Here is a 141,225-nt window from a genome sequence, read left to right on the forward strand (position 1 = left end):
GAAGGGGAGGGCCGGCATTACTGGAGGAGAGAAGGGAGGGGGACAGTGCTGAGGGAAGGGGAGGGCCAGCATTACTGGAGGAGAGAAGGGAGGGGGCAGTGCTGAGGGAAGGGGAGGCCCGGCATTACTGGAGGAGAGAAGGGAGGGGGGCAGTGCTGAGGGAAGGGGAGGGCCGGCATTACTGGAGGAGAGAAGGGGAGGGCCGGCATTACTGGAGGAGAGAAGGGAGGGGGGCAGTGCTGAGGGAAGGGGAGGGCCGGCATTACTGGAGGAGAGAAGGGAGGGGGGCAGTGCTGAGGGAAGGGGAGGGCCGGCATTACTGGAGGAGAGAAGGGAGGGGGGCAGTGCTGAGGGAAGGGGAGGGCCGGCATTACTGGAGGAGAGAAGGGAGGGGGGCAGTGCTGAGGGAAGGGGAGGGCCGGCATTACTGGAGGAGAGAAGGGAGGGGGGCAGTGCTGAGGGAAGGGGAGGGCCGGCATTACTGGAGGAGAGAAGGGAGGGGGGCAGTGCTGAGGGAAGGGGAGGGCCGGCATTACTGGAGGAGAGAAGGGAGGGGGGCAGTGCTGAGGGAAGGGGAGGGCCGGCATTACTGGAGGAGAGAAGGGAGGGGGGCAGTGCTGAGGGAAGGGGAGGGCCGGCATTACTGGAGGAGAGAAGGGAGGGGGGCAGTGCTGAGGGAAGGGGAGGGCCGGCATTACTGGAGGAGAGAAGGGAGGGGGGCAGTGCTGAGGGAAGGGGAGGCCCGGCATTACTGGAGGAGAGAAGGGAGGGGGGCAGTGCTGAGAGAAGGGGAGGCCCGGCATTACTGGAGGAGAGAAGGGAGGGGGGCAGTGCTGAGGGAAGGGGAGGCCCGGCATTACTGGAGGAGAGAAGGGAGGGGGGCAGTGCTGAGGGAAGGGGAGGGCCGGCATTACTGGAGGAGAGAAGGGAGGGGGGCAGTGCTGAGGGAAGGGGAGGCCCGGCATTACTGGAGGAGAGAAGGGACCTTCAGCGCCTCCACCTGCGACGGCTCCCACCCGAGGGGGAGTGATCCTCGCAGGACAATATATATATATATATATATATATATATATATATATATATATATATATATATATATCACACAACAGCATATATATTACAACCAATAACTTTACTTGTGAGCATAGAACGAACTTGCATATAATAACAGGTGTCCCTCTCTAGAGGCGACACTACTACGGCGTCTCGCAGGAGGCAACCTCCTCCCACCGGGTGATCCCACCCCGTGATATCCAGTGACCATATCCTGCAGTTGACCATCCAGGCCCTCCAAGAAGATCTTCGAACTCAGAGGGACCTTAACCACCTTCTACATCAACGTGTCGTCCAAAGCCATCAATTCCAGATTGTCCACTTGTAGTGTATAATGGCATTGTCTAAAGAGCTCTGCATGATTTTTTTATTGGATAATGTGTATCTCAGAAGTTAACTTTTGGGTGGCAGGACAACAAATGTCCATGATATAAATGTCCAGCGTGAGACACTTGGAGAATTTGCAACCTTATATCCCATGCTTCGCTTGCATGCACGTAAATTCTTTGAATACAGTATATGTGAATGTCTATAACAACATTTGATTATATTGTTAAAAAAATAGAGGGAAAAATTACTCCTGTTCAGACTAATTTATCGATGGCAAGCATATTCGAATAAAACTCCCAGCAAAGTCAGGATCAATGTTCTACAATTACTGTACAAACATTTTCATTCGATAGTTTTGCAAGCTGTTGCTGATGCCAAATGTCGTTTTATTGCGATTGACGTCGGAGTATATGGGAAGCAAAGCGATGGTGGTGTGTTCAGAGCATCCTCACTGTTCAAGTTAATCGAACAAAAAAAACTTGTGTTTCCAGCTGACAAAACATTGCCATCAAGTAACCGGGACAAGATGCCTCATGTACTCGTAGCAGATGAGGCCTACCCGTTGCTGAAGTACCTCATGAAGCCGTATCCTAGAAAATCGTTATCAAAAGAGGCCGAAATTTACAACTACAGACTATCTAGGGCTCAACGTTGTGTTGAATGTGCATTCGGTATCATGTCAGGAAAATGGAGAATACTCTTAAAATCTATAGAAACATCTGTGCCAAATGCCAAACATATTGGGAAATGTGTCACTGTACTTCACAATGTGGTCATAGATTTAGAAGTGTCTGTTGATTCTTCTGTTATCGATTCTGAAGATGTAATTACTTTTTCCATTTTTTTTTCTACTGAGTGCGAATAGCTGTGCGAAACACCTACTGACATTACAGTGTTCATAGCCGCACGGCTATTCGCACTCAGTAGAAAATAAAATGGAAAAAATAAACATCCCTGCCAGGAATCAAACCCTGGTCCACTATGCTAACGGCCTGCAGCATAACCACTGAGCTATAAGACTTTCTGATTGTTTTCTAGTGAATAAAGGCATAGAAACCTACTGACATTACAGTGTTCATAGCCGCACGGCTATTCGCACTCAGTAGAAAGAAAAATGGAAAAAAATAAACATCCCTGCCAGGAATCGAACCCTGGTCCACTACGCTAATGGCCTGCAGCATAACCACTGAGCTATAAGACTTTCTGATTGTTTTCTAGTGAATAAAGGCATAGAAACCTGTTCATAAAAGCTCGGCTATTCGCACTCAGTTAAGTTCTACTGAGTGCGAATAGCCGTGTGGCTATTTGCACTCAACTGTGAATAGCCGTGCGGCTATTTGCACTCAACTCTGAATATCCACTGACCATTCTCATTCCACCCTTCCCCGTCTCTCTCCCCCCCCCCCTGTACCTGTGTGTGTGTCTCTCTCTGTCTCTCCCCATACTGTGCCTGTGTGTGTGTGTGTCTCTCTCCCCCCCTCCCCCCTGTACCTGTGTGTGTGTCTCTCTCTGTGTCTCTCCCCATGCTGTGCCTGTGTGTGTCTCTCTCTCTGCCTCTCCTCATGCTGTGCCTGTGTGTGTCTCTCTCTGTGTCTCTCCCCATACTGTGCCTGTGTTTGTCTCTCTCTGTGTCTCTCCCCATGCTGTGCCTGTGTGTGTCTCTCTCTGTGTATCTCCCCATGCTGTGCCTGTGTGTGTCTCTCTCTGTGTCTCTCCCCATGCTGTGCCTGTGTGTGTCTCTCTCTGTGTCTCTCCCCATGCTGTGCCTGTGTGTGTGTCTCTCCCCATGCTGTACCTGTGTGTGTGTGTCTCTCTCTGCCTTTCCTCATACTGTGCCTGTGTGTGTGTGTCTCTCTCTCTCTGTGTCTCTCCCCATGCTGTGCCTGTGTGTGTGTGTCTCTCCCCATGCTGTGCCTGTGTGTGTGTCTCTCTCTGTGTCTCTCCCCATGCTGTACCTGTGTGTGTGTCTCTCTCTGCCTTTCCTCATACTGTGCCTGTGTGTGTCTCTCTCTGTCTCTCCCCATGCTGTGCCTGTGTGTGTCTCTCTCTGTGTCTCTCCCCATGCTGTGCCTGTGTGTGTGTCTCTCTCTGTGTCTCTCCCCATGCTGTGCCTGTGTGTGTGTCTCTCCCCATGCTGTGCCTGTGTGTGTGTGTCTCTCCCCATGCTGTACCTGTGTGTGTGTCTCTCCCCATGCTGTACCTGTGTGTGTGTGTCTCTCTCTGTGTCTCTCCCCATGCTGTACCTGTGTGTGTGTGTGTGTGTGTGTCTCTCTCTGCCTTTCCTCATACTGTGCCTGTGTGTGTGTGTGTCTCTCTCTCTCTCTGCCTTTCCTCATACTGTGCCTGTGCCTCTCTCCCCCCCCCCCCCCATTGTGTGAGTGTGTTTGTGTCCCCCATTCTGGACCATACCTGCATGGGTGGGGGAAGCCATATTGAGCCCTGGCAGCAGACACCCCGGAAGTTCTCACTGACACTTCCGGGTCTCACTGCTAGGCTCCGCAGTTTAGTCCCGGCCCCTGCTCTCCTCCATGCATTGTCTGCTCTCTGCTGCCCCCCTGATCTGATGGTCAAAAGCGGAACAACCACAAAAACGGAACATTTTACAGCATGCAGGGCAGCCGGGCAGAGACTAAAACACCGGGACAGAGGTTAAAAAAACGGGACAGAGGTTAAAAAACGGGACAGAGGTTAAAAAAACGGGACTGTCCCGGCTAAACCGGGACACCATGTCACCCTAACTATGGGCGTCCCTGCAGCACAGCAACCTACTGTGACTCAGGGGTTTCTCCTAAGGGCCTGCGGGGTAAAGCTAGCCTATGCAGGCGGGTCACAGACCCCTGCACGCATACACCCTCCTCCTTTACCTTCCAGAACCCCTCTCTAGCGTGACCTCTCCCCCACGCTTCCCTTTCCTGTCCCTGTCATCCTAGCCTTCTGATTGGTTCTTCACATCAGGTGACTGCCCAGGATCTCATGGGAATTGTAGTTTCTCCACGGAGCCTCTCTGCCTAATCTGCACAGACACACAGCTCAGCTATTGCATCACACTGCCTGTCTCACTCTGCTAGGGCACACTGCAACACTGTTGCAAACACTCCACAAGCTTCTCACTGAACAGAGGCAGCACAACAGGACACACACTGAACACACATATGAGGTTCCTACCACATCCTTACATTTTATATATCTTTAGATATATACTAGCTGATATACCCAGCGTTGCCCAGGATTGCAGGGGCGGGGGGCGTGAAAGGCAGGGAGGGGGGGGGGGACGGGGGCGTGAAAGGCAGGGAGGGGGGGGGGACGGGGGCGTGAAAGGCAGGGAGGGGGGGGGGACGGGGGCGTGAAAGGCAGGGAGGGGGGGGGGGACGGGGGGCGTGAAAGGCAGGGAGGGGACGGGGGCGTGAAAGGCAGAGAGGGGACAGGGGCGTGAAAGGCAGGGAGGGGGGTAGGGGCATGAAAGGCAGGGAGGGGGGTAGGGGCATGAAAGGCAGGGAGGGGGGTGGGGGCGTGAAAGGCAGGGAGGGGGGTGGGGGGCGTGAAAGGCAGGGAGGGGGGTGGGGGCGTGAAAGGCAGGGTGGGGGCGTGAAAGGCAGGGAGGGGGGTGGAAAGGCAGGGAGTGGGCTTGAAAGGCAGGGAGGGGGTGGGGGCGTGAAAGGCAGGGAGGGGGGCGTGAAAGGCAGGGAGGGGGGCGTGAAAGGCAGGGAGGGGGGCGAGAAAGGCAGGGTGGTGGCGTGAAAGGCAGGGAGGGGACGTGAAAGGCAGGGAGGGGACGGGGGGCGTGAAAGGCAGGGAGGGGGCGTGAAAGGCAGGGAGGGGGCGTGAAAGGCAGGGAGGGGATGGGGGGCGTGAAGGCAGGGAGGGGGGTGGGGGCGTGAAAGGCAGGGAGGGGGGTGGAAAGGCAGGGGAGGGGGCGTGAAAGGCAGGGAGGGGGTGGGGGCGTGAAAGGCAGGGAGGGGGGCGTGAAAGGCAGGGAGGGGGGCGTGAAAGGCAGGGAGGGGGGCGTGAAAGGCAGGGAGGGGGGCGAGAAAGGCAGGGTGGTGGCGTGAAAGGCAGGGTGGTGGCGTGAAAGGCAGGGAGGGGACGTGAAAGGCAGGGAGGGGACGGGGGCGTGAAAGGCAGGGAGGGGGCGTGAAAGGCAGGGAGGGGCGTGAAAAGCAGGGGGGGCGTAAAAGGCAAGAAGGGGCTGTGAAAGGCAGGGGGGCGTGAAAGGCAGGTGCGGCGTGAAAGGCAGAGGGGGCATGAAAGGCCGGGGAGGTGTGAAAGGCAGGGGGGTGAAAGGCAGGGAGGGGGGTGGGGGCGTGAAAGGCAGGGAGGGGGGTGTGAAAGGCAGGGAGGGGGGCCGTGAAAGGCAGGGAGGGGGCATGAAAGGCAGGGAGGGGGGGGCGTGAAAGGCAGGGAGGGGGGGCGTGAAAGGCAGGGAGGGGGGGGCGTGAAAGGCATGGAGGGGGGGGCGTTAAAGGCAGGGAGGGGGGGGCGTGAAAGGCAGGGAGGGGGTTGGGGGCGTGAAAGGCAGGGGGGGGGTGAAAGGCAGGAAAGGGGGTGGGGGCGTGGAAGGCAGGGAGGGGGTTGGGGGCGTGAAAGGCAGGGAGGGGGCGTGAAATGCAGGGATTGGGGGCGTGAAAGGCAGGGAGGGGGGTGAAAGGCAGGGAGCGGGTGGGGGGCGTGGAAGGCAGGGAGGGGAGTGGGGGCGTGAAAGGCAGGGAGGGGACGGGGGCGTGAAAGGCAGGGAGGGGACGGGGGCGTGAAAGGCAGGGAGGGACGGGGGCGTGAAAGTCAGGGAGGGGACGGGGGCGTGAACAGCAGGGAGGGGACGGGGGCGTGAAAGTCAGGGAGGGACGGGGGCATGAACGGCAGGGAGGGGACGGGGGCGTGAAAGGCAGGGAGGGGACGGGGGGCGTGAAAGGCAGGGAGGGGGGTGGGAAGGCAGGGAGGGGGCGTGAAAGGTAGGGAGGGGGTGGGGGCGTGAAAGGCAGGGAGGGGGGGCGTGAAAGGCAGGGAGGGGGGCGAGAAAGGCAGGGGTGGTGGCGTGAAAGGCAGGGGTGGTGGCGTGAAAGGCAGGGTGGGTGGCGTGAAAGGCAGGGAGGGGACGTGAAAGGCAGGGAGGGGACGGGGGGCGTGAAAGGCAGGGAGGGGGCGTGAAGGCAGGGAGGGGGCGTGAAAAGCAGGGGGGGCGTAAAAGGCAAGAAGGGGCTGTGAAAGGCAAGGGGGTGTGAAAGGCAGGGGGGCGTGAAAGGCAGGGGGGGGGCATGAAAGGCCGGAGAGGTGTGAAAGGCAGGGGGTGGGCCGTGAAAGGCAGGGGTGCGTGAAAGGCAGGGGGGTGAAAGGCAGGGAGGGGGGTGGGGGCGTGAAAGGCAGGGAGGGGGGGCGTGAAAGGCAGGGAGGGGGGGCGTGAAAGGCAGGGAGGGGTGTGAAAGGCAGGGAGGGGGGCGTGAAAGGCAGGGGAGGGGGGGGCGTGAAAGGCAGGGAGGGGGGCGTGAAAGGCAGGGAGGGGGGCGTGAAAGGCATGGAGGGGGGGGCGTTAAAGGCAGGGAGGGGGGGGCGTGAAAGGCAGGGAGGGGGTTGGGGGCGTGAAAGGCAGGGAGGGGGGGGTGAAAGGCAGGGAGGGGGTGGGGCGTGGAAGGCAGGGAGGGGGTTGGGGGCGTGAAAGGCAGGGAGGGGGGTGGAAAGGCAGGGATGGGGGTGGGGCGTGAAAGGCAGGGAGGGGGGCGTGAAAGGCAGGGATTGGGGCGTGAAAGGCAGGGAGGGGGGTGGAAAGGCAGGGAGCGGGTGGGGGCGTGGAAGGCAGGGAGGGGAGTGGGGGGCGTGAAAGGCAGGGAGAGGACAGGGGCGTGAAAGGCAGGGAGGGGACGGGGGCGTGAAAGGCAGGGAGGGGACGGGGGCGTGAAAGGCAGGGAGGGGACGGGGGCGTGAAAGTCAGGGAGGGGACGGGGGCGTGAACGGCAGGGAGGGGACGGGGGCGTGAAAGTCAGGGAGGGGACGGGGGCATGAACGGCAGGGAGGGGACAGGGGGCGTGAAAGGCAGGGAGGGGACGGGGGGCGTGAAAGGCAGGGGGGGCTCAAAGGCAGGGGGGGGGCGTCAAAGGCAGGGGGGGGCCGTCAAAGGCAGGGGGGGATGTCAAAGGCAGGGGGGGATGTCAAAGGCAGGGGGGCATCAAAGGCAGGGCTGGGAGAGCGTGAGAGAGAGAGAGAGACAGAGACACAGGGGCCTATTTAGTAAGCGTCGATAAGGCTGCGTCTATAGTATTTCAGACGGAGGGAAGGCACACACGCTGCAATACACTTGCTGAAGCCTGAGCTTTTTTATGGCTTTGCAGGGTATGCAGCGGGTGCGATTGGGGGCGTAGCAATAAATATTTGGAGGCGTGGCAATAACGTTCCGGCGCGGACGTCACTTCCCTACCTCACATCCTGATCCACCGGCATTTTTTCAGATGCAGCATCTGAAGCACTGTGCAGACAAGAAGAAAAATGCACACAATGCGCACCAGAGATTAAAATATAGTAAATTATTTATTAATAAAACAAGAAATAACCGAGGGGGATCCAACCCACCTCAGTACTTTCTTCTCGTTGCTATTGCCACACTATACGTCCTGACGCCGGAAGGGAAGTTGGTACGCGACCAAGACGAGACACCGGATTTACAGTGGAACCACAACATACCACAGATTGCTGGAAGACCACACTGCGAGGGGCGCAGCCTATCGAGTTTCCCGGTCATCGTCCAAAGTCTGGAGCTGCGGAGTGACCACCGGATTACCACGGAGCCCGAGCCTGTCTCATACAATGCTTTTACCAAACGGATGTTTGTGAGTTTGCTATTTTTATCTTGTCCAGGAAATGAAATTGTTAAACCGAATTTACACATGGAGCGGGCGCTTTCTCTTCTTTTTTTTGTTTAGATATCTATCGAGGAGGTGGTGTTTCCCTGAAGAGAGCTGCCAGGGCTCCAGAGGACGCCCGAATTGGATCCTTTTATGATTGAGTTATAACATAGCTATTAGAGCTAGGTTTCTGGACTTTTATTGTGTTTAGGCATAGTGTTTATTATTATTTTATTACAGCTACTTTTTAGTAATTGCACTGTTATTAATTCTGACCACTAATTCTCACTGCCATTATAATCTCTCTCTAGCCACAACCAAATTGCTATATCAGCTATATTATTTATTGGTTATACCAGGGGAGCACAAACTTTTGCAGCTCGCCCCCCTGCCGGTGCTCGCGCCCCCCACCCTTACCTTGATGCGGCGTCATGTGACCTGCAGCGGCATTTGACGAGGGTGACGTCACATGACCCTGCGGCGTAATTTAACATACTGTGCTATGTCTATGCACACAAAATAAAATAAGATTGGTGGTGAGAAGCATCGATGAGCGGCGATACGGGACTTAGAAAAATGTTGGCCTTTTTCCTGCATTGGATTGATGCCGGGGATCTCAGGAGCTGATACCCATTAATACCAGCACCGGAGACCCCCGGCATGAAGCCGATGCAGGAAAAATGCATATACTGTACAGCCACTTCATTACCTTAGCGGCCATGGCGACGTGTGTGAGAAGCCACCGGAGCCAAGGTAAGTTAGGTTTGCAGAAGCCCTGCAGCTTCCCCGGCACTTAATTTAAGTGCCTTTGGGAAGCGCGCGGGGCCTCTGTAAACCCAGTGCCCCCCGCATTCAGTCTCGCGCGCCCCTGGGGGTTGTGCCCCCCAGTTTGCGCACAGCTGACTTAAATACCAATTGTATTTCAAAAGCGAGAAGTATCAAAACTATGAAAGCACCTCGCAGGTTATGAACAGAAAACAAGGGGAGTTTAGTGAATGGACCTTCCCCAAATGGTAATTTCTCCTGTGGGAGAACACGGTGCCTTACGTGTAAACATCGTAAGAAAGGGGATACGGTTACCTCCCACTCAAATGGAGAGTCATATCCAGTAGTAGGACATATAGACTGTTTGTCTACACATATAGTATATCTGCTCACCTGTCCATGCGGTCTCCAGTATGTTGGGCGGACAGCACATACATGACGTACTGTACACGCTTCCTAATCTTTCAAGACATTAATCCCAAATAGATCATAAGGATTCGGGTTCTTTATCTCTGATCGGCTTTGAAGCTATTCCGTCTTATCTATTAAGTGCTGTGATAGGTTCAAAAGATTGAGCCTTAGGGAAACATATTGGATTTATGTCAGGGGAACATTCAATCCAAAAGGTTTGAATGAATGCATTGCCATTAGTGCAGTTGTTTGAATTTGGGTTAGGAACAGTGGTCTGGGGGTGAATGATTTATTAAATTTCCTCTGGAACTAGTTCGCAAATAGGACCCTTGGTAGGAATTTATATATACACTATATCTTCATCACATTCATAGTAATGACATTAAAGACACATTTATTCACAGAATTAAGTAGTCACTGTGTTGGATTGGCAACAAATTATATCTATGGCGCTCTGCACTAGTAATATACCATATATATGATAAAAAATCAAATAAATTTATACAACCAGTGTCGTGGATATTCTCCCTTTGGTATTGATGCTCCACACGTGGTGGGTACACATGTAAGGAAAGAAAATCAAAACATAGTGTAATATAGTTAAACACACATATAAACATGCAACATGAGACAGACGCTGAGAACAACAGGTGACAAATTACAAACACATTTAATAAGGTATATGATTAAAAATACATACAAATACATAAAAACATATATAAGGATCTGGTAGGATACTCCAACTCAAGTGGGGGTTCCTGCTTACCAAACGTAAGATGGTATCAGGCAATGGATATTGTTAAAGAGTATCCCCTCTTGTGGATGGCCGCTGCTGTAGCAAACTCCTGGGCTCACACGTGGAGTCTCCGCCTCTGTGACATCCGCCTCTGTCCGCCGTGGACACGTGATGCTGGCGTGGAAGCTGACCGCTGTAGACACCTCCTGCCTTGCCGCTGAAAGCGCGCCAACCGGAGCAGATTCAAATGCGGATGGATATGCGCCAAAGATACAGCAGCCCGCAGGTAGCAGTTATTAATTCCAAGGGGGACAGTGTTCACCACTGAGTATGGGAGACCTCTCAGACCTCTCAGTAACACCCTACGCGTTTCGAAAGTAAGACTTTCTTCCTCAGGGGTAAATGTGATATGAAAAAGTTTATCACGAAAAAATATATATATTTTATATTTAATTAATTTTTTTTTGTAAATATTATTACACTGATTAGTCACTGTATTTATATTAATATAGTCTCACACATTATTCTATATTCACTTATTTTTATACACATTAATTCACATTATTATACATCCACACATCACTTCCCTTCTAGCATATGTCTCACTTATATACCATCACATATATTCTTATACACATTGGCACACCATAACATTTTAATACTTTAACCCACCACGGGGCACATTTCACCCCCTATTCACCTATTATAATAGCTAACCAACTTGGTTTACACTATGGCACATTCTGCTCATTATACTTCTTGCATAATTGTGGATTGGCCACATATACCATTATATATGTGGTCTCACAGCCTTATCCACTTCAAGTATTATCATGTTATATAGTGATAATGCTTTATTGTATCCTATGGTTCCAAAAATTATGTATGTACTAATAATGTACTTTTGTGTAATATATTAATTAATAACAGTTGTTTATTGTAATTTTTCATTTTGTCTTGTGTCTATGTTATGTTTGTGACGCTGAGAGTCCCAGCGCATCCATCTGCGCATGATCAAGTTCACAATGGTGTACTGCACCTTTAATACGGGACTACATATACCGGGACATACAGGGACTACTTTTTCATATCACATTTACCCCTGAAGAAGAAAGTCTTACTTTCGAAACGCGTAGGGTGTTACTGAGAGGTCTGAGAGGTCTCCCATACTCAGTGGTGAACACTGTCCCCCTTGGAATTAATAACTGCTACCTGCGGGCTGCTGTATCTTTGGCGCATATCCATCCGCATTTGAATCTGCTCCGGTTGGCGCGCTTTCAGCGGCAAGGCAGGAGGTGTCTACAGCGGTCAGCTTCCACGCCAGCATCACGTGTCCACGGCGGACAGAGGCGGATGTCACACAGGCGGAGACTCCACGTGTGAGCCCAGGAGTTTGCTACAGCAGCGGCCATCCACAAGAGGGAATACTCTTTAACAATATCCATTACCTGATACCATCTTACGTTTGGTAAGCAGGAACCCCCACTTGAGTTGGAGTATCCTACCAGATCCTTATATATGTTTTTATGTATTTTTATGTATTTTTAATCATATACCTTATTAAATGTGTTTGTAATTTGTCACCTGTTGTTCTCAGCGTCTGTCTCATGTTGCATGTTTATATGTGTGTTTAACTATATTACACTATGTTTTGATTTTCTTTCCTTACATGTGTACCCACCACGTGTGGAGCATCAATACCAAAGGGAGAATATCCACGACACTGGTTGTATAAATGTATTTGATTTTTTATCATATATATGGTATATTACTAGTGCAGAGCGCCATAGATATAATTTGTTGCCATACTCATCACCTGACTGGGGGTCAGGATTATATCTCAGGCTGCCTGCCTATTGGGATATAGCGCTACCTATTTGCTTTCCACACTGTGTGGGATTAGTTTAAGATTTATTTATTAGATAATTTATCACTATGTAACACACTTTAAATCACAAATAAATAGGTATCACATTATTGCAATGTATTGAGTTGTAAGATATTAATGTTATTTGTAACACACAGTAGATTAGAAACATCACAATAATTAAGTATTAAATGTAATATTTATTGATCACTATAGCACTATAATAATTTGTTGGCATGGTAATCTATAACAGGGGAGCGCAAACTTTTGAAGCTGCGTCCCCGTGCCTGTCCTCCCCCGGTCTTGTGCCCCCTCCCCTACCTGCCAGCTGCGTCAAGTGACACTCCGTGGTCGCGTGACGTCACATGACCCCGCGGTGTCATTTGATGCCGCGTTGCCATGGAGACGTGTCTGACATGTTACTGTTGCAGAGGCCTCACGTGATCCCCGGCATTTCATTTAAATGCCTTGGGGAGGAGCGCGGGACCTCTGCACCCGCCCGCGCCCCCCCAGACAAATCTCCCGCCCCCCATATTGCGCACCGCTAACCTATAACATTATGTAGCTATGTAGTTAGGTTCAAATTCTCTGGATTAGTCTAATTGGATTTCATTCATTCCAGGACTCTGACCATAATCATTGGGTTCAAATCAAGGACAGTTTCCATTGATAAATGTATAAATGTGTGGGGTCACTGAGTACTGAGCACTCATAGTTATCACAATTTAGCCAAATATGAGTGTGTTCAGTTTCTGCGCACACTATCTATCCTTATCAAATGTTGTCTTCCTTTTCAATTTTATTATGTATTTTTATCATGTATTTTGTTATTGTATGGTAATTAATTAGCATAACTATGTGTTGATATTACATCATCATTCCTCTATAAGTATATATATATATATATATATATATATATATATATATATATATATATATATATATATATGCAAATATAGCTGTATGCTCATCTGCATGTCTTAGGCAGGTCTGCAACCCTGCCTTTCCCCATTATCACCCAGCATACAGCACTTCCACTGCAGCAAGGGATTCTGGGAAATGACATGCAAATGAGCACACAGTGTAACTTTTTGCCTCAATAACCATTTTTAACATTGTGTGAGAGGAAGAGAAGCAGGCCAGCTCCACCCCCCAGCCCTCTCCCAGCCGGAGAAGGAAGAGAAGCAGCCCGGCAGGCCAGCCCCACCCCCCAGCCCTCTCCCAGCCGGAGAGGAAGAGAAGCAGCCCGGCAGGCCAGCCCCGCCCCCCAGCCTCACTCCCAGCCCTCTCCCAGCCGGAGAGGAAGAGAAGCAGCCCGGCAGGCCAGCCCCGCCCCCCAGCCTCACTCCCAGCCCTCTCCCAGCCGGAGAGGAAGAGAAGCAGCCCGGCAGGCCAGCCCCGCCCCCCAGCCTCACTCCCAGCCCTCTCCCAGCCCCGCCCCCCAGCCGGAGAGGAAGAGAAGCTGCCAGGCAGGCCAGCCCCGCCCCCCAGCCTCACTCCCAGCCCTCTCCCAGCTGGAGAGGAAGAGAAGCAGCCCGGCAGGCCAGCCCCACCCCCCAGCCCTCTCCCAGCCGGAGAGGAAGAGAAGCAGCCCGGCAGGCCAGCCCCCCCCCCCAGCCTCACTCCCAGCCCTCTCCCAGCTGGAGAGGAAGAGAAGCAGCCCGGCAGGCCAGCCCCCCCCCCCCCCCAGCCTCACTCCCAGCCCTCTCCCAGCCGGAGAGGAAGAGAAGCAGCCCGGCAGGCCAGCCCCCCCCCCCAGCCTCACTCCCAGCCCTCTCCCAGCCGGAGAGGAAGAGAAGCAGCCCGGCAGGCCAGCCCCGCCCCCCAGCCTCACTCCCAGCCCTCTCCCAGCCGGAGAGGAAGAGAAGCAGCCCGGCAGGCCAGCCCCGCCCCCCAGCCTCACTCCCAGCCCTCTCCCAGCCCCGCCCCCCAGCCGGAGAGGAAGAGAAGCTGCCAGGCAGGCCAGCCCCGCCCCCCAGCCTCACTCCCAGCCCTCTCCCAGCCGGAGAGGAAGCAGGCTGCCAGGCAGGCCAGCCCCGCCCCCCAGCCTCACTCCCAGCCCTCTCCCAGCCGGAGAGGAAGAGAAGCAGCCCGGCAGGCCAGCTCCGCCCCCAGCCTCAATCCGGTGCCTGCTCACAGCACATCCACCAGCACACTGCCGCTCCGGTCCCCGCTCCCCCTCCTGCCATGACCCCCCCCCCTGCTAAAACAGCCCCTCTTCCCCCCAGCTTCCAACCTCCCTCCCCCTGCAGTTTTGAGCCATGCTCCCCACTGCTGGCCTGCCCCCCCCCCCCTCCCGCTGCACAGCACATCCATCCCCCTCCTGTAGCCAATCCAGCGCCTTTGGGGTGGTGACTCCTGCGGCCTCTAGACCACGACCCCCTTTTACCCCCAAAGGACTTTAATAGGATCCAGGGGGACCTACCTCCCCTGGCCCCGTCCGCAGCACATGCCGACCCCGAGGCATGGAGCTCCCTCACCGCCCCGTGCCCGCGTTCTCTCTATACCCCTTTTAACCCCTTAAACCCATAACCATAACCTTAGTAACCTTAACTAGCCTGCATGAGCTCTAACCTGAGCTTCTGTAAGACTTGAACTGCCCCTATAGCACGCTTCCAGTTTGCCTATTCTCTGCCCTCTTCTCTGCCAACCTAGGTGCTCCTAACTCCCCTACCCCCGGTCCCTCTCCAGGCCCCCTCCTTTTATCTTTCTGCCCCTTCTTTCGTGGCTCCTCTAACACTGTTCTTCCTCCCCTCTTCTCCTCTCTGACCCCCCCTAACTACTGGGCATAGCTGCCTCATTCTTTTCTGGTGGCCCGCTGTCTTTCCCTACCCATCCCCTGACCCTCTGGCCTGCTAGACCCCCCCTCCGTTCCTTCTGCCATTTTCATTGTGACCGGCGCCAGGCTGGGCTTCTGCATGGGGCTTTCTTCTCCCTGATGACGCCTGTCGGTGCGCGCCCGCCTGCTGATGACGTCAGCCGCCCCAACCAAGATGGCATCTTTCTGTTTGGCTCCGGTAGATGACGACTTCTGGTTTCCGGCGGCCGCCATTTTGGATCGTCTGCTGCCTCGAGGAGGATGGAGCGCGCTCTCTCCTCCCGCCGTTTTACCTCTTCCTGGTTCTGCGCCTCACGCTGGATCTTGAAGAGCGCCATTTTGCCCGCCATCTTCTTTCACCTTCCAGGGCCGAAATCAAAGGTGAGTTTCCTTCTTTTCAGGAGCCGCCGTGAACTGTGCGGATTGAAGGGGGGGTGTTCGAAAATCGTCCGGGGGCTTCCAATGTTCCCTATTCACGGGGCATTACCGCTGCTATGCCTTTCCAGACGGGAAGACTCCATAATGCACAGGCAGGCATTTTTCGTGGGACTTAACTGGCTAACTTATAACTTTGTGTGAGCCATTATTATGGCTGTCATAGTCCTTCACCGCTTGCTCCCCTTGGACTTTGGTGAGCCCGCTCCATTCCGGCTCCAGTGTGTCTGCCTCGTCCGCTGCCCTTACCGGGGCACCCTTCAGGCCCAGTTTAGTTAGGAACTCTGGCCCATCTGCAGGTTCTTTCATCGTGATGGACTTCCCGTTCCGCGCCACCAGCAACCCAAACGGGAAGGTCCATCGGTACTGCACGTTTTGCTCGTGGAGAACCTTAGTAACCGGCAGCAGGCTGCGGCGTCTCATTAGGGTTACAGGGGACAAATCTTGAAAAATGAGCATTTTATTGTTTTCGAATTCGATGAAAGGCAGGGCCCTTGTGTGGCGTAAGACTGTCTCCCTTGTAGTGTAGAAATGCAGCCGGATAATAATGTCCCGCGGCTGTTCGTTGTGAATTGGTCAGGAGCGGAGGGCCCTATGGCAGCGGTCCATAGCTAGCGCCTCTTTGCTGCAGTCCGGCAGCAGGGATTCCAGCCAGCGGGCAGTATACTCTTCACAGTCTCCTACCTCCTCGGAGACCCCCCTTATTCTGATGTTATTCCGCCTGTCACGGTTCTCTGCATCTTCCTGCCACTCTCTTAATTTGTCTATTTCTCTCTGCAAGTCGCCTGTCTTCTTCTCCATTTTTTTCCCTGCTCTGATGGTGAGATCCATTTTAGTCTCCAGCTCATCCGTTCTGGTCCCCAGCTTCACCACGTCTCGCTTGACCTCCTTAATTTCGGCCTGCAGTAGCGATTTTAAATCATTATAGAGTCTTTCAAAATCACAGCGCCGTACTGGGAGAAGGGATTGACTGTTTATTCCTTCCTCATCCCCCTCTTGCTCCGTGTCGGTGTCTGGATTTGAAGCCGGCGCCATTTCTCCTGCTTGCTCCCTCGCGCCCGAGCCTCCAAATTATGCCCTGACATCGGCCAACTTTTGCTTTTTTTGACCCGCTGGCTTTTTCGGGGCCATCCTGATACGGTTATGCAGTGCTGTCTAGCGGTTTTATAAGTATTTTGTGGGTTTTGAGGGTATTTTTAATGCAATCTTTGTTGAGCGCGGGCCAGTGCTATGTACTTATGCTGCCATACCCTGGTCCATCGCCCATGCTCCTCGTCGCCGCCATCTTTATAGCATCCAAGATGCGACGTGGGCTCTATAAAGATGGCGGCGACACTGGCCTCCGATGCCCCAAACCGGGGCCTGTAACTCGGGAAGCAGGGGGTCTCTGAGGCAGAAATCAATGCGGTTCAGCTCAGAGGACCCCCTGCTCCCGCACACTATTAATAAAAATACATTAAAGCAGCTTCATTACCTTAGCGGCTAACCGCTAAGGCAATGAAGGGGTTAAGGCACAAAAACATGTTTATTGGGGCCAATTGCCCCCAATAAACATAGCAATATACAACACATCCCGCCGCCCCCTAACACATACAGTACAGTAATGGGCAAAATTACTATTATCCATATATGGATAATATTGCATTTGCCCATTTTAAATACATATAAATTACAATGAATAAAGTCAATATATATTACACTTACCTTTTACAGGCACCCACGATGAAGGCCGTCTTCATCCTCATCTTCATCCTGCCCATGCCCCCTCCGATGCTGCAAGACATACACAAGAATAAAAACAGCCAATGTAATGTCCCCTAACCCCTTAATCACCATAGCGGTTATTAACCGCTACAGTCATTAAGGGGATAAACCGCCGGTAATACCCTGCTAACCCCAAAAGGAAGCGGACCTGTGTCTTTGTCTGTGGGGTGGGGACTTCCTTTATGGTGGCCACCTTGCTAGCTAGTGGCCTTACTATCCCTCCCCCAACGGCATAGCCCAAGTACTTTGTAGTGGATTTACCCAGGGCACATTTTTTTGGGATTTGCAGTGAGCCCTGCTTCTCTTAAGGACGTTAGGACTGCCCTTAACCTTTTTATATGAGACTGCCAGTGTCTGCTATAGATGACAATGTCATCCAAGTAGGCCGCGGCATATGCCCTATGGGGTCGTAGTACCTTGTCCATTAACCTTTGGAACGTGGCTGGAGCCCCATGTAACCCAAATGGCATAGTGACGAATTGGTATAAACCGAGAGGGGAAGGCAGTTTTGCATTTGGATTCTTCCGCTAGAGGTATCTGCCAATATCCTTTCGTGAGATCTAGCGTGGAGATATACTCTGCTTTACCAAGCGAATCAAGCAATTCATCCACCCTAGGCATTGGATATGCATCAAATCTGGATACAGCATTTACCTTTCGCAGATCCATGCAAAACCTCACCTTCCCATCTGGTTTAGGGACCAACACGATAGAGCTACACCATTCGCTGTGGGACTAATCGATCACGCCCAATTCCAACATGTCTATTATCTCCCTCTCTACCAGGTCTTTTCGGCCCTCTGGCAATCAATAGGGACGGGACCGTACTTTTACGCCAGGTTCTGTCTCAATCCTATGGGACACTAAATCAGTCTGCCCTGGCAGCTCAGAAAAAACATCTGGGAACTGGTCACATACATCAAGTAGGTCTGACCTTTGTTCCGTTGTTAACTGCTCTCCCATGGGAACCTGATGGTCAGTGTACGTACTACCCTTTGGAAGCTTTGGACCCAAATCCGTCTCTCCTTCCCGAGGGTGAATGAACAGCGATCTCATCGTTTTCCAGGGTTTCAGGAGGTTCACGTGGTAGATTTGTTTACCCTTCCTGGACCCTGGTTTAGAGATCTCATAGTTCACCTCCCCGGTGTGGCGGAGAACTTGGAAAGGACCCTGCCACTTCGCAAGGAGTTTACTCTCTGATGTCGGTAGTAGTAGCATCACTTGGTCCCCAGGTTGGAAGACCATCAAGCGAGCATTTTGGTTGTACTGCCTCTCTTGACGTTCTTGAGCAGATTTGAGGTTTTCCTTCGCAAACCGACCTATCATGTCTATGTGGTTTCTAAGGTCTATGACATACTGAAGGGTATTCTTGGAGGGGGAGGGCTCCTCCTCCCAGGATTCCTTCAGTAGGTCGAGAATACCCCGAGGTTGGCGTCCATATAGGAGCTCAAATGGGGAGAAGCCTGTGGATGATTGGGGAACTTCTCGTACCGCAAACAACAGGAAAGGGAGAAGTTCATCCCAAACTCGCTTTTCAGTGTCCACAAACTTTCTAAGCATAGTTTTTAAAGTACGGTTAAACCTCTCTACCAATCCATCAGTCTGAGGATGGTAGACCGAGGTCCGGACGGATTTTGCCTCCAATAACTTCAGGACATCCTGCATTAACTTTGCCATGAAATTTGTTCCCTGGTCAGTTAACATTACTTGGGGAAGTCCTACCCTAGAAAACAGTTCTAACAGCCGGTGAGCAACCTGTTTAGCAGTGGCTGATCTCAGAGGGAAGGCCTCAGGATACCTGGTGGCATAATCAACAATAAATTTATGTCCCTTCGCAGAGGGTTCTAAAGGTCCGACCAGATCTACCCCAATTCTCTCGAATGGGACGGCTACCAAGGGCAGAGGAACCAAAGGAGCCGGCTTCTGTCCTTTTTGGCTAGTTAACTGGCATTCAGGACATGTCTCACATAGTTTCATGATGTCACCATGTATGCCTGGCCAGTAAAACCGGGACGAGATGCGGTCCGTGGTCTTATCTCTGCCCAAATGACCACCCCATGGGAGAGTATGGGCTAGGGTAAACACTGTTTTAATCAACCCTTTAGGGACTAGCATCTGTCGAATGACCTCCCCTGTTTGTGTAACCTTATTCACACGATATAGTATGTCATTCAACAGTTCAAAATGTGGAATCACTTTTACACCTTGTTCATCTATTATCTTGTTGTTGATCTGTACCACCTTCTCATATTGTCTAGCCAGAGCTGGGTCCTCCCTCTGCCTCTGACGGAAGTCAGGAAGATCCAGGTCTGGCAACACTCCCGTATCTATCTGTTCCCCACCTGGTCATCCCCGGCCATGACCTGCAGTCCTTTGGGCTGACTAATGTTACCAAAAGTCCCAGCCTTTCTTAACCAGTCCTCTTTTTCCGCACGTCTCTGTTTACGTGTCTTTGGGACATGGTGTCTACGGGGGAAAATCTCTGGGGAAAAAGGGAACAAGTCTCCGGGCTTCTCCGCTACCAGAGAAGTAGGCTCCGTAGGAGTAAGGGCCAACAATGTTTCGAGGTACAAGGGCCAGTCTCGGCCAAGTAGAACAGGAGCAGGTAGCCAGGGAGCAACTCCCACTAGTAGGCTAGCCTCTTGATCCTGGATACGCAGTGTAACGTTCGCCGTCGGGTATCTCTTTGTATCCCCATGGATACACTCGATATTCCAAGGAGAGTCATAAGATAGTCTATTGCTTGGAATTAGGCCCTCTAGGATCAGGGTTTTTCCAGAGCCCGAGTCCAGCATGGCGTTTACTTTTGTCCACTCCAGAGATGCTGGGACTAACCATGGATTGTGGTCCCCTCGGAGACAAGCTGTGGCAGGGGTTCTGCCATATGAACAGTCCATCTCCTGAGTCCGCAAACTCGGTCGTCCGTGGAAGCTCTCGACAGGGCTCGGTGTTTGGACCTCTCCGCTGTTGGATGGGGTCCTCCCTTCTGGTTGGTGGGGTTATCCTCTCCACCGGGTGGGTGACAGGAGTCCAGGTTCTCGGGGAATACTGTGGGTGGCGGCCTCCCTTGAGTGATCCAGTGGCCTCGGACCCAGGATGGGCTTCTCTGCGGGAGTTTGTACCAAACATAGGACCTATTCCAAATTTGATAACACTAAAAATGTATCATTCAATACAGAGGCTAGACACATACCACCAAGAGGGCGGGAAGTTGGTGATCTAGAAACTCCTGGAGAGAATAAAGAAATAAAAACTCACAGTACCGAGGACACAGTCAGTCACAAAAGGGAAGAGGCAAATAAACAAAATAGAGACCGGGAGGAAAACTGGCAGAGACACAAGTACTATTCCAAAGATTATCAGGAAAGCCATCATAGAGCCAAGCCACCCGCATACAACTACAGAGCTAGATCACCATTAGAACGTAGAGATAACAGGTATGAGAGAGAATGTAGCAGGGATAGGGATCGTAGATCACCTTATAAATATCATGGGTCAAATCGGGAATATAGAGAGAGACGTTATGAGAGAGAAGAGAGTCAAAGGAGACACTACCGGTCACCCCGTAAACATCATAGGGAACATAGCCAAGGAAGAGAACACAAATCCCCCCATAGGGAACAGAGGACCACATATAGAGAAAGACAGGATAGAGAACAGAGTCATGTGAGAGAGCAAAGATCACCCCGACCACACGCAGGGCATTTTTTAGAACAGGCCCAATCACTCAAAGCACCACCCCTAGTTACTCAGAATCGCTTCCTAGTGTTAGAAAACCAGAAAGAAAAAGAAACCCCAAACACAAAACTCAGAAAAAGGCCCTACGAGGAAAGCGGGGAGGAAGAAGGACACAGAAAAAGAGCAGCGATTTGAACAATATATTTAATCTGAGCAAAAAAGAATTAAATGTAGATGAATGTAACCTAATAAAAAAGGGGCTGAACTTCGCACCAGTTGCCAAGGCGAACAGTTTCAATCTGTATATAGACGCGCACAAATACATTAGACAGTTAACCCTTAAAAAATTCTTTATTTCAAAAGATGCACAAACAAGGGAGGTAGTGAACAATAATGCTAACGCGAATATAGAGATGGATGAGTTCAAGCATTCAAACCTAAAAAATAAATCCAAATTCTATCCAAGCTGGGCGAAAGGCCATAACTTAGAAGTCTTCCATCAGAAAATCCAGGAGGACTTTGATAGACTAACCTCTGGTGCTACTAAGATAACTAAGAACAATCTAACCTTGAAAGAAAAAATCGCATTGCAAAACTTAGAGAAAGAAAAGGCTATTACATTCAAACAAGCAGATAAAGGGGGGGGGGGGGTAGTCATTATGGACACGGAATACTACAAGGGTGAAGCAGAGAGGATACTGTCGGATGACATCACCTATGCACGTCTGAAGACTAATCCCCACAGAGAATTCTGTGTAGAATTCCAAACTCTGCTAGACAGGGGCAGCTCAACAGGAGTCCTGAATGAAAAAGAATATGATTATCTAAATGTGAAATTCCCGGTTATGCCAATATTCTAATTTCTGCCCAAAATCCATAAGGACATTAAAGCACCACCAGGTAGACCCATTATCTCTGGGATAGGCTCGCTCACGTCTCGACTGTCGGAGTACATAGATCTATTTCTGCAGCCATACGTTGCGGAGATGCGGTCCTATCTCAGAGACACCACGCAAATTCTAAATATATTAGAACAGATAGATTGGCAAGAAGGCTATAAAATGTGCACCTGCGATGTGACTTCATTATACACGTCCATAAAACATGATGATGGAATTAAAGCCATCGAACGGACGAGAATAAATGATGCCACCGTTCACATAGAACAAAGACGCTTTATTTTAGAAAGTATTAATTTTATTCTTAAACACAACCTTTTAAATTTTGATGGAACATATTTTTTACAAAAGTGCGGAACAGCCATGGGTACAAAATTCGCACCGAGTTATGCCAACTTGTTCATGGACAGTTGGGAGACCGATACCATCTGGTCGGAACATGAATTCAGTGCGGATCTTGTGCTATGGCGGAGATACATCGATGATGTGTTTTTTATCTGGAGAGGCAACAATGAAACCTTAAATCACTTTCTGAATTACATTAACAATAATGAGAGGTAACCTAGCTTTCACAACATGCATAGGGAATAATTCGGTAGACTTTTTAGATCTAACAATTTACATAGAAGATAATAGACTGAAGACTAAAACTTTCTTCAAAACAGTTGACTGCAATAATTACCTTCTTAACACTAGCTGCCACCATAAGAAATGGCTGAAAAACATACCCCCAGGACTGTTTCGCAGAATCAGGAGAAACTGTAGTGATGATCATGTTTATAGGGAACAATCCAATATTCTGAAGAACCGATTCATTGCAAAGAATTATGATAATGAAAAAATGGATACAGCAATAATAGATGTAGGGAAGCTTAAACGCAGCGATATTTTAAAAACCAATCCACCAAAACCTAGAGAGGAGTTTAATATTGCTTTCCTAACACAATATAGCCAAGATGCAGGGAGCATACAAAAGATCCTGAATAAACACTGGCATCTGCTACAGGGAGACCCCACCTTGAAAGAATACCTCCCAGAGAAACCCAAGGTTATCTATAAGAGGGCGGATAATATTAAAAGGAGGTTAGCACCAAGCCTCTTCCGGCCAGAAAGTAGGACAACAGGCCAGGACTTAAATTGGTTACAGAAAGTAAAAGGTTTCCACAGATGTAACACCTGTAAAGCCTGCAAACAGGGAACAAAAGAGAAAATTCAGTTTAGCTCTAAAGCAACAGGAGAACAGTTCAAAATTTCAAATTTCATCAACTGTAAATCTGAATTCGTAGTCTATCTACTAAATTGCCCCTGTGGACTCCAGTATGTAGGGCGTACCAGCCGACCATTATGGGTACGCATTCTGGAGCACCTAGGGAACATTAGGCGGAAACTTATGACACATAGTGTATCAAAACATTTTGCACTACACCACCAAGGAGATCCATCTGGCCTTGAATTTAGGGGCATTGAGGTAGTCCCACCACATTGGATGGGTGGAGACAGACTGACAACTTTATCAAGAAAAGAAACTTTTTGGATTTATAAATTGAAAAGCTTGGCCCCCATAGGCCTCAATGTAGAGATAGACATTGCAGCTTTCCTTTAAACACACACTGATCCGTTTTCAATCCCCAAATCCCATTTTTTTCCCCTACAATTTTGAATAGGAGTTCACGTCTTAAATATGAATCCACCACGAACCAGTCCTTGAAGACCAAATTGACGCATACCACCGTGGCAACTAATGAACAATATCATTTTTATAAATTGTATTGAAATAATATCTATTTTTGTCCAACTAGTTATTAATGTTCGAGTTCCCTAAAATCTATATTTTTTAGTTTTTCTAGTTATTTTAGAATTGTTTTATATTTGTCTAAATGTGTATAAATTTGGGTGGCTACAGTGCCCACAGTCCTACAGCATCCTGTTACTAACATTAGTCACCATTAGGGAATAACTATGTCTTTGTAATTTCCAAACTAAGCCAAATTATGGCACCATTGTACAAGATCACCTTTACAAACTGTATTGAAGTTTAATCTATTTTTGTCCAAACAGCTATTAATGTTCAAGTTCCCTAAAAATCTGTAATATTTTTTAGAATTTTTTAGATCTCTAATATATTTGGGTTATTACACTGCCCACATCCCAATAGCATTCTGTTACTAACATGAGTCACCATGAGAGAAGAACTATGTCTATGTAGTTTCCAAACTCAGCCACATGATGGCACCATTGTACAACAAATGGAGAAAAGTTCACTGACAGCATAATGGTTTAAGTGATACAGCTCTCTGGCATAGAACCACTATTATAGGCTGTGTGAGCCCGCAAAGGTCCATAGGCTTAAGATTATTGATGATACTCACCACAATATAATGTTTCACACTGCGAATTGATGTTTGTTTTTTAAAACGTTTTTTAAACATTTTAAAATATTTATTAAAACAATGTTTGATTTTAATATATTGACACTAGAGAAATGTTTACAATAACAAGTATATTGTCCCTGTATCCAAGGGCTATGATCGGTTCGATTTACATTGACATTACATTAGTCTATTGGAAGTGGACAACTTTTAATGAAAGCCAGGTGTTTTACTAATTAATTAAATCGGGGCGCCTATATAGACTGCACACAATGAGCATCCGGCAGGAACCTGACGAAGCTTACTGCGAAACGCGTTGTTCCCTGCCGGAGCTCATTGAGAGAGGGACCCAGCCGACCGCAGGACATCCGGTATAGATCCTCTCTTCCGGTTCCACTGCCGGACGCGCCAGTGAGAGCAACAACGGAGGAGGAGATCTTGCGGGATCAAACCACGCGGCCGACGCTGGGCAAAAGAAGTTACAATTCAGTGTGAGTGTGCTTTTTGTTTTTTTGTTTATTCACCTTGCTATATTTATATTGTTATATGCTTTTTCAACGTGTATGCTTGTTTATGCTCATGTCTCAAACTGTTACCAAATAAAGACCTGTTATATTGCTAACCCTGGTTTGCACACATTTTCTTGGTCTTTTGGGCAACGGGGAGAGGAGACACTCACACACTATACCTATTGGGGGATATTTTGCTGAGACGACTTCACACCACCTATACAGGCTGACATCACCCTCTGAGGGCAAGAACTCACATTAGGCCGTGTGAGTTTTATGTTTATTGGGACTCCACCATAGGAGTCTGCATTTACCCAATACAGTCTGCGTTGAGGGCGAAGTCTCACACAAGCCCGTGTGAGTCACTGAAACTATATGTTTATGTTTCATTTATTGTTTATTTAGTGGAATTCCACCATCACCCCTTCCTCCATTCCCCCCCATCCCCCCCCATCCCCCACATATGTGACACTAATACTGTGTTTTATTCCATTTTTATTCAACTTCATCCTGTTCCATCAACATCGTGAGGTCCATGAGTTTTGCGCTGACCGTCTTCACACTCCCATTGCCACGTTAAGAAGGACACGGGGTTCCCTTCTTCAAGGTCAAGCAGCAACCAAAAATCATCAAAAGGGCCAGTATATATTTTTATACTCTTTTACACCACAAAACACAATTTTTTATTTTTCTACATATTTTAATATATCAAAGGTGTTGTAGCATTTTTTAGCCACACATTCCAGGGAGCGCCCCAGTTCAAACAACCACTGAGCCTTTTCTAATCCCATCCTGGTGGCAGCACCCCAAAAAGCTCCTAATATGGAAGAAGAAACCATAGAGATGGAAAACCCAGTCGAAATTAAAGAGAGTGTTTTTACAAAAAGAATTTTCAGAAGTAACAACATAGAGAACAAAATGAGAGAAATTGAGTCAGCGGAGATGGGAGATGTAGAAACAATAAATAACGAGTTTGACAAACTTGAGAATTTACTTAAGAAAGAGACCAAAAAGGTCTGGGATAAAGTCTATTTAGAGAAATACTTAGACATCAAACGTATACCTAGGGGTTTACGATTTGATAAAAAATCCTCCTTTGAATTAGCAGACATAGAATATAATGTCCAATGGGAAGAAACTATGGATGCGTGTTCATTCAGTCTAATGAAACTAATCATTAAACATCATACAAAGACCTTGATAGAAATTGATCGAGAAGTTACTTTAATTCAGAAGAGATTAGAAATTTCCACAGACAACCCCACCTTCCTAAATAGAGACCAAAAACTAGCTGATGAAATAGATGCTATAGAAAGAAATCTGATAGAGTCTAAAAATAAGAAATTTAGACGAGATGAGGAAGACTACTTAGTAGGGTCCAACCCCAAATGGCAAAGGGTCACACTAGTCCCACCTACCACCCCAAAGGATAGGAAAATGTTTGAATATAGGAGTAGAGAAGATAGCAACAAAACTTTAAGAACCAACATATCGAGCTATCCAACCAAAATAGACAAACATAGGACCTATTCCAAATTTGATAACACTAAAAATGTATCATTCAATACAGAGGCTAGACACATACCACCAAGAGGGCGGGAAGTTGGTGATCTAGAAACTCCTGGAGAGAATAAAGAAATAAAAACTCACAGTACCGAGGACGCAGTCAGTCACAAAAGGGAAGAGGCAAATAAACAAGATAGAGACCGGGAGGAAAACTGGCAGAGACACAAGTACTATTCCAAAGATTATCAGGAAAGCCATCATAGAGCCAAGCCACCCGCATACAACTACAGAGCTAGATCACCACTAGAACGTAGAGATAACAGGTATGAGAGAGAACGTAGCAGGGATAGGGATCGTAGATCACCTTATAAATATCATGGGTCAAATCGGGAATATAGAGAGAGACGTTATGAGAGAGAAGAGAGTCAAAGGAGACACTACCGGTCACCCCGTAAACATCATAGGGAACATAGCCAAGGAAGAGAACACAAATCCCCCCATAGGGAACAGAGGACCACATATAGAGAAAGACAGGATAGAGAACAGAGTCATGTGAGAGAGCAAAGATCACCCCGACCACACGCAGGGCATTTTTTAGAACAGGCCCAATCACTCAAAGCACCACCCCTAGTTACTCAGAATCACTTCCTAGTGTCAGAAAACCAGAAAGAAAAAGAAACCCCAAACACAAAACTCAGAAAAAGGCCCCACGAGGAAAGCGGGGAGGAAGAAGGACACAGAAAAAGAGCAGCGATTTGAACAATATATTTAATCTGAGCAAAAAAGAATTAAATGTAGATGAATGTAACCTAATAAAAAAGGGGCTGAACTTCGCACCAGTTGCCAAGGCGAACAGTTTCAATCTGTATATAGACGCGCACAAATACATTAGACAGTTAACCCTTAAAAAATTCTTTATTTCAAAAGATGCACAAACAAGGGAGGTAGTGAACAATAATGCTAACGCGAATATAGAGATGGATGAGTTCAAGCATTCAAACCTAAAAAATAAATCCAAATTCTATCCAAGCTGGGCGAAAGGACATAACTTAGAAGTCTTCCATCAGAAAATCCAGGAGGACTTTGATAGACTAACCTCTGGTGCTACTAAGATAACTAAGAACAATCTAACCTTGAAAGAAAAAATCGCATTGCAAAACTTAGAGAAAGAAAAGGCTATTACATTCAAACAAGCAGATAAAGGGGGGGGTGGGTAGTCATTATGGACACGGAATACTACAAGGGTGAAGCAGAGAGGATACTGTCGGATGACATCACCTATGCACGTCTGAAGACTAATCCCCACAGAGAATTCTGTGTAGAATTCCAAACTCTGCTAGACAGGGGCAGCTCAACAGGAGTCCTGAATGAAAAAGAATATGATTATCTAAATGGGAAATTCCCGGTTATGCCAATATTCTATTTTCTGCCCAAAATCCATAAGGACATTAAAGCACCACCAGGTAGACCCATTATCTCTGGGATAGGCTCGCTCACGTCTCGACTGTCGGAGTACATAGATCTATTTCTGCAGCCATACGTTGCGGAGATGCGGTCCTATCTCAGAGACACCACGCAAATTCTAAATATATTAGAACAGATAGATTGGCAAGAAGGCTATAAAATGTGCACCTGCGATGTGACTTCATTATACACGTCCATAAAACATGATGATGGAATTAAAGCCATCGAACGGACGCTAATAAATGATGCCACCGTTCACATAGAACAAAGACGCTTTATTTTAGAAAGTATTAATTTTATTCTTAAACACAACCTTTTTAATTTTGATGGAACATATTTTTTACAAAAGTGCGGAACAGCCATGGGTACAAAATTCGCACCGAGTTATGCCAACTTGTTCATGGACAGTTGGGAGACCGATACCATCTGGTCGGAACATGAATTCAGTGCGGATCTTGTGCTATGGCGGAGATACATCGATGATGTGTTTTTTATCTGGAGAGGCAACAATGAAACCTTAAATCACTTTCTGAATTACATTAACAATAATGAGAGGTAACCTAGCTTTCACAACATGCATAGGGAATAATTCGGTAGACTTTTTAGATCTAACAATTTACATAGAAGATAATAGACTGAAGACTAAAACTTTCTTCAAAACAGTTGACTGCAATAATTACCTGCTTAACACTAGCTGCCACCATAAGAAATGGCTGAAAAACATACCCCCAGGACAGTTTCGCAGAATCAGGAGAAACTTTAGCGATGATCATGTTTATAGGGAACAATCCAATATTCTGAAGAACCGATTCATTGCAAAGAATTATGATAATGAAAAAATGGATACAGCAATAATAGATGTAGGGAAGCTTAAACGCAGCAACATTTTAAAAACCAATCCACCAAAACCTAGAGAGGAGTTTAATATTGCTTTCCTAACACAATATAGCCAAGATGCAGGGAGCATACAAAAGATCCTGAATAAACACTGGCATCTGCTACAGGGAGACCCCACCTTGAAAGAATACCTCCCAGAGAAACCCAAGGTTATCTATAAGAGGGCGGATAATATTAAAAGGAGGTTAGCACCAAGCCTCTTCCGGCCAGAAAGTAGGACAACAGGCCAGGACTTAAATTGGTTACAGAAAGTAAAAGGTTTCCACAGATGTAACACCTGTAAAGCCTGCAAACAGGGAACAAAAGAGAAAATTCAGTTTAGCTCTAAAGCAACAGGAGAACAGTTCAAAATTTCAAATTTCATCAACTGTAAATCTGAATTCGTAGTCTATCTACTAAATTGCCCCTGTGGACTCCAGTATGTAGGGCGTACCAGCCGACCATTACGGGTGCGCATTCTGGAGCACCTAGGGAACATTAGGCGGAAACTTATGACACATAGTGTATCAAAACATTTTGCACTACACCACCAAGGAGATCCATCTGGCCTTGAATTTAGGGGCATTGAGGTAGTCCCACCACATTGGAGGGGTGGAGACAGACTGACAACTTTATCAAGAAAAGAAACTTTTTGGATTTATAAATTGAAAAGCTTGGCCCCCATAGGCCTCAATGTAGAGATAGACATTGCAGCCTTCCTTTAAACACACACTGATCCGTTTTCAATCCCCAAATCCCATTTTTTCCCCTACAATTTTGAATAGGAGTTCACGTCTTAAATATGAATCCACCACGAACCAGTCCTTGAAGACCAAATTGACGCATACCACCGTGGCAACTAATGAACAATATAATTTTTATAAATTATATTGAAATAATACCTATTTTTGTCCAACTAGTTATTAATGTTCGAGTTCCCTAAAATCTATATTTTTTAGTTTTTCTAGTTATTTTAGAATTGTTTTATATTTGTCTAAATGTGTATAAATTTGGGTGGCTACAGTGCCCACAGTCCTACAGCATTCTGTTACTAACATTAGTCACCATTAGGGAATAACTATGTCTTTGTAATTTCCAAACTAAGCCAAATTATGGCACCATTATACAAGATCACCTTTACAAACTGTATTGAAGTTTAATCTATTTTTGTCCAAACAGCTATTAATGTTCAAGTTCCCTAAAAATCTGTAATATTTTTTAGAATTTTTTAGATCTCTAATATATTTGGGTTATTACACTGCCCACATCCCAATAGCATTCTGTTACTAACATGAGTCACCATGAGAGAAGAACTATGTCTATGTAGTTTCCAAACTCAGCCACATGATGGCACCATTGTACAACAAATGGAGAAAAGTTCACTGACAGCATAATGGTTTAAGACCATTACAGCTCTCTGGCATAGAACCACTATTATAGGCTGTGTGAGCCCGCAAAGGTCCATAGGCTTAAGATTATTGATGATACTCACCACAATATAATGTTTCACACTGCGAATTGATGTTTGTTTTTTAAAACGTTTTTTAAACATTTTAAAATATTTATTAAAACAATGTTTGATTTTAATATATTGACACTAGAGAAATGTTTACAATAACAAGTATATTGTCCCTGTATCCAAGGGCTATGATCGGTTCGATTTACATTGACATTACATTAGTCTATTGGAAGTGGACAACTTTTAATGAAAGCCAGGTGTTTTACTAATTAATTAAATCGGGGCGCCTATATAGACTGCACACAATGAGCATCCGGCAGGAACCTGACGAAGCTTACTGCGAAACGCGTTGTTCCCTGCCGGAGCTCATTGAGAGAGGGACCCAGCCGACCGCAGGACATCCGGTATAGATCCTCTCTTCCGGTTCCACTGCCGGACGCGCCAGTGAGAGCAACAACGGAGGAGGAGATCTTGCGGGATCAAACCACGCGGCCGACGCTGGGCAAAAGAAGTTACAATTCAGTGTGAGTGTGCTTTTTGTTTTTTTGTTTATTCACCTTGCTATATTTATATTGTTATATGCTTTTTCAACGTGTATGCTTGTTTATGCTCATGTCTCAAACTGTTACCAAATAAAGACCTGTTATATTGCTAACCCTGGTTTGCACACATTTTCTTGGTCTTTTGGGCAACGGGGAGAGGAGACACTCACACACTATACCTATTGGGGGATATTTTGCTGAGACGACTTCACACCACCTATACAGGCTGACATCACCCTCTGAGGGCAAGAACTCACATTAGGCCGTGTGAGTTTTATGTTTATTGGGACTCCACCATAGGAGTCTGCATTTACCCACTACAGTCTGCGTTGAGGGCGAAGTCTCACACAAGCCCGTGTGAGTCACTGAAACTATATGTTTATGTTTCATTTATTGTTTATTTAGTGGAATTCCACCATCACCCCTTCCTCCATTCCCCCCCACCCCCCCCCCATCCCCCCTCATCCCCCACATATGTGACACTAATACTGTGTTTTATTCCATTTTTATTCAACTTCATCCTGTTCCATCAACATCGTGAGGTCCATGAGTTTTGCGCTGACCGTCTTCACACTTCCATTGCCACGTTAAGAAGGACACGGGGTTCCCTTCTTCAAGGTCAAGCAGCAACCAAAAATCATCAAAAGGGCCAGTATATATTTTTATACTCTTTTACACCACAAAACACAATTTTTTATTTTTCTACATATTTTAATATATCAAAGGTGTTGTAGCATTTTTTGAGCCACACATTCCAGGGAGCGCCCCAGTTCAAACAACCACTGCTCCTGCCTCTAGTATCACCGGAAGCAACTGGTGTTTGCACCGGCCGTTCCCAGCTATCCTGTTGGGTGTCATCGCCCAGGAAGTTTTCCACCAAGCGGACCGCTGAATCCAGGGAAAATGCAGCGTGTCTTTTTACCCAGGAGCGGGAGGAGGGGGGGCAGTATCTGTATGAACTGCTCGAGCACAAACTGTTCAAGGATCTCTGCCTTGTCATGTTTTCCCGGTTGTATCCACCTGGTACATAAGTCTACTAAGCGGTGGGCTACAACCCGGGGTCTGTCTCGGTTTGTATATTTGACTGTCCGGAACCACTGTCGGTAGGTCTCTGGGGTGAGGCCTAGGCGATCCAGAATAAGTGCCTTTAGTTTCTGGTAGTCCATGGCCTCGTCTGCTGGAAGAGCCTGGTAGGCCTGAGCTTCCCCTATGAGGAGTGGAGCCAGAGTCGTTACCCAGCGATCAACTGACCAGCCGTGTGCCGTGGCTACCCTTTCAAAAGTGAGGAGAAATGCCTCTGGGTCTTCGTTTGGCTTCATTTTAGGCAGCATCACCGGTGGGTTATTTGGAATCCCTGGTCTGCCTGCAGTTGGAGTAGCTTTTCCTCTCGCCGGGCCTGTTGCTCATATTGCTGGGCTTGTCGCTCAGCTTGCTGGGCTTGTCGCTCATCTTGCTGGGCTTGTCGCTCTGCTTGCTTCTCTGCTAGCTGGAGCTGTTGCTCAAGGAACTGAGAAAAAAAATTCTCCATTTTTTTTTTGTGTGACCCTTCAGATACAGGGGCCGTCCGACGTCCCACTTCTGACACCACCTGTGGCAGGACGGCCTGTAGCCGAGGTCAGGGAACAGTCCACACGTATAGTTTCAGGATAAATAAAATAAAAACGTTCAGTGGCTTTATTTCTCCACAGTAACATAACATGCGGGTACACTGTCCCTTTCCACTGTCCACTTTGGGATAAAAACTGACTAATAACACAGCAGACCTATCTAGCAGGCTGGCTGGCTAAACCAGAACCAAACCATAAGGGTACTTTAAGCAGTCAGTAAACAAATGAATAATCCTTACTTTAGTTGAAGTAGTCTTTGGTGAAATCCCTCTGGCTAAGGGCTCACGCAGCAGTGTGCTTCTCTCTCTCTTTCTCTCTGGCAGCTACTGCCAGTCACATGATCCTTTATCTACCTTGCTGGCTCTCAGGTGTCAGCTAAAGAGTTCTGATTTCCTAACTTCCACCTGAGTTAACCCTTATGAGTGCTGGATGAAGCACTCAGACATATGTCTCCCAGGCATAACTGATAGGAGTTGACTTCACTCTGTCACACGAGGAATACGAGGTTCACTCTCTTTTGGATTCTCGCCTATCCAGGGGTCAGCTCCAGTTCTTGGTGCAGTGGAAGGGCTTTGGCCCTGAAGAGAGATCCTGGGTTCCTTCAAAGGGCATTCATGCCCCGGCTCTTCTTAAGTCCTTCAGGAAAAAGTTTCCAGAGAAACCATTCTTGGACCGTCCTGAGGCCGTTCCTGAAGAGGGGGGTACTGTCAGGAATCGGCGTTCTCCACGCTCCTCACACAGAGCACTCCCTCCCCGCAGGGAGCCCCATGACACACAAAACAATCCTGCCTCACCGGCCTCCACGGCTCCCTGCCCCTGCCGCGGGATCACTCCCCTCGGCGATTCCTCTGTACAGCGCCGCGCGCGTCCACGCCCTCCTGCACGCACACCTGCACCATCCACTGGCTCGGTTCACGCGCGTACACGAGTTACGGAGCACGCTCAGTCTGCACACTCTTCTTCCCGTCCCCCGGACCTTAGGCTCCACCCCCGCACACTGCACGAGCATACTCAGGTTACCAACAAGACTCACCTGGCCTGTTATGCCTGCACCAATCTGCAGTGTCTCCCTGTAGCTCTTCCTGTCCCGCCTCCGTTCCTAATTGGACCTTCCTGCTTTATCTAGCTCCTCTCTGCTCTCAGTCTTTGCTAGACATAGTCTCTGTATGGAAGTACTTCTGGATTCTCTCAGTGTTTTCACAGGTTCTGACGCGGCTTGTACGACTACCCCCTCTGGCTCTCGATCTCGGCACTCCTTGGACAACGCTCACTCTGGTAACCCCTTGAACACGGCTTGGACTACGACCTATCCCCACTCTTCTCTCCCTGACCTCGGCAAGGCATTCATCACTCTATCTCTACAACCGGTACCGGCAAGTATTGTCTACCTTACTACACCTGGCCTGGCAACACTTTATACCACACTCCGGACACGCTCCCTTTGCTGCGGGTGCGTGTATTACCACTTCCCCCTTCAGCTCAGGGGACGGGTCTGGTCTCGGGCAGCACGGCCTAACAGTGAGACAGGGTGGGAGGGAGAAAGGGTGAGACATTTGGGAGACAGGGAGACAGGGTGGGAGTGAGGGAGACAGGGTGGGAGGGAGGGAGGCAGGGTGGGAGGGAGACAGGGTGAGACATTTGGGAGACAGGGTGGGAGGGAGACAGAGGGAGACAGGGTGGGAGGGAGGGAGACAGGGTGAGACAGGGTGGGAGGGAGGGAGACAGGGTGAGACAGGGTGGGAGGGAGGGAGACAGGGTGAGACAGGGTGGGAGGGAGGGAGACAGGGTGAGACAGGGTGGGATGGAGGGAGACAGGGTGGGAGGGAGGGAGACAGGGTGGGAGGGAGGTAGACAGGGTGAGACAGGGTGGGAGACAGGGTGAGACAGGGTGGGAGGGAGGGTGAGACAGGGTGGGAGGGAGAGAGGGAGGGTGAGACAGGGTGGGAGGGAGGGTGAGACAGGGTGGGAGGGAGGGAGACAGGGTGGGAGGGAGGAAGACAGGGTGGGAGGGAGGAAGACAGGGTGGGAGGGAAGACAGGGTTGGAAGACAGGGTGGGAGGGAAGACAGGGTTGGAAGACAGGGTGGGAGGGAAGACAGGGAGGAAGACAGGGTGGGAGAGTGGGCTGGAGGAAGACAGGGTGGGAGGGTGGGAGGGAGGAAGACAGGGTGGGAGGGTGGGAGGGAGGAAGACAGGGTGGGAGGGAGGAAGACAGGGTGGGAGGGTGGGAGGGAGGAAGACAGGGTGGGAGGGTGGGAGGGAGGAAGACAGGGTGGGAGTGTGGGAGGGAGGAAGACAGGGTGGGAGGGAGGAAGACAAGGTGGGAGGGAGGGAGACATTGACAGTGTAGGAGGGAGGGAGACAGGGTGGGAGGGAGGGAGACAGGGTGGGAGGGAGGGAGACAGGGTGGGAGGGAGGGAGACAGGGTGAGACAGGGTGGGAGGGAAGGAGACAGGGTGGGAGGGAGGGAGACAGGGTGAGAAAGGGTGAGACAGGGAGGGAGGGAGACAGGGTGGGGGAGACGGGGAGACAGGGAGTGAGAGAGACACCCACTGACACACACACTCCCCACTGATACACACACACTGATACACACACACACACACTGATACACCCCCCCCACTGATACACACACACCCGCACTGATACACACACCCCCACTGACACACAAACACACCCCCACTGATACACACACACCCCCACTGATACACACACACACCCCCACTGATACACACACACACACACACACTGATACACACACCCCCCCTACTGATACACACACACACACCCCCACTGATACACACACACCCCCCACTGATACACACACACACACACACACACCCACTGATACACACACACACACACCCACTGATACACACACACACACACACACACACACACACACACACACACACACACACACACACACACACACACACACACACACACACACACACACACACACACACACTGATACACACCCACCCACTGATACACCCACACACCCACTGATACACACACACCCACTGATACACCCACACACCCACTGATACACCCACAAACTGATATACACACCCACTGATACACACACCCACTGACACACACCCACACACCCACTGACACACACACCCACTGATACACACACCCACCCACTGATACACACACACACACACTGACACACACCAACCCACACACACACACACACACCCACTGATACACACACACACACACACACACAGATACAGATACACACAGATACACACACACAGATACACACAGATACACACACACAGATACACATACACACACACACACACACACACACACACACACACACACACACACACACACACACACACACACACACACACACACACACACACACACACACATACACACACACACACATACACACACACACACACACACACACACACACACACACACACACACACACACACACACACACCCACTGATACACACACACACACACACACTAATACACACACACACACACACACACACACACACACACACACACACACACACACACACACACACCAACTGATACACACACACACACACACTGATACACACACACACACACACACACACACACACACTGATACACACACACAGAGATACACCCCGCCTCCCCCTGCACCGCCTGCGACCGCGCAGCAACCACTGCCCGCCCCCGAGCCCATCTCCCACACCAAGGGGACGGGAGGAAGTGAGCGGCGGGGGGCAAAGCTGTGAGCGACGGGGGACAAAGCTGTGAGCGCCGGGGGGGCAAAGGTGGGAGCGCCGGGGGGGCAAAGCTGTGAGCGCCGGGGGGACAAAGCTGTGAGCGCCGGGGGGGCAAAGGTGGGAGCGCCAGGGGGGCGGGGGCAAAGGTGGGAGCGCCAGGGGGCAAAGGTGGGAGCGCCGATGGGGCAAAGGTGGGAGCGCCGGGGGGCAAAGGTGGGAGCGCCGGGGGGCAAAGGTGGGAGCGCCTATGGGGCAATGATGGGAGCGCCGGGGGGGCAATAGTGGGAGCGCTGGGGGGCAAAGGTACAAGGTGGTACAAAGGTAGGCACACCCCCGCTACCACCTCCTATTACCCCCCCTGGCTGGGACCCGGGACAGAAAGGGGACACTCATCGCGAACAGAGGAGCCGGGAGCGGGAAGACACGTGTGCTCTGCACAAAGCGGAAGTCCCGCCCCCGGCTTCCTCTGACCTGCCTGCAACCAATCCCCTGCGGGCCGACCGGCATTCTAAGTCCCGCCCCCGGCATTCTCCTTCATTCAGTCTCCCCGGCAGCATTCACACACACACATAGAAAATACTTACCGGCCGCCGCATTCTCCTCACCGCCGCTGCCCTGCAATACCGGGACCAGGGACAAAAACCGGGACATAACCGGGACGGAGCTAAAATCGGGACAGGGCAGAAAAAAACGGGACTGTCCCGGCAAAACCGGGACGAATGGTCACCCTACTTACAGACTATTCACTTGAGTGGACCATAAAGTGTCTTATAGAGGGAACTCTAAGGTGTCTTAAGATGCATTAAGATATATTATGTATGTAAATATTTATTTATATAGCGCTTTATAAGAGAGGCAATACAGTACAGAGAATTATAGTACAATTAGTGCAACAAACAAAATCAGACAATAGGAAAGGAAATCCCTGGCCTGCAGAGCTTACAGTCTTAATGCTAGATCCATGGAACTCTGTTGTGTTTACGCTAATAACGGGACATTCCTGAAATTGGTACCTGACCCTGTGTGGTAGGCAGAGACACAGGGGCAGTGCCTGCCAATATCATAAAGAGCAGTGCACTTCCTATTTAGTAGAAGTGTGTGTCAGAGTTAAGAGTTCAGTCCAGAGTTAGAGTCTGCTGAGTCTGTCACCTGGCTGGCCCAGGGTGACAGAGAGAGCCTATATCAATTGGCCGTTGGAGAAGGGGAGCCATCAGCCTCTGAGTAGAGCTGATGCAACCTTAGTTAGGGAGGTGGACCAATTCCTCTCACCCTGTTTAGGGGGCGAGGGAAGAGCTAGCCCCACCCTGGGTGCCCTTGACCTGGGGTGGTGGCAGGGACACAGAGACCATCCTGAGGGAGAGCAGTCCTGTGTGGAGGAAGACACCCTGTACCTGATTGATAGTCTTGTTGCTGCTATTCTGCTGCTGTGAATAAAGAGCTGCGGCTGCTTTTAAAGATATACAGTGTGAGACTGGAATCTCTCATCCCCGAGGGGGGGGGGGGACTCTCTGGAAGGATTCCACCCGTATTCCTGGGGCTCAGAGATGGAGGCGCTGCACCATTAAATGAGACGGAGGCATTCACCCCAGAAACCTGATCCTGTCATCCCCCATACCATCACGGGAGACTCAGGCGCCCCTGTAGCCAGCAGGTATGCACCACACTCAGACACGTAGCCAGACCCTAGTACAGAGGAGGGGGCCCGATCTGCGATTGGCCCAGGGAAGGGGGGCTACATTGGGAATCGATGTTATTTTTCTTCATATTAATGGGTATCCTCAAAGCTAATGATATGCCAAAATGACGTCCATTAGCAAAACTACAATTGTTTCTTCACTTTTTCTGCTTGATGAATAGGGTTACCAGATTTCGAAAATGAAAAACCGGGACACCTTAAAAAATAATTTATTAAACAAATTACATCACGTGACACCCCCCGTTGCCATGACAACAAGACACTCTGATGCCCCTGCAGTGTTAGTGTATATAGAGGTGGGGGCTTTGCTTGGGCCCTTCAACTCTTACAGCCAGGGCATTATTGGCCAGGAATGCCCAGTTCGGAAGGGATTACTACTTCAAAATGTATTTGATTCGTAACAACATCAAAAAACTCTAATACCAATAACTAACAACCACAGACAATGATAATCTAAACCATCAAATAAAATGTCTACGGCCCTTGTTCAAGCATGTTTGCGGTACTTACCAGATAAATCAGTGCCTGCAATCCACGACTGTATCCGCCTCTCCGAGCGTCTGAAAGCAATCCAGCGTTCCTGGTGTGTGGCTGAAGAGGTGAGGGACTCCCTCCTCTCAAACGGAAAAGAAGAGCAAAAAATAGAGTTGGAACATACCTATCATACAGGGATGAGAGAGAGAGACAGAGAATGAGAGAGAGACAGAGAATGAGAGAGAGACAGAGAATGACAGAGAGACAGAGAATGAGAGAGAGACAGAGAGAGAGAGAGAAGAGAGAGAGACAGAGAGAGAGAGAAACAAAAGTAATGCACTGTATAACCATTATACCGTACCCCCTAGTATTCGTGTAATCATTGTCCCACACCCCCTATTACTCACGCTTTGGCAATACTGAAATGTTCTTTTGACAGAGACACACAGAGAGAAACAGAGACACACAGAGAGAGACAGAGACACAGAGAGAGAGACAGAGACACAGAGAGACACACAGAGAGAGACAGAGACACACAGAGAGAGACAGAGACACACAGAGAGAGACAGAGACACAGAGAGAGAGAGAGAGACACGGGCCTATTTAGTAAGCGTCGATAAGGCTGCGTCTATAGTATTTCAGATGGAGGGAAGGCACACACGCTGCAATACACTTGCTGAAGCCTGAGCTTTTTTATGGCTTTGCAGGGTATGCAGCGGGTGCGATTGGGGGCGTGGCAATAAATATTTGGAGGCGTGGCAATAACGTTCCGGCGCGGACGTCACTTCCCTACCTCACATCCCGATCCACCGGCATTTTTTCAGATGCAGCATCTGAAGCACTGTGCAGACAAGAAGAAAAATGCACACAATGCGCACCAGAGATTAAAATATAGTAAATTATTTATTAATAAAACAAGAAATAACCGAGGGGGATCCAACCCCACCTCAGTACTTTCTTCTCGTTGCTATTGCCACACTATACGTCCTGACGCCGGAAGGGAAGTTGGTACGCGACCAAGACGAGACACCGGAATTACAGTGGAACCACAACATACCACAGATTGCTGGAGGACCACACTGCGAGGGGCGCAGCCTATCGAGTTTCCCGGTCATCGTCCAAAGTCTGGATCTGCTGAGTGACCACCGGATTACCACGGAGCCCGAGCCTGTCTCACACAATGCTTTTACCAAACGGATGTTTGTGAGTTTGCTATTTTTATCTTGTCCAGGAAATGAAATTGTTAAACCGAATTTACACATGGAGCGGGCGCTTTCTCTTCTTTTTTTTGTTTAGATATCTATCGAGGAGGTGGTTGTTTCCCTGAAGAGAGCTGCCAGGGCTCCAGAGGACGCCCGAATTGGATCCTTTTATGATTGAGTTATAACATAGCTATTAGAGCTAGGTTTCTGGACTTTTATTGTGTTTAGGCATAGTGTTTATTATTATTTTATTACAGCTACTTTTTAGTAATTGCACTGTTATTAATTCTGACCACTAATTCTCACTGCAATTATAATCTCTCTCTAGCCACAACCAAATTGCTATATCAGCTATATTATTTATTGGTTATACCAGGGGAGCACAAACTTTTGCAGCTCGCCCCCCTGCCGGTGCTCGCGCCCCCCCTCCCTTACCTTGATGTGGCGTCATGTGACCTGCAGCGGCATTTGACGAGGGTGACGTCACATGACCCCGCGGCGTAATTTAACATACTGTGCTATATGTATGCACACACAGCTGTCTCTTACACATACAAATACTGTTTTTACATCCCTATACATCAATAGGGATCACAAAGTATCCACACACACTTTTAGTTGTGCTACAAACTCTCACATTTCCACACCCACCCACACCATTTATATCCACTCCCACTCCACACACACCTTTTGTAAAGCACTGTATATACTGTGGGCTCTCCATTCATTTTCATTCACACTGATACACATACACACTCTTTCATCACTTGCTTTCAGGAACCTTTTGACACCTCTAGGCATAAAACACATCCACACCGGGGGAAGGACCAGCACAGATAACATTCCAAGAGACACTGTTTTTAAGTATACCTTTTGCTTGCTTCATTCATTGTAACATCGGCGGAAGAAGAGATCAGTGTATCTCGAAAGCTCGCACAAATAAAAGCATTTTGTTAGCCACAGAACAGTATCATCTATTTATTTTTTGATTATTGAAGCTCGGCTAACACGGTACTGATACCTCTATATATATATATTGCGCGCGCACACACATATAACGTTTTATCCAACTTTTTCATTTATCATTTGTAGAGAAAATGAACAATGTCGCCAGAAGTGCTATTTTTCAAAATGTAACATCTCTACTAATTAGTGTAAAATGATACTTCATATAAAGCAGGTTATGGGACCCAGTATAAAATGACCTTCATGTTTCTTATCACATCCCAGTATATGGATACTTTCTATTATCACAAGCTGCTAACATGTGACAGGGCTCAGAGTCTGAGCCCAGAATGTGACATACTGAACATTCTCATTCTAAATTTCAAAAAATATTGTGTTGATTTCTGACCTGACTGCCGTGGTTACAGCTCAACCACTCTGTTCTACTGTATGTCACCACTTTCTGCCACAACCAGCTGACGGTGGATCTGCAAGGAGTTCAACGCTTATTGGCATCACATCTGTGGCTTGGTTGACGTATCATTTCTCCAGCTTTTTATTGTATTGTTTTTAAATAGATTATATTTATTTAGTTGAATAGATATTTATTTAGTTTAATAGATATTTATTTAGTTTAATAGATTATATTTCTAAGTTTAATAAGTTATATTTCTTAGTTTAATAAGTTATATTTCTTAGTTTAATAAATTATATTTCTTAGTTTAATAAGTTATATTCCTTAGTTTAATAAATTATATTTCTTAGTTTAATAAGTTATATTTCTTAGTTTAATAAGTTATATTTCTTAGTTTAATAAATTATATTTCTTAGTTTAATAAGTTATATTTCTTAGTTTAATAAATTATATTTCTTAGTTTAATAAGTTATATTTCTTAGTTTAATAAGTTATATTTGTTAGTTTAATAAATTATATTTCTTAGTTTAATAAGTTATATTTGTTAGTTAATAGATTATATTTGTTAGCACAGTAGATTGTATTTACTAGTATTTAAGTCTCCCCCTCAGTGCCCCATTAGGACCCGTGCGCATATTTCACATCTTTTCGGAGTCGCTTATTTTTTAGACCCTCGGAGCCGAAACCTAAAGGGGTCAGCTAAGAAAGTTCGGATCAAGAGGAGCCGCACAGCTTAAAGACAGAACATTTCCAAGGGAGATGGAGACAATTTGGGTAAGATCTGATTAAAGGACAACCTTTGAGGAAGGAAAGGGTGACGGGGGAGTCTAAGAGGGGGGTGAGAGAGCAAGGTGGTGTGTCAGATTGGGGCAGAGCAAGAGAACGCAAAAATGATGGGGATTTGCTGCACACCAAAAAAAAACAATAAGTAGTGATACTTTTACCGGTGCCCCTTAGTCTCAGGGAAGACCGGCATTTCGTCCAATGGATACAATATGATTGATGGGAAAGGGCACATGGATTTGAATAAAAAAAGATAATTTATTGTGCCACAGACTACAATGTTTCGGCTGCTGGCCTTTCTTTGCTGGATTTAGTGGGTTTAGCCACTTTACCCGAGAAAGACCAGCAGGCCGAAATGTTGTTGTCTATGGCAGTGCAAGAGAAAACAGGTTGGGGGGAGGTGGGTTCTCGCAAAGTCGCCGACCCATGGGTGAGTGTCTCCGGTGGAAACTAGTCCTGGACCCCGGGAAAGCTGTCTGTGGCCCATACAAGCTGAGTAACATGTAGAAAGGACACATGTATGTTCAGAATGAGTTAGCATGGTATTTTGAGAGGCACCATAGCAGGTCAGTGCAAGTCAGTGCAGAGCACTGCAAGGTCAGTCAATATGAGGAAGGGTCCGATGGAGGAGTTGGAGGGTCCCAGAATATCTCTTAAAGCAGGGGTGCGCAAATCGAGGGGCACGACATTTTCTTGGGAGGAGGGGCTCGGCGCTTACAGGGGCCCCTCGCTCTTCCCCACAGCATTTAAATTAAATGCCGGAGATCGCGCGCAAGGCCTCTGTAAGTTCCCTTTCCTTGTCTCCGGCGGCTTCTGGCGACAGCAACGTGGCGTCACATGATGTGGCATTGCCATAGCAACGTGATATCACATGACGTCGTTACATCAGAACGTCGGAGACAAGGTGGGGAAGGTGGAGCGGGGAGCAGGGGGAAAAGGTTGTGCAACCCTGTCTTAAAGCATTGCCTTGCATACAGATCAGAGGCCAAGAATGGATATGGATATCCGATGTGAAGCCGGAAATAAGACAGAAAAGACCGTTTCGGGGGAAGAAGGTGAGTGATGAAATAGCCGTCACTGTGTAACTCTTCCAATTACCTGCAACTTCATGCAGAGAAATAGCAACGCTTGTTTTTAACGTGCTAAGCGCCAAATGGGGAATTCAACTGCTGAGAGGTTAAGGGAGTTACTAACCCAAACTCAGCGACGTTTCTGTGTCTCTGTGATAACTCCCCCAGGACATGCCTGAAAACCAGAGGTAACTCAATGTATTTTTGATAAATAGAAACATGACCTTCTGGGGTGGGGTATATAATGGGTACTGGGCCTGGTGAGGTGGGTATAACGGGTACTGGGCCTGGTGAGGTGGGTATAACGAGTACTGGGCCTGGGGAGGGGCGTATAACAGGGTACTCGGCCTTGGGAGGGTTGTATAACTGGGTACTGGGCCTGGGGAGGTGGGTATAACAGGTATTTGCCCTGTGGAGGGCGGTATAATGTGGTATTGGGGATGGGGTATAAGTGGCACAGGAGCTCTTGCGATACAGAGTATCACTGTCCCTGGTTACAAACACTTCATGTCTCCTGCAGATCAGGACATGCACGAAGTTGGTGCCCTTTGTGCCACCAGACAACGAGGCGGGCTACGAGGCGGACGACGAGGCATACGACAAAGCGGGCGTCAAGTGGTGCGAAGAGGTGGGCTACAAGGCGGCCGATGACGCAGACGTGGTGTACGATGACCAAGGAGCATACGACAGGTGTGGCCGGATCTGCTGCTTCACCTTTTTTAGGCGGAGGAGAAGACCCCGGGAGCAGGTAGGAGAATACGAGAGGTGCGGACAGATCTGCTGCTTCACCTTTTTTAGGCGGAGAATAAGCCAGGAGCAGGTAGCAGAGGAGCCAGGGCGTAGATACAGGGGTATTCTAGGGGCCCTGAGAAGTTGGTTTGACCGCAGGAGAGGCAGATAAGATCAGGAAGGCTGCGGGAGGGGCAGGTACTAGAGGGAGATAGGGATGTTGGGCGTGAGAGTGTGAGAGAGAACAAGGAGCAGGGCCGGAGCACGGGTTTCATGCGCCCGAGGCGAAACTTAAAATTTGTTCCCCAGTTGTATAAAAAATAATAAGATAAATAAATAATAAAATAAACAGTGGCGTAGCTATCGGGGCTGCAGGGGGTGCGACCGCACCCCAGCGCGACGCAAAATAAAAATAAAAGGGCGCCAAAATACTGGATAAAAAAAAGAATAATAATTTAAAAAAAAAGATAAATAAATAAAATAATAAGAGGAAAAAATAATAATGATTATTAATGCGCCCCTAGGACCTCTGGCATAATGGCCGGCCCTGCGAGGTATGCGGGAGGAAAAGGGGTGAATGGGATAGATATGCAGGGGGATGGGGGAGCAGGGGAGTTATACACAGGGGCACAAGGGCCCCATCACCCGCATCTCTATATACTGAGTGTGCCCCTGTGTATAACAACACTGATCTGTGCTGCTCCATCTGATCTCACTGCGCAGTGATCCAGGGACCACCCGATCGCCATTTAATGGGGTCAGGAAGGAATTTTTTTCCCCCATTGCACAGCAGGGGTTATGTTTCGCCTTCCTCTGGATCACAGCAACAAACTGCACTTTGTGCATGAATTATCAGTGAGATCTTTATACACCCTGCATTGGTCTTCACCCCTTTGCTGCCGGAGGGGCCTGCAATGCATTGCTCTGCGTGTTACTATATCGCTCTGCAATGTGCTGCAGGCCCCTCCCAGCAAAGAGATTCATTATTTCAATAAAATACTCTCTTTAATCAAACCTATGTGTAGTGTCTTTTCTATCCGTTGTATCTATTGCTAACAGCTCAGTGATTCTTCCCCAGGACGCTGCACTAGTGTCACACTGCCAAGCCCGGGTGTGAGGGAGATTTATAGGGTCACATATACACTTCTGCCAAAACACGAGTGCAAACAGGAAGCCCCTCTGATCTCATATCTTTTATTACACAAAACGGTATCTAAAAAGGTAAAAATAACATACATGGGATTCTGCTACAAATATCTCTCTAATTACAAACCAATTAGCAAATCATTCAGATTAGTCGAGCGAAAAGAAAGGGTTAAGTATCTCATGTACAGTACTGTATATGCAGTGTAGGCTGTTCTGCAGCATTACATGCAGGGGACAACGTTTAGGGGATATAAGTAATGCTGATCTCAGAGCTGACCGGCTGACCTGCTCTACCGGCTGACCGGCTGACCTGCTCTTCTGGCTGACCTGCTGACCTGCTCTACTGGCTGACCGGCTGACCTGCTCTACCGGCTGACCGGCTTCTCTTCTTTCAGCTAAATGACCTGAATTGTGGCCCCTGTATCTCCCAATTAAACGTTTTATTGGCATATTCTTGTTTGACTCGTTCTATACAGACATTTTCTATATATTCACTGTGGGATTTGATAACATCTGTAAAATCTCTCAGAATATCACATTCTGTACGTTTGTGTTGAAGATTTTTCCATTCTCAATTTACTTAATATTAGTTTTTGGCATCAATTATTTATATCGAGTCCAAAATACCTTTATACAGAATGCTGTTCCCTTTAGCCAACAAATGCTGCTTCATTAAAGCCCAGGGGTGGCACTTTATGCATTCTCAAACTTTTAGGCAACATCCCTAATTTCCAAAAGTGGGATTAAATCTGTACATATTTAAATGGTTAATTTTCTTACTCAGACTCCTAAATCCCTCCCCAAATATATCCATTTCACATAAAAGTGTGTGCGCTTCTCCTTCCGCCTAACTGGCACGTCGTCCTTACGGGCGCCACTCCTTGCAACTCCACGCTGCCCTCCAGTGGCAAAAGAATTAAGATACATTTACTATACTCGTCTGGCAGCTGCTCCCGTATAAGGTGGGTAACTCTGTATTAGGGATCTTGGTAGAGTATATTTTATACTTATGTCGGATAGATGAGGAATTAATATTCCTAACGGGTTATTGTGAGAGGCCTCAGATCTTATCCTACAGTATATGCACGTAGCCCTCGCCTCTCTGACCTTGAACACGTACTTCAATCTGATTTTTTGAGACTTGAAACTGGATTTCTTAAAACAAACTGATCTTAAACACTGACAAGACTGTAAAAATGGTATTTGGGACCAGAACTAAATTGCTAAAGCTGCCAATGACAGAGCTTCAGATAAAAACCAGCTCTAATACCATCCTAGCCCCTGTTACTGGTTTGAAATATCTGGGCATATAGTTCAACTCCCATTTAACATTTGGGTTGCACATTGATACCCTGACATCCAAATCCTATGCCAAACTAGGTGTACTTTACAGGAACAAATCCTCCCTAAGGCCCTCATGCAGTAATCGCCTACAGCGATTCAGTAAGCCCAGAGAAGCTGGCGATTAGAGCAAAAATAACCGTTTTTTTTTTTTGCCGGAAAATAAATAAATAAATAAAATCGGCAGACGCGCGGTGATAAGCCACTTTTCGGCACTGATCGCCAGTTTTTCAAACACGCTCAATTCTATAAGCCCTGATCAGCTTATTGCGGCTGATCGCCTCTTTAAAATTGCTGTTTCTTCTCCAAATTGTCCAGCCACAAAAGTTGGCAAGAAGGTGGGGTGAAGCTGCGATGAAAATAAAATGCATGTGTCCCAGAGCTGATATCCATTAATATCAGCACCAGAGACCCCCGGCATGAATCCGATGCATAAAAAATGCATTTACAGGCAACTTCATTACCGCCAAGGCAATGAAGGGGTTATATACCCGTGCCAGACTTATTGCGGGTAGCGGGGGTGGGTGAAGGTGGTATTTGGCCCTGGGTGGGTGTTTAGGCCTTGCCAGGGGGTTGCGGGATGATTTAACCTCTTCTTTAATTTAGCGGTTAATACCGCTAAGGTAATGAAGGGGTTAACCCCTCCCGCTACCCCCCCACCCGGTAGGCCTAAACACCCATCCTTGGGGCCAATACCCCGTTCACCCACCCCCGCTACCCACAATAAACAAAAATACACATAACAGCCCCACTGGCCACCTCCTAGGTCCCTAATAAACCATTACAATATTCATAAAACCATTATTTTGTTTACACCCAGGATTATTACATGGGATTAGGGCTATGTTATTCAGTGAGGGGTTGTATGTTTGTATTCGTAGGGACAGGCAAGGCCGGAGCCAGATGGGGTTCTCCTGCCTCTGTCCTCCCTGTCTCCTGACCCTTCCTGTAGCCGGACAAAGAAGAAGAAGCAGGCACACGGTCTTACTCAAAGGAGGTTTAATATGCCATAAAGTCCAACGTTTCGGCAGTCAAGGTGAAGGCTACAAACACAAGAAACAGTCACAATATATACCACCCCCCTGATACTCACCCCTCCCCGCTCTGCCACATAACCAGGATGTTGACGCCCACCTGATGATGTCAGAGCTACCATATGGCGCCCCCTAGTGACGTCAGACGTCTAGGTCTAAATCCCTGGCAATACAGCATAGAGCTGTCTTGGAGGACTGCAGCCACAGCCACACCTCTCCCCAGACTGAACACTCCCCCATGATGACGTCAGCGTGACCCGGCAGTCAGGGGGGGTAAGGGGGGGCGGGCGTGCACCAATCAAGACTGTACTCACAGGGCTGGACAAAGATGTATCCGTGGCCATGGGATCAGTGTCAGAGCAGGGAGGAGTGAGACACTCCTATAAATCACCCTGAAAGGGTAAATAAACCACACACCAAAATATTAATAAAGCATATGTGCACAAAACTAATACAGCAATATACTATTAAAAACATGTGACTGTATACTGTACTGCTGATGACATCAGTATAATCCTGCAAAGTTACAGTGAAATTCCACATAAGAATATGCAGTACATCAGTATTTAGAATATACTAGTGTGTATACCTAGGTCAGAAATGTGTACACACAACCAGGGCGGGGAGGGGAAGGGAGGATGGGGAAGGGGGAGGGAGGATGGGGAAGGGGGAGGGAGGGGAAGGGGGAGGGAGGGGAAGGGGGAGGGAGGGAGGGGAAAAAAAGAAGGGGAAAAAACACACAAAAATGATAATCTTCCCAATTGGTAAGTGCAGAGTCCATGGATGGTGCAAGATCAAATATGCCTGTAGAAAGACAAAAATGTACCTTCTATTAAGGAAGCATTTTAAATTCGGTTGCTCATTAAGACCCATACCGTTGCTGGTATTTAAAGCATGTATCCAGAATGCTTCACGTCTCAATAAGAAAGTCTCCCTATCTGGAGTGCCTTGTCTAGGTGCTACTGTCTCAATACCCATGATGCATAAAGAGGCAACATTATGATTGTGTTCCACACAGTGTTGCACAAGAATAGAGGGATCCGTACCTTTTCGAATTACACTTTTATGTTCAATGAACCTTGTTTTTAACATTCTTATGGTCTTAGCCACATAAAGAAGACCACATGGACACTTTATTACGTACACTACATATTCAGATCTACATGTGATTCTATTTTTGATTTTTATGATCCTCCCGCTTTGGGGGTGACTGAATTGACTACCGGTAGTCAGACTGTTACAGACCGAGCAGCTCATGCATCTAAAGTTACCCGGTCTGCCACCCTCCAGAAAATGAGGAGTTCTGTAGTTACCCTCATTATCTGCATGTATCAGGCTATCCGCCAGATTTCTCCCTCTTTTGAATGCCACCATTGGTGGTACACAGCAACTTTCAGATAATATATCATCATTTTGCAGAATATGCCAGTGTTTAAGAATGGTAGATTTAATAAAACCACCAGCTTGACTGTATATAGTGGTAAATACAAGCCCGTCCTCCTTCTTATTTTTGGTAGCACTTACCTCTTTATCCAGTGCCCGGTCTAACACAGCAGGAGGATATACGCAGGAAGATATCCCCTAGCAAGGAATCTACCACGTAGTTCTCCAATAGCTGGTTCAATATGATCCTTCCTGCTCGTGATTTTGCAGACCTGGACTTTCTGTGAAAAAGGTAATGCATCAATAAGAGAAGGAGGATGATGGCTATCTGCCCTTAAAATTGCATTTCTGTCTGTATCCTTTCTAAAAAGATCAGTATGTAACTCCCCATTAGTCTGTGTAATGAGGACATCTAAAAAAGAGAGTTGCTGTGTACTCCATGTATTAGTGAGGAGGACCGGTGAATGGAGACCATTAAGATACTAAAAAAAAGATAACAGCTGATCCTCCGTACCTGTCCATATGAAAAACATCATCAATATATCTGTAATAGCTTTTAATATGCACTAAAAAGTCTGATTTGTAGATGTACTGCTCTTCGAAATGTGTCATGTATATGTTGGCGTAAGCAGGGGCCATATTACTGCCCATTGCTGTCCCCTTAATCTGCAGGAAGAAATCACTCTCAAATCTAAAATAATTTTTATAGAGAGTGAAATGTAAAATGAGCATAATGTATTCAATTGGAACAGTATCACTATAATGGCGAATGAGGGTGGCCGTGATTATCTCAAGACCTTCAACATGGGGGATTATTGTATAAAGGCTAGACACATCTAAACTAACCAGAATATGATTAGTCCCATCACCAGGTGAGTTTTTAAATTTGTCAAGGAAATCAAACGTGTCTTTGATGTATGAGTTGGCTGTCTGTGCTATAGGTTGTAGAAATGTGTCTACAAATTTTGCAAGGGGTTGATTTAATGAATTAATAGCAGCTATAATAGGCCGCCCCGGGGTATTGTTTAAATTCTTGTGTATTTTCGGCAAGGTATAGAAAATAGGGCATTTAGGATGCAACATAGTTAGAAACTCAGATTCAGGCTCTGTTATCCACCGGTTATTAACCCCCATTTGGATAATTTCCTTAATTTCTCTCGCATAGTTAAAGGTAGGGTCCCTATCCAATTTAATGTAGCAGTTAATGTCACTCAGTTGTCTGATGGTTTCAGCCTTATAATCTGAGTAATTCTGCACTACTAGGGCACCCCCCTTGTCCGCACGCTTAATAATAATCTCATTATTATTAGTCAACATTTTTAATGCTTCCTTTTCCTGAACAGACATATTGTATGTAGCCCTATGTTTGTTTTTTTTGGACCTTGCAAACTCCCCCTTAACCAGTCGTATATATGTGCTGACTGATTGATTTTTAAATGGCGGGACAAAAGTGGATTTGAGCTTGCACATTTTGGTACCTTGATAAGAAGCCGAATTATCTGTCCCTTGCTGGTCAGTGGCCAAATTAACTGTCCCTTGTTGTTCATAGGAGGATTACCTGTCCCTGGTTGGATATTGGAATGCACCGATTCTGTAGACATGTTAGAAAAAATGATTTAAGGTTTAATACACGTTCAAATTTAAATAGGTCAACCTCCAAATCAAAATCATTAAACAATGTAGTAGGTACATATGAGGGCCCCCTAGCTAAGACAGACATTTCACATTGATTAAGAGTGTAATCAGACAGATTAACAACCAAGGTGTCCATACTCATTTCTGCTCCGTTGTACGTAGGGGATAGGGTGATCTTCCCTTTCCCCTGGCCCCCGCGTCTAATTTTCCTTTTCCTTTCTCCTTGTCCTTGGATTGGCCTAAAAAAGGGGCCGGACTTTGGCCTCTCTGACGTTCTGTTGAGGAATGGGCTTCAGAGTCACTGGTGTGGACATCTTGGACTTCCTGGGGTGCTCTCCCTCTTTGGTTCTTGCGTTGTTTGGGGTCTTGCTTCAGCCACGGGTATACTCTTCCATCTTTATAGTCATTAACAACTTTTTTGAATTTCAACTTCTTAAAGTGAATAAGATCACTTTTAATTTTTTTCCAGCTTGGTCTTAAGACTATCCAATGATTGTACAACGTCCGTACCAGGGCTAGACTGTTCAATGAGGATTTCCACTTTGAGTATATCCTTCCTTGTGTGGCTAAGTTGTTCTCCCACCTCCTCAATAACCAAAACATTCAAGTCCAAAGAGGCCCTATTAAAGCTGCAGTTCAGTCTTTTTTTTTTTTTTTTTTACTTCAATAGTTTCATGTGTGCAATCTCTAATTACCTAAAGAACTGTATAGCTGCAGGTCAATTCGTTCTCCATGTATTGATAGGCAAAATTTGGTGACATAATTAGTGAAGGGATCTGTTTTTCTTCTGCTTCTGTCTCTCAGTGGAAGCTCATGAATATTCATGAGCACTCCTGCATTGACATGTGCTAGAGGGAGGGCAGGGCTGACAAAGGGGTGTGCCAGGGCTTGTGACAGGACATGAAGGGGCAGTGCCTTAGCAAATGGCTGTTAAAATAGAATAGAAGAAAATTGGTCTTTCAAAGTTGTTTTTTTAAAAACAGAAAATGCTAAAAGTATTTTTTCTTACTACAGAACTGATTTATTAAAAAAAACACACATGCAGGATATTGACTGAACTGCAGCTTTAAAGCATTGTCCTGCATACAGATCAGAGGCGAAGAATGGATATGGATACCCGATGTGAAGCTGGAAAAAAGACCGAGAACAATACCGAAAAGACCGTTTCGAGTGATGAAATAGCCGTCACTGTGTAACTCTTCCAATTACCTGCAACTTCATGCAAAGAAATAGCAACGCTTGTTTTTAACGTGTTAGCGCCAAGGGGGAATTCAACTGCTGAGAGGTTAAGGGAGTTACTCACCAAACTCAGCGACGCTTCTGTGTCTCTGTGATAACTCCCCCAGGACATGCCTGGAAACCAGAGGTAACTCAATGTATTTTTGATAAATAGAAACTTGACCTCGGAGACTGTGAGACCCCTCTCCTTCCCCCCCTTCCCTTGGCTTCCCAAACCCCACCATAACCAATACACAAATAACCACAAACACGAGGTCTGGCGGCCGCTGCTTTTTAGTAAAACTTCAATTAACCTAATTAGTGCCAACCCCCTGCCAGAGTGCTCGCTCATTGGGTAAAGGCCAAAGGTACCCGATCCAATGGCCCGTAACTCCCCCCTAGCCGGGCCCCGCCTGTCTGGCGAGAATGGGCCCAGGAACGCACGTGTAAATGAGCCGCGCCCACTCGCCACTCCCAGCCACCTTTTATTTTATTTCTGTTATTCATTTTCATTGTGTATTTATTCTTTTTTTTCTTTTAAACACGTACAACCAACATATTTACCAGTATTCACAATAAAGGGCAGGGTGGGCGGGACTCCCATGGCAGGGCGTAGACTGACCCCGTGCCTCTGTCTAATTCTAACCTCCCTGGCCCTTCCCCCGGCTGTGTCACGTCACTGCCAGAGGGGGGGGGGAAGCCGGGGGGGACGTAGTCCACACTCACAGGTAAGGGAGAGCCTAGTCCCTCTGGTCATAGCGCCCGGTCACTGAGGGCTCAAGGCTACTTTTCTGGGTTATTTTGAAACGAGCTACACTGGGGAATATTTAGGGGTCTCCCCAAACAAAGAGAGAACATTTAGGGGTCTCTCCAGACACAGAGAACCCCACACACTCAGATCTGAGGTTTGTGCCCCTATTAGGCCTGGGCCTATTAGTAAGTTCAAGCTCGCTGAGGTGGGCTGAGCCGCGCTGAGCAGATGCACAAACCCCCTGCATCTGTCATCAGCGCGGCTATAGTTTCCCCCTCCGCATGCGTGCTCATGCGTGCAGAGGCTCAGAAACTTTGCCGAGACAGGCAAGTTTCAAATTTGCCGCTCGGGGAAGCGAAGAAGCGGTCACGTGACCGCTCCCATCCAATGGGAGCGGGGACTACCCCCGCTTCCCGCTCCGCCTCCTGACACGCCTCCGCTCTGCCTCTGCTCGGCCTCCACCCCACCCCCAGAGCGCGCTCACTGCCTCGCCTGCAAGGACAGAAAAAAAGCACAATTTTCAGCAGGCGAGGCAGAGCAGGAGCGCGGCTCAGCGTGGCTGAACCCTCTATGTCCCAGGCCTTACGTGGGGGGGGGGGGAGAGAAATACATAGAAACAAAAATAAGGAGGGACAGAGATAAATAAAAGAGGTAAGATTAAAGGGGGAAAGAGAGACTGACAGGAGAGGTAAAGGAAATGCAGAGAGTAGGGAGACTTCTCACCCAAGGTGATGAAACAGCTGTGACACATGGACACCTTCTCTGGGAAACCTTCCCCTACCCATGTGACATTACACCTCCACCGTAGGGGGTCCTGCGTCTGGGGTGGGTGTGTGTAAAGGATCCTGGGGAGGGACGTATAACGGAGTTCTGGGGAGGGGTATATAATGGGTACTGGGCCTGGTGAGGTGGGTATAACGGGTACTGGGCCTGGTGAGGTGGGTATAACGGGTACTGGGCCTGGGGAGGGGCGTATAACAGGGTACTGGGCCTGGGGAGGGGTGTATAACAGGGTACTGGGCCTGGGGAGGGGTATATAACAGGGTACTGGGCCTGGGGAGAGGTGTATAACAGGGTACTGGGCCTGGGGAGGGGTGTATAACAGGGTACTGGGCCTGGTGAGGTGGGTATAACAGGGTACTGGGCCTGGAGAGGGGTGTATAACAGGGTACTGGGCCTTGGGAGGGGTGTATAACAGGGTATTGGGCCTGGGGAGGGGTGTATAACTGGGTACTGGGCCTGGGGAGGTGGGTACAACGGGTATTTGCCCTGTGGAGGGCGGTATAACGTGGTATTGGGGAGGGGGTATACACTGGCGACACACTTTATTCGAGCTCGGCTAGTCCCGCGAATTCGGGTATACTCGGGTGTATTCAGGTTTCTGATCGTTTTCTGCCAGAGTGTATTGCGTTCTTTTCCGGCAGGGATTTAAGCTTTTTATTCCGGCTTGCTGAAATACTGCAATGCCGTGAAAATACACATGGTGGCGCTTGCGAGCTGTTCTCTGTGAAGCCGTCCCCTATAATGAATTGTAATGCAGTATATACTGTATACTGTATATATATATATACAGTATAAGGTAAGGGAAGGTTCCCTATAAACAGTGCTACAGCAGAATGGGGTACAATGGCAATTGTTGCTCAAAAATATAAATAAACAAGTTAGGACAAGGTCTAAATGAGTAATTGAGAGTATTGGACCCAGTGCATCATAAAGCAGGAAGTGGTATAAAAGAGTGATCTGTCTTTAATGAGGGTACATTTGTAATGCTAGAAAAGCACCTCACTAGACTAGAAAAAACTCTCTTACCTGCGGCACTGTTACTGGTCAGCAACTCCCCATGAGTCCATAAATGGGGAGAATCAAAACTCTTCTTTGAAACCTTGATCCATTTTTTGCGTGCATCACGCTGGGTGAGTAAACATAGTGAAGATTATCCAAGGATGGCAGCGGAGCACAGCTGAAGGATGGGGTCAACACCAGCAATGAAGGGGTTAAAAATACTTCTTTAATGAAACATGGTGCAAAACGGGGGGAGATAGCAACAACTCTAACGCGTTTCAGGCTATGCAGCCCTTTTTCAAAGAGTGAAATCGCGTCTCCACTACCCGCAGTTATGAAGGGGAAACCCCGCCCACCTTTCCCAGAGATGCCGTGCGGTTTTCGCGCGGATGCTAGCCAGCTCTCTCATTGGTCAGAGTGAGTCTCCAACCAGGGGCTGATTCGGAGAGGCGTCTCTGGTGGCTGTGAGTATCGCGCGATTTTCGCGCGAGTACCAGCTGGCGTTCTGGTTGGTCAGAATTAGTTTCCAATCAGAATACTGATTTGGAGAAGCGTCTCTGGTAGTCAGGGTTACCCGTTCAGCCGCGGGAGTGGGAAAAACAATAAAGGGTATAACATACAGTGATAAGTGAAAACAAACATATAATATATTAAAAAATCAATGAATACGCAATTGGTTTCCTCGTATGGATAGACTCAGGATATGGAATAGCATACGGCTTATTAATGATACACAGTGTATAGTTTAATCAGAGGAATATAATTAGATCAAGCCCCTAATTTGTTTCTAATCGATATATAGGGCAAAGGATTATTCATAATAACATTATAATGATGAGCAGTTTATTCCTATTCTGTGTAGAATAATGAATATATATTGAATCCATAGGGAATTGAATTCACAAGTGCAAAAGAAAGAAAGAAATAGATGGGGAGAAGAATAGGAAGGGGAGAAGGAAGGGGGGGAGAGGGGTGGGGGGGAGGGGGAAGGGGGGGGTGGGGGAGGGGGGGGGGGAAAGGTGGGGGGCGGGAGGGAAGAACAAGGGGAAAAGGGAATAAAAAACATAATATACATAAAAAAAACAAATCATTATAATAGATATAAACCTTATGGGTATATAAAGCATAACCCATAAACAAATCAAGTGAGAAAGTGTTTCAATTCCCAGTCCTGGTTCATGCCCCTGGGTGCCATTGTCCCAAGGGCATAAATCCAGAACATCTCTCTACGGTTGAGCAAAGCTTCTCTATTGCCTCCCCTGACATGAGTCTGAATGTGCTCAAGGGCACTGTATGTAAAAGATCTTAATGTTCCTACAGGGCAGTGATTGAAGTGGCGTGCGACCGGGTATCTGTCATCACGTTTCTTTATACTCCTGATGTGTTCATTAATTCGAACTTTTAGCGGTCTTATTGTACGGCCCACATAATTACTCCCACAGGGACAGTTAAGTAAATATATTACAAAGTTGGTGTTACATGTAAGAAATTTCTCAATACGATAAATCTGATTAGTATGTATATTTTTAATGGATTTACGTTCTTTAGCGTATCTGCATGTGTTACAGTTCCCACACTTGAAAAATCCCCTTGGGGTTGTCGGGGTGGGTTTCTTGGTAGAACAGAACAAACTCGGTGATATATGGTTCCCAATAGTTTTAGCCTTTTTGAAGACTATTTTGGGGTTAGATTTAACTAAACTCTCTAGATCTCTATCTAGTTTCAGAATAGACCAATGTTTTTGTAGGATGCACCTAATCTGTTCTGCCTGTTTTGAGTAAGTGGTTATGAAGAGTGGTACTTGGGGGGTTGTGTCTCCCTTAGTGTTAATTTCTCCTCTTTTCTTTCTAGTGTTTTTTCTATTCTTATTTAGGAGCTCTGCTCTATCCATTTTGAATGCGTTCTCAAACGCGATCTTTAGGTCCTTCTCTCCATAGCCCCGACTCAGAAATCTTTTTTTGAGTTCCTCAGCCTGAAGGAGGAAAGATTGTTCCGTGGAGCAAATCCTCCTTAGTCTGAGAAACTGTCCCTTTGGAATACCCCGAATAAGGGATCTCGGGTGAGCACTGTTGGACCTGAGCAGCGAATTCCTAGAATTTGTTTTTCTAAACACATTGGTCTGTATATTTAGATCAGTGTCTATGTAGAGGTGTAAATCAAGATAGTCGATATTAGTTTCATGATAAGTATGTGAAAATTTCAAATTATAAGTATTTGCCTCTAGATATTCAAAAAAGGAGTGTAGAGTGTCCATATCACCGTTCCAAATTAATATTAAGTCATCTATAAATCTACGGTAAAACATAATATTGTGCCTGAAAGGATTTTTATCACCAAAAATGTGAGTGTTCTCCCAAAAACCCATAAATAAATTCGCGTACGAAGGTGCAAATGACGTGCCCATTGCTGTGCCTTGTGACTGTAAATAATATTGTTTGTCAAACATAAAATAATTATGTTGTAACAAAAACATAAGTGAATCTAATAAAAAAAGTGCTCTGTGCTAGGTTAAGGTTAGAGTGATTAAGGAAGTGACTTATAGCTTTAGTGCCCAAAGTGTGATCAATTATGGTGTATAGTGAAGTCACATCCAGTGTGACCCACATGAAAGTGTTAGACCATTTTATATTCTGAATATCTAGAAGCAAATCTGAAGAATCCCTCAGGTAAGAAGGGAGTTCTTTTACAAATGTCTGCAAAAAATAATCAACGTACCTAGATAAACCATCTCCCAAAGATCCAATACTGGAAATAATAGGTCTGCCAGGAGGGCTAACCAAAGATTTATGGATCTTTGGGAGATGGTGAAAAATAGGCACGTTGGGAAATGGGTTATATAAATAGGCGACTTCTTGTTTTGTGAGAACACCTAATACGCTGCCCAGGTCCAACAGGTCACGAATTTCCACCAAAAAGGCTTGTGTGGGATCTTTATCCAACTTGCAATATGATTTAACATCACTAAGCTGTCTTAAGGCTTCTAAATGGTAAGCCTCTGAGTGCATCACGACCACTGCACCCCCTTTGTCCGCACTCTTTATAACTATATTTGATCTTTTCTTGAGTGTGGCAAGATGTAAATGTTCCTCTTTTGTCATATTATTAAAGGGGGGTGTGGTAAATGAGTAACCCTTGGCCATAAGTTGTAGGTCTTTCTCAACCAATGAAAAGGCACATGGCCGTGCACACATGGTACTAGAGCCAATCAGAGCGTGGGAACTTTATCCCTACTCTGATTGGCTCTGGTATACCATGTGTCAGGGGCTTGGGGGAGAAAGGATGTGACGTCAATAAGGATAAAGTTCCCACGCTCTGATTGGCTACCGTACCACGTGACAGGTTTTCATTGACGTCACATCCTTTCTCCCCCAAGCCCCTGACACATGGTATACCAGAGCCAATCAGAGTAGGGATAAAGTTCCCACGCTCTGATTGGCTCTAGTACCATGTGTGCACGGCCATGTGCCTTTTCATGACGTCATCTTAAAGGCAATTGAAGCAAAGCCATTCTGATTGGCTGTGCTTTCATTCCCTTTAAGTGACGTCATCATTTTTTTTTTTTATCGGCCAAAACACATGGTTTTCACGGTCCAATCAGGACCGTGGAAACCATGACGCAAAATGTGACGTCATAGGCCTTTAAAAGCCTATGTCGTCTCATTTTGCAGCCAGATGCCGCGGAGGAAGGACCCCCGGAGAAGAAAAAAGACAAGGGCGTGGCCGATGATGGAAAGAAGACCACGCCCTGCCCTGCCCCGCCCGGAAGGAGATAGAAGAAAGAAGAATACAGATGAAGATGGATTACAAGTAGAAGACCCGTGGATTGATTTGGATTTTTTTTTGTGGTATATCATTTCTTGCCACTGTATGTATGTATGTACAATATATATGTCTAGAGAGATATACTGTACAGTATACATTCAGGGTAAGAAATGATGATGTTTTAAAAGCTGGATTAGATGTGTTTTTAATTATTTTGTGAGTTTAAAGTATTTTAAAATTAGATAGATGTATTCCTTGGTATTGTATTGTGTGTTTGAGGAAGGTCAGGGATAGATAGCCTTGGTTGTAAAGGTTGTATTTTTGTCGGTACTTATATTTTTTCAAAGGCTTAATTGTTCTGCTCTAGGCGTGAATCTGTTAATGGTCTCATTGTTCGTGATTGAGTGTGAAATGTTTAGGGATGTAAATAATGATTGCTAACTGATTTTTGTTTACGTTTGATTAATTTGCAGAATGTACAGTATACTGTATGGTGCATAGATTTTATGCATATTGGAATGTGAGTTTTTTCATTGGTTTGTGATCATATACAGTATATTGTGAGATCAGTTAGGATTTTTAAAGGAAATTGATTTTAATGTAGTGTCTGTATGGAGAAGTGTTTGGTTGTAGGGCAGTATGCTTTTGATAACCCTTCTACATTTATTTGTACTGTATATTGGTTTATCATGGGTGTGTATATAACGTGTGTATATATATATATATATATATATATATACTGTATATCTCTCTCTCTCTCTTTCTCTCTGTCTCTCTGTATATATATATACAGTATATATATATAGTTGCATGATGAAGCCACAGTACAAATTCATGGGTGAAGGGTGGGTATCGTGCCTGTGTGGCTTAACCCCTTAATTACCTTTGCGGTTATTATCCGATAAGGTGTTTAAGGGGTTAATTGATATCTGAATGTAATTGCAATGTATTGGCTTGGTTTTGGCTATGTTTTGTGTGGGCAAGAGAAGGAAGGCGCTGGCGTCGGACACTTCGTATTGATGAGGTCAGTAGTACTTTATTTATTTGTATATGCTAGTTAATGTTTTTAATAATGGGCAATTAATCTATTATCCATATCTGGATAATAGTTATTTTGCACATTATTGTACTGTAGGTGTTGGGGGGGAGGGTGTATGTATTGAATGTATAGGCCAGGTTTATTTTTTTTACATTCAGGGTTACTTCCGTGGTTTTGCGTGGGACCTCTGGAGACCACCCGCGGGGAATCCTCGGGTATCCTAAAGGGTAGTAGGCTGGTGGTTCCACGGGTGACACATGCGGGGATGATGATGTGTGGTCCCACTTCTGTGGGGGCACCGCGGACCCGTAGTCTGCGGGCATGACGATGTGTGGTCCCACTTCTGTGGGGGCACCTCCGACCCGTAGGTGCGGGGATGATGATGTGTGGTCCCACTTCTGTGGGGGCACCGCGGACCCGTAGTGAGCACCCGTGAGTTCCCCAGACCCCCATGGGAACCACCCGAGGCCCCGCAGACACCTGTGGGTTTGACCCGGGGCTCCCAGACATCCTTGGACCTACCGTGGGGACCCAATTGTGTTCCACGGTGACCCAAGGAGACCACCTGGGCGCCATGGTGCTGGCAGGATCCACCAGCAGGCCTCCAGAACCTGTGGAATGCTGCTGGTAAACTGTAGGTCTGTCCAGGTGCCCTGCCAGCCCACCGGGTACTAGCGTGGGGCTGCGTTATGGACCCTGAATGTAAAAGAATAAATCTTGTATTTATGGGGGGGGCACAGGGGGTGGGTAATGTATTTAATAAATAGAATGCTGTTTATTGTGGGGCTGTGCATTGTTTTGATTGCGGGGACTGGGGGGTGGGGGGGGTTTCCCCAACGGTATGTGGGTAGGCCTCCCTTGTGGGTATTTAGTGGGTGAGGGTTGAGGGTGGTTAGGCCTCACGGGGTGGGGGGTTAGAGTGGGAGGGTATGTACAGTAGGCGTCCCGAGTGGTGGGTGAGGGTGGGTTAACCCCTTCATGACTGTAGCGGTTAATAACCGCTATGGTGATTAAGGGGTTAGGGGACATTACTTTGAAAGTGTTAATTTTTTTCTCTGTTTTACTGTACAGCAGCGGAGGTTGCCATGGGTAGTGGGTAGTGTATTGAATGTATTTATTGGTTATTATGCCTTAACCCCTTCATTACCTTAGCGGCTATACGCTATGCTAATGAAGCCTCATTTCTGAACTTTTAATAATATTGTGCAGGAGCAGGGGGTCCCCTGAGATTAGATTTCTGTCTCAGGGAACCCCCTGCTCACTGTACAATATTATTAAAAATACAGAAATGCTGCTTCTTTACCATAGCGCATAGCCGCTAAGCTAAAGAATGATTCTTTAATGATGTGTGTGTTTTATTCACAGTGTAGATGTGCAGGGGGTCTCCAGAGCAGAAGCGCACAGGTTTCAGGTCTGGGGACCCCGTGCCCCCCGAGATACAGGCCCCTTTAGGGGGTGCCGGTATCCCTCTGCTCTGCTTGGTTTAACAGGCCGCGGTCACGTGATCGTTGCTTTTAACGCAGAGGGATACCGGCACCCCCTAAAGGGGCCTGTATCTCGGGGGGCAGGAGGTCCCCCGACCTGAAACCAGTGCGGTTCAGCTCCCGAGACCCCCTGCACATCTACACTATAAATAAAAATGTATTTCAAATGTATTTATTTATTTATTGCGGGGATGCTGTGTGTGATTATTTTTTATTGTGTCTAGCGGGGGTGGGTGACGGGGTTTGGTTTATAAATGTGAGTTTATAAATAAAATAAAGAATATTATTTCTAGGGGCCTTAGAACAGAAGTTCCCACGCCAATTGCGCGCTCATTGCTCTTTTGTTACAATGTTGCTGGTCTTGCGGGTTTGCAGTCTGGCAGCAAAAAGCAGTTTGTAGTACTTTATGTGAGATAAATTAAGCAGTTCTTTTATTGCTGAAGTCGCCACCAAAAACTTTTATTTTCAAATACAGTACAAAAACCGTGCAACACACAACAACATACAGTATCCTTTGTTTAAGTACAGCAGGTACTATAGGGTAAAACATGTACTGTACAGTACAGCACAACATTACAGTATGGTCTCACTGAAAGTCCTCCCCATTTTCCATCAAGGGCGGATTCCATGCATGGCGCAAAACGCCATTAATGCAGTCTCTAACGCCTCTCATTACAGGATCTGTAACAGGGTAATAGCGCTGCATTTCTTCCACAATCTTTTTCCTTAAATTAGAAGGAAGGGCCTTTTTATGGCGATTCCCATCGTAATTTACTTTGAACACCCACTCGCAGTACAATGTGTAGGGAACATGGTGTTTAAATATGATCAAGGCATACTTGTGTGGTATACCAGCACTCCTCACCCTATACTTCTCCCTCAGCGCCGGTGTCAGATCGCACAGCGAGATGTCGGGCTCTGTTTGTATGCGAGCGGGTGTAGGAGGTCTTTTGGGAGCGGGTGTACTTGAGGCGACGGGCAATGGTAGGGTGTCTGGGAGGAAGCTTTCCTCCGGTAGTGGTCGCCGGGTTGTCTCCTGGCGTGGTCTTGACGGGGTTGTCATGTCCTCCTCAATAGCATACTATACTGCATATTCTGGTGGAGGGGGTGTGCTTGGTGATGGAAGGGGTTCGAAGGTACCATGCATCACATCCATGTCACCCCCCTGCTCCAGCGTCGGGGAAACAGGGGCATTAACACCGAGCAAATAATGTATGCCCGCTATGTCAGCCTCTATCTTGTCCATCCGTTGATCCATCCGTTGCTCCATATGTAGCATCCGTTGATCCAGCCGTTGCTCCATTTGTAGCATCCGTTGCTCCATATGTAGCACCGACTCCAGAAGCAGATCTAGCTTTGCCAGCACACTAGAATTCCCGGGGAGATCCACACTTAGCCCATTCAGGATCCGGTCTAACGAGCTGCTTGTGCATGGCATCTGGAGATCTGGGGGGATGGGTGCAACGGAGGATGAGATGGGTGTTCTCTGGAGAGAAGCGGCATCGATGGAGAGTGGAGGAGGTGACCTGGGGATGCCCGGTACAGGAGGAGCTGCAGCGTCGTCGAAGAGGGATGGAGAAGGTGACCGCTGGATTTCCGGGAGAGAAGCAGAGTCGTCCAAGAGCAAAGGAGACAGTGACCCGTGGATTTCAGAGGCAGCAGCATCTTCAGATGGAACCGGAGAAGATGGGGGTGGAGAAGCCGGGCTGAAGATTTCCGGGACAGCTACAGCAGAGTCGTCGAAGTTTATGGGAGCAAGTGGTCTGCGGATTCGGTGAGTTGGCTGCCATTCGTCTTGCGTACCGAGCACAGTACCGTATTTCTTCTTCACATAATAAGGCTGACGTGTTTTAAAAGCCTTAGCCTTTGGGGTCAGCAGAAGGTTTTCTTTGTTGGCCTTAGCCTGTCGCTTTGCCTTTGGCTTGGAAACGGTAACTGCCTTTCTTTTTTTCAGTGTGGCAGGCACAGCAGAGGTGAGATGGTTCTTTCGTCCATAGAACCGGGGATGCTCCATGTAAGCGGGAGGCACAATGCAGTATCTGGACAATGGCTCAGATAAAGATCAGCAAGTGGTGGGCTATGCAACGTGTACAAACTTTTATGCATGGCGGCCAGGTACAGGTGTTGAAAGTGGGTGGTCTTTAATGTGAGTCATTAACATATAAATACACCATCCATTTTGTGGATTCACTGCACATTGAATACACATCGACTAAACATCGAATATACATTCTTGTGTTTGTATTTCTTTCTACTCGCAGCAATGCCTGTTAAGAAGATTTCAAAGGATCTCAGCATGAGAATGAAGGAGATGTACACGAGCGGAAAACGAATTGCAGATATCCAGCGCTGGTTAACTGCTTCTGGCCTCGTTGTGCATCAAGCACCGTGTGCCATCATGCACAAGGAAAAAACAGAGACCGCAAAAAGGCACCAAGGGTAACAAATGCGTAAGTATACTGTATTTATAAAACTTAACCAAAAAAAATATAGAAAACTGTAGTGTACATCTACAGTATACCGTATTTATATAGTATATTTATATTACAACAGTATATAGTGTATGTGTGGTCAATTTATATTTTTTGTGCAGCAGTATACACTTTTGGTATATTGCAATTCATCTTACAACGGAATATACAGTATATGATGTGTATTTATTATGATATAACAACAGTATACCGTATTTATATAGTATATTTATATTACAACAGTATATAGTGTATGTGTGGTCAATTTATATTTTTTGTGCAGCAGTATACACTTTTGGTATATTGCAATTCATCTTACAACGGAATATACAGTATATGATGTGTATTTATTATGATATAACAACAGTATACCGTATTTATATAGTATATTTATATTACAACAGTATATAGTGTATGTGTGGTCAATTTATATTTTTTGTGCAGCAGTATACACTTTTGGTATAATGCAATTCATCTTACAACGGAATATACAGCATATGATGTGTATTTATTATGATATAACAACAGTATACCGTATTTATATAGTATATTTATATTACAACAGTATATAGTGTATGTGTGATCAATTTATATTTTTTGTGCAGCAGTATACACTTTTGGTATATTGCAATTCATCTTACAACGGAATATACAGTATATGATGTGTATTTATTATGATATAACAACAGTATATTTATATAGTATATTTATATTACAACAGTACTGTATACTGTATATTTTGTCTATTTATATTTATAGTACAGCAGTATACATTTTTTGTATATTTATATTTACTGTATATTACAACATTACATGTACAGTATACAGTATACATTTTATATTGCTGCATATTAATAACACAATATAATTTCTTTGCATTGTAGGGAGACTACTCTTCTGGTGGACAGAATAAGTGAGGAGAATGATGAGAGGAGCGCATTAAGGGTTAAAAACACTCTGCAGGAAAACCACAATCTGACTGTATCCGAGAGCAGCATAAAGAAGATGAGACGCAGAATTGGATGGAAATATGGACGTGTGAGGTTAGTACTGGACAGTACAGGAGGTACTGTAAAGTAAAAGTGTTGTTTTGCAAACTGTACTGCGCTGTGACGCTAACATTTTTTATTCATTGTCATTACAGAGCGTACCCCATGATACGGGACGCAAACAAAATCAAAAGAGTGCTCCAGGCCCAGGCATGGATCGACAGCGGTGAGACTTTCCAGGATTGCATCTTCACTGATGAGTCTACTGTGTCGCTGGAGAGATTTGCAAGATTTGCGTTCCACAAAAAAGGCCGCATAACTTTGAAGCCGCGGCCAAAACACCCTGTGAAGCTGCATGTGTGGGGTGCCATCTCTAGGCGTGGACCGGGATGCATTGTCGTCTTTGAAGGTACAATTTCTCAAATATAATGCCGCCTAATGCACTGTACTTGACTAGTGTTGCCTTACCGTATGCACTGTACTGTACTATTGAGCACTTTTCTTTTCTTGCTATAGGAATCATGAATAAAGATTTCTTCCAAGACAACATTGTGCCCGTGATAGTGCGATACATCACACAAGACTTTCCCAATGGTCATCGCTTTTACCAGGACAATGATCCCAAGCACACCGCGTCGACGGCGCATATCCTTGAGCGCGGCATCAACTGGGTGAAGACGCCAGCGGAGTAAGTGCAGTAGACCGTGTCCCATTTATGTTCCCCATTGTTTTTACTGTGTACTGTATCTCTTAAACTAATTGTCCTTTCTTTCCAATCACAGATCGCCAGACTTCAATCCGATCGAAATGGTCTGGCATCAGCTGAAGGACCACATCCGTAAAGTGGCGAAACCCTCCAAGAATGACGAGTTGTATAAAGCCATAATGAGTTTTTGGAACGATGTACTCACCGTGGAACGATGCAATAAATATATAGACCATATTGCCACTGTGTTGCCCATTGTCATCGCGCGCAATGGGCAAGCATCAGGAAAGTAGTACAGTGCTGTAGTATTGCACAGTAAGTACAGTATGATACAGGTAAGTATGGCACAGATTTTTTCTTTACCAATAGTCAGAGTATACAGTAGTTCCAGTATACAGTACAGTAGACTAGTTTGACAGTACTACAGTAACTGCCTACTAACTGCTCCATTTTTTTCTTTCCGGAGAAAGCTGCACCAGCCACCTACTGTACAGTAGTTCTACCATAATACAGTACGCACATACAGTACAGTACAGTAACTGAACAAAGTTTTTGTTTTCTTGTCGTTCCAGGAAAAAGGGTGCCCAAAGGGGAGGGGGGGCCTTGTGTTCCATCAAATCTGCTTGTGCAGTCAAATGTACAGTATATAAACAGCAGTAATGATGTACACAAAACCTCTCCTCTCTCAATGAACTACTGTACCGCAGACACAATGAGGATACTGTTACAGTATGAAGGGAAAAAGAACAGGATGGGTTATTTAACATTACAGTATACTGTGCAATATTTATACTGTATATTTATATATACTGTATTTTTATTCTAAAGGTATTCGAGAATGTACTGTACTGTATGAGGACCTGGTGACTTTCAACCCTCTCAGACTCACAGAACGGATTATTTCACATTACTGTATATTTATCCTGTATATTTTCAGTAATTTAGAAGCAGTGGCTGTTCTGAACAGAACAGTTACTGTAAGCAAACGGATGCACATCAGATTTACATTTCAAATTCGAGAGGGGATTTTTCCAAAGCAGGCAGGCCTCCCTCTAAGGAAGGTGGATGGTGGGATGATACAGTACTCTGGCTGGCCTCCTGCTGAATCTTGTTATCGTAGCCAGCCCAGGGCCAGATTAACAAAACAATGGCTTGGATTGGATTAGCCAGACGATTGATGCTTGGCCAGGGAGGGATTAAAAACTCTAAGGGAGGGGGTGGGTGGTGTAGCTGTAGGATTGTACTGTGTCAGTATTTCCAACGGCAGGTCACCCTAATAATTGCATGAATAAACCCCCAAAGACAAGACCCAAATATAGTACAGTATACTGTATACTGCATATACAGTACAGAGCTGTGTACTGTATTATAAATAAATAATCATACAGTACTGTACAGTATGTATTATTGTGTGTTGATGTTTTGAATTGCTGTTAACTTGAAATGTTTCACCATTGTATTGTACTGTATTTGTAAATAAAAGTTTTTTGTGGCGACTTCAGCAATAAAAGAACTGGTTAATTTATCTCACATAAAGTACGTGAATACGACCGCAATCACCATTGTACAGTAAATGGGTGCATAGGATGGAACGACAGGTGCTAAAGGGGTATAAATATGATACTGTATTTATCAGTGTTGATCAAAGAGAGTTGATCAGAAGGATTCCCCTTATATACAGCACTCTATTGTCATCCATACAGTACTGTATACTGTAGTAAAGGGTAGACAACAAATGGTCTTGCAGTATACTGTATTACTAAAAATCTGTCAGGTTGACCAGAATCACTGCGGATATCGGAAAATAATACAATTTTATTAATTCTACGTAGAATTAATAAAATTGTATTATTTTTCGATATCCGCAGTGATTCTGGTCAACCTGACAGATTTTTAGTAATACAGTATACTGCAAGACCATTTGTTGTCTACCCTTTACTATACTGTACTGTATGAATGACAATAGAGTGCTGTACAGTATATAAGGGGAATCCTTCTGATCAACTCTCTTTGATCAACACTGATAAATACAGTAATTTATCTCACACTCAGTACTACAATACAAACTGCTTTTTGCTTGCAATAAACAAACAAACAGGGAAGCGCTATATGAGTTAGGATCAGGCCCAGCAGCCACTTTATGTTGAAAACCACATATGAAATGAGCATAAAATTGCATGAATAATTACACAAAAATATATAAAATAAATAGCACAAGTCTCTGACAGAGAGAAATTGTCCAGGTGGTGTGGATACAGGTTAATGCCCCTGTCTGATAGGACAGACTCGGGCAAGAATGGCCTGTGAGAGGTGAATATCCAGAATGGTAGCTGGGATGGAAAGCGCTACCAACTGTGCAGGTATTGAAGTGTGTAGAAATGGGAAGGTGCCGTAGGCATCAAATGTGGAAAGCGCTCACCCAGACTTCATACACTTCGCGCTTTTTGCTTGCAGACTGCAAAGCCGCAAGACCAGCAACATTGTAAAAAAAGAGCAAAAAAAGAGCAATGAGCGCGAAATTGGCGTGGGAACTTCTGTTCTAGGGCCCCTAGAAATAATATTCTTTATTTTATTTATAAACTCACATTTATAAACCCCGTCACCCACCCCCGCTACACACAATAAAGCGGGCACTTACAGTACAGTATACAGTATATTTATTTCTCTTCATGTATTTATTTAGATTTATTTATTAATTGTGGAGCTGCTGTGCGTGAGGGGCCATGGCCAGGATGGGGGGGGGGTAACGGTACAGTATGTGGGTAGGGGGTGAGGGTGGTTAGACCTCACAGTACATTATGCACATTGGGTCCCCCCCCCCCCCCTCCCCACATTTACAGTACATACACTGCACGACATCAATGCAGGGAGGGTTTACCAATGCAGGGAGGGTTTACCAATGCAGGTAAGGCTTTAGGCCTTTATATCTCTCTCCCTTCATTGTAATCTGTTTAACAGAAACATTAGGGGGGAAGGGGCTTTAGGCCTTTATATCTCTCTCCCTTCATTGTAATCTGTTTAACAGAAACATTAGGGGGAAGGGGCTTTAGGCCTTTATATCTCTCTCCCTTCATTGTAATCTGTTTAACACAAACATTAGGGGGGAAGGGGCTTTAGGCCTTTATATCTCTCTCCCTTCATTGTAATCTGTTTAACACAAACATTAGGGGGGAAGGGGCTTTAGGCCTTTATATCTCTCTCCCTTCAGTGTAATCTGTTTAACAGAAACATTAGGGGGGAGGGGGCTTTCAACAATGCTGTGTACTGTATAATGTATAAGGTTTTTTACAATTAGATAGATGTAATCCTTGGTATTGTAAGGGTTACTGTAGCTTTGGTTTTAAATTGTGTTTTCTGGTTGGTACTTACACAGTATATATTGATTTTGGTTTACTTGATTGGTTAAAATACTGTAGTTGACTTGTTTGGAAGTGTTTGTATTTACTGGTAGAGTAGCTTGCAATTATATTGTTAACATTCATTTGCAGAATGTACAGTATATGGTGCATAGATTTAATGCTATGCATCATTTACAGTATACAATGTAAATGCAATGTACTGTGTGGATTGGAATGTTATGTTTTATATTGTAAAATCAGTTAGGATTATTAAATGGATTATTATTATTATTGTCTGTACTGTATAGAGATGCGTTATTTGTAGGACAGTATGATTTTGATAACCATTCTACATGTACTGTATTTGTATATTGGTTCATCATCTGTGTGTATATACTGTATACTGTATACTATACAGTATATACATATATATATATATATATATATATATACAGTATATATATACTGTACACAGTATATACTGTATATGTACTGTATAGGGATTGTTATTATATATACTGTATAATGTATATATATATCCAGTATATATACAGTATATACTGTACAGTATACTGTATATTTATTTCTTTTCATGTATTTATTTATTTATTTAGATTTATTTATTAATTGTGGGGCTGCTGTGCGTGATTTTTTTTTATTGGGGGTGAGGGGGGTGTTTGGCCCTTGGTGTGAGTTTAGGACTTGCAGCAGCAGCACAATTAATAAATAAATGTAAATAAATAAATGACAATAAATACATTTAAAATACATTTTTATTGATAGTGTAGATGTGCAGGGGGTCTCCGGAGCTGAAGCACACAGGTTTCAGGTCTGGGGACCCCGTGCCCCCCGAGATACAGGCCCCTTTAGGGGGTGCCGGTATCCCTCTGCTCTGCTTGGTTTACAGGCCGCGATCACGTGATCGGGGCCTTTAACGCAGAGCACTCAGCACTCAGAAACACAGGCCAGGCAGATTTAACACACACACACAATAGGGGGAGGTTTTTTTACATAGATTGCAGGGAAGCTTAACGCACACACAATAGGGGGATAGGGGGAGGGGGATTTATATAGATTAGAGAGAAGGCAGGGCGTTTTAAAAGCGAGAATAGGGGGAGGGGGTTTTACATAGATTAGAGAGAAGGCAGGGAGTTTTAACACAGACGTGAAAAATATGTATTGAATGTATTAATTGTTTATTATGCCTTAACCCCTTCATTGCCTTAGCGGCTATCCGCTATGGTAATGACGCAGCATTTCTGTATTTTTAATAATATTGAGCAGGAGCAGGGGGAGTCCCTGAGCATTAATTTCTGGCTCAGGGAACCCCCTGCTCACTGTACAATATTATTAAAATACAGAAATGATGCTTCTTTACCATAGCGCATAGCCGCTAAGGTAAAGAACGAGTGTTTATTTATACTGTATATTGTATGTGTTTTATTGATAGTGTACATGTGCAGAGGGTCTCCAGAGCAGAAGCGCACAGGTTTCAGGTCTGGGGACCCCGTGCCCCCCGAGATACAGGCCCCTTTAGGGGGTGCCGGTATCCCTCTGCTCTGCTTGGTTTACAGGCCGCGGTCACGTGATCGGACCTTTAAACCAAGCAGAGGGATACCGGCACCCCCTAAAGGGGCCTGTATCTCGGGGGGCACGGGGTCCCCAGACCTAAAACCAACGCGGTTCAGCTCCGGAGACCCCCTGCACATCTACACTATCAATAAAAATGTATTTGAAATGTATTTATTGTCATTTATTTATTTATTTATTTTTTGGCGGCTGCTGTGTGTGTGTATTTTTTTATTGTGGGTAGCGGGAGGGTGGGTGAATGGGGTATTAGCCCCAACGATGGTTGGGGAGGGCTTGCGGGGGGGGGGGGGTAGCGGGAGGGCTTAACCCCTTCATGACCGTAGCGATATTAACTGCTATGATCGTGAAGGGGTTAAGTGCACCCGCAACCCCCCCCCCTCCCGCAAGTCCTAAACTCACACCAAGGGCCAAATACCCCCCTCACCCATCCCCACTACACACAATAAAGCGGGCACGGTGGGTTAACCCCTTCATTGCCTTAGCGGCTATCCGCTATGGTAATGACGCAGCATTTTCCGTATTTTTAATAATATTGATCAGGAGCAGGGGGGGTCATCTGGCCCAGGGAACCCCCTGCTCACTGTACAATATTATTAAATCTCTCTCTCTGCTGCAAACACATCTCGCCCCCAGTATGTGCAGTAATTTACTGAACATGTACTGTAGAATAAATGCATAGTTTATTTATTCGGGTTTATTACACAGTATACTGTTCGGCAGGAAAACATCAGCATACTGTACAGCACAATATTACTGTATCCATCGAAATCCCCACATTAGCCGTTTTCTTTTCTGAGGAAAAACAAAATGAAAAGTTTTAATGTACAGTAATGGTCAGCCCCCTAAAGAAGTACCCAGCCTGCCCCACCAAAATAATACGGCAACAATACAGTACTCACCATACTGTATTACTGAATTTCCCATTCAGCTTGCGCCTTCGCCGGGCCACTGCCAGTCCAGCTTTCATCATCACCCACGTCGATAGTTAGCAGCGGGACTAGCCCACCTGTAGTCAGCGGGAAATCGCTTAGGTACATGCAAGCTTCATCAAAACTGGCCGCGAAATCCGACTCAGGGTTGCCACTGACGGCGGGGCCATCATGATAAGCTGGTGCTGGTGCTGGTTCTGGCGCATTGCTTGGCAGGGACTGTCGCTTTACCCTTTGCCTTTTGCCGCCTCCATGATCATAGATACGGGAAAAACCCTGTGACACACACCAATACCCTCCAACAAATTGGGGCTCAATACGGTGAAAACAGGGGTCACTACATAACCTTTTCCTTATTGCCCGCTTCCACAAATGAGGAGTTGGCAAAAATCTGTAAAAGTCATAGTTTTCGATAAAATACTGATAAATTTGAACAACTGTTGCCATCTAATCCTCTGTTGCATTAATAGCGGCCCATATCAAATAAGCATAACTTCTGTCAGGTTTTTGGAACACGGGCTGCATTTGAACACTCATGTCTCAGGAGAATAGTGTAAGCGAAAATGGTCTTTGTCTTTATTTAATACAGTATGTAAAGCCTAAATTGATACATTTTTTGCAAAGTCTTGTTTCAGTCTCAAGGACAAGTTACACAATAGCATACTGTACTGGGATAAAGTATCTTTTTTTAAACGAAACAACTTGCAAAGCCCACACATTACTTAAGTCATGAGTTTATGCCATCTGGTGGACAATCGAAACATTGCAGCCTAGTAAATCATTCTCATTATCATTTAACAGATCAGGCCCCCGTCAGCCAGGCATGAACCGTGGCTGGGAAGGCAAACGCAACGAAGCATGCAAGAGGTGAGCAGCGGCGGATTCCAGGTATCTGCCAGGTACAAACCGGGCATTTGCTCGAATAAAGTGTGTCGGTGCAGTAGGTGGCACAGGAGCTCTTGCGATACAGAGTATCACTGTCCCTGGTTACAAACACTTCATGTCTCCTGCAGGTCAGGACACGCACGAAGGTGGAGCCCTTCGTGCCACCAGACGACGAGGCGGGCTACGAGGCGGACGATGAGGCATACGACAAAGCGGGCGTCAAGTGGTGCGAAGAGGTGGGCTACAAGGCGGCCGATGAGGCAGACGACGAAGCGGATGTCAAGTCTGGCGACGAGGTGGGCCATGGCGAAGGAGAATACGAGAGGTGTGGACGGATCTGCTGCTTCACCTTTTTTAGGCGGAGAAGAAGCCAGGAGCAGGTAGCAGAGGAGCCAGGGCGTAGATACAGGGGTATTCTAGGGGCCCTGAAAAGTTGGTTTGACCGCAGGAGAGGCAGATAAGATCAGGAAGGCTGCGGGAGGGGCAGGTACTAGAAGGAGATAGGGATATTGGGCGTGAGAGGGTGAGAGAGAACAAGGAGCAGGGCCGGAGCGCGGGTTTCATGCGCCCGAGGCGAAACTTAAAATTTGTGCCTCAGTTGTATAAAAAATAATAAGATAAATAAAATAATAAAATAAACAGTGGCGTAGCTATCGGGGCTGCAGGGGGTGCGACCGAACCCCAGCGCGACGCAAAATAAAAATAAAAGGGCGCCAAAATACTGGATAAAAAAAAGAATAATAATTTTCAAAAAAAAAAAAGATAAATAAATTAGAAATAATAAGAGGAAAAAATAATAATGATTATTAATGCGCCCCTAGGACCTCTGCGCGCTAGGCGACCGCCTAATGGCCGGCCGGCCCTGCGAGGTATGCGGGAGGAAAAGGGGTGAATGGGATAGATATGCAGGGGGATGGGGGAGCAGGTGAGTTATACACAGGGGCACAAGGGCCCCATCACCCGCATCTCTATATACTGAGTGTGCCCCTGTGTATAACAACGCTGATCTGTGCTGCTCCATCTGATCTCACTGCGCAGTGATCCAGGGACCATCCGATCGTCATTTAATGGGGTCAGGAAGGATTTTTTTCCCCCCATTGCACAGCAGGGGTTATGTTTCGCCTTCCTCTGGATCACAGCAACAAACTGCACTTTGTACATGAATTATCAGTGAGATCTTTATACACCCTGCATTGGTCTTCACCCCTTTGCTGCCGGAGGGGCCTGCAATGCATTGCTCTGCGTGTTACTATATCGCTCTGCAATGTGCTGCAGGCCCCTCCCAGCAAAGAGATTCATTATTTCAATAAAATACTCTCTTTAATCAAACCTATGTGTAGTGTCTTTTCTATCCGTTGTATCTATTGCTAACAGCTCAGTGATTCTTCCCCAGGACGCTGCACTAGTGTCACGCTGCCAAGCCCAGGTGTGAGGGAGATTTATAGGGTCACATATACACTTCTGCCAAAACACGAGTGCAAACAGGAAGCCCCTCTGATCTCATATATTTTATTACACAAAACGGTATCTAAAAAGGTAAAAATAACATACATGGGATTCTGCTACAAATATCTCTCTAATTACAAACCAATTAGCAAATCATTCAGATTAGTCGAGCGAAAAGAAAGGGTTAAGTATCTCATGTACAGTATATGCAGTGTAGGCTGTTCTGCAGCATTACATGCAGGGGACAACGTTTAGGGGATATAAGTAATGCTGATCTCAGAGCTGACCGGCTGACCTGCTCTACCGGCTGACCGGCTGACCTGCTCTTCTGGCTGACCTGCTGACCTGCTCTACTGGCTGACCGGCTGACCTGCTTCTCTTCTTTCAGCTAAATGACCTGAATTGTGGCCCCTGTATCTCCCAATTAAACGTTTTATTGGCATATTCTTGTTTGACTCGTTCTATACAGACATTTTCTATATATTCATTGTGGGATTTGATAACATCTGTAAGATCTCTCAGAATATCACATTCTGTACGTTTGTGTTGAAGATTTTTCCATTCTCAATTTACTTAATATTAGTTTTTGGCATCAATTATTTATATCGAGTCCAAAATACCTTTATACAGAATGCTGTTCCATTTAGCCCACAAATGCTGCTTCATTAAAGCCCATGGGTGGCACTTTATGCATTCTCAAACTTTTAGGCAACATCCCTAATTTCCAAAAGTGGGATTAAATCTGTCCATATTTAAATGGTTAATTTTCTTACTCAGACTCCTAAATCCCTCCCCAAATATATCCGTTTCACATAAAAGTGTGTGCGCTTCTCCTTCCGCCTAACTGGCACGTCGTCCTTACGGGCGCCACTCCTTGCAACTCCACGCTGCCCTCCAGTGGCAAAAGAAATAAGATACATTTACTATACTCGTCTGGCAGCTGCTCCCGTATAAGGTGGGTAACTCTGTATTAGGGGTCTTGGTAGACTATATTTTATACTTATGTCGGATAGATGAGGAATTAATATTCCTAACGGGTTATTGTGAGAGGCCTTAGATCTTATCCTATATGCACGCAGCCCTCGCCTCTCTGACCTTGAACACATACTTCAATCTGATTTTTGAGACTTGAAACTGGATTTCCCAAAACAAACTGATTTTAAACACTGACAAGACGGTAACAATGGTATTTGGGACCAGAGCTAAATTGCTAAAGCTGCCAATGACAGAGCTTCAGATAAAAACCAGCTCTAAAACCATCCTAGCCCCTGTTACGGGAGACGGAGGGAGGGAGGGGGAGACAAACATATGGAGGGAGGGAGGGAGGCAGAGGGAGACAGACAGACCGAGGGAAGCGGAGGGAGACAGACAGAGGGAGACAGACAGACAGACGGAGGGAGGGAGACAGTGAGGGAGAGAGAAAGTGAGGGAGAGAGGGAGGGAGGGAGACATGGAGACAGAGTGAGGGAGACAGAGGGAGGAAGACAGAGGGAGGGAGGGAGACAGAGGGAGGGAGACAGACGGAGGGAGGGAGACAGACGGAGGGAGATGGAGGGAGGGAGACGGAGGGAGGGAGACGGAGGGAGGGAGGGAGACGGGGGGAGGGAGACGGAGGAGGGAGACAGAGGGTACACTGGTACACACACGCGCACACACTGGTACACACACACACACACACACAGGTACTCACACACACACTGGTACACACACACACTGGTACACACACACACACTGATACACACACACACACTGATACACACACACATTGATACACACACACACTGATATACACACACACACACTGACACACACACATTGATACACACACACTGATATACACACACACACACACACACTGATACACACACAGATATACACACACACACACAGATATACACACACACAGATATACACACACACACAGATACACACACACACAGATACACACACACAGATACACACACCCACACACATACACACTGACACACACACACACACTGATACACATACACACACATACACACACACACACACACAGATACACACACACACACTCACACACACACACACACACACACACACACACACACACACACACACACACACACACACACACACACACACACACACACAGACACAGATACACACACACAGTGGAGTACAAGCAGAGGCAGCCACGAGCAGGCGGCTCCCCGCCTCCCCCTGCACCCACCCCCGCGTCCATCTCCCGCACCAAGGGGGGAGGGGGGTGGATGGGAGCGCCGGGACGCCCCCCTCCCCCAGCAGGCAGCCTATCACCCCGGGCAGCCACCACTGCCCGCTCCCGCGCCCATCTCCCGCACCAAGGGGACCGGGGGGGGGGGGGGAAGGGAGCACCAGGACAGGAGGCAAACGTTGAGGCAAAGGCACAAAAACCCACCTGCTATCACCCCAGGCGGGCAGAGGGGGGGGAGACACCGCGCAGAGGAGCCATGAGCGGGCAGAGACACACACACCACGTGTGCTCTGCAGAAGGAAGCGTAAGTCCCGCCCCCGGCACCCTCTGACTTGCAGCCAATCCCCTGCGGCCCGGCCGGCATTCTAAGTCCCGCCCCCCGGCAACCATTCATTCAACATAGAAAAAAAAACTTACCTGCCCTCGCATGGCATCCTCCTCACCGCCGCCACCACAAATCCTTAGAAGAGCTGCACGGTCGTGCCCGAAGAGCCGCGGTTTGACAACCCCTGTTATAAGCTAAAGCAGTAAAATTCAGGGCATTATTGAAAACCCTGCTTTCTGATTGGTTAAAATTCCGGGCATTATCCAATCAGTAATGCCCGGAAATTTAGCAGTTTGCAAAGTGCAGTTTTCAATCTGTTTATTTCTAGCCAATCAGCTTTCAGAACAGCTGAGACAGGGCGGGGGATTGGTTAGATTGAAGTAACAGCTCTGAGACAGGGCAGGGGATTGGTCAAAAAGTATCAGCCACGGTTTGACTCCTCCCCCTCCCGAGCTGACTGAGATTTTCTGAGCAGATTCAATTGAATTGGGGGAGAGGGGGGTCGGCAAATAAGTAAGTGGCTGCCTGCTGTTTGTTTGTGGCTGCAGTTTCTGTGTGTCTCAGTAGCAGTGTGTGTGCTGTTGTATATCTGTGTAGAGGTGCTGTGTGTGTGTATAGAGCTCCAGTGTGTGTGTGTGTGTGTGTGTGTGTGTGTGTGTGTGTGTGTGTGTGTGTGTGTGTGTGTGTGTGTCAGTGTCAGCAGCAGTGTTTATGGGTGTAGCATGTGTGTGTAGCAGCAGCAGTGTGTGTGTGTGTGTGTGTGTGTGTGTGTGTGTGTGTGTGTGTGTGTGTGTGTGTGTGTGTGTGTGTGTGTGTGTGTGTGTGTGTGTGTGTGTGTGTGTGTGTGTGTGTGTGTGTGTGTGTGTGTAAAGGTGCTGAGTATAGAGGTGCTGAGTATAGAGGTGCAGTGTTGTGTGTGTGTATGTTGTGTGTGTAGAGGTGATGTGTTGTGTATAGAGGTGCAGTGTTGTGTGTGTGTGTGTGGTGGGGGGGTTGTAGAGGTGCTGTGTTGTGTGTAGAGGTGGGGGGGGAGTGCAAATTTTAGTAAGTTGCTGCATTTTTTATTGTGGTGCAGTGTGTGTGTGTGTGTGTGTGTGTGTGTGTGTGTGTGTGTGTGTGTGTGTGTTGTATGTGTAGTAGCAGTTTGTGTGTGTGTAGAGCTGATGTGTGTGTAGAGCTACTGTGTTTATGTGTATAGAGCTCCAGTGTGTGTGAGTGTCAGCTGCAGTGTTTATGGGTGTAGCATGTGTGTGTAGCAGCAGAGTTTGTGTGTGTAGAGCTGTTGTGATGTGTGTGTGTGTAGACCTGCTGAGTTGTGAGTGTAGAGGAGGTGCTGTGTTGTGTGTCTAGAGCTCCAGTGTGTGTCTGATTGTGTGTGTGTGTGTATGTAGAGCTGCTGTGATGTGTGTGGTGTGCTTGTGTGTGTAGAGGTGGTGTGTGTGTGTGTGTGTAGCAGCAGTTTGTGTGTGTGTGTGTGTGTGTGTGTACACAGAGGGGGTGGCAGTGTGTGGATATAGATATCTGCAGTGTAAGAGTATATAGAGGTGGTTTCATGTATTTACCATTTTATTTTAATTAAAAAAATCTATTTAACTATACAAAAATGTCTATTATTTACGCCTTATATATAATAAGCCTATAATAGTAATAATCCCCTCAGAACAGGGCATTACTGGCCAATAAGGCCCTGGCTGGGTTAAAATCCCTCGGCTTCGCCTCGGGCCTTCAACTCTTCCAGCCAGGGCATTATTGGCCAGTAATGCCCTGTTCTTCAGGGATTATTACTTAAATAAAGCGAGTGGCTGTACCCCAACGTCTTACATGTTCTTTCTCTTGTGTTACAGTCCTGCTGGGTCCTTCACTCATTCAGTACATTAAAATTCCATAATGAGCTGAACCTGAGAAATGCGGTGGAGTTGGCAAAGAAAAGTCTCATTGGGGATAAAGAGCTGCCGGTGAAAGTGGAGGCTGCGATCGCACTGCAGATGTTGATAAGCAACCAGGGGCCAGGTAAGACAAGTGATGGACATTTGTGAAGCATTATGCTGTCTATGGTTCCTAGATGGGATAATTGCGGGATCTAACAATGTTCTCCCCTTACTCTCTGTCTGTTATCAATCTGACATGTATTTGGCACTGAATCCATTCTTTCTTTTGCTACCTCTTCTTCTATTTTCTTGGCTTTCTTGTGATTGGCTCTCTCGCTGCATGTAATTTGGCTGCTGCCTCATGGTTGGCTGCTTTATTATTGGCTGTCTTGTGATTTGGATCTTTGCTGTGTTGTCTTGTAGTTACTTCCTGACTGCAGCTTTGTGTCTCCTAGCTAAAGAGCATTTGAGACCATACATCAGGCATGTTATGCAAGAACTGCTTCACATAGTCAAAGAGACGGAGAACGATGACCTGACCAACGTTATTCAGAAGAGGATCTGTGAATACAGCCAGGAGGTGGCTCCCATTGCAGTAGACATGACAAGGCATCTGGTAAGTGGGAAAATATTTTCTTTATATGTAATGTATATTTAAGCTTGGCCCCCTGCAGAAGCACTTACCAGAATGCCTTCCTACTGTCTCTGTACGTCCTTCCTACCTATCAATTAGATTATAAGCTCTTCGGAGCAGGAACTCCTTTTCCTAAATGTTACTTTTGTCTGGAGCACTGATCTGTTGTTTGTATTATTTGTTATTTATATAAGATTGTCAAGTGTATTACTGCTGTGAAGCACTATGTACATTAATGGTGCTATATAAATAAAGAGATATACATATTTTTATCTTTCACTAGCTGAAAGACCAGGCGTTGCCCATGAGTTAAATTTCCCGCTAGGAGAAGGGGGGGGGGAAGGGGGGAGGAGGGGGGGGTAGGGGGGAGGAGGGGAGGGACAGTGGACAGGAGGAGGGGAGGGGGGGAGGGACAGTGGACAGGAGGAGGGGAGGGGGGAGGGACAGTGGATAGGAGGAGGGGGGGACAGTGGACGGGAGGGGGGGGCAGTGGATGGGAGGGGGGGGGACAGTGGACAGGACCCCCCCCCATGCGTAGCTCCGGTCCCCACCCTAGAGTGTCTGACACACACACAGTGACTCACACACACACATAGTGTCACACTCACACACAGTGTAACACACACACACACACACACAGTGTCACACACACAGTGTCACACACACACACACACACACACACACACACACACACACACACACACACACACACACACACACACACACACACACACACACACACACACACAGTGTCCCCCCCCACACACACAGTGTCACACACACACACACACACACAGTGTCCCCCCCCCACACACACAGTGTCAAACACACACACACACACAGTGAGACACACACACACACAGTGACACACATACACACACAGTGAGACACACACACACGTCACCTCTCCTTCTGGCCGCCGCCATCTTAGTTACTCCGCGAGGGAGGAAGGGGGTCCTTCCGAGTGCCGCCATCTTAGGCGCCGCATGGCAGCTGCAGGCTGCCTGCCCACTGCCTGTTGGAGCACCGGGGGTAGGTGAGCGGAGCACCGGGGGGGAGGTGAGCGGAGCACCGGGGGGGGGGGAGCTGAGTGGAGCACCGGGGAGGGGGGGAGGTGAGTGTGATGGTTTGGGGGGAGAGGACAGAGAGAGAGAGGGGTGTGTGTGTGTGTGTGTGTGTGTGTGTGTGTGTGTGTGTCCTTTGGCCCGTCACTCCGCCTCAGGCCAATGAGAGGTGTGCGGGGGAGGGTGGGCCAAGGGACCAATGAGATTTCCCCTAGGGACAGAGACCATGCAGACATCCAGACAGGCATACAGTGCTTTCACAAATATAGTATAAGATTATAAGGCAGCAAGATATTGTGTAAGGTAGTAACAGAAGGTGAGAGACAATAATGCAATGTGGCAATCTATGAACACTCTCCAGTTGTAATCCAGGGGGAGCATGAAGGGAAAAGAACATAAAACAAGAAAAACAATCTAAGTGCAGACAATAAAATTCAAGTGATATAAATTCTGCGTTCTTTCTTGGCTCATATGTGATGTCTACTTACAAGATGTAAGTCAAAATCAAGCGGTTTTGACACTCAATGGTCTCTGCTGTGCAGGTATTCCCACCAGGTGATAGGGTCTCCAGCTCTCAGCTCCGCAGCAAAGTGTATGTAAAAGAAATACAAACCATAGTGCAGACCAGTATAATGTAAAAAAAACTAGACTTTATGGGGTTTAAAAAATGAACACTTACAATAAAAACAAGTATTTCAGGCATGTACCACAATCATTGTGATCAAAGAGAGAAGATTTTTTGGTTTACACTTCAGGCTCACCCGCCTCCTCCGGTGTGACTTGGTGTGGACCACCACTCTCAGGTACTTTGTACCTCCAGCGGTGGGCGCATTGATCCAGGTCTCTCTCCCCTCGTGGGTTCCCTCTTCTGTGGGTCAATCACCTTCCCATAACAGCTGCCCGCAGGCACTGTGGAGTTCTCCACTGGGATACAGCCTCTCGGATGGATGTTTCAGCTTCACTCGCACACCGATGCGTCACTTCCGCTCCGTCCCGATACGTCACTTCCGGTCGCGGTTCTGTGAGTATCTGTCAGTAAATTTCTCCTCTCTTCTCTCTCCTCTCTGGGCGGCTACCACTCTACGCGTTTCACCAAAAAAGGGTGTGCGGCTTCCTCAGGAGTGTACCGCCCCCTACTCTAAGGTGACATTATATACCTTCCTTAATTGGAATTTGATCTGGAACACTTGTGCATAAAAAACTGGTCTGCACTTATTACCATCTGTGCCTTTGTACTGCACCGACACACTTTATTCGAGCAAATACCCAGTATGTACCTGGCAGATACCTGGAATGCGCCGCTCCTCACCTCTGACAAGCCCCGTTGCGTTTGCCTTCCCAGCCTGGGTTCATGCCTGGCTGACGGGCGGCTGATCTGTTAAATGATAATGATTAGGATTTAATAGGCTGCAATGCTTCGCGTGTCTACCAGATGGCATAAATTCATGAATTGTAATGCAGTATATATATATATATACTGTGCAGTATTGCAGCCAGCGGGAATAAAATGCTTCAATCCCTGCCTGGAAAATACCTCAATGCACTCGGGCAGAAAACAGTCACAAACCTCAATACACCCGGGTATACCCGAATTCGTGGGACTAGCCGAGCTCGAATAAAGTGTGTCGCCAGTGTATGCATGAAGGAGCGATTCCAAATAGGGAAAAAAACCTCTGACTCATGACAGGATTAACCTGTTATTTTCTGGAACCGCAATATGAGGTGATAAAACGGATAATACTCATAGCTTTTTTTATGGGTAATCTGATCGTCAGGAGGGTGATTCTATGGAATCTAAATTTTGTCCAAAAAAATTGGAAACAGTGTAATATAATAGGGATTAACTGTGGTAATATAGGGTTGAATCAGAATATTTTCATGCTGTATATGATTACATTAGCATATTTCTATCTAGCAGGGAAGGGGTTAAATTGTGTCTTATCATTGTTTCCATAATAGGGGAGATGTTACTTATTCTCACAAGTGGGCTTAGATTAGGGGGCGGTACACTCCTGAGGAAGCCACACACCCTTTTTTGGCGAAACGCGTAGAGTGGTAGCCGCCCAGAGAGGAGAGAGAAGAGAGGAGAAATTTACTGACAGATACTCACAGAACCGCGACCGGAAGTGACGTATCGGGACGGAGCGGAAGTGACGCATCGGTGTGCGAGTGAAGCTGAAACATCCATCCGAGAGGCTGTATCCCAGTGGAGAACTCCACAGTGCCTGCGGGCAGCTGTTATGGGAAGGTGATTGACCCACAGAAGAGGGAACCCACGAGGGGAGAGAGACCTGGATCAATGCGCCCACCGCTGGAGGTACAAAGTCCCTGAGAGTGGTGGTCCACACCAAGTCACACCGGAGGAGGCGGGTGAGCCTGAAGTGTAAACCAAAAAATCTTCTCTCTTTGATCAAAATGATTGTGGTACATGCCTGAAATACTTGTTTTTATTGTAAGTGTTCATTTTTTAAACCCCATAAAGTCTAGTTTTTTTTACATTATACTGGTCTGCACTATGGTTTGTATTTCTTTTACATACACTTTGCTGCGGCGCTGAGAGCTGGAGACCCTATCACCTGGTGGGAATACCTGCACAGCAGAGACCATTGAGTGTCAAAACCGCTTGATTTTGACTTACATCTTGTAAGTAGACATCACATATGAGCCAAGAAAGAACGCAGAATTTATATCACTTGAATTTTATTGTCTGCACTTAGATTGTTTTTCTTGTTTTATGTTCTTTTCCCTTCATGCTCCCCCTGGATTACAACTGGAGAGTGACGATTTGTGGGACTAGCGAAACCAGTCCCCACCAGCTGGGTTTGAGCAGGGGGTTTGAACCTTTCAATAATATTATCACGTTATTTGAACACAATATCACTGTTTAACAATTAATTGATTTGGTCAAAATATTCACTGTATATTATTAGTGTACACTAATAGAGTTAGCGCCGTTTTCTTTCACCTTCACGTAGCACAAATCTATGAACACTGACAGAGAAAAGAGTCTGTAAACATGAGCTTATGAAGTCAATTCTAGGAGAGAGTGAGCGCACAAGGTATAGTGGGGGAGAGACTGGCTGGGCAGGGTGTAATGTTGGGCGAGGGGCTAGCAACATATAATGCTAGGAGACTGACCAGATTGGTTCTTAAGCTGGTCTCCATGAGCAGTATGGGGCCAGCTTGGCTCTGCTTGTGTCAGTATGGGGGCAGGAGGATGTTGGATAGGCTTCCCTTAAGAATTGAACTTTCACGGCACCTTTTACATGTGTGTAAGGGATGTTGCAGGATGGATTTGACCTGGCTTTCAAGGGCAAGTTACGAGAAAGGTGCAGAGGCAAATATGTAGAGTAGAATACATTATTAATAATCATAGTAATAGCATGTTCTTGTATAGTGCTACTAGTTTTACGTAGCCTTTTAGAGACATTTTGCAGGCACAGGTCCCTGCCCCATGGAGCTTACACTCTATGTTTTTGGTGCCTGAGGCACAGGGAGATTAAGTGACTTGCCCAGGGTCACAAGGAGCTGACACTGGGAATTGAACCAGGTTCCCCTGCTTAAAACTCAGTGCCAGTCAGGGTCTTTACTCACTGAGCCACTCCTACATTGGCATATACTCTGTGGCTAAACTACTGCTGCCTTTAGAAATGTTAACCCTTTAGTTACAGCAGACGTCTATAACATATGGTACTGTATGGGATCGAAAAACACGTTTATGTTGGGTATAGTCAATGCAATGCATATTGGAGTCCAGTAAAAACATTCTCTGCAATGCATGTCGTTTTGGAATCATAATGTGATATTGAAGTGATTTCAATCTTGGAATTCTGGGAAAAATAACTGGATATTTTAGCATCCATCACATCACCTACTTACTGCCTGTCCTGTCCATCACAGACATCACCATTATTCCAAACACTCAGGAATATCTCATACTTTACAGCAGGAGTGTCCAACTGCAGTCCTCAATGGTCACCAACTGATCAGGAATTAAGGATATCCCTGCTTCAGCACAGGTGGCTCAGTCAACAACTGAGCCACTGGTTGAGCCCACCTGTGCTGAAACGGATATCCTTAAATGCTGACCTGTAGGTGGCCCTAGAGGACCTGAGTTGGCTATCCCTGCTGCTTTACAGCAAGGGTTTATATTTGGTTCATCAGCTGCTATTTTAGGAGTCTTGGTGCTTGTTTTATCCATCTTGTGCATCTTAATCTTCTAAGGCAAATATGTGAAAGCTCTTGATGCAAAATCTAAATGTGTGATAAGCCGCATTATGCCTCAGTTTAATTTACCTCCTGGTTATCCAATTACGCTGCAGTGATATTAGTCTTCACATCTTGACACCAGTGTGACACTGTGTCTTTCTTTCAAGGCTGACATATTTGCAAGGTTCTTCAGAGTGAGGAGTATGAAGAGGTGGAGGATAAGACAGTGATGGCCATGGGCATCCTGCACACAATCGATATTGTCCTGACCGTGGTGGAGGATTACACGGAGGTGAGTGCACTCTGCTACTGCCTTTAACTGCTCTCTGCTGAGTGATCCCGCATAGCACCTTCTCTTTTCCTCCACTGTCTGCTTTGTTTGTTTGTGCCTGGAAATTATTCTTTACTGGGACACCTTTTATTTTCGGGATTGTAGCCTCTTTTGTTTTTTTTCAGGTAAAACAGCAGTTGGAGGAAATATGTTTACAGATCATTGGCCTTGTTTTGCAGAAACACATCATAGGTATCTTTCAAATATTCATGTTTTAAATAACAGGACTCATGAGCCTGGCTGGCCTTTATGCACAAACCCAGGGTTTGTTTGGTTTCCAAACATTGGTTTACTACACATACAGTACACTGCATATAATATTTTTTTGTGTTATAGATCTTGCAGGGGTGGCAATTTTTTGGGGTTGGAGGGCCACTTGACAAGCTTGGGTAAACGTTGCCGGCTGCAAACATAATGTAGAATCTACACAAAGTCTGGGGTTCGCAAAGTTTATCATAGCTCCCCTTCTTGCAACCGGCATCTCACCTACCCACCTCACTCTCTCACTCACTTTCCCTCTTCTCTTTTAATAATCACTCTTCTTTTTTTTAATCTTCCCTATTCACTCCTCACTCTGATCCCCTTGCTCCTTTCTCCTCCTCCCCTTCCTCCTCCTTGCTCCCCTTCCTCCTCCTCACTCACCCTCTTTATCCCTCACTGTCCTTCAATCTCCCTCCTCTCCCCAACTTCCCTTCCCCCTCTCCTCCGGTCTCTACATGGGGTGCGGGCAACGGAGGCAGCAGCAGATGCTCTGCGTGCGTAGGTGACGGCACTGTGGCTGGATGTCCACCCATACAGTGATTTATGGAAGTTGGGCCCGACTTTCAGTCCATCCTAACTTCCATTTTAGGACCACCTGGGTGGGCTCCAGCCATGCTACTGTCTCAGCTGCCGAGCTACTGCTGCTGCCACTGACGCTGCCTCAGTCGCCTGCACCATAGGCAATCATCCGACCTGCAGGCCTCACTTTGCCCACCCCGGCTCTAGAGGAAGAGAAATCTTTTCCATCACTCTCCACGGCAAGCAAATTCTGCATCATCCCTGCTGTTACAATAAAGAATATATTTTCAGCAGGTTACATTTCTTCAGCCTTGGTTGGTAATTCCATAGAGCAAGAATCTCCCCTGTAAGTTTTTTTTTGTATTGTTTGATATAGGTGTATATTTTTTTTTAAAAAATAGGAGATGGGGCACACGGATTTCAAAAATAATGAAAATTTATTAAAGCATACATTTATTAAAGCACATGCTTGAATACATTTTCATTATTTTTTAAATCCGTGTGCCCCATCTCCTATTTTTCTTATTTTCATAAGTAAACAGTTCAAATTTGATTAGTATTTCCTCTTACGGCTGACCTTACAGCAATCTGACTCGGCTCAACTACTTTTAGGTTTTCTTAGTTTAGAATCTGTAGTTTAGTTCTGATATATCCTTTTTAATGAATGTGTTCTAAGAATATCGTAGCTTGAGTATGGTATATTCTTCCTGGAGATTTAGAATGGTCAAAATCAGTGTCTGCTTCCCCTATCCATACACCGGTCATGCCATTCTATAGATCACCACTACTCTAAGTTTTCTTTTGGGGATATCTCCTTCCAAACGGGAAATGACTTGGATTAATGTCTTGTATATAATGTATAACCCTGTTCACTTGATGTAACTATGTATTTGTAACCATGTATTTCACATCATAACTCTGTGCCTAGGACATACTTGAAAACAAGAGGTAACGCTCAGTGTATTACGTCCTGGTAAAACATTTTATAAATAAATAAATCCAGTAACCACCAACCTTTTTCCTTCTGACTATCTCTCTCCCACGGCAAATGAAATTCCAGTGCTTACCTAGGCTAATTTTTAGATCAGCGTATGCCATATACACACTGATCTTTTCTTGGTACAGTACGCTAAAGTATATTGGATTCTGCCTTTGAATTTTCTATGACCTTATTGCCAGGTATGCAGGGAATTATGGTTGACAAGTTCCTGACCCACCATTTAGTTTACCAAAATCAATCCTTACGTTCTCCTTTACTCGCTGTTGCACACTTCCCACCCAACCTCTCTCTAATTTTTCAAACACCTTGGATATGGACTTGCCCTACTCTGAAGTGTACGACACTGCATGCTTTAATCACCTCTCTCCAGAGCAAACTCTGAGTAGAGTTATGCATGCCTAATATTTATACAGTACTAGTGTCCGTAATTCTAATTTATCGCTCCTCTTTCTATGCCACTAGGAATTAAAGGGAAAAAAGCCCAGGTTTTATTAGAGTATAGTGAATGACAGTTTAAGGACAAGTAACAAAGACTTTGAATTATTTCAATCGTTTTCAATTCTCTTACAAAAAAACAGTCGTCTTCAACGGATCGTCTTCTTTTTAAAAAAAATATTTTTATAGGTGATCATCATAAGAACCACAGAATCCATATTTAGAGACCAAGAAATGTTACGTCCATCACATGTCTTTCAACTGCTGAGTCAGTCAGAAAGCGCCCATGGAATCAGTTTGTTCTGCAGCAGAAAGAAGGGATCTATTGATCTGTAGATTCTGTCCACAGGGTGACACAGATGGAACCTATGACCCATGAAAGCAGTCTCTGCAATGTGACACACTGACATAAACAGGCGGGGCTTCCTATTGACTTCTATAGCTAGGATTTGGTGAGATTAAAGTGTTAATTGGTTCTATCTTTGTGAATTCCTTTTACTGTATTTCTTGCAGAGTTTTATGAGGAGATCCTGTCTTTGGCATACAGTCTGACCAACCAGACCATCTCCTCTCAGATGTGGCAGCTTCTAGGCATCTTGTTTAAAGTCTTTCAGAGGGATTGCTATGAATACTTTACAGGTTCGAGATAATTCAGGTTTCGTTTATTTGCCCTTGTCTAGCTGATCAATTTTTTTTCTAATAACTGTTTATTTGCAAGATTTTGGGCTTACAGAAGAGAAGGGTAAAGGGACCCAACATAAATTATAGTAGTAAGACATTTATACAAAAAGACCAAGGAGAGGGTAAACAGGAAGGAAAAAGGGATAAAAACAAATCAGTCCAAGTAAGGCCGCGGCTTGTAGTATAAGTAAAAAGTGCTTCCTCGGGGCCTGATGAAGCTGCACATCGTGGTGTTTGTATGCGTGACCTACGGAATACTTGGCAGCAGAGACCCGTCCACCTTACAGAGAGGAGTCACTTTTTTTTAAATTTTACTACAGGCTGGCAAGCTTCTGAGGCCTATTTTGGACCTAACTTGTCTGATACAAAGTCCGCATTGATGCTCGGGAGAAGGACACTTCTTTCCCTGAGAGATGCTTAGAGTTGTTTCAAAATGGCGATGCTAAGGCCGAGTCCATGCTCCCTGCTTGCTCGCTGAGGCGCACTGAGGCTCAGGAAAGCGGGTGCTTTCCCTGGCCTTGCGGTTGCTTACCGCACGCGCTCTCAGCAGGCCGTCAGGGGGTGGTCCGGGGGTGGGCGTGTCACTGGCCGGGGCAGGCCAGTGACATCACGGAGCTGGTTCGCCCTCATTGGGCGAACCGCTCACGTGACCGGCCTGTCTCGCCGGCAAGCAGGGGAATTTTAAATTCCCCTAAGACCTGCGCTTTCGCAAGCGCGCGGAAGCGCAGGTGAGCCCCTACTAAAGCCGCTCTAATTGCGACTGTAGTGGCTCAGTGCTGAGCGGGAGCGCGCGTCAGCACGCTTCCACCAGCAAGCGGTAAACATGGCAGAGGCCTTAGAGACTCGCAAGTATTCTCAAATTTGAATTGTTTGCCTACTGCACTGTCCCTTGCCTCTCTGAACCCCTAAATTACAATCGGGATGTGAAGACGTACTTTATTTGACTGTTTTCTTGTTTGGAATCATTCATCTTTAGTTTTCCTTCACGCATATCTGCAATCCACAATATTCTGGGTCAGTTTGAGTGACGTTATCCAGGCCAATTTCAATTTGCTATTCCCTACGAGGATGGCGGATGCATTTCCTTCCAAGGATCTGAGTCTTTATTCTGGTGGCCGTGCTGATATTACTTTCTTCTCTCTGGTTTATCGTCTTGCATGCACGGACGCTATATTGGGGTCTCCGATTATTTTTGCAGTTGACACTTATGAGTTCTGTTATCGTGCTGTTTTTGTATGTATGTCTTTATTTATATAGCGCTTCACAGTAGTAATACAAACGACAATCATATAAATAACAACCAATATAAATGACACGATGGGAATAAGTGCTTCAGACATAAAAGTAACATTAAGGAAGAGGAATCCCTGCTCCTATAAGCTTACAATCTAATTGGTAGGTAGGAAGAATGTACAGAGACAGTAGGAGGGCGTTCTGGTAAGTGTGTCTGCAGGGGGTCAAGGTATATGTATCAGGTGTACAGTATTAGTCACGGAGCTTCTCATACGCTTCTTTAAGCATGTGTGTTTTAAGGTGGGTCTCGGGGTGCTGCCGCGACGCGCTCTTGGAGCAATCACATTAATGTAATAAAATGTGCCTGTCCACTCTGGCGCTGTGCATGTGGACGTACGCTTGCCAATGCTCAGCGCTTGCCAATGCTCAGCGCTTTGGGAGACAGGCAAAAGTGATTTTCAAGCGCGCTGAAGGGTCACATGACCCCTCAGCAACGAATCAGACTGAGGGCAAAGAGAAATCCTTTTGTGCCTGCACACAACAGCAACAGATGTAGATTTTGCACTGTGTAGACTAATTAGACTAAACTCTAAATAGCATACAGTAGTTACAATAACAAGAGATCCCACGCATATATTTTATAAAAAATGTATATTTATTATTTCACTAGCTGAGAGACCCGGCGTTGCCCGGGATGTAAATGCGTAATAGGGAGTATTATTTATAAATCGTGGAACAATAGGTGACTGTTTGTTGTAAAGGTTGGATAATAATATTGAAAAGAAAGATGGAAGAAAATGTAATACGATGTTGTATAAAAATGGTTTATTGTAACCTCACCACAGTACAATGTATATTTTGGTGGCATAAGTGATGTAAAAATCTGAGTCGTGTGTCCTGCTAGGGTGTGAGGCGGCGGGTGGCGCGTGGGTTGTGAGTGCTGTGTGCGAGTGGGGGTCCTGCTAGGGTGTGAGGCGGCGGGTGGTGCGTGGGTTGTGAGTGCTGTCTGTGAGTGGGGGTCCTGCAAGGGTGTGAGGCGGCGGCTGGCGCGTGGGTTGTGAGTGCTGTCTGTGAGTGGGGGTCCTGCTAGGGTGTGAGGCGGTGGGTCAGTGATGTCGGTGCGTAGGGGCGGGAGGCAGCAGGTGTGTGTGGCGGCAGGTATGTGTCGAGTGTGGCGGGTGTCTGTTGAGTGCGTGCAGCGGCTGTGAGGCGGTGGGTGAAAGGCAGAGGCGGCCGGAGTAAGGGCGGGTGAAAGGCAGAGGCGGGGGTGGGGAGGCGGTAAGGCGGGCATGAAGGCGAAGGGCGGCGGGAAGGGGAGGAGGGGGTGGAGGAGGGGGGCAAGGGGTGGAGGAGGGGGCAAGGGGTGGAGGAGGGGGGAAGGGTTAGAGGAGGGGGGGGGAAGGGTTAGAGGAGGGGGGGGGGAAGGGTTAGAGGAGGGGGGGGAAGGGTTAGAGGAGGGGGGGAAGGGTTAGAGGAGGGGGGGGAAGTGTTAGAGGAGGGGGGGAAGGGTTAGAGGAGGGGGGGGAAGGGTTAGAGGAGGGGGTGGAAGTGTGGGAGGGGGTGGGAGGGGAAAGGGGAAAAAGAGGTGGAGGGGGGGGGGGGAAGAGGAGCGGAGGGGGGGGGAAGAGGAGCGGAGGGGGGGGTGGAAAGGGGAGCGGAGGGGGGGTGAAGGGGAGCGGAGGGGGGGGGAAGGGGAGCGGAGGGGGGGAAGGGGAGCGGGGGGGGGAAGGGGAGCGGGAAGGGGAGAAGTGGTGGGAAGGGGGAGGAGGGGGGAGGTGGTGGAAAGGGGGAGAAGGGGGGAGGTGGTGGAAAGGGGGAGAAGGGGGGAGGTGGTGGGAAGGGGGAGAAGGGGGGAGGTGGTGGGAAGGGGGGAGGTGGTGGGAAGGAGGAGGAGGGGGAAGGTGGTGGAAAGGGAGAGAAGGGGGGATGTGGTGGGAAGGGGGAGGAGGGGGAAGGTGGTGGGAAGGGGGAGGAGGGGGAAGGTGGTGGGAAGGGGGAGGAGGGGGGAGGTGGTGGGAAGGGGGAGGAGGGGGAAGGTGGTGGGAAGGGGGAGGAGGGGGGAGGTGGTGGGAAGGGGGGAGGGGGGAGGTGGTGGGAAGGGGGGGATGGTGGTGGGAAGGGGGGGAGGTGGTGGGAAGGGGGGGGAGGTGGTGGGAAGGGGGGGAGGTGGTGGAAAGGGGGGGGGAGGTGGTGGGAAGGGGGGGGAGGGGTGAGGTGGTGGGAAGGGGGAGGAGGTGGGAAGGGGGAGGCGGAGGGAAGGCGGGGGGTGGGAGGCGGTGGGAAGGCGGGGGGTGGGAGGAGGTGGGAAGGGGGGGGGGCGGGGGGGAGGCGGTGGGAAGGGGGGGGGGGCGGTGGGAAGGGGGGGGAGGCGGTGGGAAGGGGGGGGAGGCGGTGGGAAGGTGGAGGGAAGGGGGGGAGGCGGTGGGAAGGGGGGGGAGGCGGTGGGAAGGGGGGGGAGGCAGTGGGAAGGGGGGGGAGGCAGTGGGAAGGGGGGGAGGCAGTGGGAAGGGGGGGAGGCGGTGGGAAGGGGGGGTGGAGGGGAGGTGAAGGGGGGGTGGAGGGGAGGTGAAGGGGGGGAGTGGAAGGGAGGTGAAGGGGGGGTGGAAGGGAGGTGAAGGGGGGGGTGGAAGGGAGGTGAAGGGGGGGGGGGGGTGGAGGGGAGGTGAAGGGGGGGGGGTGGAGGGGAGGTGAAGGGGGGGTGGTGAAGGGGGGGGTGGAGGGGAGGTGGAGGGGGGGGTGGAGGGGAGGTGAAGGTGGGGGGGTGGAGGGGGGGGTGGAGGGGAGGTGAAGGGGGGTGGAGGGGAGGTGAAGGGGGGGGAGTGGAAGGGAGGTGAAGGGGGGGGTGGAAGGGAGGTGAAGGGGGGGGGTGGAAGGGAGGTGAAGGGGGGGGTGGAGGGGAGGTGAAGGTGGGGGGGTGGAGGGGGGGGGGTGGAGGGGAGGTGAAGGGGGGGTGGAGGGGAGGTGAAGGGGGGGGAGTGGAAGGGAGGTGAAGGGGGGGGTGGAAGGGAGGTGAAGGGGGGGGTGGAAGGGAGGTGAAGGGGGGAGGTGGAGGGGAGGTGAAGGGGGGGGGGTGGAGGGGAGGTGAAGGGGGGGTGGTGAAGGGGGGGGGTGGAGGGGAGGTGGAGGGGGGGAGGTAAATGGGGAGGTGAAGGGGGGTGGAAGGGAGAAGTGGAGTGAGGGGAGGTGAAAGGGGGCGAGGGGAGGTGATGGGTGGGTGAGGGGAGGTGAAGGCCGCTCACTCACCCGTCCGGCAGGTCCCACGTGGATCTGAGGCGGGAGGCAGCGTGTTGTGGCCGCTCTCCCGCTGTGTCCCGGGCTGACTGTAGCGGCGCCGGGGGGGGGGTATCGGGGAGACACTGACACTGGAGGGGAGGGGGGGGGTGGAGGGGGGGTGAAGGGGGGGTGGAGGGGAGGTGAAGGCCGCTCACTCACCCATCCGGCAGGTCCCACGTGGATCTGAGGCGGGAGGCAGCGTGTTGTGGCCGCTCCCCCGCTGTGTCCCGGGCGCCGCCATCTTGGGCACTCGGCGCCGCGAGGCAGCCTGCCTGGCCACTGGCTGTTCCCCGCCGGGGAGGGGTGAGTTGTAGCGCCGGGGAGGAGGGGGCATGTATATGTGTGGGGGGGGGGAGAGGTGGGAGATATAGAGGGGGGGTCTCGCACGGCCGCTGACACTGGGTGGGGGGGGGGGGCGCTGAAGGGGTAATAATAGTGTGTGAGCCCCGCTAATGTATGTAACAGTGTGTGTGTGTGTGTGTGTGTGTGTGTGTGTGTTTCACTGTGTGTGTGTGTCACTGTGTGTGTGTCTGTCATTGTGTGTGTGTGTCCCTGTGTCCGTGTGTGTGTGTGTGTGTGTCCCTGTGTCCGTGTGTGTGTGTCCGTGTGTGTGTGTGTGTGTCCGTGTGTGTGTGTCCGTGTGTGTGTGTGTGTGTGTGTGTGTGTGTGTCCCTGTGTGTGTGTGTCCCTGTGTTCCCTGTGTGTGTGTGTGTGTCCCTGTGTGTCCTTTGGCCCGTCACTCCGCCTCAGGCCAATGAGAGGTGTGCGGGGGCGGGCGGGCCAAGGGACCAATGAGATTTCCCCTAGGGACACCGGACATCCAGGCAGGCAGGCAAACATACAGTGCTTTCACTAATATAGTATAAAGAAAGATGGGAACTGCAAAAAAAATTTAAAACACACACACACCTTTATTATACCTTTCATAACATTTCTGGGAGGTCCATCTCATGGCCTGTGGAGTTTTATGTGATAGACATTAAATACAATTATTCACCACAAATCTTAATTATTGCTATTAAAAAAAAATCCTGAATGAATTTATGGCTAGTCCCCAAACGAGAGCGCTCCCAGTTTAAAGCTTCAATTCTCTTCATTCTACCTTTATCTCCTATGAGAGGCGATTTTTACAAACGAACCTCTGAATGCTTTGTACGCTTCCCATACAGTCGAGCAGTTTGTGTTGGAGAAGTCAAGGTCATTTTTTCATTGTAATAATACCTGGGGATGCATAACAGATGTGATCACTCTCCATTGATGAATCATGTTGCACGGGGCCAGATTATTGATAAGAATATCTATCGTAGCATGATCCGACCATGTAATGTGAATACGCGACTGCTGAATCTGAGAGGCCAGGCGCGTATCCACCAAGTACATGTCAACATGTCAATTCAAGAGTATGATTTATGTGGCACTGAGACAAAAGTATCATCTATGGCCAATGGGTGTAAGTTCCTCCAAATGTCTACCAATTCCAGATCTTTTAACCAATCCAAGAGGATCCTGGACTCCTTTAAAACATGGATGATGGGGGAATCATCGAAATTATGTGATCTATCAAATTTAGTGTTAAGGACAGTATTAAAGTGACCACCCATGATGAGACCTTTTTTGATGTCCTCTAATAAAGAAAAGGTGCTCTCAAAAAAGAGAACTTTCGAAGCGTTAGAAGCGTAAACCTTGGCTAATATTATTACCAGAGGACCACCTACAGTTGCATACAAACCAGAAAAATGTATCTGCCCTCTTTTTTTGTTTTAATCTGGTTTGATTTTAAAAGAGATATTATCAGTTGTCAGAATGGCAACCGCTATCTCTCTTCGCTGGTGCTGAGGAGAGAAACACCTGGGAGTATTGCTTATGAAAATAAGTAGCTGAAGAACGTCTGCTAAAATGCGTTTCTTGTATAAAAACGACGTCCGCTGCTTCTGTTCTATAGTTAGATATGGCTAGTCTACGTTTCTGAGGGCTATTAAATCCCTTATGTTGATGGATTATCATAAGCAAAGACATGAGACTATGCAGTGAAGGTTATGTTGAGTGCCATAGCATTAGCCCCCCCCCCATCCCTCCCTCCCCCAGAATAACCCGTTGAGACGCATTTGATCGAAAAATAAACCACAAGGGAAAATACATTTGAGCAAACAAAAAAAGAGTTGGTAGGAAGCCGAAACACAGGAGTAGAGTAACCATGCCAACTTTGTGACCGGCACGAGACAAAAAAAATGGGGAAAGCACCCACGACACATCATGCGTCTTACCTGGACAGCCAAGACTCAACCCAGGAAGCACATAATACTGCAATAGGCATCTTATCAGCAGATTAAAACTGGCATAGTCATGAAACATAATGACCAAGAATAACTCTGCCAACTTTATCTATATAACGGAACAAAAATGAACTAGAAGACCCTACAAAAGGGAGAGAACCAAGTTATATTAGAAACTAAGTCAACTATAATGATTTAAACATTTAAAAAAAAAACAAGGGAACACAATTTATCAGACGATAACATCAAATGACTGCCATCGTTTGGCTGCGGCGGAGGGTCCTTCTGCGGCCGATCTGCCACTGGAACCTTCGCTGCCAGCCGCTTCTAAGTTGAGTTTTACTAGTTGGGGTAGGGGGTTAATTTAAAGGGGCCTTAGCGGTTAGGGTAGGGGGTTAATTTAAGGGGTTTTAGGGTAAGGGCTTAGTTAAGGGGTTTATGGTAGGGGGTTTGAGGTAAGAGTTTAGGGTAAAGTGGATTAAGGGTAGGGGTTCAAGTTTTTATGGTAGAGGTAGCGTTGGTTTGGGTTTTTGTAGGGTAAGGGTTACATGTCGGGACTTACCTTAGTGGCAAAGCGGCCGGCGGCTGAGCATCCCGGCAACGGGGTGAGTAGCGGCGAAGTGCAGATGGACAGCCACGACAAAATGTACTAGACCAGTTCTCAATGTAGCGCCTGAGAAATGTAGCCGAGACCCATAACACCAGAAATGTTTTGTTTGCTACAAATGTTCTCAAATCCTTTAGGGTGCTGCATAGCAATGCAGTTGTTTTCATGTGTGAATTAAGAAGAAAATAATGAGTCGGAATTGTCTCTTCTGTTTCTCAGGAGATCTTACTCCATTCAGGTTGTGTTTGTAAGAACAAAAATAGGTTTAGCTCCTGAATATTATTGTGTGACGACCAATTCTGAGGGAGTGAACTGTAACTAAAATCTCCCTCGTGCTCAGTTTAATCAATGCAGGAGTTTCTTGCATTTTAAGAAAATCTAATTATTTAAGCTGCCGATCAATCCATTCGCCCGTGATCGGTGAAAATACTGCTTCTCAAAGTATGGCTGCCTATTGTAAAGCTGCAGTTTAAGTTGCCGTTAAAAAAAAAATCTATATCTACAGCTTAACCTCTTTATAGCGCGGTCCTCGGGGGTTTTGTGGTGGTACTGCGCCCGCCGGAGGGGGAAACCTAAGAACACTCCCAGCCTTCCCAGACCCGGTGGGGCAGCGGCAACACCACGCAGCACTTACCCGGCATCTGGCAGCTCTTCTCCCTGTCTCTGCTTCCTGCTTCCGCTTCCGTCTTGCGAGAGCAAGCTCCCTTATAGAGACAGTGTGTCTCTGTGTGTGTGTGTGTAAGTGTCTGGGAGTCACGCCGCCCTCGGCGTGCTCCTCACTTACCGGCAGCTCTGACGGGTCCTCCCGCGACACGCAGGTAGCCTCTCTACGGAACGCCGATCACTACTCCACGTGGGCGCGCGCGCGCACGCCAAAACTCCCCTTCTACTCTCGGTCCGGCGGCTACGCTCGGTCACGCGGCCGCAAGCACAGCTACACAGAGGCGTGGCCACACGGAGCCGCACCAACCCCTTAAAGGCACAGCACCTCAAACCATTGCTGCAATCCAATGCAGTCTGGGCTGCATACTGGGCTTTATGGCTCCTCCCTTGGGACTCATGCTGGACCTATCCCTGCCGTAGCCTGGCCCTTCCACACACCCCTACCTTGCTGCGCTGCCATTGGACCTGCTCTCCTATATATACCTAACAGTGTCACTGACTCGTTGGCTGAGCATAGAACCAGTTGTTCTCATCACTCTCTGCCTCCCTAGTCCTGTCTTGTCTTGTTTTGTTTTTGCAGTCCTCTACGTGTACCGAACCGGCTTCCGCTACGTCTATCCGCACCTCTGGCATCCCGAACTCGGCATACGGCAACACGACTCTCCGCACCTCTGGAATCCCAATCCTGGCAAACGGTAAAGGATTACGTCCTTATCTCTAACCTCGGACTTTGCATACAGCACCCTCTACCATCCGTAGCTCTCCTGCCCCGATTCGGACTCCCAGACCACTCTACTCTCAAGACGTGTCCTCGTGGCTGTGGGTGGCGTTATATCCTATCCCACCTCAGCACCGCGGTCCCGTCTCGTTTGTGGTGAGCACGCCCTGACATTATGCTCAGCCCCACAAACATGGACCCCGCTGAGGTGGAGCGCACTATAAATGCCCATACTAATCTCTTCACCAGGCTAGAGACTTATTTGGAACAAGCTGATAGGCGAATGGATACATTACAGCAAAGCCTTCATTCGCTTACTGTTCAAGTCCGAGCTCTCAGTTGGCAACCTTCACCCGTGTCTTCCACAGCCTCCGCAACCGCCTTTCCAGCACCTCCGTTTGCTTTGGAACCTCGTATTCTGGCTCCCAAACACTATGCCGGGGATCCCTCTCGTTTTGTCTCTTCTGTCTCCAGGGTCGGCTATATCGTGGCTCTTCTCATCGACGAGGCGCTGGCATGGGCTTCTCCCATCTGGGAACAACAAGGCCCTCTCACACAGGACATCGATCTCTTCGTCGAGGAATTCCGAAGAGTCTTCGATACTCCTGCACGGCAATTAACGGCAGCATCTTCTCTTCATCACATAACCCAGGGAGATCGACCCGTCGCCCGGTATGCTATGGAGTTCCGTACACTTGCTGCTGAGACGGGATGGAATAACGAAGCACTATCTTCAGCGTTTTGGCAAGGTCTGTCTGAATCCCTAAAGGATGAGCTCGCAGCGCGGGAACGTCCCACTGACCTAGAGGAATTGATCAGTCTGTGTGTTCGAGTGGACCAGCGTCTACAGGAGCGGAGAAATGAACGTTCTCGTTACCGTCAACGGGTTTCAAGGCATCTTGCTCCATCGTTCATGGCTCCTACACCCCCTTCCGTGGACGTCCCGGAACCTATGCAGTTGGGAGGTAACAAGCTGTCTGCTGCTGAAAAACAACGTCGGCGCAATGCCGGTCGCTGCATGTACTGTGGCAATTCCGGTCACATATTACCCCAGTGTCCCCACAAGCCGGGAAATGCCAACTCCCAATGAAATCCCGGAGAGTTTCATTGGGAATACTGACACTTTCTCCCATCGTCAAAGACGTATTTCCCTCCAGGATAATGTTGCCTATAACACTGACTGGAGAGGGATTTCACACTCAAGCACGGACGTTCATTGATTCCGGTTCCGCAGGCAATTTCATCGATGAGACTTTTGCTAGACGGAACAATATTCCATTTATCAATAAGAATATGCCAGTAGGTCTGGAGGCTATTGACGGTCGACCTCTACAGCCGGCATTCATCACGCTACAGACGGTGCCTCTCCTACTGCAGTTCGTCGATGTCCATACAGAGATCATTATTCTCGATGTTATCCACACTCCCTCTGTTGAGCTGATTTTGGGTCTTTCTTGGCTTCAACTCCATAAGCCTCGCATCGACTGGACGGATCAGGAACCTATCCAGTGGAGTGCTTCTTGTGCCAAGACATGTACCAGGAGTTTCCAGAAGATTGGTGGGTTGACTACCCTGCCAGAGAAGGTCGATTCCCTACCTTCTGTGTACTGGGAATTCCGTGATGTGTTCGACAAAGCACGTTCCGAGGTTCTACCTCCGCACCGTTCGTTCGACTGTCCGATTGACCTACTACCCGGGGCACCTCTGCCCAGAGGACGATCCTATCCTCTCTCTCTCCCATAGACTAAAGCCATGAACACTTACATTGCAGAGAATTTAGAGAGGGGTTTCATCCGAAAGTCTTCCTCTCCAGTCGGAGCAGGTTTCTTTTTTGTCAAAAAGAAGGACGGTTCTCTTCGTCCATGCATAGACTACCGGGGTTTGAATAACATCACACGCAAGAACCGCTACCCACTGCCCTTGATACCGGAACTCTTCGACCGTCTCCAGGGAGCAACCATCTTTTCTAAATTGGATTTAAGAGGTGCCTACAATTTAGTAAGGATACGTGAGGGGGACGAGTGGAAGACTGCTTTTAACACCCACGACGGCCACTACGAATACCTGGTCAAGCCGTTCGGCCTGTGCAACGCACCAGCAGTTTTCCAGGATTTCATCAATGAGATTTTTCGGGACATTCTTAACACATTTCTTATCGTTTACCTAGATGACATCCTAATCTTTTCGAAATCTCCTCAAGAACACATCAAACATGTTCAACAAGTGCTGTTACGCCTCCGGGAGAACCATCTCTTTGCGAAATTATAGAAATGTCAGTTCCATCTCAAGTCGGTGGCTTTTTTGGGATACATTATCTCTGACTCCGGATTCAATATGGATCCAGAGAAACTTAAGGCTATCTCGGACTGGCCCCGTCCGACCACTCTCAAAGCCGTGCAACGCTTTCTAGGTTTTGCAAATTATTATCGACGCTTCATTCGCAATATTTCTTCTACGGTATCTCCCATAACTGATCTCACTAATCTGGTCTGTAACTGTTCCATACGCTCATAATATATATTTTCTTTAACTGTGCATGCAATGTCTTGTATATAATGTATACCTTGTTCATTTATGTAACTGTATTTGTAACCATGTATTATTTTGTTTTACTCTGTGCCCAGGACATACTTGAAAACGAGAGGTAACTCTCAATGTATTACTTCCTGGTAAAATATTTTTATAAATAAATAAAAAATAAAAAAACTAAGAAGGGTGCAGATCCTTCATCATGGTCTGAGACCGCCATACGGGGATTTAATCTGCTAAAAAAGGCTTTTGTGTCTGCCCCTATCCTCACCCACCCAGATCCTAAACTTCCTTTTACCTTGGAGGTAGATGCCTCGGACATCGGGGCTGGGGCTGTATTGTCCCAAAGGACCTCTCCCTTAGCCAGACTACACCCATGTGCCTTCTTCTCGAAAAAAAATTCGTCCGCAGAACGGAATTACGATGTCGGGAACCGGGAACTTTTGGCGATCAAGTTGGCATTAGAAGAGTGGAGACATTTCTTAGAGTGTACGGAGACACCTATAACCATACTCACAGACCATAAGAACCTTCTCTACTTAGAAGGGGCACGTCGTTTGAGCTCTCGACAAGCCCGCTGGGCACTATTTTTTTCACGATTCAATTTTCTTATCTCCTTTATTCCTGGCTCCAAAAATCTAAAGGCGGACACCCTGTCTCGACAGTTCCTGGCAGAGGACAAGTCTGAAGAACAGCTAGAGACAATTATTCCCTCTAGATGTATCCTGTCCGTCAATTCCTTTGATATTTTGGACAAAATTCGATCCGAACAATCACAAATTCCAAGGAGACTTAAGGTTCCGGAGGGAAGACTCTACACGGCACCCCAACACCGCAAAAGGGTTCTCGAGTGGTGCCATTCCTCTAAATCAGCAGGACATCCAGGGATACGGAAAACCAACGACCTTGTTCAACGTACCTTCTGGTGGCCAGAGAGGGCTAAGGATGTGGAGGAGTTTGTTAAAGCGTGTGGTACGTGCGCCCGCAACAAAGTACCACGGGTCAAACCAGCAGGCCTTCTTCTCCCCTTACCCATTCCAGATCGCCCCTGGAACCATATTTCTATGGACTTCATTGTAGAGCTTCCAGACTCCAAAGGAAAGAATACGATTCTTGTTGTCATTGATCGTTTTTCCAAACAGACTCACCTTGTTCCCTTGAGGGGTCTTCCAAATTCCTCCAGGCTTGCGGATGTTTTCATCCAGGAGATTTTTCATCTTCACGGAGTTCCTGCAACCATCGTCTCTGATCGTGGGTCCCAATTTGTGTCAAGATTTTGGCGAGCCTTTTCCCGTAAAATGGGTATTTCACTTCAATACTCCTCGGGATACCACCCACAGACCAATGGGCAGACAGAGAGGGCCAACCAAAACCTGGAACAATACCTTCGGTGTTTCATAACCGATACACAGGATGATTGGGTGGATCTGCTTCCTTGGGCTGAGTTTGCTCTTAACTCCCTTCGCAATGACTCCACTCAAGAATCTCCCTTCTTCATAAATTGTGGTTTTCATCCTTCCCGCCTACCCTTCTCCCCTCTATCCTCAGGAGTACCAGCGGTTGACAAGCGCATCTCCCAGCTGAAAGACTTATGGACGAGGATTCAGGAGAACTTTAAGGTGGCTACAGGGAGACAGAAACTCCAGGCAGACCGCCTTCGACGCCCGGTTCCGGAATTCGTCCCAGGAGACAGGGTTTGGCTTTCTTCCAGGAATATCCGACTAAAGGTTCCTACCATGAAGCTAGCACCTAAGTTCCTCGGCCCCTTTCCTGTGGTCAGGAGGATTAATCCTGTGGCTTATCGCCTACGCCTTCCACCCTCGATGAAGATTCCGTCAGTCTTTCATATATCGTTGCTTAAACCAGCATTCCAGAGTCCTCGCTTTTCTAAGACCACGTCTCCTCCACTTCCTCTTCTGATCCAAGGTCAACAGGAGTACGAGGTTCAGGCTATCCTGGATTCTAGGATTTCCAGAGGTGGAGTACAATACCTGGTCCACTGGAGGGGGTTTGGACCAGAGGAACGTTCCTGGATTCCCAACCGGGATCTCCACGCACCTCAACTCATCCAGGCTTTCCATCGTAAGAATCCCTCCAAGCCATCTCATGGACGCCCGGAGGTCGCCCCTGCAGGGGGGGGGGGTACTGTAAGGGTCTGGGAGTCACGCCACCCTCGGTGTGCTCCTCACTTACCGGCAGCTCCGACGGGTCCTCCCGCGACACGCAGGCAGCCTCTCTCCGGAACGCCGATCACTACTCCACGTGGGCGCGCGCGCGCACGCCAAAACTCCCCTTCTACTCTCGGTCCGGCGGCTACGCTCGGTCACGCGGCTGCAAGCACAGCTACACAGAGGCGCGGCCACACGGAGCCGCACCAACCCCTTAAAGGCACAGCACCTCAAACCATTGCTGCAATCCAATGCAGTCTGACTACTGGGCTTTATGGCTCCTCCCCTGGGACTCATGCTGGACCTATCCCTGCCGTAGCCTGGCCCTTCCACACACCCCTACCTTGCTGAGCTACCATTGGATCTGCTCTCCTATATATACCTAACAGTGTCACTGACTCATATAACAAACAACAGTAGATGGCGCTCTAATACTTAAACTTAATGTGTGCAAGTGAATAAATAATTCAATTGATTAGGTGTATAAATATACAGGTATACAAGTGCAAAGTGAATATTTAAATATAACTAAACAAGTGCAGTATAGGTACAAACAAAAACACTCAAACCCTTAGATGGACTGTTTCAAGGTCCAAGAAATCATGAGCACAGAAGAACCAGGGGAGCGATGGTACCTTAAAAGTAAAACAAAATCTACATAGTGCAATTTTGTAAGAACACAATAATGTGGCTTCCAGATAATACTTTGAAAGCTATAGAAAGGCTAGAACAATTATAGCCAGCAGGTTGTATGGTCAAAAACCAAAACCAAGGGAGGAGGTGCAATCTCAAGCAGAGAAAGACATAGACAGAGCCAAGAATAAAAACAAAGAGCGTGACCCTACGATTGAGAGGGAGAAAGACTGCTGAGTCCGTGACGTCATCTCCAACCGGCCGGAATCCCGGAAGTGACATGTCGGCTCCTGATCGAGACACAGTCGGGTGGCGTGCAGCAGCAGCAGCGGCGTGAAGTGATCGTGAGATCACCTACTTCCTATGCTGTTTATCCATTTGGATTCTGTAAGCCTCCAATTTTATCGTGTGTGGATAAATCATTTGTTTTTATTCTTGTTTAGATTTTGTTTTACTTTTAAGGTACCATCGCTCCCCTGGTTCTTCTGTGCTCAGTGTCACTGACTCGTTGGCTGAGCATAGAACCAGTTGTTCTCATCACTCTCTGCCTCCCTAGTCCTGTCTTGTCTTGTTTTGTTTTTGCAGTCCTCCTCGTGTACCGAACCGGCTTCCGCTACGTCTATCCGCACCTCTGGCATCCCGAACTCGGCATACGGCAACACGACTCTCCGCACCTCTGGAATCCCGATCCTGGCAAACGGTAAACGATTACGTCCTTATCTCTAACCCCGGACTTTGCATACAGCACCCTCTACCATCCGTACCTCTCCTGCCCCGATTCGGACTCCCAGACCACTCTACTCTCAAGACGTGTCCTCGTGGCTGTGGGTGGCATTATATCCTATCCCACCTCAGCACCGCGATCCCGTCTCGTTTGTGGTGAGCACGCCCTGACAGTGTGTTTGTGTGTGTATTTGACTGTGTGAGATGCTGTGAGTGTATGCAGTGTGCTGTGAGTGTGTGTGTGCAGTGTGCTGTGTGTGTGCTGTGTGTGCAGTGTGCTGTGTGTGCAGTGAGCAGTGTGTGCAGTGAGCAGTGTGTGCAGTGAGCAGTGTGCAGTGTGTGCAGTGAGCAGTGTGTGCTGTGAGTGTGTGCGCGCGCTATGAGTGTGGGTCTGCGCTGTGAGTGTGTGCGTGCTGTGAGTGTGTGTACGCGCTGTGAATGTGCAAAAATTTACGAGGAACTACCCTTAAAGCTCTGCAACAGGTGGTCCTAGCCTATGGGATCCCTGAGATCAGAGTACACACTTCACTGGATCCATGGTCCAGGCGTGGGCAAAGGACAGTGGAGTACAATGGACAATGCATAATCCTTACCACCCACAAGCAGCGGGTCTAATTGAACGCAGCAATGGGTTGTTGGAGGGGCAGGTGAAAGCAATCACAGCATCACACACCCTCAGTGGGTGGGCGACAGGGGGGGGGTGACATTGGTGACTGACATTCATCAGTGGCAAACACAGCCGACTGGGACAAAGATAGACCGATATATTGAGACAGGCACTGTGCTTGGTATAGTCAATATAGGCGTCCCAGTGCCCATTGCCATACAGGTGGACTCAGGGGACCCCGAGTTGCAGAAGGACGTTAAGGTTTGGGTTCTGAACCCATCAGAAAAAAAGAAGAGAAGCAGGGGGGGAGGATAGTGCAGCAGAACAGGAAAGTACCCGTTTAGTGCTCATAGATGGGGAAAATAGGCCTGTGTATTAACCCTCATACAGTTTAATACCTATTGCTTAATGCTTCCTTCTTTTCTTACAGATGCAGCTAATGTATGTGGTTCCAGGTGCAGCTAATGTACTGTATGTGGTCGACCAGTACTTTTGTGACGACATGCCAGCAGCCAGAACCAAACAGATTGCTTTGGAGCCTCTTCGAAATGGATACCTTAGCTGTTCCATGGACTTACTAAGACTGCAATCTGTCCATATTGGGTGGTGCTGATGTACCCTTCCTTTCTCCTTTAATTATACAATATGATCGTCTGATGATCAAGATATCACCATTGGCTGCTGGAGCCATGGAGAATGATGACCAAGAAACATCGAGGGACCAAAACAACAGGAGCCGACACCGGGAATTGAACCAAGCTCCCCTGCTTCAAACTCAGTGCCAGTCAGCGTCCTTACTCACTGAGCTACTCCCTCTCTTTTAGAATATTAGCATGATAAGAAAACTTCTGTGAGCATTTGTCTGCAGGTTCAGAGTTGGCAAGGGTGGAATGGTGTCATGGGCATGATCAGAAGCCTAAATTCCTTTCTATTTTAAATCTCACCACGTAAAATGCCCTCTAAATATGAAAATATTCGCCTCCACTCTCTATTGTAGTCTATGTGCGGGATACAATACTGCGTTATCCTGGTGTTTAAGAAGCTAACAGGTGACGACTTACCTTCTCTTTGCCCTCAGTATGCGCTGCCGCTCCAGCTGGTGAATAATCAGATGATGACCCAATGGATGGGTGTTTTCAGCAGCATCACTGACAGAGATGTCCCTCCAGTAAGACCGGACTTTGATAATCTGCTTTGCATGATTCGCGCGAATAAATCACGTTTTCATGATGGACCTTGACATGTTCAGAGATGGTGTTGTGTGAGGTTAGAAGATTAGCAGCATAATAACACCCTTTTTAAAAGGGCATAAATAGAGAGGCAGGATGCCAGGAGCCAGCTTACCTTGGCACACCTTAAAGATATGAAAAACTATATAACATATTTAAGCATGTTCTAATGCCAACATTTTGTTACAACAATGGTACCTTTATCAACGACTGAATGGGGTGTTGTACCTGCTCATAGGGGCTTGGCCATCTCCACAGATTTTGTCCATGTCACTTGGTGATGGTCTCTTAGTCAGATCAAGCTGCTGCCTTTTAAATTAGAATTACTTTATTGCTTTGTGCTGTTATATATTTTCAGCCTGTAGCAGCACAAGCTCTTTTATGTTGTATGTTCTCATCACAGAACAAGCAAACGGAGAGAAATTAGTCTGGATAAACTGGCCGGTTTCACCAAGAAAGGGAGTAGGTTTCGCAGTAAATGTGGGGTGGCAGGGTGAGCTCTGTGATTAAATGGGGAGTTCACTTCTGCTCCATGAAACTGCACAGCTTATTTCATGCTGAACAGAAGTTCTGTTTATTTACAGTATAACAGTTTGTTGACTGTCTTCTGTCTGACAGGAAACATTGCAAGTACAGTAGATGAGGATGATTGTCCAGAGCTGGTGTGGTGGAAGTGTAAGAAGTGGGCGCTTCACTTCATCACGCGTCTATTTGAGCGGTAACGTTCCTGTTTAGTCTTGTACCAGGTGACACGTTCCCTGGGCAATCAGGGAGCTAGTGGCCTGTGTGGCGTATTGACGGGAGTACCACACTTTTGACCCCCCTAAAAAAATATATATCTATAAAACGAGAGAGAGCCACGCACTTTCTCTATTCCCTTCCCCCATGGCCCCTCCCAAAGAAAACGTCACTGTCCTGTGTTCACTTGGTCCTCCTCAGAAGCCTTTGAGTTTCTCATATAATGTTAATAGCTTTATCCCCTTAGCATGTCCTGTTCTTAAAATAAAAAAACAGCATTTGAAAGTGTAAAACATTATACTGCAAAAAATGGCGAGCAGCATGGATTGTTACATAGTACATAGTTACATAGTTACATAGTAGATGAGGTTGAAAAAAGACGTACGTCCATCAAGTTCAACCTATGCTAAATTTAGACAACAGATACTTTATCCTATATCTATACTTACTTATTGATCCAGAGGAAGGCAAACAAAAAACCCCATTAAGGGGAAAAATTAATTCCTTCCTGACTCAAAGAATTGGCAGTCGGATTAATCCCTGGATCAACATCCTTCCCATGTATACTTATTTGGTATATCCCTGTATACCTTTCCCATCTAAAAAGATATCCAACCTTTTTTTGAACAAATCTATTGTATCTGCCATCACAGTCTCCATGGGTAATGAATTTCACATTTTAACTGCCCTTACTGTAAAGAACCCTTTCCTTTGTTGCTGGTGAAATTTCATTTCCTCCAACCTTAAGGAATGGCCCTGAGTCCTTTTGTACTGCCCGTGGGATGAATAGTTCTTTTGAAAGCTCCTTGTATTGTCCCTGAATATATTTGTATATTCTGCTGCTTTAAGACCTGTTTTAGTTACGCTCTCTTCACAATTTGTAATGGAACTACATAGCATCCTTGTCTACTCACTGATTTCACTCTTAGAAGATCCATGTTCAATTTTTGTGTTTCTGTTTCTCGGCTCGGTTTTGTGGGTTGTTTGTGTCCACATTGCACCACACATCACTTTGTGGGCTACTATTACTAAATCCCAACACATCCTTCTCCTACTTCTCACCCTAATGTGACTATTTAGTTCCCCATGTCTGTGTGGGCTGGTCATGGTCCCCTTTATCTCTCCCTCCAACCCCCCATGGCATGTCTGTGTGGACTGGTCATGGTCCTTTTCCTCCCCATGGCATGTCTGTGTGGGCCTTTCCCAAAAGTGACCAGAAACAACGGCACACGAGAATGTAAATATCTCAGGAAAATCTGGCCTCCCCTTATCTTAAACATGACTCTCTGCTTCCGTTCCAATAGTATGACGTTCCCTGTAAGTCATAAGACCCCCAGTGTGCCAGCCCCCATGACCTACTGGATACGTCGTAAGGGTAGCCTGGAGGTAAAGTTAGAATATATTAATGGGCTAATGATAATGAATTGCAGTCTTTATAAACCAGGGGTCTCAAACTTAGTCCTCATGGGCTACCAACAGGCCAGCTTTTATCAATATCCCTGCTTCAGCACATGTGGCTCCATCAGTGGCTTAGTGGAAGACTGCACCACCTGTGCTGAAGCAGGGATATTCATAAAAACCGGCCTGCGCCGTATGCACCTGCCCCCTACGCGCCATACCCACCGGCGCTGCCAACACATGCACCCGCACACCATGCCCCTGCGCCTTATGCACCTGCGCCTGGCGCGCCGGCACCAGCCTTGGATCCATCAACGGCAGTCCCACTACCCCAGGCTGCGCGGTGCCCCCCAGTGTCCCGGGCCCCTGCCCCGGTGGACGCAGGAAGCATCGCTGATCCGGGGAGCAGCAACAGGAGCCGTGCGGTCAAAAGACCCAGGACCGGTCACCCAGGTGCACAAGCCGCAGGATCAGGTGAGCATGATAATGCAGCATTGGAAAGTAATGAGGATGATGTTGATGGTGATGTTAGCGATGGGGGGTCGGTTAGGTCAGGGTCGGACTGTGAGTCCCAGGGGTCAGACAGCGAGGATAGTGAGAGCGCAAGAGCGAGCAGCGAGTCAGATGCAAGCAGCGGCGCAGACAGCGACGAGACCCCAGGGGTAAAGCGCATAAGGAAACAGGTAGAGGCGCTGAGCAAGGCGGTAAAGCTGAGTAGGACAGATAAGGGAAAACGCAAATCGCGCAAAGACAAAGGGGCGGCTTCCACCCACAGCGGGGAGGATTCGTTTGCAGTCGAGACTAGCTCCCTGTACACTTACCTGCCCAGGAGAACACAGAGAGACATAGGTAACAGGAAGTATGTGGATATGTTTAAGCTGTCTGAAAAGGGGCGAGCAGAGAGGAAACGCGCGCGAGAGGCGGGCGGAAAAGGGCAGGTAGTGAGGAATAATGCGAACTGGGTTATTCGTTTCATTGTGTTCGGGGACTGTTTCCTTTCAAAACATCCCAAGGAATTGCATAATGTGATGAAATACATGTGTGATACAGAACATACATGACGAACACGGGTGGTCAGCGTGGTGAGATTATGATGAGCAGTTCAGGCACAGGTGGCAGGGAGATACACGGTTGAGTCTGGGGAAGATGGACATGGAACTGTGGATGAAGCTAGTGGGAAACACGAGCCGGGGGGGTAACGCGCCCGTTCGCAAGGGGCCGGGCGGTCGGCCCGGGAGTCATTCAGCAAGCAGAGGCAGCAACGGGGAGTGCTGGGCGTTTAACGATAAATACTGCAGATGGGGGAGAGTTGCAAGTTCAAACATGTGTGTAGCCACCCCGTTAAGAAATACTTCAAAGCCCGGGGCAACCGCAGCCATGGGAGAGGAAGGGAGGCACCTAACACAGGCCCCAACACCGGTCAGCCTTAGCAGGCTGAGCTATTGGTTAAGGGGGTACCCCAACCGGGAGAAAGCAAGGTTCCTGGAAGGGGGATTTAGAAAGGGGTTTTACATACCAGTGGGGGGGGGGGGGGTGGTGGTACAAGCTAGGGGTGTTAGCCAGAACTTGAAATCCGCTGCAACACACAGACACATAGTTAAAGGAAAAATAGAGAAAGAGATAAAATTGGGGCGTGTGGCGGGCCCATTCGCATCCCCCCCTATCGCCCAGTTAATTATTTCCCCGCTGGGTGTAGTGCCAAAAAAGGACCCGGGCAAATTCAGGCTAATACAACACCTGTCATACCCAAGAGGGGGGTCTGTGAATGACGCCATAGACCCGGAGCTATGCCGGGTACAATACCAATCATTTGACACCGCCATAGGGATAATTAAACCATGTGGGGAGGGAGCACTATTGGCAAAAATCGACATAGAATCAGCCTTCCGGCTGTTACCTTTGGCCCCCAGCAGCTTCAGATTCACAGGGTGTAAATTTGAGGGTGCGTATTACATTGATAAATGTCTCCCTATGGGTTGTGCCATTTCATTGAGGCTTTTAGTACTTTCTTGCATTGGTGCATAGTCAGTCAGACGGGGACTAGCACAGTTGCGCACTATCTGGATGACTTCCTGCTGGTGGGTCCCCCGGGTTCACTGCAGTGCAACAGTTTGCTGGAGAGAACTAAGGGGATCATGAGGGAATTGGGGGTTCCCATAGCAGAGGAGAAAACTGAGGGCCCAACAGAAATCCTGTCATTCCTCGGTATAGAGATTGACACGCTGGCAAGGGAATCACGCTTACCCGCAAACAAGGTCAGGAAGCTTAGAATGAGCCTAGGTCAGTCAGGGAGGCCAGGAAGGTGACCCTGAAACAAATGCAGTCACTCCTGGGTCTGCTAAACTTCGCCTGCAGAGTAATCTGGGTGGAGACGGGGCTAACTAAGAACATGGCTTTCCTGGAGTTGTTCCCCATTGTAGTAGCGGTAGAGCTATGGGCCAAGGAGTTAGCGAACAAGCACATAATATTCTGGTCAGACAATTTGGGGGTAGTGGAGGCAGTGACCGGCCTATCGGCTACGTCAACACCAGTGATAAGGTTGTTGCGCAGGCTGGTCCTGCAGTGCATGCAGGGGAACATAAACTTTAAGGCAAAGCACATCCCCAGGAAGCTTAATGTAATTGCAGACGCACTATCCCGCTTTAACTGGCCTGCATTTAGGCGAGCAGCCCCAGACGCGCAGGCAAGAGGTTTGACCTGCCCAAATTATCTGTACCAGCTAGGGCAGAGGGAGTGATGACTTTGGTGCAGCAATCGCTAGCCCCCCACACCTGGAAGACGTACAACAACACATGTCGGCAATGGCGCAGTTTCCGGAAGACCCCGAAGGGGAGTGGTAAGGTTAGCAGAACCCATCAGCGAATCAATTTTTTACTTACTCAGAAGCGGGCGGGCATGCTAAGTGGTAAGGCGGGCGGTACGCTAGCGGGTATTGATTTTTTCCTGAAGTTGGGGGGGCAGACAGACATCACCAAGGATTTCCTCCTCAGGCGAATACTAATCGGGTGGGGCAGAGGGGAGCGCAAGCGGGGAGTTAAGAGGGAGCCGGTAACGGTGGAGAGGTTACAGAGCTTGAACCAAGCAGCAGAGTCAGTATGCGCAGGACCGTTCGAAATAAATTTATTTAAAGCGGCTTTCACTTTTGCCTTTTTTGGAGCCTTTAGATTAGGGGAACTTGTAGCAGCGTCAAAAACTAGCAGGGACACTGGCCTTTTGCTAGAAAATGTGATTATAGGGGAGGAGACAGTGGCATGCCGCATACACAGGTCAAAAACTAAACAAGCAGGGAAAGGGGCCTGGGTGCACCTGAGACGGCACGAGAATAGGAAGGTATGCCCGGTGAGGGCGGCAAAGCGCTACGCCAGGCAGCGATCGCAAGGGGGCGAGGTTTTCCTGACATAAAGATACAACTCCCCTAACCAAGTTTCAGTTTAACACGATTTTCAAGCGTTGCCTGGAGGCAGGGGGCATAGATGCCACCAATTTTGGGACCCACTCGTTTCGGATTGGGGCAGCAACGGTAGCCTCCGAGCAGGGGCTGCCGATAGCGCAGATTAAGGAATTGGGTAGGTGGAAGTCAAACGCATACAAAGGGTACATTAGGTCCCAGCAGGGGTGCAAGTAGATGATCGTGCAGTTTCTAACATGTTTTCTGTCTTCACAGTGGGAGAAGCAGGTGCAGCGTGGGAAGTCTGGCTGATTGGTCATTCTTTCATGTACTGGGCCAGGGAGTGGGCGGCGAGCACGCTGGGTCTGCAGTTGGGAATCCCACAGGAGAGCATGAAAATACGATGGCTGGGTAAGAGAGGAATGTGCTGGAGAGATTTGGTGCCAACCACCACAAGCGCGCTAGCAGTTTACGGCAGAAAGCCCCACGTGATAATGATCCACCAGGGCGGGAACGATATGGTGGCCACCAAGTCTTTAGACGTAATCCTCCAGATACACGCTGACTGCGCCAGACTTAAAGCCCTATGGAATGACGCAGTCATTATTTGGTCAGAGATCATACCTCGGCTGGCATGGAGGGGGGCGCGCAGCTGGGTGGGCATCGAGAAGGCAAGGCGAGAAGTCAACAGAGACATCCGTAAGTTCATGCTCACTTGTGGGGGGCTGACGGTGAACCACAGGGAATTCGAAGACAGGGGGCGCAGGTGGCACAGGAGGGACGGGGTACACATGACGGACGAGGGCCTGGATATTTTTATTGACAACATTCTCAGGCCGTTGCAAGCGATCAGCAGGCAGGGTTTAGGGTCACAGCTTGGTGTGTGGGGTGAGTCCCCAGTAAGTGGCCTTAATGAGTCCACCGGGTGGCGGAACTGTCAGGCCAGTCATCATAGGGACACCGTAAATACCCAAAATGGGGCTCCACCCGATGCGGATGAGCCGCCAGGTAACAGTCCCCCGGAGAAGATCGTGCGGGCTGGAGGCGCCGACGCAGGCGGTCGGTCGCTGTACCCCTGGCACCAATCTTAGGTAGCTGGGCTCTATCCTATGTGGGTAGGCCCACGCGGCCATAAAAGGGGGGACCTAGTGTGTACGGATGACGGGGCCGTGGTAAGGGGCGAGAGTGCCCCTCACGGCGGAGACTGTGTCTCCCGGTTGACGCGTGTCGTCATTTATGGCCTGACAGTTATTTGATAGTATTGTTAAACAATAAAGCTGTGACCATTTTTACTTCCACAAAAAACTGTGTTGTCTAAGTTTGTATGGTGGGGTAGGCGAATCCCTCGGCAGCACTGGGTCCAGGTTTTCACCTGCTTCACCCCCCACATACCAGCACATCCGTGAGTGTGTTAGCAGTGGCAGTTTGCGGCATCGTGGATCTCTAGAGGCAGAGTTGTGACATACCACCAGAGTTGTGACTTCCTACCAGGTTTCGGTTCCAGACAAGGACATTGTGCTACGGGCTTATTAATATTAGCTTTGCTGTAAGTAGGGTTTCAATTTTATCCGTACCGGATGTCATTGCTATATAAGTGTCTCTAGCCCAACATTCAAGTGTTTGTTGTTTTTATATTTATTTTAATTCAATTGCATTAAATTTGTAATCATTTTCTTGTCAACCTTATCAGTGATTTTTTGTTTTCAGTTGCACTATGATCTTTTTCTCTTTTTTTCTTTTTTGTTGTTGTCTTATTCGTTTGTTTGTCATTCTATGAGACTTCATTGAAGAATCTGCCTTGGATCTCATCCCAGCCGTATTGGACTTTATATTTGGTCAGGCTATATTTATATTTTCTTTTGGAGGCGCCGGTTTATTTGTTTTTATTGTCTGTATTGGTTTGTGTGGACCTTTTTTCCTGGCAGCCCCCACTTTAACATTTAAAGTGTGTACAGTATATATTTTATGTTAGTCACCTAAGTGTCACTATTTGTTATTTTTAGCATTAGCGCTGTTCCCACGACCCTTCCCCTTTATCTGCAGTGATATTATGCTTCACATCTTGACACCAGTGTGACACTGTGTCTTTCTTTCAAGGCTGACATATTTGCAAGGTTCTTCAGAGTGAGGAGTATGAAGAGGTGGAGGATAAGACAGTGATGGCCATGGGCATCCTGCACACAATCGATATTGTCCTGACCGTGGTGGAGGATTACACGGAGGTGAGTGCACTCTGCTACTGCCTTTAACTGCTCTCTGCTGAGTGATCCCGCATAGCACCTTCTCTTTTCCTCCACTGTCTGCTTTGTTTGTTTGTGCCTGGATATTATTCTTTACTAGGAGACCTTTTTTTTTCGGTATTGTAGCCTCTTTTGTTTTTTTTCAGGTAAAACAGCAGTTGGAGGAAATATGTTTACAGATCATTGGCCTTGTTTTGCAGAAACACATCATAGGTATCTTTCAAATATTCATGTTTTAAATAACAGGACTCATGAGCCTGGCTGGCCTTTATGCACAAACCCAGGGTTTGTCTGGTTTCCAAACATTGGTTTACTACACATACACTGCATATAATATTTTTTTTTGCTATAGATCTAGCAGGGGTGGCAATTTTTTGGGGTTGGAGGGCCACTTGACAAGCTTGGGTAAACTTTGCGGGCTGCAAATATAATGTAGAATCTACACAAAGTCTGGGGTCCGCAAAGTTTACCATAGCTCCCCTTCTCGCAACCGGCATCTCACCTACCCACCTCACTCTCTGCTTCACTTTCTCACTCACTTTCCCCCTTCTCTTTTAATAATCACTCTTCTTTTTTTAATCTTCCCTCTTCGCTCCTCACTTTGATCCCCTTGCTCCTTTCTCCTCCTCCCCCTTCCTCCTCCTTGCTCCCCTTCCTCCTCCTCGCTCACCCTCTTTCTCCCTCACTGTCCTTCAATCTCCCTCCTCTCCCCAACTTCCCTTCCCCCTCTCCTCTGGTCTCTACGTGGGGTGCGGGCAACGGAGGCAGCAGCAGATGCTCTGCGTGCGTAGGTGACGGCACTGTGGCTGCATGCCCACCCATACGGTGATTTATGGAAGTTGGGCCCGACTTTCAGTCCATCCTAACTTCCATTTTAGGACCACCTGGGTGAGCTCCAGCCATGCTGCTGTCTCAGCTGCCGAGCTGCTGCTGCTGCCACTGACGCTGCCTCAGTCGCCCGCACCACAGGCAATCATCCGACCTGCAGGCCTCACTTTGCCCACCCCGGCTCTAGAGGAAGAGAAATCTTTCCCGTCGCTCTCCACGGCAAGCAAATTCTGCATCATCCCTGCTGTTACAATAAAGAATATATTTTCGGCAGGTGACATTTCTTCAGCCTTGGTTGGTAATTCCATAGAGCAAGAATCTCCCCTGTAATATTTTTTTTTTAATTTTTTTATTTTTGTATTGTTTGATATAGGTGTATGTTTTTTTTTTTTATAAAATGTTTTACCAGGAAGTAATACATTGTGAGTTACCTCTCGTTTTCATGTATGTCCTGGGCATAGAGTTAAGATGACATGGTTACAAATACAGTTACATAAGTATATTGTAATACTATTGCCTTTTAGCTGTTTAATTTTCAAAAGTAATAAAACAAGGGATAAATGCTGCACACAACAATGTAATAAAGAAATTGATACAGTTACTGGTGCTCCCTTCAATGTACGATCGGCTGCGTCCAATCCACGGCATACAATAAAAATAGGAGATGGGGCACACGGATTTCAAAAATAATGAAAATGTATTAAAGCATACATTTATTAAAGCACATGCTTTAATACATTTTCATTATTTTTGAAATCCGTGTGCCCCATCTCCTATTTTTCTTATTTTCAAAAGTAAACCGTTCAGATTTGATTAGTATTTCCTCTTACGGCAGACCTTCCAGCAATCTGACTCGGCTCAACTACTTTTAGGTTTTCTTAGTTTAGAATCTGTAGTTTAGTTCTGATATATCCTTTTTAACGAATGTGTTCTAAGAATATCGTAGCTTGAGTATGGTGTATTCTTCCTGGAGATTTAGAATGGTCAAAATCAGTGTCTGCTTCCCCTATCCATACACCGGTCATGCCATTCTATATTGGAAAAAATGTGTTGTATGGTGCTCTAAAGAAAAAAATCGTAGTCAAAAATGGAATAGTATCTGGAAAAACAACCCTATATTGTATATGTGTCCAATAGGATGTAACCTGGTAGAAAATAATCCCACATAGCAAAGCGGTAAGGATAAAATCATATACACCTGCCGGTGACCAGTAGATAAGACATCCTATAACTTTACTGGACAAATGAATGAATGGTGTCAAACTGGATTAAACTCACTTGGGATAGTTGTCCACGATGAGCAGCAAGTCCAATGTATCCAGTGACCCAGGGTTGGATGTGCCTCCGTTTGAAGATGAATATCGGAGAAAGAGGGCTGGAAAACGAAGCACTATATCCAGTGCTGATGATGCAGCAATAAACCACCAGGAATGCGTTCCCATAAAATAAAGCTATTTTAATGGATCAAAAATATGGTACAAAACACACCAACGCGTTTCGGACTATGAATAGTCCTTTATCAAGGTGAATACACAAACAACATAAGGAGTGCAATTTATACTGATCGCGGCACCAATTGCGTTGACTTCCCGGTGTGACGCGGGCACAAGACCTGTGACGTGGCACCAATTGCATTGACTTCTGGGTGTATCATGTGACGCTAGCACATGACCCACGACCGGTAGACGCAGCACAAATGCATAGCCCATACCAGCGTGTGGCGTCACCGCGCAGGGGGACCAGAGGGGCGTGGCATGCTTGTCAAAGAAAGAACACGCAATGCCAAAACAAACCCCTGAGTCCGTATGGTGGAAAAGGCGCGTGACGTCACCACGTCGATTGGCACGTGACAGAACGTCACAATGCATTGTGCTGCTAGGCAACATGACCCCCACGGGTCAGAACCAGAAGAAACAAGTAAAACAAAACTTTATTAACATTAAACTATAACACTCTCAATGGTTACCTTTATGGATACACAAAGACATGTAAATAAAATCAAGTTACAAAAAATAAGATTAAAAACAATGAGTGATACTCAAATTACAACCTCAGATATTGGGTATCCATAAATCGTAATTACGAATCGTGCATTGCTTGTAATGGTTATGAAGAACATGAATATAAAGATGTTAAATAAAATAAGGTTACATGTAAATATAAACAGAACCTGTCACATAACATACATAAAGTTAATCAAAACCCCCGGAGAACAGAAAGTAAGTGAACAGAGACTGGGATGCGACTGATATCATTTTATAATTTTAGCTAAACCCATTGTTATTAAATACACAATAGATAATTGATTAACATATTATAACTCACAAGCATCAAATAGATGTACAGTTAATTATTATCCAGACAACCTGTGCTGTTGCCAATAACATAATACCAAGAGACCTTATGGAGAAACACTTTCAAATATCAAATAGAAGAGGCCCTATATCCCAGTCTGAATTCAGACCATGAGGGATACAGGTTTGTAAAGTAAAGATCCAATAGAGTTCTCTTCTATTAAGGATATTTAATCTGTTGCCTCCTCTAATCGGACAAGGTACATGTTCAATACCCAAAAATGACATGTTTTTTACATCGCCCATACCGCAATTGCTAAAATGTTGGGACAATGTTGTACCATATTTTTGATCCATTAAAATAGCTTTATTTTATGGGAACGCATTCCTGGTGGTTTATTGCTGCATCATCAGCACTGGATATAGTGGTTCGTTTTTCCATCCCTCTTTCCATGCCATTCTATAGATCACCACTACTCTAAGTTTTCTTTTGGGGATATCTCCTTCAAAACGGGAAATGACTTGGATTAATGTCTTGTATATAATGTATAACCCTGTTCACTTGATGTAACTATGTATTTGTAACCATGTATTTCACATCATAACTCTGTGCCTAGGACATACTTGAAAACAAGAGGTAACGCTCAGTGTATTACTTCCTGGTAAAACATTTTATAAATAAATCCAGTAACCACCAATTTTTTTCCTTCTGACTATCTCTCTCCCACGGCAAATGAAATTCCAGTGCTTACCTAGGCTAATTTTTAGATCAGCGTATGCCATATACACACAGATCTTTTCTTGGTACAGTACGCTAAAGTATATTGGATTCTGCCTTTGAATTTTCTATGACCTTATTGCCAGGTATGCAGGGAATTATGGTTGACAAGTTCCTGACCCACCATTTAGTTTACCAAAATCAATCCTTACGTTCTCCTTTACTCGCTGTTGCACACTTCCCACCCAACCTCTCTCTAATTTTTCAAACACCTTGGATATGGACTTGCCCTATTCTGAAGTGTATGACACTGCACGCTTTAATCACCTCTCTCCAGAGCAAACTCTGAGTAGAGTTATGCATGCCTAATATTTATACAGTACTAGTGTCCGTAATTCTAATTTATCGCTCCTCTTTCTATGCCACTAGGAATTGAAGGGAAAAAGCCCTGCCCAGTTGGGGGGTGGAGGTTTCATCTTTTAACAAATGAGAACCCAGCACCCTTTATATGGCTCCCTGCTCTCCTTTAAACCCCCATTTTTAGTTGTACCTGTCAAGGGGGTAGATTTGTTCCTCACAGGGTTTATTTTTTGGTACACTTTGCCTTTTGGTCTTCCCTGTTGCTAAGCAAAAGAGAAGATTTGGTTCCCTAGTGCCAAGATGCATCCGTCTGGTCAGTGGGGAAGAAGCGGATGTGTAGGGATGTAGTCAGGTTTACTGTCCCCGTGACTGCGAGAAATTACGTGTAAATCCCCAGCATTTATTTGCATTTTTGCGAACACAGTGACTTAGCTTCAAAACTGGAGTTTAGAGTCGGCCATAGTACTTTGCAGGAACAGGTAGGCGGTGCTAGTGTGTCTTAAATGTAAATTCAATGTAAGCCTTCCCTTATTCCCGTTCATTTCATACGAGATGATATATCTCATTTTATTTCAATGTAACCTACCACTTCTTCCCCTAAACTTCAGAAGACTTAAAAGTATTTTTAAAGTATGGCATGGTTTTATTAGAGTATAGGGAATGACAGTTTAAGGACAAGTAACGAAGACTTTGAATTATTTCAATCATTTTCAATTCTCTTACAAAAAAACTGTTGTCTTCAACGGATCGTCTTCTTTTAAAAAAAAATATTTTTATAGGTGATCATCATAAGAACCACAGAATCCATATTTAGTGTCCTGGAACTAGATTCCATATTCCTCTGTCTCCCCTTTCAGTTTATGGGATTCATTTCTTCCTTGTTCAGTTGGCTGTTATTTCCCCTGTCTCAGCAGCTTGTTGTATGAGAACATGCAACATTATTGCTACATGTTGTTGTTTCCTTAGACATTTCTGTGAGTTGCTATAGCAACCCCAGCCTTTCTCTCAAATGGGCTAGTCTGCTTTCTCCCCCTCTGCCTTGCCCACAGATGGTCTGTCCCCAGGCTATCTTGCTACCCAGAATACACTGGGGCTTCCTTTTCCACCTTCTACACTGGCTGAGTGAGTACCCCTCCTGTAATTGCTCCAGTGGCAGGGCCGAATCCTTTTGACCTGCCCTTAACTACAAAGCACCCACAGAGAGACATTACACCAACATCTCTTCCACAAGTGCCTGTCTTTATTGCTGCTTTCCCTAAATAAAGTGAAGAAAAGATACAGGACTTGTTGTGCTTTAGAAAGAGGGCCGAGTTGAACCTATCTGGGCGAATCATCCTACACATGACCCTGGCCTCCAGAATAGTGAAAAGGAAGACCGTGTGTTTTGGAAATATACATACAGGAGCTGCTACTCTAAGACTTTATGCTAACACAGTACAGTCACTGCACACAGCCTGCAGCAGCCTTTCAAACAGCAAGCAGCTTGCACTGCACACAAGCCTACAAACTCAGTCAAGGCAGCAGCACTGCACTCAGACTGCAATATACACAGAACTTTGATTGTCTTTTCTCTGTTTGAGCCACTCTCTGCACAGCTCCATAGTGAAGAGCTACCATCTCACCTACCCCTGCGCATGTATCCTGGCTGACGCCACCAAGGGCCACGCCACCGGACACCCGCCAGGACACGGTTCAGAGCCACCGGACACCTGTGAGTACAGCCACCCCTACGCTGAACGCTGCAGGACACCGCTCGGCATCATCTGAGACAGTCGCCCATCTCTGACACAGGTAAAAGACCACACGCCACACGCACTGGCTAAAGGCCTACACACACCTACAGCATGGCAGAACTCAGAGCCTCACCTGATATCACACAGGAGCGTGATCACTCGGACACAGAGACCACTGCGCAACTGCAACAGGCGCAGGCAGACGCAAGGCCTAAACGGACAGTCACAGTGACACAAAAGGCCCGCGAAAAATATGAGACTGACATTGAAGCGCACCGTGCTAAATTAGAGTTGGCCTGGGAAACAACCACACTTGGGATATGCAATGTCGCCGGCGCTGGTAACTATGTACAACAGCTCAAGCAGGCAATAACTCAATTGAAGATAGATCACTTGCGCTATCAAGCAGTGTCACAGGCATTTTTCACCTATCTAACAAGAACTAACACGGAAGATAGCCTGCAAGAACGCGACCTGCAAAAGGCGATCGACCTAGAACGTGATGGCATCATGCAGACCACCATGACGGACGCCCAAAGCGAGAGAAAAGAGCTCCTCCTGGAGACTGCGTCACAGCGCTCAAGCACATCCAGACACTCATCAAGGTCAGCAAGATCAGCGCAATCTAACGCATCCAGTGCAAGCACAAACCCAAGGCGCGAGCCGCCGCAGAGGCCGCACGTGCCAGGGCTGAATATAGTCGAAGAGAGGCAACCGTAAGAGCAGGAAGAGCGCGCATAGAAGAGGAGCAGACAGCCGGCGCTAATGCCGCAGCCACCACGCGTAGGAAAGCCGAATTCGATGCGGAACTAGTGGCACTTAATCAAGAGAAGGAAGCCGCCACAGCCATAGCCCAAGCTGAAGTCCTAGAAGCAGCCGCGCAACAGGACAGCGGGGAGCAACCGTACAGACGGATAGCCTCAGAGGATCCAGCCCAACGCACTGAAGACTACGTAAGGAGCCTCTTCAGTGTAAACACCAGCGCACCATCTCAACACGGAGGGAGTGACTCCACAGACACAGAAGACTTGCTAGGTCCACGAGGAGAAGACGCTGTTCCTTCAGTGGGACATGCTGCCTGGGATAGCCACAGCCGCAACAGCGATCCACACGCCAGCGCGCACACGGATGCACCACAACAGGCTCGCAATCCAGGTACACCCACACAGGAGAACACAGCCCCTCACACTGACCAGCAGCCATCACGCGTCCACGCCAAGGAAGAGGCGACCGCACGGACCCTCCCAGCAACTACCTCAGAACACGACCAACATGCCGATGCCTCAGGCCTGACCGACATAGCCAAGTACATGATCCGGCGTGACCTGGTGCAAACAGGACTCATCGGCTTCGACGAGCGCCCTGAGAACTACCGGATGTGGAAGTTCACGTTCAACAGCTTGGGCTTCTCGGCAATGGAAGAGCTCAACCAGCTATTCAAGTTCCTGGGGAACGAATCCAGGGAGCACGCAAAGAGACTTCGGTCAGCAAACGCGAACCAACCCCAAGTAGGCCATGACCTAGTGTGGGAAAGGCTAGAAGAGTGCTACGGTAGCCCCGAAGCAGTCGAGGATTCGCTCTTCAAAAGAGTCGACAGCTTCCCCAAGATCACAACTAGAGACTACTCGAAGTTACGAGAGCTCGGAGACCTGCTGCAAGAGCTGGAGTTTGCAAGGAAAGACCATTCCTTAACAGGTCTCAACGTCTTGGACTCAGCTCGTGGAGTGAGAACCATCTTGGAGAAGCTACCCTACAACCTCCAAGAAAAATGGATTTCCCAAGGCTCCAAATACAAAAGGGAGAAGCAAGTCGCCTTCCCCCCCATTCTCATTCTTCTTGAGCTTCATTCGCGAAGCGGCAAGGACAAGGAACGATCCCAGTTTCATCTTAGGTGCGCAAACCACACACAGTGCGAGCTGCCTGAGGAATGAGAGACCAGTGGCGAGATACGGTAACACTCAAATGCCCATCTCGGTCCACAGGACGGACGTGCCTCCCACGACCCAAACTACTCCCGATCAGTCGGTCGCCAGAGACGAGGAACCAAGGGACCCAAACAGGGAATGTCCCATACACAAGAAGCCACACCCACTTAACAAGTGCTTTGGGTTCAGTATGAAGTCCCTAGAGGAACGTAAGAGGTTACTTGGAGAATTCAGAGTTTGCTTCAGATGCTGCGGTTCCACGACTCACCTAGCCAGAGACTCTAAAGAAGAAATCAAATGTACAGTGTGCAAAAGTGACAAGCACGTAACATCTTTACATCCAGAGGCGCTGACACGCCACCAACTCAACAACCCATCCTCCGTAGCGGAGCATGGCGGGGAGGAAGGAGGAGAGACAACATCCGTCACATCTCGGCGCACTGAGGTTTGCGGAAAAGAAAGTGACAAAATGTCCTGCTCCAAAATATGCCTTGTTGCAGTGCACCCCCAGTGTCAACCTGAGAAGGCTATTCGAATGTATGCAATCCTCGACGACCAAAGCAACAGATCATTGGCGAAGACAGAGTTCTTCAACCTATTCAACTTACAAGACAATGCCTCACCCTACACCCTCAGAACCTGTGCAGGGTCAACAGGGAGAAGAGCAAGCGGTTACGTCATATGTTCAGTGGATAACAGAATGAAGATGGCTCCCCCCACACTCATCACGTGCAACCACATGGCCACAAACAGGGACGAGATTCCCACACCAGACGTGGCACGCCATCACCCGCACCTCAGAGGAATAGCCAACGACATCCCGCCGGTAGAACAAGGCGCCAAGATCTTGCTGCTGCTCGGTAGGGACATCTTGAGGATACATAAAGTCTGTAATCAGCATAACGGACTCCACAACGCACCATACGCCCAAAGACTTGACCTAGGTTGGGTGATAGTGGGCAACGCGTGCACTGACAAAGAGCACGGACAAGACTATGTTGACGCCCGCAGAACGGTGATAACAGAATGTGGACACACATCCCTCTCTGAACCATGTGTTGGCCATCTCCAAGTGACAGGAGGGCCAAGTGAAGAGAAGAGACAAGGTCATACCCTTGATCGACAAGAACATCCTTACATCAAGGGGATGTGACAATGGCCTAGGATGCTTAGTGGTTCAGACAACCAAGGATGATGAGTCGACTCCACTGAAGGAAGAAAGTAACCTCCCAAAGGTGACCAACAAAGGGATCGTCCAAAAGACAATAAACAAGCGGACGATCCTCCCGCGGGCAATGGCACGGCTAAGATGTACAGTTGTTCCTCTCCACAGAGTAACAAGCGACAAAGCAGCCAGCTGTCACGGCTGGCATAGCCGCAAAAGATTGCGCCCTACAGGTGAAGCCACAGTGTCAAAAAGACTGTCCTCTCACACGTCAAAGAGACAGTCGCAGAGTCATTTCACAAAGGAATTTACAAGGACAAAAGAGACTGTTCTTCGTCATGTCCAGGGAGAGAACAACCTCCTAACGGCAGTTAACAAAGAGGCACAAAAGATGATGGCAAACGCCAACCTAAGATTGCACAAAATAGCTGCCAATAGTGCCATAGTGATGAAGTCGTTCCACGCAGATGATCGCGCAAACAAACTCAAGAATTTGGACCTGGGGGCCGACACGCCTCCCATACAGCGGAGCCTGGGAATTAGCTGGAATCTTAAAACAGATACATTTATGTTCCAGGTAGCCATCGAGGAAAAACCCTACACACAACGCGGAGTCCTGTCCACTATTGACAGTCCTTACAACCCGCTAGGATTTGTAACTCCTGTCACTATACAAGGCAAGTCTCTCCTCAGAGAAATGTCCTTCGAGAAGCAGGACTGGGACACCCCACTACCTCCAAGAAAGACGGAAAGAGTGGGAAACGTGGAAGTATTCCTTGAAGACTCTTGAACATCTTCAGATCCCACACACTTACTCGCCTATATCTCTCACCGCTACACACAGCAAAGAGCTTTGCCTGTTCTCAGATACCTCCACAAAGGCCATGGCAGCGGTGGCCTACCTAAAAACCATGGGCGTGGGTGGAAGTTACCATATCAGGTTCATCCTTGGCAAGGCTAAGCTGGCGCCACAACCCGACAGCACTATACCCAGACTCGAGCTATGTGGCGCAGTGTTAGCGGCAGAACTGGCAGAACTTTTCGAAAACGAGATGGACTGCAAACCAGATGCTGTCAGATTCTACACAGATAGCAAGGTGGTACTGGGCTACATATGCAACATGAAAAGAAGATTCTACGTATACGCGACCAACCGTGGAGAAAGAATCAGGAAGTCGACCCAACATGGAATTGTTAAAACCTTTTTAAGGCCCACCACAGAGATTATCCTCCTAATGCCTAAATCGAACTATAACAAGGAAGAACTGACTACCAGTTCTGTGGACTCTGAGAGACATTGTGGTGCATCAAGCTAACCTAGAGCTGTGCATTCGCTTACCGAGATGGCAAAGGACTTCAAGCTGGTGGTACAGGCCAGTATCCCATCGTTATGTGCAGTGTTCGACAAACCTATACATTTGCTCGCCCTGGGCGAGTGGATTTAACCCCCGGGCGAGTAAATATTGGCCCAAGCAGCACACGTTTGGTACTAGGTGGCGAGTAGATTTTTTTGTGTGGCGAGTAGATTTTTTGGTGATTTGTCAACCACTGGTTATGTGGACATGAATTTTGCATTGTTATGTTATATTGTACATATGTTCCACATATACCTAGACTATAGTGGTATCTCCAGATACCAGACGGGGAGTGTCCTGGAACTAGATTCCATATTCCTCTGTCTCCCCTTTCAGTTTATGGGATTCATTTCTCCTTTGTTCAGTTGGCTGTTATTTCCCCTGTCCCAGCAGCTTGCTGTATGAGAACATGCAACATTATTGCTACATGTTGTTGTTTCCTTAGACATTTCTGTGAGTTGCTATAGCAACCCCAGCCTTTCTCTCTAATGGCCTAGTCTGCTTTCTCCCCCTCTGCCTTGCCCACAGATGGTCTGTCCCCCAGCTATCTTGCTACCCAGAATACACTGGGGCTTCCTTTTCCACCTTCTACACTTGCTGAGTGAGTACCCCTCCTGTAATTGCTCCAGTGGCAGGGCCGAATCCTTTTCACCTGCCCTTAACTACAAAGCACCCACAGAGAGACATTATTCAATCACCAACATCTCTTCCACAAGTGCCTGTCTTTATTGCTGCTTTCCCTAAATAAAGTGAAGAAAAGATACAGGACTTGTTGTGCTTTAGAAAGAGGGCCGAGTTGAACCTATCTGGGCTAATCATCCTACACATGACCCTGGCCTCCAGAATATTTAGAGACCAAGAAATGTTGCGTCCATCACATGTCTTTCAACTGCTGAGTCAGTCAGAAAGCGCCCATGGAATCAGTTTGTTCTGCAGCAGAAAGAAGGGATCTATTGATCTGTGGATTCTGTCCACAGGGTGACACAGATGGAACCTATGACCCATGAAAGCAGTCTCTGCAATGTGACACACTGACATAAACAGACGGGACTTCCTATTGACTTCTATAGCTAGGATTTGGTGAGATTAAAGTGTTAATTGGTTCTATCTTTGTGAATTCCTTTTATTTCTTGCAGAGTTTTATGAGGAGATCCTGTCTTTGGCATACAGTCTGACCAACCAGACCATCTCCTCTCAGATGTGGCAGCTTCTAGGCATCTTGTTTAAAGTCTTTCAGAGGGATTGCTATGAATACTTTACAGGTTCGAGATAATTCAGGTTTCGTTTATTTGCCCTTGTCTAGCTGATCAATTTTTTTTCTAAACTGTTTATTTGCAAGATTTCGGGCTTACAGAAGAGAAGGGTAATGGGACCCAACATAAATTATAGTAGTAAGATATTTATACAAAAAGACCAAAGAAGAGGGTAAACAGGAAGGAAAAAGGGATAAAAACAAATCGGTCCAAGTAAGGCCGCGGCTTGTAGTATAAGTAAAAAGTGCCTCCTCGGGGCCTGATGAAGCTGCACATCGTGGTGTTTGTATGCGTGACCTACGGAATACTTGGCAGCAGAGACCCGTCCACCTTACAGAGAGCAGTCACTTTTTTTACTTTTACTACAGGCTGGCAAGCTTCTGAGGCCTATTTTGGACCTAATTTGTCTGATATAAAGTCCGCATTGATGCTCGGGAGGAGGACACTTCTTTCCCTGAGAGATGCTTAGAGTTGTTTCAAAATGGTGATGCTAAGAGACTCGCAAGTATTCTCAAATTTGAATTGTTTGCCTACCGCGCTGTCCCTTGCACTGAGACTTGCCTCTCTGAACCCCTAAATTACTATCGGGATGTGAAGACGTACTTTATTTGACTGTTTTCTTGTTTGGAATCATTCATCTTTAGTTTTCCTTCACGCATATCTGCAATCCACAATATTCTGGGTCAGTTTGAGTGACGTTATCCAGGCCAATTTCAATTTGCTATTCCCTACGAGGATGGCGGATGCATTTCCTTCCAAGGATCTGAGTCTTTATTCTGGTGGCCGTGCTGATATTACTTTCTTCTCTCTGGTTTATCGTCTTGCATGCACGGACGCTATATTGGGGTCTCCGATTATTGTTTGCAGTTGACACTTATGAGTTCTGTTATTGTGCTGTTTTTGTATGTATGTCTTTATATAGCGCTATTAATGTACGTAGCGCTTCACAGTAGTAATACAAACGGCAATCATATAAATAACAAAAAATATAAATAACACGATGGGAATAAGTGCTTCAGACATAAAAGTAACATTTAGGAAAAGGAGTCCCTGCTCCAAAGAGCTTACAATCAAATTGATTACAAGCAGTGGCTAAAAAGTCTTTAACATCACCTGCAGTACCCTCCGTTCGTTGATCCACGTGTAGTGAGTCAAACCGGCTTCTGCTGCGGACGTCAGGGAGATGTGCGCGCACAATCTCCTCCTGATACTCAAATCCCGCGGGAGTTGGCGGCCGGGGATGAGACTGGATAGCGGCACAGCAGGCTCTGCTCTATTCACTAATTATATGTGGATAAACAAAGCGGACGGGCTCCAAAGTGTGGCGGATGACTCCTTCCTAATTTATCTATTGGCACTGGTCTATAAATGTGGTTTTGTATCTGTAAAGTGCTAACCCCTGAGGAAGTCGCATGCAGCGACGAAACGCGTAGGGAAGGAGTCATATTGGACTTTAAACTATATATTTTTCATCCAAGTACTTTTGGCATTCATCCGCCACACTTTGGAGCCCGTCCGCTTTGTTTATCCACATATAATTAGTGAATAGAGCAGAGCCTGCTGTGCGGGTATCCAGTCTCATCCCCGGCCGCCAACTGTCGCAAGCTTTGAGTATTAGGAGGAGATTGTGCGCGCGCATCTCCCTGACGTCCGCAGCAGGAGCCGGTTTGACACACTACACGTGGATCAATGAACAAAGGGTCCTGCGGGTGATGTTAAAGACTTTTTAACCACTGCTTGTAATCAATTTTTATATTGGAAGTGTCCTTATTCTATCAGCATATACCTTCATTAATATATATATAGATGATAGATAGAGAGAGATAGAGATACATATGTATGTGTATGTGTGTATATGTATATATATGTATAATACAAATAAGACTGCGCCTTGTAATGTGAACCAATCTCCAGCTGTATCCTCGTCCGGTGCATGAGTATATCTCAAACGCTTGTTTTAATTTGTTGTTTGTGAGTTAGCATTTGGTTGGATTTTTTTAGGGAAATAAATGTGTATTTTTTTGGACATATTGCACTAGGATCGGGCGCATTCTTTTTTGTGTTTTTGTAATAAATATATATATATATATATATATATATATATATAATGACATGCAGATGAGCATACAGTTATATTTGCTCTCCTGTGGAGGGTTTTTGTCACTTTTTTTACTCACCATAACTTAACTCAGTGTATATGTATATATATATATATATATATGTATATGTATATGTATATGTATATGTATATGTATATATATATATATATATATATATATATATATATATATATATATATATATATTGTGACAAACGGCTTACTCCGGGGCTCCGCCGTCTGTCCGGGACTGTTAGAACACGGTCTTTTAGGGTAGGTTAAATGATGAGACGTCACGTACTGTTCCTTTAAACAGGCTATGCCTGGTTTATTCAGTCCCAGGCACTGAGACTGCCACAGTTTAAACAGAAAACAAAGCCAAACAAAAAGCTGCTCGTCTGAGCGATAACTTAAACTTAGATGTCCCTGACTCAGAGTTGGAAGTGGCTTGTCCACTTCCACCAACAAAATAAGTACCTTTGCAGTCTTTAGACAAACTAACAGAATGAATGAAGCGATTTGGGAAAGAGGCTTTCTCACCCCTCTGCAGTTCAGCAGCCTTCCAGGCTCTTGGGCGGGGCTCAGAGGAAACAGGAAACAAGTCTTATATACCTGAACTCTAATCAGCATGACAGGTGACAGAAAACAGGCAGCAGACAAACTGTGGAATGGAGTGCCTGTACCACGAGGCTGCCCTGTTCAGCTTAGACAGGACAGAAACTGTTCAGTATCCTGGGAGCCCTGTATATGGAGTTTATTACCAACCCCTGGTTTCTGTCACATATCCTCCCCCCCAGCTCAGACCTCGAGGGGTGAGCGACCATGGATATTAGGGAGTGCATCCTTGACAACCCGTCGGCATTGCCATGTTTGTGCCCCGACCTGTGTTCCACAGAAAATTTAAAGGGCTGTAGGCTTAGGAACCACCTGGTCACCCTAGCGTTCTTCTCCCTATTTTGACACATCCAGGTAAGGGGTGCATGATCTGTGACCAATCGGAACTTTCTCCCCAACAGATAATACTTGAGTGTCTCTACAGCCCACTTTATTGCGAGACACTCTTTCTCGACTATGGAGTAATTTTTCTCCTGGGGATTTAGTTTCCTACTTAAATAAAGGATGGGGTGCTCCTCCCCTTGAGACTCCTGGGAGAGTACCGCCCCCAGCCCTACCTCAGATGCGTCGGTTTGGACTACGAACTCTTTGGAGAAGTCAGGTGTGACCAACACTGGTTGGGCACAGAGAGCTTCTTTCAGGCTTCTAAAGGCCTGTTCGGTTTCGGGGGACCACTTTACCATTAGCGGTCCTCTTGCTTTTGTGAGGTCGGTTAGTGGGGTTGCCTTAGTTGCAAAATTGGGAATAAACCTCCTATAGTAGCCAATTAACCCCAAAAAGGTCCTTACTTGTTTTTTTTGTGACTGGCCTTGGCCAATTTTGTATCGCCTCTACTTTGAGTGTTTGTGGTTTGAGTAACCCTCTACCAATAGAATACCCCAGATACTTGGCCTCCTCCAGACCAATAGTGCATTTAGCGGGGTTAGCAGTTAGTCCAGCAGACCGAACTGCGTCGAGCACAGCTTGGACCTTTGGAAGGTGGGACTGCCAATCTTCACTATGGATTACCACATCATCCAGGTAGGCGGCAGCGTACCGAACATGTGGTTTTAAAATTTTATCCATCATTCTTTGGAATGTGGCGGGAGCTCCATGTAAGCCAAAAGGCAGCACCTTATATTGAAAGAGGCCGTCTGGGGTTGAGAAGGCTGTTTTTTCTTTTGCCCTTTCTGTGAGGGGAACCTGCCAGTACCCTTTTGTTAGGTCTAGGGTTGTGAGATATCGGGCTTTGCCCAGTCTCTCTACAAGTTCATCCACCCTGGGCATAGGATAAGTATCAAATTTTGACACCGCGTTTAGTTTCCGGTAGTCATTACAAAACCTTGTTGTACCGTCTGGCTTTGGGACTAAAACTATAGGGCTGTTCCACCCACTTTGGGATTCCTCAATTACGCCTAGTTTTAGCATTTTTTTTAACCTCTAAACTTATAGCCTCTCTCTTGGCCTCTGGGATTCGGTACGGTTTAAGGTTAACTCGGACCCCCGGTTCAGAGACTATGTCATGTTTAATTACGTTAGTTTTACCTGGCTGTGTAGAGAATATTTCTTTGTTCCTTCTCACTAAACTCTGGACCTCTCGTTTCTGATGCACGGACAGTGTTTCAGCTATGCTAACCTCTGGGTCAGTTTCTTGATTCTCTGACGGACCTGGGGGTACTAGGGTTAACAAGACCTATCTATCTTTCCAGGGCTTGAGTAGGTTTATATGGTAAATTTGCTCAGGTTTCCTCCTACCTGGCTGCCTTACCCTATAATTTACTTCTCCCACTCTTTCCAAGACCTCATATGGCCCATGCCATTTAGCAAGGAATTTACTCTCCACGGTGGGAACCAGAACTAGTACCCTATCACCTGGAAAAAAAATTCTGACCCTAGCACCCTTATTATACGTATTCCTTTGTGCTTCTTGAGCTTTCTCCATGTGTTCCCTCACTATGGGTAGGACTGCAGCAATGCGGTCCTGCATTTGGGCAACATGCTCTATTACACTTCTGTAAGGGGTAACCTCGTGTTCCCAAGTTTCTTTGGCTATATCCAGTAAGCCCCTTGGATGTCGGCCATACAATAGTTCAAACGGGGAGAAGCCTGTGGATGACTGGGGAACTTCCCTAATGGCAAATAACAGGTATGGTAACAAACAGTCCCAGTTTTTCCCATCCTTATCGACCGCCCGGCGTAACATGCTCTTTAAGGTTTTATTGAACCTTTCCACTAAACCATCTGTTTGTGGATGATAGACTGAGGTTCTGAGATGCTTGATTTTTAGGAGTTTACATAGCTCTTTTGTTACTTGGGACATAAATGGTGTTCCCTGGTCAGATAAGATCTCTTTAGGAATTCCGACCCGGGAAAACAGAAGTACTAACTCTTTTGCTATGTTTTTAGCAGAGGTGCTACGTAGGGGAACTGCCTCCGGATATCGGGTAGCATAATCTAATATTACCAATATATGCTGATGTCCCCTAGCAGACTTTATTAGGGGTCCTACTAGATCCATAGCAATCCGGTCAAATGGTACCTCTATTATGGGAAGGGGTACCAATGGGCTGCGGTATGCTTTGAACGGGGCGGTGATCTGACATTCTGGGCATGAGGAACAATAGTTTGTAATTTCTGCCAGAACCCCAGGCCAATAAAAGCTTCGGAGAACCTTTTCTTTTGTCTTTTCCACCCCTAGGTGTCCCCCCAATGGATGACTATGTGCGAGGTGTAATACTACGTTACGGAATGTCCGTGGTACCAACAATTGTTTAGTTGTAACTGATTTTCTTTTATCAACCCGATATACTAGGTCGTTCTCTACCTCGAAGTAGGGGTAAGCAAGTGACCTATCTGGTTGGCCATGAGTACTATTCTGGTCCCGTATATTTCCCCTTGCTACCGCTAATGTGGGGTCCTCCCACTGGGCCTTCTTAAAACTCCCAGGACTGACCTCTAGGTCAGCGAGGGTCTTATCCTGTACTGGGGTGGTAAGTGCCTGATCAACATCTTGATTTGGGGTATTCCCTACCAAAGTAGTGATGGGGAAGGGAATTTCACAGCACTCCTCCTTTTCCCCCTTCTTATTTGGGCCCTCGTCAACCTCCATTTCTGAAAAAGGGAAAGGATTTGTTTCTTCTAACACTTCGTTATGGTCTGCTATTGAACTCTGGGCGCTATTCTGAGCTGGGGACCACATTTTTAGAAAATGGGGAAAGTCGGTCCCTATTAACACATCATGTGCCAGTTTGGGTACAACACCCACCTTGAAATCTAAAGAACCAAATTCTGTTTCAAAAAAAACATCAACAGTGGAATATTCATGATTATCCCTATGTATACAACAAATTGCCACTCTTTGTGAACTGTTTACCTGTTTCTTCTTAATGGGCAATAGGTATTCGGACACTAGTGTGACCATACTCCCAGAGTCAAGAAGTGCCCGAACCCTCTTACCATTAACCTTTACAAATGCCCACAGGTGGTTATTCAAGGGGTCCTCTGGGCTAGGGCCCATACATTGGGACAACAGCGAATAAGGTTCCACGCTGTTGCATTGCATGGGCTCATCATTTAGTGGGCAGATTTTTGCTGTGTGGCCCCTCTCATGACAATTTACACATTTAGGTACATAGTCTGTGTCCCACTTAGAGCCTTTTCCCGGCTCCCCATGTTGGCTATTGCCCTTAGTGTGCGAACCACTGTTGCTGGAGCGGCGTGAAGGTGGTCGCCGCTCTTCAGCGCCCCTTAACCCCGGTACCCTTTTACCGTCTCTGGAAGAGTCCTGGAACCTCGGATAGTGGGGTTGCACCACGACTGTGGGTTGCGGGTGCTCTTCTGCTGCACTGTACCTTTCTACAAGGGCCACAAGCTCATCCGCATTGTGGGGGTCACTCCGACTGACCCAACGGCGTAAGGCAGAGGGAAGTTTCCTCAAGAACTGGTCCATGACCAACCGTTCCACGATGTGGCTTGCTGAGTTGATCTCGGGTTGTAGCCACTTCCGGGCGAGGTGGATGAGGTCATACATCTGGCTTCGGGTGGCTTTATCCATCGTGAAGGACCATGCGTGAAACCTTTGGGCACGAACAGCCGTGGTTACGCCGAGGCGGGCGAGGATCTCGAACTTCAATTTTGCATAGACGTTAGCTTCGGCTGGCTCTAGATCAAAGTAAGCCTTCTGGGGTTCGCCGCTTAGGAAGGGTGCGATTAGACCAGCCCACTCAGCTTCTGGCCATCCCTCTCTCTGTGCCGTGCGTTCAAACGTGAGAAGATAGGCTTCCACATCATCCGAGGGTCCCATCTTCTGAAGGTAGTGGCTTGCCCTGGTCATTTTCGGAACTGGGGCTGCCTCTGCCAGTGGAAGGTTACTGATAGTCCCCCTCAGGATCTCGAGTTCCTGCTGTAAGCCCTGAGCGAACCGCTTTTGCTCCTCTCTCAGCAGGCGGTTTGTCTCTTGCTGGTTTGCATTAGTCTCTTGCTGGGCTATTAACAGCTGTTGCTGGGTTTCACTCGCCTGTTGCTGGGCTTCATTCGCGTCTTTCTGGACAGCGACATTGCGTACCAGCGCACTCACCACGTCTTCCATCTTGTTTGGAGAGAGAGAGAAAAAAAAAAACCTTCTTTTTTTTTTTTTTTTTTTTAAAGTTCTTTAACCCCCAGACCTTTCAGTGTTCTGCCCGCATTCTCCACCATATGTGACAAACGGCTTACTCCGGGGCTCCGCCGTCTGTCCGGGACTGTTAGAACACGGTCTTTTAGGGTAGGTTAAATGATGAGACGTCACGTACTGTTCCTTTAAACAGGCTATGCCTGGTTTATTCAGTCCCAGGCACTGAGACTGCCACAGTTTAAACAGAAAACAAAGCCAAACAAAAAGCTGCTCGTCTGAGCGATAACTTAAACTTAGATGTCCCTGACTCAGAGTTGGAAGTGGCTTGTCCACTTCCACCAACAAAATAAGTACCTTTGCAGTCTTTAGACAAACTAACAGAATGAATGAAGCGATTTGGGAAAGAGGCTTTCTCACCCCTCTGCAGTTCAGCAGCCTTCCAGGCTCTTGGGCGGGGCTCAGAGGAAACAGGAAACAAGTCTTATATACCTGAACTCTAATCAGCATGACAGGTGACAGAAAACAGGCAGCAGACAAACTGTGGAATGGAGTGCCTGTACCACGAGGCTGCCCTGTTCAGCTTAGACAGGACAGAAACTGTTCAGTATCCTGGGAGCCCTGTATATGGAGTTTATTACCAACCCCTGGTTTCTGTCACAATATATATATATATATATATATATATGAGTTAAGTTATGGTGAGTAAAAAAAAGTGACAAAAACCCTCCACAGGAGAGCAAATATAACTGTATGCTCATCTGCATGTCTTAGGCAACCCCGCCTTTCCCTATTATCACCCAGCATACAGCACTTCCACTGCAGCAAGGGATTCTGGGAAATGACATGCAAATGAGCACACAGTGTCACTTTTTGCCTCAATAACCATTTTTAACATGGTTCCCTATAGGCTTAAGCTTGCTGCATGGTCACAGCTTTGAGCACAGCCAGGGTTAAGGTGCATACCCAGAAAACCACCCACAGACAGCTTTTATTTTTTTGTTTTGAAAATTCTTTTATTATGCAGCGAATCTTTACAACAAGATTATAACAGTACATCATTTTCCAAACGAAAAAAAAACCGCGACGTTAACAACGGCGCAGTGCATATCCCACACAACTCACATACATTTTTATTAATGGTTTCCCCAAAAGTAAAAAAACTGTGACGAACACGGCGGTGCAGTGCATTTATACGTATGCACCGCACCACAGACATGACATATCATACACACATTATCTCTAACTTTATTGCACAGAAAAACTTTTGGGGCGGGGGAGTAAGGGGGGGGGGGGTGGGGAGGAGGGGGTTTAGTCCTCCTCAGGGCCGTCAAAGATGGAATAGTCCTTGAGCAGGCTGTGGAGCAGCCTGCGACAGTCCTGTACCGACATCCTCTTCTTCCCCTTGATCAAACGTTCCCTGGCGAATAGTAAAACGTCCTTGAAACAGCACATTAGACGCCAACCGGCTTCGATTGCGTCCTCTGTGTGTGTTCCTGTGAAAAGTCCGTGGAACACGGAGTAGTACGTGACGCACTTCCTCGGTATACAGTCCTTTAAGTCAGTGTCCAGCGCGCGCAGCAAGGCCTGCGCAAAGGGGCAATTCCAGAAGAGGTGTATGATGCTTTCCTCCACTGGGTTGCACCTGGGGCAGTGCCTCACGAGGCTGAGTTTACTCTGGTACTTGTCCGCATTCACAGGGAGTCCCCCGTGTATGGCCTGCCAAGCAATGTCTTTGTTCATTAGTCTTTTCGATGCCACATTCCTCCACACCGTTCCAAAGGTGTTTGGGTGGAGACCTGGGACCGATTCCATGATGTCTTTAGCCCTGATCATTTTGTAGATGACCTTGGGCTTCCACAGGTCTGGTTTTACTCCCTCCAGATTGTTCTGCCTCATAAACTTCTTCACGTCCTTGTAGAACCAGGGCGTGCGCCAGCTGTAAGGGATGGAGCTGTCCCACTTGTCCCACCCCAGTGCTCTCCAGAGCGGCAGGAGTAGGAGGCGGGACATGGAGTAGCCAGAGGAGTCTTTGTCGCAGTCTCTCAGGGTGATCCGCACGCAGTTGCTTACAAAGAAGGCGCGCAGCATAGTGGGGATGTCGGGGATTCCTCTACCCCCCTTGTGCGGCTCTTTGTACATCACCTCGCGCTTTCTCCTCTCAAACTTGGCCCCCCAGACAAAGCGGAACACTGCCATGGAGATCTCCTGGCAGGTTCTGGTCGAAGGCGGGTATGCCTGGGCCACGTACTGCAGGACAGGGAGGATCTCGTTCAGCAGTACCAGCTTTTTCCCCTCAATGGTGAGGGGTCTGAGGCGCCACAATCCGATCTTCTGCTTCACCCTGTTCAGCCTCTCGTTCCAGCTCTTCAGGGCAGCGGCCTCGCTCCCCACACCAAACCAGACTCCAAGGATTTGAATGAGGCCTGCTCTGATGGGGAAGGGGAGGGGGTCGGCAGTCAGGTTCCAAAGCCCAAATAGCTTGGTCTCTGACTTCCCGCAGTTGACTTTTGCTCCTGAAGCTTTCCCGAAATCCTCGCACGTCTGGACCAGCGTCTTCACCGACCGGCTATCTGCGCAGAAGATGGTGACGTCATCCATGTAGAGCGAGCACTTCACTTCGCGTCTCTGGGGTCCTGGCACGACGATCCCTCTGATCTCTGCGTCTCGTCTGATGCACTGGGCGAAGAGCTCTATACAACAGACAAAAAGGAGAGGTGAAAGAGGGCAGCCCTGCCTAACCCCTGAGAGGACAGGGAAGGGGTTAGTCTTCCATCCGTTCACGATCACCACACTGCAAATGTCAAGGTACATCAGGTTAACATAAGAACAGAACATCTCCCCCATCCCATACTCACGCAGCACCCTGCCCATGAAATCATGGGAGACACGGTCGAAGGCCTTCTCCTGATCAAGGGTGACCAGGGCTGCGTGTACACGGCGGTCTTTGATGTAGTGGACTGCGTCTCTGATTAGGGCGAGGCTGTCTGCGATCCTGCGTCCAGGGATGCCGCACGTCTGGTCTGGGTGAATGATCTGGCTGATGACCTTCTTCAGTCTGTTCGCTAGGACTTTTGCTAGGATCTTGTAGACCGCGTTCAGGAGCGAGATGGGACGCCAGTTCTTGAGGTCGCACCTCTCCCCCTTCCGTTTGTACAAGAGCGTCAGCATTCCTTCCCTCAGCGTTGGGGGCATCCTACCTTCTGCTTCCAGTTCCCTGTAAAGCTCGAGCAGGTCCGGGCCGATCAGGTCCCACAGCTTCGTGTATAACTCAGCTGGGATACCATCTCCGCCCGGCGTCCTACCCGTCTTAAAGGATTTGGTTGCAGCGTGGAGCTCCTCCAGCGTCAGCGGGGCGTTCATGGCTGCTTTTCCTGCCGGGTCAATGGTGTTTGTAATCCCTGACAGGAATTTGTCAGCCTGGTCTCGGTCTGATGCTTTTGGGGAGTAGAGGTCTCCATAGAAATCTTTCACGACTCCCATGACTTCCTCCTTCCCTTGCTGCACGTTGCCATCTTTGTCTCGCAGCTCCCTCAGGGGCATGTGGGCAGAGTGGAGTTTCTTGAAGAAGAAGGCATTGAATTTCTCCCCCCTCTCAAGGTTCTCCACCTTGGAACGGAAGATGATTCGTCTGGATTCCTCCTCAAAGTGCTTTTGCAGGCTCTCCTTGGTTTCCTCCAGGTCGTCATCCACGTTCCATCCGCAGCGTTTGAGGTCATGCAGGGACTGCAGCTTGCGCTGCAGGCCCTCGAACTCCCCCTTCCTCTCACACGCCAGGCGTCTGCCTTTTGCCTGCAGGAAGCAGCGGATCCTTATCTTCGTGAATTCCCACCACTCTGCAGTGCTGGGGAAACAGGCCTTTTCTTCTTTCCATGCTGTGTATGCTGTTCTCAGCTCCTCCATGATCTCCTCCCTTTCCAGCAGTGCGCAGTTCAGCTTCCAGGATCCTGGCCCTGGGGGGAAACCTCCTCCCAGGCGCCCCTGGAGATGAATGGCTCTGTGGTCAGAGAAATGTACTGCGACCATGGAGTGCTGTCTGTGCTGTACCTGCTTGGTGGTCAACAGGAAGTCAATCCGAGAACGCACGGAACCATTTGGGTGGCACCAAGAGTAGTTTGCGGCACCTGCTCCCATAGATCCCACTGCGTCCTTCAGGGATGCCTCCCCAATCATCGCCATGAGTAGCCTGGACGTCACATCTATCTTTGCTGATTTGCTGGGGGGCACGCGCCCCCCCACCTCAATCGTGCAGTTGAAATCCCCACCCATCACCACTGCCCTGGAGGTTGCGAGCCAAGGGCGAAGGTGCTGGAAAAGTTCCAAGCGCTCATTTCTCCGGGGGGCGGCGTACACATTGATGAGCCTAATCGGCTCCCCTGCCCACGAACCGTCTACGACCAGTAGTCTGCCGCAGACGAGTTCATGGACAGAATCAACAGTGAAACATCCCCCCCGGATCAAAATGGCTACACCCGCGTTCCTGCACCCGTTCCCCCCAGACCAGTAGGAGGGACCGTGAGACCACTGCCCGCTCAGGTGCCTGTAGGATCGAGAAAAAGGTAAGGCACATTCCTGTAGCATATACACATCACATTTCTGTAAAGAAAGGAATGTTAGTACTCTGGCACGTCTCATCCGCTCTCCTATGCTCCTTACGTTAATGGAGAAAATGTTAAAAGACGCCATTAGTTTGGGGATAAAGGGTTGGACAGACATGCAGTGATACTAGTTACCATCCTCGCTGGCGTGGGTGGTCTTGTTGATCTCCTCGCACAGCTGGACTAGCAGATCCATGGTTTGCCCAAGGTTGTCATGGAGGAGGAGGGTCTCTGCTGCCTCTCGCCCATCTCTTATGAGCTCTTCCACGGTCACCAGTGTCTCGCTAGGTGGCTGTTCTAAAATGGCCGCCTGCTCCTCTGCAATGGCTGCCTCCTGCATCTCTGCTTCCTCCTCCTCCAGGTCGCTTTCAAGGTCACTGTCAGCATCGCTGGAAGTGGGTGAGTCGCCGATTTGCATTTGGGCTCTCTTCTGCTCCAGCCTCTGGTGCGGGCTATCCGTCTCAGGGGCTCTCCTCTTTATTCCCTGCTTCTCTGTTCCGGTCTGGGCTATAGGGGCGGTATCTGTAGCAAGGGAGGAAGAGGGAGGGGGTGCAACAGCCTCGGGGCTGGGGAGAGGTGTTACAGAGGGAGGGGCTGCAGCCTCATGGAGCGTGGGGGGGGCTGCAATGAAGGGTTGGGAGGAGGGGGCAAGGGGTGGTGGGTGGGCGGGGAGGGTGGGGGTTGCAGCAGCAGTGGGTGTGGGAGGGAGTGTTGCTGCAGGGGTGAGGGTGGGAAGGGGTGGGGTGGGGGCTGCTACTGAAGGGGCAGCGGGCTCAGGAGCCGCAGCGGGCGCTGCTTGGGTGGCCTCCTTTTCCCTTTGCTCCTTCTGATACTTACCCCCTTGTGCCTTTACGGGTTGGTTTGCAGGGGGCTTCTTGGCTGCCTTCTGGGTTGCTGTCAGGGGCGCACCCGGTGTTGCGCCTTTCGCCGCGGCCTCTGCGTAGCTCCTGACCCTCAGCTGGCAGTCCCGGAACATGTGGGTTGTCTCTCCGCACAGGTCGCAGGTTTTCTGGCGGGGACAATCCTTTGTTTCGTGTCCGGTGTTCTTGCAGTTTCTGCAGGCTTTCGGGGTGCACTGTTTCCACTGATGCCCCAGGTTCCCGCAATTACCGCAGGTCTGGGGCTGGTCAGGGTAAAAGATCCTCCCTGAGCTGCCCGCAGGTGAAAAACTGGGAGGGAGGTGGTGCAGCCGATCTGCCGCTTCTGGATTTGGCCACAAGCGAACTACCATGCTCCACTTTCCCACCCAGTACCCCAACTGACCCTACGCGTTTCATCCGTCTCAGCGAATTTCATCGGGATGAAACGCGTAGGGTCACGTGGTACAGGAACTACGGTGGCCGAACAGCCCAGGCTCCAGAGCAGAGACGTCAGTCCAGGAGTATCCTGCAATACGATCGGTGGAAGATTGACTGCAGCCAGAAGCACCTATTATTCCAACTGAGGTGAAAAAGAAAGGTTTTACTGGCAGCACATCCCACAGCAGAGCTGATTTACAGCGGCAGTATCTGTATGCAGATGGAGGACAGCTGTGATATCTGGTCGTCGGCGTGGTGCATGGGCTTGTCCCATAAATTGCTTGATTTTATTTGACAAAGTGTGAGCAGGCAATCGTCTGTTCATGGCAAATTAAAACCCTTTATTATCTGATTTTATACAAGGATCGGGCGCTTTTTCTTTCTTTTCTTATTTATATATATATATATATATATCACACACACCCCACACCCCACACCCCACACCACCACACCACCACACCACCACACACACACCACACACACCACACACACACACCACACACACAAAGTGATTAAAGTAGCGCCAATCTTATAACAATAAATATATATGTGAAAATGAAGGAATAATTCAAAATACCTATAAAATACAAATAAAACCATTAATAGTGAAATAGTTGCACACTAGAAAAAACAACCAAGTAAACAGTAGTAATAACGTGAAATATTCAAAGTCCAATGTCCAATCCCTAAGGTAAGTCCTGAAAGGTGACAACAGGACAATATACAGGATCCAGAGGTCCACGGCATCTCTCAAATGGAAGAACCAGTTCCACAGCAAAATCTATAAGAACAAAGAGACAGAGAGCGCACGCCCCATAGTGTAACACTGTAACATTTAATATGGGGAAGGAAAGGTGGGGGGATTAAAAACACTCACAATGTACAAGTAAAAATGAAGCAGTATGTGATATATAATCACCACCAAGGCAGGTAAACTCTTGTATCAAGTAGGCAGTCCAACAACGACTGGAACCAGGCTCCCGACAGCGTTGATTCCTCGGGTTCACTTGAAATCCTCCATTCAATGTGGTATAAGAGCTGTCCTCAATATTACACTGTGCACTCCCCGGCCGTAAAGGATGCACGCAGCGTGATGACGTAGTGTCGTAAGGTACGTCCCTGACGCGTTTCGTCGCATCAAAAGCAACTTTATCAAAGATATATATATATATATATGTGTCAGTACCGTGTTAGCCGAGCTTCAATAATCAAAAAATAAATAGATGATACCGTTCTGTGGCTAACGAAATGCTTTTATTTGTGCGAGCTTTCGAGATACACTGATCTCTTCTTCCGGCGATGTTACAATGAATGAAGCAAGGGTATACTTAAATACAGTGTCTCTTGGAATGTTATCTGTGCTGGTCCTTCCCCCGGTGTGGATGTGTTTTATGGCTAGAGGTGTCAAAAGGTTCCTGAAAGCAAGTGAAGAAAGTGTGTGTATGTGTATCAGTGTGAATAAAAATGAATGGAGAGCCCACAGTATATACAGTACTTTACAAAAGGTGTGTGTGGAGTGGGAGTGGATATAAATGGTGTGGGTGGGTGTGGAAATGTGAGAGTTTGTAGCACAACTAAAAGTGTGTGTGGTCCCTATTGGTGTATAGGGATGGAAAAACAAGGAGTATTAGTGTAGAGGGAGAAAGGGGGTGGCCCGGTATTAAAGGGGTTGCACCCCATATGGCCATCCCCCGGACTTCACCAGAGAGACAAGGGGTTAACTGGACTGCGGTCCAGGGATGTGGTTTGCACCTTGTTATACCTTGAAAATGTAGGTTCCCCTGTTCCCATGTTTCACCTTTAATGTTGTTTCCCAAGGCAGGGATAAAATCCTGCAGAGATTCCTTTGCAGACGCCATCTGCTAGGCTAATATGTCATGAAGGGCAGCCGGCGGATTAGCCTAAGCACGGTGATCAAAAAGTTAACTGCCCTGATTGTTTACTCAAAGTCTAGGAGCCAAGTATTGGTCAAACGACTCTGCCAGTCTAATTGTTACCTGAGGGCGGAGAATCATCAAACTGGAGTGGTTTGTAAGTGTTATGTCTACACCTACAAACAATGCAGATACTTCATTTAGTAAACTGGTCGTCGGCCCTGATTTAATTATGGGGCTACCCATAGAGTCCCAGTACACATGGGCTAATTAGCTGGGGGAGGGCATAGGTTAATCTGTGTCTCCACGTTAGGGACTGGATACAGATAATTGTTCACCAATGGTCTGTATTCAATGTTAAGAATAGGGTTGCACAGGTATATAAACTGTGTCAACCCTACCGTTTTTAGTTGTGCTTCTGATTCCACCTGGAATGTCACCGGATTGATGGAGAATTGCTAGCTGATACTTCTCCATCTCCAACCCTAAGTAAGTGTTACCTTCTTGTCTGTTAATTGTACTATATTGCTGTGTTCACCTTTTTTAAGGAATACATTATATTTTATTATATCTAAGCCTCGTTCAGTTCAACCCAGATATTTGGTGTTTATTATATCTTGTCTTAAGATACCGTGACAATTAGTATGTGTGAGAGACAGCTGTGTGTGCATACATATAGCACAGTATGTACAGACATGGCCTTTAGCGCTCATGGGAAGAGAGTTCACTTGTGTCAGTAATGACTCATAACATTTTGATCTCTGTTTAGGCCACTGCTATGTGTCCCGAACAGTTGCATAAATTTGTATTCATGCAACCGTCTCTCTTTCGTTTTTTTAAGATTACCTTTGAGTATGGCAACCCTCAGATCGTTCATCTTATGGCCAGAGTCAGAGAAATGTTCGCCAACAGGACTGTCTCTTGTTCCGTGCGATGCTGTGGCGATGCAAGTTCATTCTCTTGTTTAGCCCCTGCCCTGTCTCACCTATGTAGTAGCAGCCCCCTGGGCGCCGTATTATCTCTGGATCTGGCACACTTACCGTGAATATTTCTGGCTGGATGGAGGGCATTCTAAAACCACTTGTCAGGAACACACTCAGCTATATCCAGGATACCACCGACCTGCTAAACAAACTGAATGCCATTGGCCCCCTCCCAACAGGAACACTACTTGCAACTATGGATGTAGAGTCACTCTATACAAACATCCCCCACGAGGATAGGATTTCAGCCTGCAGATACTTTCTGGGACCGCAGGAGCCAGTCACAGAGACAGTGACTAAATGCATCGAATTTATTCTGACCCATAACTACTTCACATTTGGAAATGACACATACCTCCAGACAACCGGGTCCGCTATGGGTACTCGGATGGCGCCACAGTATGCCAATCTATTCTGCGCAAAACTGGAAAGTGACTTTCTTTCCACCTGTCACTTGAAACCCCTTACATACCTTCGCTACATCGATGACATCCTCCTGATTTGGACCTCTAGCGAACAGGACCTCCTACAGTTCTATGACGACTTTAATACTTTCCACCCGACCATCAACTTCAAACTCACCCATTCCCCGGATGAAGTACATTTCCTAGACACCACCATTACTATAAAGAACAACCAACTTTAGACTTCTGTATACCCCAAACCTACAGACAGAGCCAGCTATTTGAGGGACAACAGCTTCCACCCGACACACACAACATGCAACCATCTACAGTCAAGCCATACGATACAACCGGATATGCTCCGACACAGCAGACAGAGACCAGCGGATTAAAGCCTTGAGATCAGACTTTATAAACCGTGGCTATATCCACAGAATTGTAGACCAGCAAATTCACAAAGCCACAAGAATACCAAGAAGTGATCTCCTTGAATATAAACAGGAGGAGACAAGCGACAGGGTACCTTTGGTGGTCACATATAACCCACACCTAGGAGCCCAACGCAAGATCGCCAGGAAACTACAACGCATCCTCCAGGAAGATACAAGACTGCAACAGGTCTTCCCTGAAGCACCCTTATTATCATACAGACAACCCCATAATCTCAAGAATATTATGGTGAGGAGTAAAGTATTCAGCAGTACAACTGAATGTGGGACAAAACCATGCCAGGACCCAAGATGCAAAACCTGCGCAATGCTCTACACAGTGGACACAATACAAATACCACACAGGAATCGGGAATACAAAATCAGAGGAAGGTTCACCTGTTCCTCCAGCAATGTCGTGTACCTCATCATGTGCATGAAATGCCCAGGGGGCTGCTACTACATAGGTGAGACAGGGCAGGGGCTAAACAAGAGAATGAACCTGCATCGCCACCGCATCACACGCAGAACAAGAGACAGTCCTGTTGGCGAACATTTCTCTGACTCTGGCCATAAAATGAACGATCTGAGGGTTGCCATACTCAAAGGTAATCTTAAAACACCGAAAGAGAGACGGTTGCATGAATACAAATTTATGCAACTGTTCATGACACTTAGCAGTGGCCTAAACAGAGATCGAAATTTTATGAGTCATTACTGACACAAGTGAACTCTCTTCCCATGAGCGCTAAAGGCCATGTCTGTACATACTGTGCTATATGTATGCACACATAGCTGTCTCTCACAGATACTAATACTCCTTGTTTTTCCATCCCTATACACCAATAGGGACCACAAAGTATCCACACACACTTTTAGTTGTGCTACAAACTCTCACATTTCCACACCCACCCACACCATTTATATCCACTCCCACTCCACACACACCTTTTGTAAAGCACTGTATATACTGTGGGCTCTCCATTCATTTTTATTCACACTGATACACATACACACACTTTCTTCACTTGCTTTCAGGAACCTTTTGACACCTCTAGCCATAAAACACATCCACACCGGGGGAAGGACCAGCACAGATAACATTCCAAGAGACACTGTTTTCAAGTATACCCTTGCTTCATTCATTGTAACATCGCCGGAAGAAGAGATCAGTGTATCTCGAAAGCTCGCACAAATAAAAGCATTTCGTTAGCCACAGAATGGTATCTATTCATTTTTTGATTTTATATATATATATATATATAGCTCATTTGCATGTCATTTCCCAGAATCCCTTGCTGCAGTGGAAGTGCTGTATGCTGGGTGATAATGGGGAAAGGCGGGGTTGCAGACCTGCCTAAGACATGCAGATGAGCATACAGTTGTATTTGCATATATATATATATCTATCTATCTCTATATCTATATCTCTATCTATCTATCTATCTATCAACCATAATACTGAGTTAAGTTATGGTGAGTAAAAAAAGTGACAAACGCTCCACAGGAAAGCGAATATAACTGTATGCTCATCTGCATGTCTTAGGCAGGTCTGCAACCCCGCCTTTCCCCATTATCACACAGCATACAGCACTTCCACTGCAGCAAGGGATTCTGGGAAATGACATGCAAATGAGCACACAGTGTCACTTTTGCGCCTCAATAACCATTTTTAACATGGTTCCCTATAGGCTTAAGCTTGCTGCATGGTCACAGCTTTGAGCACAGCCAGGGTTAAGGTGCATACCCAGAAAACCACCCACAGACAGCTGTTTCGACCTTGATGGGTCTCATCAGTGTGGGGTTGATTTTACTGGGAATGCAGGAGAGGGTATGGGATAGGCTAAACCATAATACTGAGTTAAGTTATGGTGAGTAATATTATATATATATCTATATATATATATCTATATATCTATATATATTTATCTATATATATATATTTATATATATATATATATATTTATATATATATATATATATTATATATATATATATATATATATATATATATATATATATATTTATATATATATATATATATTATATATATATATATATAGATAGATTATATATATATATATAGATTATATATATATATAGATTATATATATATATATATATATAGATTATATATATATATATATATAGATTATATATATATATATATATATAGATTATATATATATATATATATATAGATTATATATATATCTATATAGATTATATATATATCTATATATAGATTATATATATATCTATATATAGATTATATATATATCTATATATAGATTATATATATCTATATATAGATTATATATATATCTATATATAGATTATATATATCTATATATAGATTATATATATATCTATATATAGATTATATATATATCTATATATAGATTATATATATATCTATATATAGATTATATATATATCTATATATAGATTATATATATATATAATCTATAGATAGATGTGTATATATGTAAATACAACTGTATGCTCATCTGCATGTCTTAGGCAGGTCTGCAACCCCGCCTTTCACTTTTTGCTTCAAAAACCATTTTAACATGGTTCCCTATAGGCTTAAGCTTGCTGCATGGTCACAGCTTTGAGCACAGCCAGGGTTAAGGTGCATACCCAGAAAACCCACCCACAGACAGCTGTTTCGACCTTTATGGGTCTCATCAGTGTGGGGTTGGTAAACTGGGTATGCAGAGAAGCAATAGATATAGATATAAATAGAGAGAGAGATATATATATATATAGTGGTTGACAAATCACCAAAAAATCTACTCGCCACACAAAAAAATCTACTCGCCACCTAGTACCAAAC

The 141,225-nt window shown here is 47.2% G+C and overlaps 2 protein-coding genes and 1 long non-coding RNA gene across 12 annotated transcripts; 2 read left to right on the forward strand and 1 right to left on the reverse strand.

Annotated features, from left to right (window-relative positions):
* Positions 1 to 47,122: 47,122 nt before the first annotated feature.
* On the reverse strand, positions 47,123 to 74,626 carry LOC142467664 (uncharacterized). Its single transcript, XR_012788461.1, has 4 exons — positions 74,540 to 74,626; positions 49,361 to 49,473; positions 48,024 to 48,163; positions 47,123 to 47,303 (listed from the first exon to the last, which is right to left on the reverse strand). It is a non-coding gene; the product is annotated as an uncharacterized LOC142467664 (long non-coding RNA).
* Positions 74,627 to 74,876: 250 nt separating this feature from the next.
* Positions 74,877 to 103,329, forward strand: LOC142467285 (importin-8-like). Of its 4 annotated transcripts, XR_012788347.1 has the most exons (9): positions 74,877 to 74,960; positions 76,292 to 76,457; positions 76,771 to 76,931; positions 82,390 to 82,514; positions 82,679 to 82,745; positions 85,282 to 85,407; positions 100,132 to 100,246; positions 101,307 to 101,726; positions 101,955 to 103,329. XR_012788347.1 is itself a non-coding variant. In XM_075572761.1 (8 exons), exons 4-8 carry the CDS (start codon positions 82,452 to 82,454, stop codon positions 101,314 to 101,316), a joined length of 381 nt encoding a protein of 126 aa, XP_075428876.1. In that variant the 5' UTR covers positions 74,877 to 74,960; positions 76,292 to 76,457; positions 76,739 to 76,931; positions 82,390 to 82,451; the 3' UTR covers positions 101,317 to 103,328. The 4 variants fall into 4 exon arrangements, 3 of the variants coding, with proteins under 3 accessions (XP_075428876.1, XP_075428875.1, XP_075428877.1); XM_075572761.1 differs by having other exon boundaries at positions 76,739 to 76,931; positions 101,307 to 103,328; XM_075572760.1 differs by having other exon boundaries at positions 101,307 to 103,328.
* Positions 103,330 to 103,365: 36 nt separating this feature from the next.
* Positions 103,366 to 121,629, forward strand: LOC142467283 (uncharacterized). 7 transcript variants are annotated; one of them, XR_012788341.1, is made up of 5 exons: positions 103,366 to 104,715; positions 106,961 to 107,077; positions 107,906 to 109,851; positions 110,016 to 110,082; positions 121,384 to 121,629. XR_012788341.1 is itself a non-coding variant. In XM_075572759.1 (2 exons), the coding sequence occupies exons 1-2, from the start codon at positions 106,978 to 106,980 to the stop codon at positions 108,718 to 108,720; spliced, it is 915 nt and encodes a 304-aa protein (XP_075428874.1). In that variant the 5' UTR covers positions 105,801 to 106,977; the 3' UTR covers positions 108,721 to 109,853. The 7 variants fall into 7 exon arrangements, 1 of the variants encoding a protein (XP_075428874.1); XR_012788342.1 differs by lacking the exon at positions 103,366 to 104,715 and having other exon boundaries at positions 105,801 to 107,077; positions 107,906 to 109,464; positions 109,727 to 109,851; XR_012788346.1 differs by lacking the exon at positions 103,366 to 104,715 and having other exon boundaries at positions 105,801 to 107,077; positions 109,408 to 109,464; positions 109,727 to 109,851.
* The last annotated feature ends 19,596 nt before the right edge of the window (positions 121,630 to 141,225 follow it).

Source organism: Ascaphus truei, chromosome 16, assembly GCF_040206685.1.
Source record: "Ascaphus truei isolate aAscTru1 chromosome 16, aAscTru1.hap1, whole genome shotgun sequence".
NCBI classification, from domain to species: domain Eukaryota; kingdom Metazoa; phylum Chordata; class Amphibia; order Anura; family Ascaphidae; genus Ascaphus; species Ascaphus truei.

Excerpts from the sequence above, each read along its gene's own strand:
- LOC142467285 (XM_075572761.1), top strand. The coding sequence starts at position 82,452 with ATGGCCATGGGCATCCTGCACACAATCGATATTGTCCTGACCGTGGTG. Across the intron at positions 82,515-82,678 it reads TGGTGGAGGATTACACGGAG|GTAAAACAGCAGTTGGAGGA; the intron begins GTGAGTGCACTC and ends GTTTTTTTTCAG. Across the intron at positions 85,408-100,131 it reads TTGCTATGAATACTTTACAG|TCCTCCTCGTGTACCGAACC; the intron begins GTTCGAGATAAT and ends TTGTTTTTGCAG.
- LOC142467283 (XM_075572759.1), top strand. The coding sequence starts at position 106,978 with ATGACTTTGGTGCAGCAATCGCTAGCCCCCCACACCTGGAAGACGTAC. Across the intron at positions 107,078-107,905 it reads GAAGACCCCGAAGGGGAGTG|TGGGAGAAGCAGGTGCAGCG; the intron begins GTAAGGTTAGCA and ends CTGTCTTCACAG.